At 37.3% G+C, this 144,179-nt stretch overlaps 4 protein-coding genes across 9 annotated transcripts; 2 read left to right on the top strand and 2 right to left on the bottom strand.

Annotated features, from left to right (window-relative positions):
• Positions 1 to 54,035: 54,035 nt before the first annotated feature.
• Positions 54,036 to 62,054, bottom strand: GABARAPL1 (GABA type A receptor associated protein like 1). Of its 2 annotated transcripts, XM_069490368.1 has the most exons (4): positions 61,708 to 62,052; positions 57,752 to 57,830; positions 56,585 to 56,703; positions 54,036 to 55,358 (listed from the first exon to the last, which is right to left on the bottom strand). In XM_069490368.1, the coding sequence occupies exons 1-4, from the start codon at positions 61,795 to 61,797 to the stop codon at positions 55,293 to 55,295; spliced, it is 354 nt and encodes a 117-aa protein (XP_069346469.1). In that variant the 5' UTR covers positions 61,798 to 62,052; the 3' UTR covers positions 54,036 to 55,292. The 2 variants fall into 2 exon arrangements, with proteins under 2 accessions (XP_069346469.1, XP_069346470.1); XM_069490369.1 differs by lacking the exon at positions 54,036 to 55,358 and having other exon boundaries at positions 55,371 to 56,703; positions 61,708 to 62,054.
• A 20,481-nt stretch (positions 62,055 to 82,535) lies between these two features.
• TMEM52B (transmembrane protein 52B) lies at positions 82,536 to 90,094 on the bottom strand. The gene is made up of 5 exons (XM_069490489.1): positions 89,696 to 90,094; positions 87,359 to 87,402; positions 84,731 to 84,769; positions 84,037 to 84,206; positions 82,536 to 82,780 (listed from the first exon to the last, which is right to left on the bottom strand). The coding sequence occupies exons 1-5, from the start codon at positions 90,092 to 90,094 to the stop codon at positions 82,536 to 82,538; spliced, it is 897 nt and encodes a 298-aa protein (XP_069346590.1).
• Positions 90,095 to 95,898: 5,804 nt separating this feature from the next.
• On the top strand, positions 95,899 to 105,049 carry OLR1 (oxidized low density lipoprotein receptor 1). The gene is made up of 6 exons (XM_069490902.1): positions 95,899 to 95,986; positions 98,938 to 99,039; positions 100,276 to 100,521; positions 104,007 to 104,146; positions 104,468 to 104,583; positions 104,905 to 105,049. The coding sequence occupies exons 1-6, from the start codon at positions 95,899 to 95,901 to the stop codon at positions 105,047 to 105,049; spliced, it is 837 nt and encodes a 278-aa protein (XP_069347003.1).
• A 19,159-nt stretch (positions 105,050 to 124,208) lies between these two features.
• Positions 124,209 to 139,904, top strand: CLEC7A (C-type lectin domain containing 7A). Of its 5 annotated transcripts, XM_069490534.1 has the most exons (6): positions 124,209 to 124,352; positions 125,673 to 125,771; positions 126,907 to 127,044; positions 128,548 to 128,699; positions 129,110 to 129,228; positions 139,504 to 139,904. In XM_069490534.1, the coding sequence occupies exons 1-6, from the start codon at positions 124,250 to 124,252 to the stop codon at positions 139,634 to 139,636; spliced, it is 744 nt and encodes a 247-aa protein (XP_069346635.1). In that variant the 5' UTR covers positions 124,209 to 124,249; the 3' UTR covers positions 139,637 to 139,904. The 5 variants fall into 5 exon arrangements, with proteins under 5 accessions (XP_069346635.1, XP_069346636.1, XP_069346637.1 ...); XM_069490535.1 differs by lacking the exon at positions 126,907 to 127,044; XM_069490536.1 differs by lacking the exon at positions 129,110 to 129,228 and having other exon boundaries at positions 139,504 to 139,625.
• Positions 139,905 to 144,179: the final 4,275 nt, after the last annotated feature.

The following is a 144,179-nucleotide window of genomic DNA, read 5'->3' as shown; positions in this document are numbered from 1 at the left end:
GAAAAAATTAGCCAGGCATGGTGGTGCATGCCTGTAGTCCCAACTACTCCGGAGGCTGAGACAGGAGGATCCCTTGAGCTCAGGAGTTTGAGGTTGCTGTGAGCTAGGCTGATGCCACGGCACTCACTCTAGTCTGGGCAACAAAGTGAGACTCTGTCTCAAAAAAAAAAAAGTATGCCTAAAACATAGCAAATTTTTTAAAATAATTATCTGTGTAAAGAATGAATAGGTAAATATATAAATGAAGCCAGTCAATAGGTGGATTTATAAAAATTAGTGACACTTAAAAATGATCTGAAGTCAGAATCAACACAACCCTCTCAGCAGTGTGATGATTATGGGATCAGCGGGGCAATCTAACGAGAACCAAGCACACAGAGGTCTAGAAAATTAGTAGCACAAATCTATATAAAATGATGATTCAAAGATAGGCTATTTAGCATTCCAAACTAATTTCTAATCAATCCTGATCAGGTGATCATTCTTTCCCCTTCCTTAACCTGCTAAATGTGAGGTGTCAAAGTCAGTAGTTTCAGGTGTTTCAGTCTGCTGTTGGTAGATCTGTAAACTAGAGTAGGTTACGTAATTCCTTTGAGATTCATTTCTATCAACTGAAAAAAGGTAAACTAAATAGTTTATTGGAAATATGTTTGTGAAAATGGTTTAAATGTGTTTGACACCTAATGAATGCTCAAAAACATACACATAAATATGTTGGTGCCCTAGGATAGAGGCCATTAATCATTAGTCACAGTAAATTTGGGGATTGAACTTTAAATTTAATGGAAATCTCTGGATTCTGATATGACCCCTGACCACCGTCCGGTCAGGCCTCAGCCACCAGCTCAGTACACTCTGTGTGTGTGAAAGGTGGAGCTGACACATGATGCTGTACAGTACAGCAGATTTCCAAGCGCAGAGTTGCTGCTTGAAATACCAGTTAACGCCTACACTAGTCCTGATGTGACCTCACCATCTCGGGGATGAAGTGGGTGGGTAAGGGACAGAGGAATAGCGTGTCTGATGGAAAGAGTAAGATGCTGCTGCAGAGGATATTGGGAGTCGAAGCAGAAGAAGACACAGCTTAGGGAGGAGGGGAGGGACCAGAACTGAGGTTTGCAAGCATTATTTTTATTATTCCGGCAAGTGTGACCACAGGAAACAACACTAAACTCAGAGCCATGATGATATTTACCTATGAAGAGAAGGGACAGAAGGGGAAAAAGTCAAACATAAAGAAAAATAAAATGAAGATCATAAAGCAGCATTGATTGGACTACACATACTGGAGTCATATTTTCCATGAGACTATTTTTACCTGGGGTTTTCTTCTGATAGAGTGCTTAGCGTACTTTGTAGATGGAAATAATGGACAGAAAGACAGAAAAGAAAAAACCCTTACTCTGCCGTGGAGGAAGATGTTAAATAACACCACGTAAAAAATCATCATGGTGCCTGTTGACACACAACAGTTTTTTAAGTTTCCTTATTTGATCAGCTCCTGGAAAAGGCTAGAATCTGTGCTAGAATCTCTTGGCATCTTCTGACACTCAACCATGGAGCACAGTGTGGTCATTACCCTGCTGCCCTACACAACGTTGTCTAGAATATAGGTAGCTAAAAAATCTATTTGTCATTAATGATAAAGAAATAAAAACTAGGTTCTGATAAAGTACTCTTTTTTTTAAGAATATTGACTGCTAAAAAAATGTTTGCCATATAATTATTAAATAAATAAACCATCTCTGCTCCAATATGGCCTGTGTTGAATTTTTTTTTTTTTCAGAAAGAATAATAGATTTTCTTCTGCACTTAATCCAGTGATTAATTTTAACAGTAGCATCACACATCTGGTCAATACACTGTAATTGTGTAAAAGGTGTGGCTGACACATCCACTGTACCCTCCTCTGTACAGAATATTTCCAACCACAGTGCTGCCAGTACCTGAAAGAGCATTTAGCACCCAGACCACTTTTGTTGTTTTTATAATGATTCTTATAGATTCTGGGAAAACAGAAAACCATTTCTGATGAAAAATAATAAAATTCTACTACATGAGATATTAGAAATAAAATATGTGTATCAGGACGAAGAAACAATAGGTTTAGCTTAACAGGGAGTGAAATCAAAACTGACATTTACAAGATTGGATGTGGGTGACCACTACCATTCTGTCACATTAGTGTCACTATCATTTGGAGAAGCATGACCACAAGTAACATTAGCTTCAGAATCATGAAAGGATTTTTTTGTGGAAAGAGGAAGGAGGGAGGAATGAAGAGACAGATAACATGAAATAACACGAGGCTGGAAAAATCATTGCCGTAATGAGAACGAGAAATAATATGAGGATGGAAAAATTGATGTAAGTCATACGTACGACTATATAGATGTTATAGCCATGTTCTAAATATGCATTTCTTTGAAATTGCATCTCAGTTGGGTGTATTTAGGTAACATATTTCATAACAGGAAGAAATGGGCGAGTGTATGCATATGTAGAAAACCACTGACTACCTTCCATACTGCTTATTTATATAAATCCAAATCTTTTTAAATTTTGAGTTCATCCTTCCTTGAAAAATATAATATGAGGCCCAGCACAGTGGCTCACACCTGTAATCCTAGCACTCTGGGAGGCCAAGACGGGAGGATCAGTTGAGATCACGAGTTCAAGACCAGCCTGAGCAAGAGCGAGACCCTGTCTCTACTAAAAATAGAAAACATTAGCCAGGCAACTAAAAATAGAAACAAACAAAAAAATTAGCCAGGCATGGTGATGAGTGCCTGTAGTCCCAGCTACTAGGGAGGCTGAGGCAGGAGCATCGCTTGATCCCTGGAGTTTGAGGTTGCTGTGAGCTAGGCTGACGCCATGGTACTCTAGTCCCGGCAACAGAACAAAACCCTGTCTCAAAAAAAAAAAAAAAGAAAAAGAAAATGTGATTTGATAAAAAGGCTTCTGGAAGACACATTCAAACATTTATATCAGAGAAACAGAAAGCTGGACCATGATAAAAATAATTCCTGAAATAAGTGAATAAAACATCCATGATTTGCAGAACATATTGAAAAAAGCAACCTATTCTTAGCAATAAGTAGCAAAAACTCTATACTAAAATGGCAGTTTCTGGAAGAATATAATTTAAAACTGAGGACTTATTTTATAAATAAAAGTAAGGGTTTTTAAATCCATGGTTACCGTTAAACACAGGCCATATAGGATGTTCAAGAGAAGCAAGATTGTCAGAAAATAAAGAGGAATCAAGACAGCACTACTTAAGGGATTGTTCTTGAATACACAGTGTGAGAGGAAGGCAAACTCAGAAATTGCTTTCATTTTTGAGGAGGCCATACCAAAGCTCAACACTACCAGATGTCTATGGATCACAGAGAGCATGGAAGTCCATCATATACTTTCAATATTAGCCTTTTGAGCAACTTTTGTAGTAAGATGTGCACCACTGTCAGACTGTAAATGGTTTGGAAAGCTGAAAACCTGACACAGATTATTTTCACAGTTCGAATGGTACAGCTGGAGTTTGCTGATCACACTGGGCTAGCAATACCATCACCTCACCTGGGAAAGTGCTGTCAGCGGTGAGGCTCAGCTGATAGCTACAAGTCAGGGTCAGATATCATCCAATTTTGGGGGGGAACATGGGAATCTGAGTTTTTGGGTAGGCAACAGAGGAAATTCCTAACAAAAATTGAGGTAGAAAAGCACTCTTCGGCTTTCATAAACTATCACCTGTGTAAATTAACTTAAACAGAAGTTTCTAACATGAGACCACTCAGGGTTATTAGAATTAAGTACAGTTAGCTACAGAAGAATCAACAAATATCTGTGTGGACATCTTGCCTTTGCTGCTATGTCTTTATTCTCTTGTTTTGCTCTCTGGAACCCCCTGTGGACTGGAGGGAGAACTTTTATATGATTCTAAACTCAGTTTGCTGCTTTAATTCTTTTGACTTCCTTCACCCTACTGCTCTACTTCCAGATTCTCACTGTCAATTCTGCTCATAAGACCTGGCTCTCAGAGAAGGCTCAAGTCATGAAGATCCTAAAATGTTAAAGTTTTATCCTCTATCAAACCAGGGTAAATGTCACTGCAGAAAAACCTGACTGAAATCCATGAAGATGGTGGAGAAGAGATCTTCACATCTGCAAATCTGGCCCTACAAGTAGGGGTGCCAAATGAAGCCCCAAGTCACCAAAAACAAAATACTGACCAAACCCAATACTTTGGATAAGAATGACAATTAAATCCTAGGCAAGGTTCTCTATCACTGCATTAAATAGATTCCCAAGTCTAACTTTGCAAACAGGGGTATATTTTTGGTCTTTATGTAACATTATCTAAAATGACAAAAATGAGTTGCAATTAAATTATGAATTAGAAATTAAAACATTTGTTTTTAGTCTTCTCTCAAATCACAGATGGCTTGCAGTGATAATTCATTCTATTCTCGTATAAATCTATGGAACTATACATGCATCCTTAAGAAGAGTTTACCTCTGTATTCTTACATTGTAGTTAAATCAGTTATACCAAACTCTATCCAATTAGAATGTAAGTTATTTAATGGCTGGACCACGTCTTATTTATATTTTTATATGTTCTATAACATAGAGTAGCTACTAGCGTAGCTTCTTAATATATAGTAGAGTCGCTCGCATATAGAAGGCTTTATGCTTGTGGAGTTTATAAAACAATGAACATCTTTGCAGCATAAGACATTAAATATGTAGGGATCACCAATCCCCCCTTCTCTCTTGTGTCCTGACCGAAAATCCAGAGTACCTTGACCACTCTGTGACCCAACCAGCTGCTGGGTTTTTCTCAGCAGGCTTGAACCCCAACCCCAAACACTGATAAAGGCACAGAGGTTGTTTCCCAAAACACTGAAAGAAACTGGCCCCAGCCCTGAGCCAAATTCCTTAAACACTCACGTGAACTGCATACCCTCCCCTTCTCTCCGGGATAAACCCCTTTTCTCTCTCTCTTTCTGTTGAAAGGATTGCTGCAACCCTGTTTAAGGAAGTTCCTAAAATAAATGCCATACCTGCGGTCCCCAAGCCCGCAGACCAGGCCACAGAGCTCTGCCACCACCCTCCTCTCCCCCCTTCCCCTCCCCCTTCCCTTCCCCACCCCCCCACCGTCTGTGGAAAAATTGTCTTCCATGAAATCCGTTCCTGGTACCGAAAAGATTGGGGACCGCTGCCTTAGACTGATCCCCCTGGCGTTTACTGCTCCTTTCATCTGGGGCCGGTTTGGGGCCCCCCTTGTGGGCGGGAACTCCCTGGCTGCTGCTGCTTTGGGGCAATTCCAGCAGCAGGTTTGGCAGGACTAAAACGCTATAAAACACACAAATGTTCATGGCACTTTTATTTATAATTGCCAAAACTTGGAAGCATGTAAGGAACTGTTTATACTTATAGAACTAAAAATTTCTGCTCAATTGTTTCTGTAATCTAAAACTTTTCTAAAAAACAAAGTCTATTAAAAAAAAAGCAGAAGGACTAGTTGAAGCAAAATTGTAAGATAAATAAATATAACGTTTATGGAGCATATTACTGTAAAGAATGTATTTAACCACATTTTTATCATGATTCTCACAACCACCTGTGAAATGTTTTTACCCAATTTTAGAAAATAATTTGAAAAGTGAATTAAGAAAATCATTTCTACAGACTACATATGATAACATAATCAATTAGTGATTAATTGCACTTAGCTAATTAGAACTGAGTCCCTAATTCACAAATTCAGCTTCCAAATTCTGCTCTCTTTCTTTTCCACCATAAGGTGGGAGAAATAATAATGAACCAAGTTTAAAAAAAAAAAAAATTATGCAAAACCTAAATGGCAATTGATTTGTCTAGGTACTGAGCTCTCCCTTATAATAAAAAGTGACTATATTAATTTGGGGATCAAACAATAACAATTGTTTATTTTTTCCCTTTCCCATTCCCTCCCTCCCTTAACTCAGTGAATGTATGAAAGTTCTAAATATGTCACCCAAGGTTTAGAACCAGTAGTGTGGGTACAGAAAAATGAGTCTTTGGCCCCTGTACAGTACATGTTTGAGACAGAAGATCAGAAGCAACTCCACCTTCGCAATATCAACTATTTTTTAAAAAACTCTGTGAAGACAACATTTATCTTTCCTATCAACTTTATTCATTTTGCTTAATTTTGTGTTCAATATCATTAAAGCACTCTTGACTTTTATCTTCTTATTCATCATTACTGCCATGCTCTAACCACACAAACCTAGACCTACCGGTGAGTCACTTGACTGATTTTAATGCCACTAACTGGCAATTTTCCATTATATATGCCTGATTAACTGTTGCTCTTAGCTAAATTTGATTCCATCTCCTCTCTTTCTGCGCCCATATTGCATATATCTGATGACCAAGGTCAAACTGCCTGGTGCTAATTCACACCAGGCTCTCAAATTTCACCTTGATTATCAGTGGCAATTGATAATTATTTTACTTATTCTTGGTTAAATTCTCCCATTTTCAAGACCAGGTTGGTTTTTTTGTTTTGTTTTGGTTGGGTTTGGTCTTTGTAAATTTTCATCACTGCTCTTAAACCATCTTTCCTGTGGCAGGTGAGCAGGCATAAGGAGCGAGAAAATCCGAAGAATGGTTAGCTCTGGAAGTGCTGCAGTAAGGAAGAGGTTCAATGTTGGAGACACTCTGAGATGCAGTAATGTCTAGTTTCATCTAGCGTTTATTTTATCATTACTCATTGACCTCTACAGGTGTGTTTTCTGCAATTTTCTATATGCTTGTCGTATTTCAGAGGAAAATAATTCTAATTAGTTACCTTATTTAACTTATAATTTTTATCATAAAAGCTTATCTTAAAAAGAATGGAGAATATACAAATGCCATGTTTCACATTTATCTCACTTGATATTAGAGCTGTGACTAAAATAGCATATCACTATGACTTTGAAGTCTAAATACCTGATTTCTCATGTATCAATTAATTCCCACAACACCCAACTCTTAACTACATTCTTAGGAGAGAATGAACTTAAACTTCTCCCTGGTGACTGACAAGAACATCTCCTTCTTGAAATAGTAGCCCTGGAGCCAGGTTTCATGTGAATTTGCAGGTTGCATTCACATCTCTCTAGCTAAAAAGATCACCAGGCCAATATTTCATTTTAAAAACATCCTAAATTAGTAATATTTCTAGTCACCTCACAGGAGGAGAAAATACAAACATTGTCTAGAACAACTCATTGCATCCCAGGAAGAATGCATTACCATAAACAAATTATCGAGGAAGATGAGAAGCTCAGAGCCAGAAACTCTTAAAAATCTGTAGATTTTGTGTATTTGTAAAAGAACCCAATATAATTTTTTGAAAGACAAAATAAAATGTTGGATAAGTTTAACATCTACATGAAAAACACTTCTGAAGCCATTGTTTAAAATGCAGCCCATAGAGACAAAAAAATTAAAAAGTATGAAAAAGAAATTAAACATGTTAAACATGAAGCAGGCCGGGTGCAGTGGCTCACACCTGTAACCCTAGCACTTTGGGAGGCCGAGGCAGGGAGCATCGCTTGAGCTCAGGAGTTCGAGACTAACCTGAGCAAGAGCAAGACCCTATCTCTACTAAAAGTAGAAAAATTAGCCAGGCCTGTTGGTATGCACCCGTAGTCTCAGCTACTCAGGAGGCTGAGGCAGTAGGATTGCTTGAGCCCAGAAGTTTGAGGTTGCTGTGAGTTAGGCTGATGCCACGGCACTCTAGCCCAGGCAATAGAGCAAGACTCTGTCCCCCCCACCCCCCAAAAAATCCCTGAAGCAGTTTCAAATGCTTCAAGGTAGCATTCCAGAAATGGTGAGAGAAAGGGGCGGACAAGAGAAAGGAAGAAACTCTTAGGAATTAATGGCTGTGACTTTTCCAATCTACTGATAATGAGACACCAATCTACACATTTAGGAAGTTAATTAACATCAATCAAGATTTTAAAAAAAGAAAATAAATCCACACATAACCATATCATAGTAAAAACCGAAGAGCACCAGGAACAATAACAAATTCAGCAAAAAGGAAAAGATAATTGCTGGAAAAAGGCAACATTATCCTGTCTGCTGATTTTGAACAGCAAAAAATGGAAGTCAGAAGCACGTTAATTAACACTATGCTTACAGAAAATGAATCAAGATAGAACTCATTATTTAGCGTTTTTCCTCAAATATAGACAAAAACAATTTTTTTAGACAAACAAGACCTGAGAGAAGTTGGCATCTTTATTTAATAAAATAAATTGTGCTGTTTATGTATTGTTTGAATCTTCTTTATCCAAATCTGATTTCTTTTGATCTGCTTGATGTATCAGAGTGTTAAAATTTCCCCAAATTATTATGTTTTATTTATTGTTTCTTCTATACTTACGTTCATTTCATCCTTGCTATATTTTGAATTATGTTAAAAGGTTATGTTAAAATTGTGATACATTATTATTGAATTGAAACTTTTACTATTATTAAGAGACCCATCTTATCTACTATATTTTCCCTTGAAGTGTATTTTGCCAGACATTAGGAACTATGATACTTCAATTTGATTAGTGTTTGCATTATGTACATTTTTATCTTTAATTTTCTACCATTCCACATCCTTACTTACTAGATGTAACTTATGTAAATAACATAAAACATTTTTAAAAATTTAAGAACCCATTGTGATAATTTTTACATTTTTACTGGAGCACTTAGCACGTTTATGTTTATTGATATTTTTTTAAGTCACATAATTTTGTGCTTTCTATTTGTCCTGCCTGTTCTTGGGTAACTCCCCACCACATCTTTTATCACTTCTTTTGGATTTATTTCTTTTTCTCAGTCTATTTTTTCTTGAAGTTATATTTTTGAAGTTATATTTTTTCATCATTTTATCATTTACTCTAGAATTTAATGCACATATACTCAAATTATTAATGTCGGAAGTTGATCATCATTGCCCTCTTCCAAAACAACTTAAGACTCAATGACACTCCATAGTGTCCCAGCCAAATTATACACTTTAACTGTGAAGTTTATTTCTGGCCATCAAAGGTGAGGTCACAGGCCCTGTGGTCCCTGTGATATATATTTTTTCAGAGAGGCTTTCAATGATATAAATAAATTGTGCTCATCAGAAATGGTAACACAAAAATAGAAAACCACATATGAAAAATACAAATTTCCCATGTTAGTAACCTAAATATTATTACATTACAATCTTAACTATCAGGTTAGATACATAACATTAAATTACAAATACACACATAATGATGAAATTTTTCTACCAAAATACAAGATCATATCATGCAATAAATTTTACCCTTTTTCCACTTGATATAACATGGAAAACTATCCAGATAAATACTTGAAGAGCTATCTCATCTACCTTAATGACTATGTAAATTTTATTGTAGAAATAAATCATAATTTATTTCATTATTTAATTTATTGACAACTAAATAGCTCCTCTTACTTTTAAAAATAAAACATCCATTGGTCATTTGAAAAATTAGGAAAAACAATGAATAATTATATTAACAATGGTTATATTGCGGGAATAGGGTTATCTAGCATGATCACTGAATTTTTTACAATGAGCATGAATATTTATAATCACAAAAAAGGTATTGCTGAAAATCAGTATCTGTTAAAATCTTATTCAAATACAGTATCATTTATCTACATTAAATTATTTATTCTTTATTGTTTATTATTCATTGTTTTTGAAAAATATAATTAAGGCAGAGAAGAAACCATTATGCGTAATATTTTTAACTCTATCTTTGGAAATAAAGAAGTGGTTCATTATACATAGAAGAAATAACAAATTTAATCTGTAGAAACTGGAGTAAATTGCCTTTACTTTTCTTAAGTGAAAAGAGTAGCTTACATATTAGGCCTAGTGTAAACATCCTGTCTGACGTTGCAATATTAAGACATCTGTTGCCCTGGTCCCCTCTCACTCTGACCCTCTGCTTTTCATGGGTCCATACAATGTAATATAAACCATGGAACCAGAGGAGTCAGAACTGTTCAGTTCCTGTCAAGATCTTCATCCTTTGCCAATGGCATTTCATGAAACAAATACAGGTAAAATCCGATACTGCTGCTATTGCCAAATAATCTCTTTAGTCAATAAGAAAATAATACTAAAAATAACGAAGTCCATAGCCGGGTACTTTTAGAGGAGGACTTGAAAATCTTTTGTCTTTGTGAAAGAATTTAAGATTTTCTTATTGAAGGGGATTTAAATTTCAGATAATTATAGTTTGGTAAGTAAATATTTATAACTGCATTGGATCTAATATTATTTGGGAAAATGTTATTGACTTTTGGTGTCTATGAGTTCTGCTTCACTTTCACCAAAGAAGGACATGCAATATGTTGCTGAAAGAATTTCTTTATTTAGTGAGAATTAGATAAATTTTTTTCTTACGCTCCTTTCATTAAGTTCATCTATAAGAAGGGGCAGAGATAGGCATTTAAATTAATTTTTATATTTCTACTCTTGCTTTTATTATCAGTGTTACTACTGATGCTAATGCCCATAACAATCTTAAAATTATATTCTTATTCTACACTATTACTATAATTACTACTATGACAATAAAAACATTTATTGAGTGTTTATGTTTTAAGCACTATGCTATTGATTTTATATATATTAACTTAATCTCTACATCTATGAATGATTATTGTTGTTATCTGTATTTTATAGATCAATAAGCTAAGGATTAAAAAAAGGAATAAGAACTTACCACATTTCACAAAGCAACTATATGATTGCACCAATTGTAAAACTTTCTTATAAGCATAAAATGTGACAATTTTGTTTATGATTTATACCATGCTTTTTCATTGTATGTTTATGTATCATATGGTTATATACAAATGGGTATATACAAATCATGTATACATATAGATTATGGTTATTGCATACACTTTCTTATATATTTTTCTAGAGTTTTCTGAGGATGAAGTAACATACTCTGATCTCAAAGTTTACCATACTTCAGATGCCCAGAAGAAAGGAGTAACTAGCACCTTGAACATAAACGGTAAAGAGCATTTAAAATTCTAGATTCACTTTTTTGCTTAAATATCCTAATAAACTAATTATGAAAACAAGTATTCTTGGGTTAATCTCTAAATCAGGATTTCTGTCTCATACCACCACTTTTTAATGGGTCATAGTAACCTAAAGTGTTCCATAAAGAGCAAATGAAAATGGACAATAAACCAGTGATGGACATGATGGCTTAGAGTAATGCTCCATAGTCATGGAAGAAAGAATGTCTCACATGCTTTCCTGGTTTAATGTTGTAGTGTTGCAAAATGTGTGTCCCTTTGATGCTTCAGTATTTCTAAAAATGAAATAGAGCATGTGAGGTATCTCATGATGAATGGACTTTTATCAAAATTATCATAGTGTACCTGTCTGGCCCACAGTTAGTGTTGGAGTTTTGTTCTTAACCGAGTTCTGCTACAAAGATGGGAGATATCATTTTTTAAAAAATTGGGGGAGGGAAATGAACTAAATCCTAATAGGATTTCTGAAGTGCTCTTTTGTAGTCTTTGAAGGAGTTCTTTAATAGAGCAACTTGTTAGTCCATAAATAGCATGTTTCTGCCCTTAAATCTGCAAAATAATTTTTAGAATTCCTCCCACAGGTGGAGGTACATTTTCTCACAACATGGTGCTCCCATGAGCTCAGATTTCAGACCAATTCAAGTGGGTGAAATATTCCTGACGAAAATTGTTTCTAATCTCAATTCCTAAATCTGATTTCCATTAATCATATTAGCCAACTTTCTCTCTTTCTGAACAGTGTCTTCATGGTGCATGGCTGCTGTGATGTTTGCCTTCCTTTATTTGATTATTCTGGTTATAGCTGCAATTATGATAGCCAAGGGTAAGTACTTTTAGAGCAATTTCATTAGTTTTAAGTTATTAGAATATAATTTTAAAATAGCATTTAAAATTGGTTCTAAAATTTTCTTCAAAGTATTTTCCCATTTGTTATACATAAAAGAACTAACATAATATACTACTGTACTGAAAGATTACTATTTAATGAAAAAATTCTAGTTAAACTTAGGGATGGAAGTTTGTGCATTTATCGAGAGATCTGTCAATGGAGAGGAGAAAAGGAAGAAACTATAAACATATTTAACCTGACTAAGAGTATTTATAAGAGCCTTAGGCAAGTATCCTCTTTCATAGTCAAATATCAGAATCATTTTTAATAAAATCAGGAAGACAAGGATGACTGCTATAACTATTGTTATTTAACATTTCTTTGGATGTCTTGGGCAGAGAAAAGCCATAATGCAGAGAAACCTATTTAGATATGTTATAAATATTGGAAATTAAAGACTGCAACTCTATGAAGATAATGTGCTTTCTTACTCATATAATGCAAGAAAAAAATCTACTGGAAAGAAACAATCACAGGAAAAAGAACAATTAAATCAGAAAGCTGGATACAAAGTTAACATAGTTTCAGGCAGGGCGCTGTGGCTCACGCCTGTAATCCTAGCACTCTGGGAGGCTGAGGCGGGTGGATCGCTCAAGGTCAGGAGTTCGAGACCAGCCTGAGCAAGAGCCAGACCCCATCTCTACTAAAAATAGAAAGAAATTAGCTGGACAGCTAAAAATATATAGAAAAAATTAGCTGGGCATGGTGGCACAAGCCTGTAGTCCCAGCTACTCGGGAGGCTGAGGAAGAAGGATCACTTGAGCCCAGGAGTTTGAGGTTGCTGTGAGCAAGGCTGATGCCATGGCACTCTAGCCCAGGCAACAGAGTGAGACTCTGTCTCAAAAAAAAAAAAAAAAAAAAAAACAAAGTTAACATAGTTTCTTATATACCAGAAAGATCTAATATCCTACTTCCAGGTCTACTTTTTAAGCTTCTTGACATTTCTTCTCAGATATCTTTAAAAATATTAATGTCTAGCACACTACATTTTCACACAGACTCTTTGCCAGCCCTGAGCTTTACTGGCATCAAGAAAAAAATCAGATACTTTAATACTATTGCCTTTCTCGGCATCTGACGTCTAGTGAAAGGAACCTAGGTGTTATCTGTGTTCTCTAACAGCCACTGAATGTCTCAACTCGCTGAGTCAGTGCACTTCTCCAAATCTGCATTGCTACCCATCTAATCCAAGGTGATAATCTCTCTTCATCTACTACATAGGCCTCCAAGTGATCTAACTACATCCATCCTTGATCCTTTCCAATCAATGTCCATAATTACTTCTTCAAAATATAAATATTATAAACTTACCATACCTTTACTGATTAGCTTCTTACTATTCTGAATTCAATGTAAATTTTAAAAACTTTAACATAGTTTATAAGGCCCTTCTTTACTTGGTCCATAGCTCCCTACCCCAGCTGGTACCACACTCTCCCTCCTTCTAGAGGCTCCAGCCACAGATGTCTTTTAGTTCACTGAATGTAACATGGTTAGTGTTACCATATAACATTGTGCAAACAAGAATAGCTTTAAGAATGACAACAGATGTTGTTAGTAATTACTCTGGGAAACAGGCATCTATCAGGACTTCTCTGGGAAAATTTGTGTGAATTGTAACTTTGTCATTCTCCTTTTACCCGAAGCACCCTTTCTTCTGCTTTTTTCTAGATAACTAAATCCTAGAGCATTCAATAATCACAGAATAATCAATATTATTTTATAATTAGTCCAAATGTATCCATGATACTATTTTTATGTACTACTCATTTGTAGCATTTTTCAGTCTCACCTGTATCATTATTTGTGTGGCTCTTTATTCAATATCTGTCTCTCTACCAGATTATCTTCATGAGAACAGAGGCCTTGTCGTTATTTGCTCAATATTTTATATTTTGCTTTCAAATAGTATGTTGACATATTACAAGTACTTAGTGAAAATTTTTTGGTTAAATAGACACACCTAATAATGTATATAGCATACCTAAAAGAGATTATAATACTTTATTAAAATGCATAAAAAAGGACGTTAGTTAAGACTTTATAAATTGAGTATACATTAAATGTGCCTCGGTGGGCAAACTAATACTGAGAAGATGATAATACTGTTCTAAATTCATTTAAGACTTACATAATTCCAATGCAAGTGTATTTTCATGATAAATACATTCATTATAAATTATATATGAAAGTAAAAATTCATGAAGTTAATGAAATACATATTGAAATATATTAACAGGAGAGATAGGGAGCTAGTCTAAGTATCAAAATATTCTATAAGGCTATAATTAATTTAATATGATATTGTTACAAAATAAATATATCAAAATAAGAGAAAAGAGGCTAATAATAAAGTCACATGCATATGTGTACACATAATGTATTCATATATATGTGTATGTATAAATGTATATAATATGATACAGTAGGCTCTTCAAAAATGACAGATATTTAACAATAGTTTTGGGAAAATAATTGTTTTAAAAGAAAATAAAAACTAAAAAATAATTTCTAGATAGATTACAATGCTAAAAATAACAGATTAGGAAAAAATAGATGAAACAGTTTGAATATACCTAATACATAAACATTCAAATCAATACAAAGACATAAATTGTTTTTTAAAAAAAAGATGAGTCAAGACTATATAAGTAGGAAAAATACCCAACTTCAAAGGTAATCATGGAAATGAGAATGGATTTTAAAATATATCATTTTGCCCATTGGATGGGCAAAAATAATAGGGAAAACTCTATAAACAAACAAGAATGTTCCTGGGTAGAAAAATAAGTCAAGCATGGCTTGCTCATCCAATAGTGACTTAGATTTAGCTTGATTATTTGGTTTCTCATTTTAAACAGGATAGAGAAATTGTTAGTTCCTCATATTCAATGCCACCCTGTCCATGACTAGCCATATCCATCCAGTGAGAATGTGCTTAAAATATAGACTAATCCAATTTGGGAACAAATAGGGAAAACTGCCAGTTTGAGGGAATGGAAAGTTGGTGATAATACTTTATCCTTTTTCCCTTGAATAATCATAAAAAATTACTCAACTTCAATACTTTAAGTGGTCTAGTGAGGGAATAACTCAGCAATACATTTATTTCTATGAGTCTAGCAATGCGTGGAGGCCCCAAGCTGTAATAATATAACCCAGAAAACATAAAGTCATGGTGATAAGAGTCTGTACATGACCAAATTGAAACTTTGTGTGCAATAATTATAGGATTTTGTAACTGGACAGGGATCAGATAGATTAGAAAATTTAATTCATGTGAAGTCTCCCAAATCTCTTAGAAATAACCACAGACCATTCACACCAAAATAAGTTAGGAATGTTCACTCTTTTTAATTTTATTTTATTTGATTAAGTTGTGCCATCTGGAGTGCCACATACTTCAAAGTAAGATAAAACATATCAACTTAAAATCATGTAGTTTAAAGTTTTCATATTTGAAGGTAGTTAGAAATATAACTGATAAAGGAAAATGGTACAATTTTGTAAATGGTGTTAATACAATTTTGTACAATTTTAAAGTTAATGAATTTGAATTTTAGCATCTCTGAAGACGGTTGAAGGGGTATCATTATTCAAGTTGTGCTTTGGGGGTGTTAAGAGGAAATTTGAGGAAAATATTAGAAAGTGAGGACCAGAGATAGAGAGATTTTAGGATATTGTAACAGCTCAGCATCAAAGTAATGACAATCTGAATTGAGAAAGCTATGTTACTGCAGAGAAAGAAACATATATATGAAGCATTGTAGTGATAGAATAAATAGTACTTTGTGACTGACTGGATGTGTGCTATGTCAAAGGTATTTGCTGCAAAGATAGCATAAGTCATTACGTTCTGATCATCCAGGTTTACTAACTGCTTAGGATGACATCAGTCAGATGTACAAACATGTACCTATAAAAGCACCGTTGTTAACTTATAAATACACACCAAAAGTAGAAGTTCACTCTTTACTATCAATTACTTGTAAATGATAATTTACAATTTGTTCCGCATTGAATTTAAAAATATGAACGAGTAAACTGTGTTTAAGAAATTTTTAGTTTCTATTTTATTTGCAGTTCAAAATGTTTGAAAGTGATAATAATATTAAAATATATTTTCTTTTCCAAATATTGTGAATTTTAGTTCAATGTCTAGAAGGGTTTCTGAATAAGACAACCAGTGAGACTTCATACTGCAACGTAATGTCATAAAACAGAGGTATGTATTAGATTACAATGGGAATTTTCTTAAGATCTAGATGTACAGATATACTTTGTAAATATAAGATCAAAGTTAAACAACTATGTTGTACTTATCGGAAAAATTCATACATCAGGACTTCTCTTGAAGGATAATTGAAAGCAATAATGCAAAAATTATAATATACTGAATGATCAGGAGTGATGAAGTTATCTTCATGAATGTACTTTTTGTTTGTCAAGGTGGTCCTTCTCTGAAGAAAATTAATATGTCATATCTACTGAAAATACAATTTTGGCAGCAAGGAAATTATTCTGAAGCACAGAGCTCCAGTCCTGTCAAGACAAATAACAAGGAAGAACTGGAAGTGTATGGTGTGATATTCATTCTTATATCTTCTTACACATTAAATAATTACAGGGACTTCTTAATATCTTATGTTTACTTAAGCATGCTAAACTCAACATTTTGTAAATAGAGATATCTCAGTCAAATCCAAAAAGTCAAAAGATAGCCTTAAAATGACCTGATTTTTACATTTTAAATACATTGCATATGGAAGTAAATGCAAATATAAGAAATTTCAGATGTTGGTCAATAAAGGGGGAAAATAACATAGGACATACAAACTAAAGGGAATCTAGTCACAACTGGCACCTTAAAAATAGCTAACGTTTATTGATTGCTTCTAATATTCCTGGTACTACTTCAGTGATTATATATATTAACTCTTATACTTTCCCTATTATCCTATGAGACAAGTATTTTCATTATAATTGTAATATTAATAGGGAAGCTGAGAACTATAGAGAATGAGACACTTTTTCAAGACGACATAGCTATAATACTAAGGATTAAAGCCAAGATGTAAGCCGAGATAGTCTTACTCTAGAGACCATGAGAACAACCATTATGTTTTATTAACCCCAGAACAAAAATCAAGTTGTCAAGAATATTGCTTCTTTGGAATTAGAGCTGCTCATAAAGGCAAATATACACTTTTCTACCATAGATGTATCTTCTAGAGAGGAACAATGAGAAAAAGAAATTTCAGGAATCATAGTAGCTCTTTATAAGCAGTGACTATTTTTAGAATGATATACTAATCATTCTTTGGAATGTGAAAAAAAAGACTTTAATAGGAGTCATATCTTCCCTCAGTAAATCCCAGTAAGCCTAAAGAATATAGATCTCTTTTATTTTCTAATTCTCTTCTACTGTGTGGCTGTTACCTATATATTATTTTGTCTTTTTTATTGTATTTGCCTCTAATAAAGACTTCAATCCATATTAGTGATGGTAAATTTATGGCATATGTGCTGGTAATATTTAAATGGGGCTTTTGGAGGACACTCTTCATAATTGCAACATTCTTCCCCACTGAGCCTGAACTTCACTTTGAATAATTTTCAATGGAACACGCCAGAAAGTTTCTTTCAGTTGCAGACTTCAGCTTGTCTGCATACCGTGCTTGAAGGTGAACTTGTGCATGCACAACAGCAGTGAGCTCTTTAAGCAACAGCAAGTAAAAAATATACATAAAAAGTATACATTTGAATTTGCTAATGTAATCTTTAATGGTCTAGCACCTCAAAATTGTTTTTCTCCATAACCTATAGTGAAAAAAATAACGCTGTGAATTTTCCAAAGCTGATTTAAAAAAACACATCAAACTAGAAATTGCCAAAGATTTATAAACCTCAGTAGGATGAATACAATGAAAACAATGTTAGATATATCATGCATAACAGTTGAAAACAAAGCACAAATAAAAACCTTAAAGGCAGGAAGAAAAAACAGAATTTACCTTCAAAGGGACAACATTTACACTGGCAGCTAACCTAAAAAAGAAAAAGAAAATATGAAAATCATGTAATTACCGAATGACAACAATTTCCATACTAAAATTCTACTCCCAGAGATAATTATCTAATCATATGACTATCTAATCATACTCCATAGGTGAAATAAAGATAATTTAAGATAAGTAGAGGAAAAAAATTATAAACTTCATATCTGCAATAAGGAAATACACTCGAATATTTTTAGGTGCAAGAAAATGATCTCAAATGTGACCTTGCAGATTCAGGATAAAAGGCAATGAAAGAGGTAAGTATAGGTGTAAATCTAAAAGAATAGGAATTATATGAGAACATAAATAATGTTTATAATTTTAAATTGCATAAAATTAAAATACATTACATACTCTTACATTAAAGTAATAGCTGCAATTAAATCAAAAGAGGAGTAAATGGAGCTAAAAGGCCCTAAGTTTCTTACAATGTCTGAAAGAGGTAAAGCAACTATTTATATTGGACATTAAGAAGTCAAAAATGAATGATGTGATTTTCAGGATAACAACTAAAATAATAGCAAAATGTTACATATAACTAATGAAGACAATGCAGGACTATATCCCAAATAATGGAACAATAATAATTTAATGAGATAAATTTCAATTAATAAATGATATTTAATGAAGTCAATGAAGTAGAAGAATACATATCAGGATCATTCTCAGAATTTATGCTGAGGGCTGTAGGAGTTCTGACAAGAACTTTAGTCTTAACTACTGTGTCTTTACTAGATATTCGGGGGACCATGAGTTACTCAGGGTGGATATTGAAGAATGAGAATAAATAATTTTAATCTCAAAAGTAGAAGCATCCCCAAATGCATCAGAATCACAGTTTTCTTGTGTTCCCTTTTCCCACCAACTAAGTCTCACTTGCAGCACGTGTAGACTGGTTCCATTTATCTCTTCCCATTTGCCCTTTTCTTACAAACTAAGTTTCTTTGGCTTTTTCATAGGTCTTACAGATTCCCTTATCTCAGGGTTTGGTGTGTGTGTGTATATATGGTTTGGTAAACCATACGTATATTAAATATATTTTTCAACCTCTTTTTCTAAAGAAAAAAATAGCCATGTGGTTTTGTGTGAAGAAGCAATGCTGAACCTCATCTTCACATCACTCTTTGCTCTCTGTTTCTTTCAGTCTCAAGTGAAAGCATGAAATAAACTTTCAAGGTCCCTTTAGCTCTATTTACTGTCCTCAAGACATATATGTTTCTGGAAGGACTAGTTTGTCCCTTTGTGGACTTGGTGGTAGTGGAATTTTCCAATTGTTTCAATAGCTGAGATTTCAAACATATGCATTATCTTAATTTTTATTTTTCAATAGATCCTTTGCTCTAGGACTTTGTAGTCCCCAGATATAATTCTCATGATTATCTTATCACTGACTTTCCTATTTTGGATGAATTTCCCAACAAAGAAAATGCCTTCGATCTCAAAGTGGCTGGATAGAATATATTACACTTCCAAAGAGTAGGATATGCCCTGTGTTGGGAGCAACTGTTCAGTAATGAAATAAGAAAAACACCACATATGATGCAAGATAAAAGAAACTCAAGGATAGCACACAGTGCCTCAGACTCTGGTCAGACCTAAGAGAGGTCAGCTTGGGCTGAACACAACTGAACTCACTATAGACTGTACTACAGGAAAAATCCTGATTTCCTCTGGATTCATATGTTTATAGACCGGTTGATGTGACAGGGGTGATTTGACCTAAGCTAGGTTCAGCAGGTCATCCAACAGCTAGCAAGTTTGCCTCCCTACAATATTAAGTGAACTTAAAATTTAATAGGTATTTTGGTAACAGTTTTATAAAAACTGGAAAGAGTTGGAGCGATGTCAGAAGAATGGCAGACTAGGAAGCTCCAAGCCCTTTCCCCCTGACCCCAAGGAGACAATAAAAGATAACCAGACTGGCTAAAATAATTTTATAAGAGCTCTGGAAAATAGTCAAAAGTCTACAGCAATGAAGGGAATGCCCAATTAAGAAAAAGTCACTTTCAAAACAGTAAGAAATTTTGTGGTGGTTTTACTTGCCCTTGCCCCCTCTCATCCCTAGTTTGATAGGACTGTAGTCTGGAGGAGGTGACAGCCCAGTTGCCAATTCCCTACCTCAAACTGGAGAGAGCACCACAGACTTTATTTCTAGTGTTCTCACCTCTTTGGGGTCTGCCTGAAGGACTCTCCTCTGTTTTGCCTAACTCCAAGCACAGACAAGAAAAAGTGGCAAAACTCAGATAGCAAGCTGGGAAAAGCAGTGGAAAGTGGTAAGCACTGTTGGTAAAAGGTGCGGAGGGTCTACATAACCACAGGTACCTGAGGCAAGAGATTAGAGGTGGATACATACAACAGACCATCTAAAACCCTGATTAAAAGCTGGAATATGACGCTTTAGGAAATTAAAACATTCAAAAGCAGCCATGTATACTGTGGAATTTAAGAAAACCACACAAAGGCCCACCAAGAAAGGCTCATGCTTAAAAAGGCTTGAAAAGACCTTAAGGCTTCACCTAGGGCTAATCTCAAGGCTTAAAGTACATCGTTAATAGATAGAAAATTGCCCTGGTACAGAGCCAGTCTTCAAGGACTGATTGTTTTGTTTTGTTTTGTTTTGTTTGAAATGTCCAATTTTCAACAAAATACTGGCATACAAAGATATAGGAAAGCATGACCCATTGGAAGGAACAAAATGAATCTTTAGAAACTGTCCATAAGGAAACACAAACATCAAACTAACTAGACCAAGACTTTAAAACAACTGTAATAAATATGCTCAAAGAGTGAAAGGAAAACATAGACAAAGATCTAAAAGAAATCAGGAAAATGATACATAAACAAATGAGAATATCAACATCTAGGAAATATTAAAAACTATATATAAAATATAAAACAAATTCTAGCACTAAAAAAATAAAATAACTGAACTGAAAAATGGACTACAAAGGCTCCACAGCAGTTTTAACAGGCACAAAAAAGAATCAGCTAACTTGAAGACAGGTCATTTGAAATTATTGACTCTGAAGCCCAAAATAAGAAAAGAATGAAGAAATACAAACAGAGACTAAGGGAGTGAAGAGATACCATCAAGCAGACCAATACACCCATATGGGTGTTATAAAATAAGAAGAGAGAGAGTAAAGGACAGAGAGATTATTTAAAGAAATCATGTACAAAAATTTACCAAGTTTGTTAAAACACATAAATCTACAAATCCAAAGAGCTCAATGAACTCCAAATAGTATAAATACAAAGAGATACACTATAAGATATATTATAGTCAAACTGGCAAAAGCCAAAGCCAACGTGAGAAACTTGAAAACAGCAAAACAAAAAGAAAACAAAACAGAACAAATTTTTTTTAACATACAAGTGATCCTTGATAAGATTGCTAGTGGATTGTCGAGTTGAAATTTTGGAGGCTGCAAGGCAATGGGGTGATATATTTAAAATGATAATGTTTTTTAAGAAAACTGTCAACTTATAATTCTATACCTGGCAAAACTGTCCTTCAAAAATGAGGTAGAAATTAAGACACTCCAAGATAAATAAAATCTGAAGAAGTTCATTAGCACTAAACATACCCTATAAGAAAAGCTAAAGGGAGTCCTATAGACTAAAATGAAAAGATGCAAGATATAACTTAGAGTCACATAAAGATGTAAAGATCTCTGGTAAAGATAATACATAGGCAAAACATAATAACCAACATTATTGAGATTTTGGTTTATAACTTTTTATTTTTATAAGTTTTAAAATACAAATAAAAATAATGTATTTTAATGGGTACACAATAAATAAATATGTAATTTGTGACATCGATAACAGAAATTAGGAGAATGGAGCTTTATGGGAGTAGAGTTTGTGTTTGCCTTTGAAGTTAAGTCAGTATCAATTCAAAACAAATTGTTAAAACTCTTGGATACTATAAATAATCTTTATGTTAATGACAAAAACAAAACCCTGTAGAATACACACAAAAGGAAAAAGAAGAGAATGAAAATGTATCCCTAAAAAAAATCAAATAAACACAAAGAATTGCAGTAATGAAAACAATGAGGTACAAAATAACTGGAAAACATACTGAAAACAAACAGCAAATGGAAACTATAAATCCTTCCCTATCAGTAATTATATTAAATGGAAATGGATTAAAGTCTCCAAAGACACAGATTGGCTGAATGGATAGCAAAAACAGGCTCCAACTATAAGCTGTACATGAGAGACTCACCTTAGATCTAAAAATACAAATAAATTGAAAATGAAAGGAAGGAAAAGATATTCCAGGCAAGTAATAACCAAAAGAGAAGTAGCCATACTAATATCAGAAAAAATATATACTTTAACTCAGAGACTATTACAAAAGACAAAGAAGACACTTTTATTAATAAAAGTAGCAATTCACCAACAATAAATGACAATTATAAACATATAGGCACCAAGTAAGAGCCCCTAAATATATGAAATAAACATTGACATAACTGAAGGGAAAAATAGCTCTACAATAATACTGGGAGAATTCAATACCTGCTTTCAGTCGTGAATAAAACAACCAGACGTAAGGTCAATAAGAAAGTAGAGAATTTGAACAACTCTATAGATCAATTGAACCTAAAATAAAAACAGAACATTCCACCCAAAAACAGCATAATACACATTTTACTCAAGTGCACATAGAAAATTCTTCAGGACAGACTATCTGTTAGGCCACAAAATTAGTCTTAGTATTAATAAATTAAAAAGCATCATTTTTCAATCACAATGGAGTGTAACTAAAATCAGTAACAGAAGGAAAAATTCAAAAATATGTGGAATTTAAACAACACTCTTGAATAACCAATGGATTAAATAAGAAATTACAAGGGAAATTAGAAAATATTTTAAGTCTAATTAAAATTAAAACACAGCATATTAAAATGGATGGGATGAAGTGAAAGCAATGCTAAGAGGCAAAATTACAGCTGTAAACACATCAGAAAGAACATCTCAAACCAACACCCAAACTTTATACCTATGGAAGTAGAAAAAGGGGAACAACTAAGCCCACAGCTAGCAGAGGAAGGATATAATAAATGTTAGACTATGTATATATATAAAATATATATACACTTACATATTTACAGAGAGAGAGAGAGAAGAAAATGAAGAAAACAAAGCCAAAGGTTGGTTCTTAGAAAAGGTAAACAAAATTGATAAATCTTTAGCCACATGCTTAATAAAAAAGAAAAATTCATATTACTAAAATCAGAAATAAAAGTGGGGGACATTACTGCTGATTCTACAGAAATAAAAAGGACAGCAGAGAATACTACAAAAAACTGTATACCAACAAATTGGAAAACTTAGACAAATGAACAATTTCCCAGAAATGCACAACCTGCAAAGACTTACACATGAGGAAATACAAAATCTGAATAAAATCTTACAACTAGGAAGACAATTGAACCATTAATCCAAAACTGCCCAACAAAGAAAATCCTGGGACAGATGGCTTCACTGGTGAATGCTACTAAGCATTTAAGAATTAACACCTCTCAAACTTTACAAAAGATTGAAGAGGAATCATGCTTAACTCATTCTTTGAGGCTAGAATTTCCCAAATACCAACACCAGACAAAGACACTATAAGAAAAGAAAACTCCAGGCCAATATTCCTTAGAAATATTGATGCAAAAATCCTCAACCAAATACTAGAAAATGAAATTCAGCAGATTAAAAAAGATTAGACATAATGACCAAATGAAATTTATTCATGTAATGCAAGGATACTTTAACATATAAAATAATTTAATATAACATACCAAATTAGCAGAATGAAAGGAAAAAAAGATAATCTCAATTGATGCATAAAAATTCATTTGAAAAAATTCTACACCCTTTTATGATTTAAAAAATCCTGAGCAAACTAGGAATAGTAGAAACCTACCTTAACATAATAAAGATTATATATGAAAAACCCACAGCTAACATACTCAATAGTGAAAGAAAACATTTTTCTTCTAGAGCCAGAAACAAGGCAAGAATACTTACCTTCTATTTAATTAGAATGCCACTTCTATTTAACATGGCATTGGAAGTTCTGGCCAGAACAATTAGACAAGAAAAAGAAATAAAAGGCATCCAAATTGGAAAGGAAGAAGTAAAATTATTCTTATTATCAGAGGACAAGATCTTATATAGAGAAAAGCCCTGTCTTATATATAGAAAAACCCTAAACAGTCTACCCAAAAATTGTTAGAAATAATAAACAAATTCATGAGATACAAAATCAACACATCAATAATCATATGTATTTTATATACCAACAATAAAAATTCAAAAATGAAATTTAAGAAACTAATCACATGTATGATAGCATGAAAAAGAATAAAATATTTAGGAATAAACGTAACCAAGGAAGTGAAAGACTATTACATGGTAAACTACAAAATATTCCTGAAAGAAATTAAAGAAGATACAAATAAGTGGAAAGGAATGCTATGCTCATGGATTAGATTTAATATTGTAAAGATATCAATACTACCAAAAGCAAACTATAGCTTGATTACAATCCCTATAAAATCCCAATGATTTTTTTTTTCAGAAATAGGAATACCCATCCTACAATTCATATGAAATCTCAAAAGATCATGAATGGACAAAACATCTGAAAAAGAAGAATAAAGTTGGAGTGATTACACTTTGTTTTCAATACTACAATGCTGTAGTCATTAAAACAATGTTTTACTGACAAATACAGACATAGAACAATGGAATAGAATAGAAAGACCAGAAATCAACCCTTACATATATGATGAAATGATTTTCAACAAGTGTGCCAAGGCCATTCAATAGGGAAAGGACAGTCTTTTTAAAAAATGGTGCTGGTTACAAAAGAATAAAGTTGACCCTTATAAACAAAAGGTAACCGAATGAATCAAAGATATACAAATGAGAGCTAAAACTATAAAATTATGAAAAGAAAATAGGAGACAAGCTTCTTAACATTGAATTTGTCAATTCTTGGCTATGACAACAAAAACACAAGCAACGAAAGAAAAAACAAATAAATTGGGCTTCATCAAAATTAAAAACTTCTGCACACCAAATGACACAATCAAAAGAGTTAAAAGACAGCTTGCAGCATGAGAGGAAATATTTTCAAATCATATATCTTATAAAGGATTTATATCCAGAATATATTAAAACTTCTATAATTCAATACCAAAAAACCTCCCAAACAATCAAATTAAAAGATGGGCAAAGGACTTGAATAGACATTTCTCCAAAGAAGATATACAAATAGCCAATAAACATATAAAAAGATGCTCAACATCACTAATCATTAGAAAAATGCAAATCAAAATCTCAAATGTAAGTCAAAACTTCACATCCATTTGAGTGGCTATTAAAAATAGTTAAATAACAAGCGCTAATGAGAATTACCATATGATTCAGCAATTACACTTCCATGTATATATCCAAAAGAATTAAAAGCAGGAGTTCAAACCAATATTTTTAACTAGTGTTTATAGCACCTTATTCATAATAGCCAAAAGGTAGAAACAACTCAAACTCTGTCTACAGATGAATGGATAAACAGAATGTGGCATTACATACAATGGAACAATGTGACTTTGTATTAGGCTTTATGTTTTACCTTCACCATCTCGTCCTTATTGTTGTAAAATATACATCCCCCAAAATTTGCCATTTTAACCATTTTACATGCACAGTTCAGTGGCATAAAGTATACTTCAACCAATATACTATCCCTCTCCAGAACTTTTTCATCATTGCAAACTGAAACTCTGTACCCATTAAAAAATAACTCTCGAGCAGGGAGGAGGGGATGGGTATATACACACCTAATGGATGTGGTGTGCACCGTCTGGGGGATGGACATGCTTGAAGCTCTGACTCGGGTGGGGCAAGGGCAATATACGTAACCTAAATATTTGTACCCCCATTATATGCTGAAATTTAAAAAAATAATAATAAATAATAAATAACTCCCAATTTCCTCCTTCCTTCCAGCCCTGGTAGCCACTATTCTAATTTCTGTCTCCATAGGTTTGACTATTCTGGGTAACTCCCATAAATGAAATCATACAATATCCAAACTGGAACAGATTTTAGCATAAGCAGGCAAAGGTTATTACAATTATATTCTACATGTTCAAAGGAAAATATTTTTAAAAGATCTAAATTAAACTTCTAGAGACGGAAACTACAAATGTGAAAGATAAAATTACACTGGATGGTATTAGTGAAATAGAAGATATTGCAGAAAAAATAACTGTATCTGAAGACATAGCAATAAGAACTATACAAAATGAAACACAGAAAAGAGCATTTAAAATGTAAATGAACAAAACGTCAGTGACCTGTGGAACAACTTCAAAGGGCCCATTATAAGTATAAGAGTCTTTGGATATATAAGAGGGGCCAAAAAAATTCAAAGAACTAATAGTTGAAAATTGAAATGAAAATAGCTAAAAATAAAATTTTCCAAATTCAATAACAAGCATAAATATATAGCTCTAGAAAACTCAATGAAGCCAAAACAAAAGAAACAAGAGGAAACCTACTTAAAGGTACATTATAATCAAATTCTTCAAAATGAGTGATAAAGAAAAAAATCATAAAAGCACTAAACAAAAAACCCACATTTTATAAAGAGGATTTTCAAAACTTTGTGCATTAATAGTTAAATTATTGGCCAGGTGTGGTGGCTCACGCCTGTAATCCTAGCACTTGGGAGGCCAAGGCAGGTAGATCATTTGAGCTCAGGAGTTCGAGACCAGCCTGAGCAAGAGCGATACCCTGTCTCTACTAAAAAGAAAAAGAATAGAAAGAAATTAGCTGGACAACTAAAAATATATAGAAAAAATTAGCTGGGCATGGTGGCGCATGCATGTAGTCCCAGCTACTCTGGAGGCTGAGACAGGAGGATCACTTGAGCCCAGGAGTTTGAGGTTGCTGTGAGCTAGGCTGACGCCACGACACTCTAGCCCAGGCAATAGAGTGAGACTCTGTCTCAAAAAAAAAAAAAAAGTTAAATTATTCATCATGAGTTTTATTCCTTTATATTCTCCCACCAAATCAGGACACCACAACAGCAAAGCCACATCCAGTCAAACATACTAGGCCCAATTCACAAGTTACACCACTGCACTTCCAACTCTGGCTCATTTCCTCTTGTGCACAGACAATGGAAATATTTTTTCTTCATACCACCCTCGCCATCCTTCTTCAGTGCCGTGTCTTGGTTCACTTAAACTGTCTTGCTCTGAAAGTTATTTCTCCTTCTCAAAGACGAAGAATCTTAATGTTCATGTACTGTCTCAGGGTGTTCTTCTCCGGAATCTACCCTCTTTTCTTCCGTGTAATGACTATTCATTTAGTATCCTTGCTTGTTGAAGACAACTAATAATACCATAGAATCATGAATTCAAATATTGTTAAATAACATGAGGCTAGAAAAAGTAACTTCTTGTAACTTGAGAATCTGGTGTATTTTCAATAATTGAAATAAGAGCAAGATTATCCACTTCAGTAAGCCACAAAGCAGTAATATAATTTGATGCAATTTTTTGGAAAATCTTTGCTTCCTCTAAGGAAGAGGTATGTTGTCTCTGCACAATTAAGGAGAAATATGTAATTAACCAGAGGCTTCCTTTTTATAGTTGCTAAGAAAATATTATAAGAAGTTGGATGTGACTCAATCATGGCAACATACTGCTGTCCTGTGCTCTTTATTTCTTGCTGAGGCATACCTTATACTCTAATTCATACTTTCCCCTGCCATGATGGCTTTGAAAATAATCACATCTGTCCATTATATTATATACTTTTCTTCTAAAATGATACATAGCACCCAAATGTACACATACATATAAACTTTCAATATGATTCAGCAAATAAATGTAGTGTAATTTTTCAGTGCAATAAAGACAAATATTAGGCTTGTAAAGAAAACCAAACAAAAGAACATTTTTTATTAATGACATTAAGAAGCAGTAAAAAAATTAGGAAAGATAGAAAAGGTAACCACCATTCTTTGAATGGTTCTGTAGCTGAACTACTATGCAGAGGCTACTTTAGGCTGCATTTAAGCCTCTTAAAATAATAAAATAAATAAATAAAATCTGATGATTAAAGCATTTCATTTATTTTGACCAAAATTTATATTGTTGTCTTTTAAATTATATCAGTAAGCCCAACTCACAGAAATCACTCACCTTCCCCAAATCCATGTCTTATTTTTAAGAATAAAAGAAATGTTAATAGATTAACATCTCTAGTTCATGCTAGAAAGGCACTACATGTTAACTTATAGAATCATAGAGATTTCAATCACAAAACTATCACATTAAATAAGGTGTCAATAATGACAGGAAACAAATGAAACATGGCACTTGTGACTTCCAGTCACAGGAAGCTTCTTCGATGATCCTTCTCCTATAATCAGAAAACATGGTCTTAAATGCCTGAGACTTTCTCCTGGTCTAGATCATCTCTAGCTTCACAGATCCAAGATCCTTTATACTACTCTAAGATGGTCTTCATTTTTAAAATATTATCTGATTTTGGCCGTGCGTGGTGGCTCACACCTGTAATCCTAGCACTCCGGGAGGCCGAGGTGAGAGGATCGCTTGAGGTCAGGAGTTCAAGACCAGCTTGAGCAAGAGCGAGATCCCGTCTCTACTAAAAATAGAAAGAAATGATTTGGACAGCTAAAAAATATATAGAGAGAAAAAATTAGCTGGGCGTGGTGGCACATGCCTATAGTCCCAGCTACTCGGCAGGCTGAGGCAGAAGGATCGCTTGAGCCCAGGAGTTTGAGGTTGCTGTGATCTAGGCTGATGCCACGGCACTCTAGCCCTGGCAACAGAGCAAGACTCTGTCTCAAATATATATATATATATATATATATATATATATATAATCTGATTTTGAAACTACATTATACTGACTCACCTCAACATAAAATACAAGTTAATGATCCAAGGGGTGTTGCAAATGCAAACTTAAAACGTAGACTGTTTTAAAAGTTAACTGATAAATTAACAACCAAGCTTTATCTAGGCTAAGTAGGAAAGTTTGGGACAATGTGACACAAAAGCAGATGTCCCCAACTTTCTCTTTATCTAGGTACAGACCCCAAACTGAGCGGTAGAATCTTTAATAGGAATAGTATAGAATAGAATAGTATAGAAGGGCCCTGGAGGCTTTCGGTGTGTTAAAATGTTTGGGGCCAAAGCAACCCAGGGCAGCTTTTTCCTTTGCCCACCCTTTCTTTGTTTCCAGTGCTACTCATGAGAGCCCCCGCCCCCAAAACAAGGCAGAAAGTTAGCATCACCTTAGAACTTGGTAAAGACTCAAGGGAAAGGTTGAAGAGATGTAAATGTCTCCTTCTAGGTTGACAGCCTGATGTACCAGGATAAAAATAAAGAGGAATTCAAAATAGAAATCTAATTCCTGGGGAATCTGAGCATGATGGACAATGTATGTATAACAAGTGATCTAACAGTGGCCTTAGAGAAAACAAAAGGACTACCATACTCCTCCCCTTAGAGTTGGAAACCATAAAGCCAGAGTGATGGCAACTCCTGTGTACTCAGATGAAACTGCAATGGAAGTCACTGGGTCAAGGACCTCCTTAGAAGCTGCCATGAGGTAACAACAGCAGAGTTCAGAGTAAAGGTCCTTTCCTGCGTGACAGGCCCTGCCACAGTGCCCAGAATACCGTCTCACTGCATATGTGTGACAAGTGTGAGAAGAGATTCATTATCTGTTCTTTGTGGAAAATCAAGTTGAAATAACTTTATACTTTCTCTTGTCAAGTTTTTTCAAGGTTGCTTCTCAATAAATTTTTTAAAAAGCAAAATTGATGATTTCCCTAAGAGTTTGTACACTGGTTCCAAGCCCTATTTTAATTTTCTTGGAAGCATTTGGATATTATGAGTAAGAGCACAGGTTTGGTATCAGATAAGGCAAGAAATTAGTTTGATTTGTGCCATCTATTATCTTTATAATCCTGGTCTAGTTGAACTCCCTAATCTGCTTTTCCATATCTGTAAAGCAAAGAGAATAAAAGAATCTTCATCAAAGGATCTTTCTAGGGATTGAATGAGAAAACATTGTTAACTATTGTTATTGTGCCTTCTTTGGTTTCAATTCAATATCTTTTTTCCTTTGGTGTAGTTTTACTATTTTTTTCTCTAATGAAATATCTTTTTTTTTTTTTTTTTTGAGACAGAGTCTCACTCTGTTGCCCGGGCTAGAGTGAGTGCCGTGGCGTCAGCCTAGCTCACAGCAACCTCAAACTCCTGGGCTCAAGCAATCCTACTGCCTCAGCCTCCCGAGTAGCTGGGACTACAGGCATGTGCCACCATGCCCGGCTAATTTTTTTGTATATATATATTTTAGTTGTCCATCTAATTTCTTTCTATTTTTAGTAGAGACGGGGGTCTCACTCTTGCTCAGGCTGGTCTCGAACTCCTGACCTCGAGCGATCCACCCGCCTCGGCCTCCCAGAGTGCTAGGACTACAGGCGTGAGCCACCGTGCCCGGCCTCTAATGAAATATCTTATATAGTAAAGGCCTCATCATGTGGCAAAATCAAGCACTGTCTCAATTGTCTAATATAAACGACATTAGCAGCTCTCCCCTCCCCTCTTAAAGCCTCATTTAGAATCTTCCCTACTGATATGCTGATGCCAATGACCCCATAATAGAAAATATATTTACTTTATTTATGGCTAGAATAGAGTACACACTGTCAGTCATATATACCTTACTATATATGAGTTTATACCTGGCATAACTATAGATGCAAATGGAAATCAAAATTGGTATTTTCAAGTGTGAAAGTGTCAAAATCTCTATTGTAACAGAATGGTGTGATGTTATATCTAAGTTCACAGTTTAAAGAAAAGAAATGTGCAATCATCAATGGGAAAGTATATTTAAATATAACTCATCACACAATAAAATACATATAAAAATAAAATCTTCAAAAGTTCATTACTGTCAATAAAGCAAACAAAGTATACTTATTGTCATCAGAATTGTTTTCAACACAATATTATCCTCTGTGCCATTAAGAACAATAGTCATGTAGCATTTCTTAAGAGTATCCATCTAATGTCCCCAGGATTTTCTGCCTAGCTTCTGATGCTCATTCTTCAGATTCTATGATGGTGATTACTGGATCTGTGAAAGTTTTATAGGAAAAAAATTAGGGAAATTGTAGAGGAAAATGAAAATTATAGGTGAGAGAATCACATTCTATTCTCCAATGGTGCCTACATGGTCTGCAGACTGCAACATGCAGGACCAACAATGCACATCTCTGCATTCAAGTAGTGACATCATCACCAGCGATAGTGAGGTCAGGCATATGCACATTGCAACTGTCTCCCGGCCAACAGTGCTTATAAGACTCCGTATTTTCTAAGAGGCATGCTTATTTCAGAAATGTCAAAATGTGAAAAACATCGAAATACATTAGAGAACAGAAAATATGAAGGTGAAGCAACATATATTATAAAAATGTTTACGTACAAATCTTAAAAGAACACAAACTACTATATCAAGTCTAAGAGGGAAAGCTATTAAATTTTCTTTAAAAATTATATAAAAATTAAGTTTTTGATGGCAAAAGTGAAAAATAGAATAAACTTAAGTTTTTCTGAATTACTTAAATTATGAAACAAGACAAATGAAGTTTGCATATATGCTTGGACAAGAAGTTTGAAAAAAGAAATTATAAATGTTAGCCAACTATAAATGGAATTCTAATAAATTGTTCTCAGAATATGAGAAATATTATATAAAAATCTCAGTATAATAAAGGCTAAACAAATTTCAAATGCAATGATATTAGCTCAGTAGAAATATGTAGAGAACTCAGTATCGTGGAAAATATCATTGGTATAAATAGAAATTCCCTGTTCATTAAGTCTAAGAAACATCTGATGATTCTCAATTTAATGGGGTTATTAAAGGAAGATGTCAATGCAGTTTATTACCTGAATTCAGTCAGAAAGATGTGAAATATATCTAAATACAGCCAAAACAAAAATAAAACCAATAAAAAAACTCACATCAACAATTTAAAAAAAACAAAAATTATTTATACATTATAAGAATGACCTGATAAATGACATGTTCTTCCATATTCCACTTGTTCAATAGTTTTGCGGTGTGCAAGTACAGAATAAAAGAGCACAGACATTTTAATTTGATTTACTTATTGAATAATACTGCATGCTAACATATATTACTGTACACCACAGTGTAAATTCGTAGATGACATGGAAGGCTTTTCTCAACCAGGTCTTAAATTGTGTTTCCTACACTACTGTGTGACACAGCCACGGTGGCAAAGCAAGAGGGTAATTCTGAACTCTCTAATAATAGCACATGGTACATACCTCAGCTACATCATTTATTACATTGTATTGTAACTGATGTTTATTAGTATTTCCAGAGAACTAAGCTCCTAAACAGACACAGCACATATTCAAAATTTACCACCGGGTAATTTTACATTTACTAGTGTGTAATAAACATACAATTCATATATATTGGATGGAAAAATTCCCTACAATTTGTACATTCAGACTATAGTGATAAGCTTTCACATACATCTTTCCAGTCAGAGATTTCTACACACACAGAACCGAAAAAGGAGGGAGCCGTATACACTTCGGGTAAAGAATTCAACTTCATATAAATCTGAGGGAAATTACAAAATTTGCCCTCTCAATGAAAATGCCATAATAAGGTGAAGTGTATTATGTTAAAAAGTATCATAAATTCTCAAATAGACAAACAAGGGAGAGATGGTTATTTTTAAAGTAAACATATGCTCCTTAAGGGACAGAGAACATGGAAAGAAAAAAACTAGGAGACAAGACATAATTCATTCAGCATGGCAACACTCCCAAAACTACTTCTGTTGTAGTGGAAAATAGAATGTTTAACCATATACCAAAATCTATATTTTGGCTCCATGAGAACAGGTAGCTAGTACACAGACAAGTATATGTACAGAAACTACTGATTAAATAATCAATATTCAATAATGCATGTATGCTTATTTATATAGCTAAATTCAGTTACAAAATTACAGGGATAAATGAGGTAAAAAGAAATCAGATTTTTATGTAATTATGTATATTTTCTTTCCTCATGCTTACCTATCTGGAGGGGGTTATAAACCTTTCTTATACTATTAACTCTTCCAATTGCTAGCGAGGTAAAATTGCACACATTCACTGATCATCCTCAGCGTCCTTACATGTAAGATGTAGACAGTATTGTGATCTATCTTGCTGCATTATGTCAATGATTATATGACCTAACGCATGCAAATGCTTAACACAAAGCCGGCATATGGTAAACGACAATAAATATTAACCATCAGTATAGGTTATATCTAAACTAAATCAATACTACATTACCACTCCATTGAAAGAGTGTGGGTTCTTTCAATGAAATTTTAACAGTAATTGAGTTTCTTGGTAATGAGACCTTTTCTCCTCATATTTATTTCCAGCTGGTTTCTAGAGCTGGGTACCTTAGAAACTGATAGCGAGTGAATGACTGTTTTGGCCACAAGTTGTGGTTTGTGTGTCCTTGGGCCTGGCAGGTGACTACTGATTTGATGGCTGATGTCCAGCTCCCTGTCCTGAAGCTGCTCCTTGATCCCTGTCCAGAATTTGCTTCTCTTCCTTTCTTTCTTTTCTTTCATGCTCAAGATCCAACAGCAAAATCATAGACCAAAGAGTTTTATGATGCAGAAATTTTCTCTACATCCCCTTGCTAGGGGCTTCAGAACCATTTTAGTGACCCTTAAAAAAATTGCCTGAGCTTTCAACCAACAAGAAGTGACCTGGCTGTTACTATTCTTGGGCTATTTCAGATAGAGAAACCTGAAGCCCACCAATAGCTCACCACAGAACAAGTTTCCAACCACACAGGGAGAGACAGCTGCAGCAGTCAAGCTATTTGAAGCTGCTGCATGAAGTATTAACACCTTATTTTAGTCCCACATGCATGCAGTAATTTATTAATTAGTCATATGTAATTAAAAATAAACATGAAATCATTGTATTGTGAAATCAAAGTATATTTATTCTTCTCTATTCTGGTTTATAAAACCTCTTTCAATAAGAATCTCTAATAAGATTAATATTTCACATTATAATGCCTTTATTTGCACATACCTCTGCAAAATTGTCATTAAACACTTTCAAATGTTGATAAGGAAAATAACAATATGCAGATTTTTCACATTATACCACAGGTTTCATTTGGCTTTTATTTATTTATTTTTTTTAACTGACAAATTTTGAGAGTTCATTGTGATATTTTGATATATGTATATTGCAGAATGATGAAATCAAGATAATTAACATATCACCTCACATATTTATAATTTTTTGTGCAATAGGTCTGAAAAGCATATTACACTTGTCACTAGAATTTTGTACTCTTTGAGCATCATCTCCCCATTCTCCACCCTCCCTCCCCTGTCTCTGGTAACCACCACTCTATTCTACTTCCATGAGTTTGAGTTTTTTAGATTCCACATATAAATGAGATGATGTGGCATTTGTCTTTCTGTGCCTGGCTTTAACATAATGTTCTCCAGGTTCACCCATGTTGCTGCAAATAACAGAATTTCCTTCTCTGTTATGGCTGAGTAGTATTTCACAGTATATATACACCATATTTTCTTTATTTGTCTATTGGCGGACACTTAGGTTGCTTCCATATTTTGGCTATTGTAAATAATGTTGCAAAAGAAAACATACAAATGGCCAACAGGTATATGAAAAAATGCTCCACAACTCTATTCACCAGCGAGATGCAAATTAAAGCCACAATGAAGTATCACCTCATACCTGTGAGAATGGCTATTATCAAAAAGACAAAAGAGATAACAAGTGCTAGTGAGGCAGTGGAAAAAAGGGAACACTTACACTGTTTTTGCGATTGTAAATTAAACAGCCACTATATAGGGAAAACAATATGAAGAATCCTCAAAAAACTAAAAATACAATTACCCTACAATCCAGGAATTTCACATCTGCATCTACATCCAAAGGAATTGAAGTCAGTATGTTGATGAGATGTCTGCACTCCCATATCTTTCATTTGTATTTGATTAAACTATTCATTATCAACCAGACAATGTTGTGGATAACGGTTCTGAATTTTGGGGGACAGCAGGGATAGAAAATGTTTTCTTGTTTATGTCCAAATCGGAGATTGATGCAAGTGAAGATGGCTTTGTGTAATGTGTTTTGATTAATACCTATAAATGATTTTGTTAATATCACTGTGAAAAATAAAATTATAAATTTATCCCACACTAGTAAAATGAAACCAGCATGACATTGACAATTCAAATGCAACTTCAAATATCATGATTAACATTTTGGGGGACAAATCAAAATAGAGAGTTAAACAGAAAATTAAAATCAGCATATATCTCCCATTTTCTCATATTGCTCTCATTTGATTAGAAGCTGCAAAATGGCCTCCCTTCTTTTGGTGACAAACTGAGCAAGAACAGTAAGAAACAAGTCTAGTCAATTCTCAGGGAAGTGTCTCCAGTTCTACAAGAGGAGTCAAATGACCTATAACAAACTAGCCACCCAGATGCCACTAGCAGCTCCAAAAGAAGAAGAACTTTCAGATATAAGTAGGCTTTTGAGGAAATATTAATACATACTTACATATTTAGGGATTAAGGGAACATCATGTCTGCAATGTACTTGAAACTATAAATAGTACAGAAATATCAATTTTATATATATACATGTGTGTATATGTGAGTGTGTGTATATACATATATGCATATACACATACGTAATGTCCAAGATCAGCCTTAAGGTCTCCCTGATCTGGACTAAATTTTAGACAAGTTTCTTCTTGACTATAAGTCCCTGGCCTCCCTTTTCTTAGAGCATTTATTTTAGAAAACTTGCAATTATAAACTCTTTCCCTGCCCTTTTGAGATGTAAATCCTCTCCAGGCTCTTAACAGTTTTACAATTCAGTAATGTCTTTCTCAAAGACCTAGGAGCCTTCTCTTTGAAACGCAATCAAGAAAGATAGGGCCTCTGCCTCCCAGGCTTTTTGGGAGGGTAAGAGCCTAACTTTGATAAGCATCAATTAGCAAATATAGATGCCAAATCACATTGACCAACATCCCCCATATTTCTTCCAGTACCTTTCCACTAGCTCACCTCATTTCTTAAAAACTCTCTCATCTTTTGTTTCAGGAAAATTAGGTTCAATCTCTCTCCTCTATTGCAGTAATCTTGAATAAAATCTTCCTTGCCTGTTTAATTCTGTGCAGTGTTGAGGGTTAGGGTCGAGACATGAGAACCCCAGGAGTGGGACAGGACTTTGCCAAAGAGCAAACTGTGGACATGTCAGTTCACTGAGCAAAAGCTGCTCGACCTTGAGGGGAACATTCCACTGATCAGGGATGTCTGCAAATGGACCCCACCTTGAAGCCTGAGGAATACAGCCTGGATGTTTGCAAAGGACCCAGCTTGATCAAAGGATGTCAGCCCAGCAGATAAGAGCAGTTTGCTATTCTAAGCCTGAGGCAATGTTCCTATCTCTCTCTCCTGAATTTATGTCTCAGTAAATGAGGAACTAGATAGAGTAGAAAGAAGTACGTGGTCTCTTTGTTCCCATTTGGATTATACGCGTTACTGCTGACTCACAGTTTTATCTTTAACTTATGTATACTTAGCTAGTTTATTGTTACTTTGGGAGACCTTGAAACTTAAATTCAAGATATGCATATGTAAATCGGTGACTGATAATAATTGTTTGCCGAAAGAATAAATATTGATCCGGGACTCCACTCATGGTCTCCTAGCTCATGGGAATGCTGGAGGACCCCTGATTTCCCCATCATTTTAATCTATACTTTGTCTCTGTCTCTTTTATTGCCAATTTTTGCAACTTTCCTGCCTGGGACCCAATTTGTTGGGAGAGTTGTGAACTCCTGGCAGTGCAGTACAACTTTTCTTTGACTGTATGTATGTATGTATTTGTGTATTTATACAAACGTATACAGAGAGAGAGAGAGAGAGAGAGAGAGAGCGCCCATGCAAGACAGAGAAGAATAAAGCAACTGTAACACATTAACATTTGAGGAATCTGAGTCAAGACTAGCTACTAATTCTTTGTATCTTTCTTGCAACATTTTTATGTAAGCCTGAAATTATTTTTATTTTATAAAAGTAAAAGTATTCTCCCCTATTAAGCTTACTTACTACTTAAAAAGCTAGTAAAGAAAATCAAGTATTTCCCCTGCAATATCTGTTGTACAGACAGTTTAATAGCTCTTATAAAGACAGTAACAAAGATTAACCTAATGACTGATGAGATGAAGTCATTATTTTTAGAAATAGTTCAGCCAATAAATGAACAGGAAATGGTTTAGTCAAAATATCACCATTTTGCATCATGAATTAATGGACCTAGTTAATGATCATCAATTGTGGCTAACATTATATAAAAGAGACAGCAGATATTAAATACCTCTGAATGCAAGAACACAACCCTTATTATAAAGTAGTAGAACCTTTGTTTCCCAAAATAAATCCAATCTGAATCTTATCAAGTATCTACCCTGTTATCAATATACAGATTATACATAAAACAGAATTACATGTTGAGTAACAATACAGAGCTGCAATCAGCAAAATCAAGACTGTGGAAAACTGGAAAAGACAAATGATTCAATTTATTGAAGCAAGAAAAACAAAGGTAAAAGACAGAGCAACCAGTGATCATTGTGAAACCCTATGTAATGTGCTTAAAAATAGAAAACAAGCAGGGAAATGAACTGACCAATGAAGTCATATGATGTCTGATATTTCAAACGAGTCTTGATTGGGAAGTAAATTGGTATTTGCTGAAGTTGGGTGATAGGCACATGGCAGTTCTTCAAACTACTGTGACTACATTACTTAATGTTTAAAATTTTTCCATAATAGAAATTTAAATAATATAAAAACTCATGTCTCTCCACTAGTCACTGTGCACAGAGAATGTGACTGAAGATCTATTCTACTGATATCATCATGGTCAGAATAATACTATGATATGAAACTGAACAATAAAAGCTGAAGAAAAAAAGATGTTTAGAAATCAGAAATGATCATCTCAGAATACCTTGACAATCCACATGTGGTAACTTTCCTCTAAAGCAGATTATAATAGTGAAACCAAGCAAGGAAGTTTAGCATTGGGCAGAATGTTTTAAGAAAGAAAAATTGTAGCAAAGGGATCCAATTGAGAGAGGAATAAACAATACAAAAAGTAATATTTGTTGTGCATTTTGAAGTACCAAGCACTTTTCATGTACGAAAGTATTAATATTTAATCCCCACAACCACCCTATGACATAGGTGACCTAGTTATCCCCATTTGTCAGATGGAGCATCTAAACCACAGAAAGCATACATATTTTGCCCAAAGTTTTATAGTTAGTAAATGAAGGAGTTGGGATTTGAACATGGGTAACCTAGCTTTGGAAAGCACGTGTACAACCTCAACCATGCTGGGCAGTGGTCATCATGGAAGGAGGTTTGGTCCAGCTGGCAGACCTTTGAGTACTTAAATACTCCTCTCTGACTCTGTGTAGTTCCTCTGCCAGAGCTTTGGATACAGGTATCTCATTCATGTACATACTCGACTCAACATCACAGAGCCTACAACACATATTTTCTAGGATGGATGGACAATGTGTAAAAAACACACACAGCATGCTGTTTACATGCCTATGTGGTTTCATAACTTCAGGGAGAGCAAAATAATTCACCTGAAATTGGCAAAATTAAAATCAAAGCGTTATGATATAAGATGGTAATGCTAGAAGGGAAGAGAGATGGTAGATCAACCATCAACATCAGAGCCCATGATCACACAACCAAATCAGAAATGATGGCACCAAATTGGCATCAGCCCCAGAGAACAGGTCATACCTTTAGATCCTTTTGCATGGACAGAAAAGCAATTCTCCTGCCATCTTCATGGTACCTGGGCTTCTTAAAATCCACACTCCTAGAGATTAATAATATAAGTTTATCTGCTATACAATATTTTTTTATTTCAAAATATTAAGGGGGTACAAATTTCTTGTTACATATATAACTTGTGGAATGTTTAAGTCGGAGCTTGTAGTGTGCCCATCACCAGAATAGTGTTCATTGTACCCACTAAGTAAGTTTTTATCCCACAGTCCCCCTTCACCCTCCCTCCTTCTTGGTTTCTCTTGTCCTTTATATTACTTTGTGACCTGTGTACCCATCTATTATTAATAGCTCCCACTTATTAATGAGAACATATGGTGTTTGGTTTTCCATTCCTGAGATACTTCACTTAGGATAATGGTCTCCAGTTCCATGCAAGATGCTACAAAAGACATTACTTCATTCCTTTTTATGGCTGAGTAGTACTCCATGGTTTATCTATATATTTTCTTTGTGCACTCATGAATTAACAGGCACTTAGTGTGCAATTGTGAATTATACTGCAATAAACATTCATGTACCGGTATCTTTTTGATAAAATGATTCATTTTCCTTTGGGTGGATACCCAGTATGGGATTGCTGGGTTGAATGGTTAAGTCTACATTTATTTCTTTGAGGAATCTCCATACTGTTATCCATAGAGATTGTACTAATTTTCAGTTTCACCAACAGTGTATAAACATTCCTTATGCTCTGCATCCATGCTAGCATCTACTGTTTTTTGACTTTTTAATAATGGCCATTCTGACAGGGGTAAGGTGGTATCTCATTGTAGTTTTTAATTTGGATTTCCCCGGTGATTAGAGATGTTGAGTATTTTTTCAAATGATTGTTGGCTATTTGTGTATCTTCTTTTGAAAAACTTCTGTTCATGTCTTTTTCCCACTTTTAATGGGGTTTTATTTTGTTTTTTCCTGTGGATTTGTTTGAGTTCTTTGTAGATTCTGGATATTGGCCCTTTATCAGATGCATAGTTTGCAAATGTTTTCTCCCATTCTGTAGGTTGTCTGTTTATTGATTATTTCCTTTGTTGTGCAGAAGCTTTTTGATTTAATAAATCCCATTTATTTATTTTTGTTATTGCTGTATTTGCCTTTGAGGTCTTAGTTCTATAAATTCTTTGGTAGGCCAATGTCTAGAAGAGTTTTTCCTATGTTGTCTTCTAGAAATTTTATGGTTCCATGACTTACATTTAAGTTTTTTTATTCATTTTGAATTAATTTTTATTTATGGAAAGAGATAGGGATCCTGTTTCATTCTTCTTCATGTTGTCTGTCTTTGATTCCCTTTCTCCCCTTAATCATTGGCCCAGTAAAAGTCTAGTCTCGTGATATTGAATAAATATCTCTTCATATATTTTTTTTTGTTGTTAAATTAAGCTAAAATAGTTCAGTGACTAAATACAACAAAAACAAGGAAAAATCTTTGGTGAAAGGTATCCCCCGTAGTCAGGCCTTCCAGAATTCTTGAACTTCTTGAACATCTTAATAACAATTAGGTGAATACCCAAGACTTGCTTTCAAAGTTTTGAAGACCTAAGTAGGAGAATAAACTGGAAAAAATCTAGAGCCTACAGATTATAAACATGATCTTCAACCTACCCATTTAGATCAGATTTTTGTTAGATCAGATTTACACAAATCTAAATGAGTCAATATAATCATATGTTATGGATGGAAAATCTCACTAATTTAGATGCAAAGGGGTTGGCTTTTTCTCATCTCACCAGTTAAATTTCAATGTATCATTTTGTTGAACAAATGTACACTAAATTCCAATTAAATTTCAATGTATCATTTTGTTGAACAAATGTACACTAAATTATTTTGGACAGGATGTTTCTGGTTCTGTGAGATGTGTTCCACACACATAAATCATCTGTGAATATTTATTTTTTTCTTACATGACTCTGGTTATTTCTTAATATTCATATCTATCATTTTTTTCTCATTGAGATTAAATCTGCATTATATGCTTAGGATAAATTCTAAGAGGGCTAACTCATTAATAGAAATGCTATAGTTTCCATGAGGCCAGAGACCACGTCCATTTTTCATTCACTGAATAATTTTACTGCTTAAGTATTTATCCTGTGCCTACTATGTGTCAGACACTGGGTTTGTAGACACACACAAAATTCTTGTTAAGTAACAGTACCTCTTTAGAAGAAACCCTCCTTTTAAAAATGTTTCCCTACCTATAAATTGAGAAACAAGTTGTATTAATATAATTGATACCTGCTTCTTGGATTGCAGTGGCAATCCATTAACAAAACTTCAAGTGAGTTGTTTGTGCCAATTTATCTTTCATAGATGCAAGTACTCAAAGAGGTGTAAAAAACAAACTGAGATTCAAACATTTAGCAACCTTTATTCAGTCTCCCCCCCTCCTCTTCTACTCAAAACAAATGAGGGGACAAATCTATATCATATTATTTTTTAAGGCCTGCATTTCCTTCAGTAATTGTATTTCAAAATCTTCATCATTGTTAGCTTTTTGAACAGAAGTATGTCCACAGGTCTGAAACAGGAATGTTAATATTTCATCTGGACACTGAAAACACTAGAGAGTACAGATAACCAAAATGTGTAATGCATCTTCCTCCCTTGGGAGAAGGTTTTTAAAAGGTTGAAAATAAATGGACGAAATGACTTCTCAATTTTTTTCTATTGTTAAGATTCTGTGGTCTTTGTTTACAGAAAGGTGACACACTTTTACTATTGAGATTGGTTGATTATGAAAAATGCTAGTTGCAGCCACTGATAATTAAGGCTCAGTGAGTTATTATTTTAAATGGATCTGGCCTGCCATCTAGTGGCCATAAGTAGATGCTCATTTTGGAACTCCAGCCCCGCTGAACTGTGAAGTGGGAGGGAAGAATTGGGGCTGGGGGCGGTCTTCTAAGTTAGCTTAGCAATGTCTTTCATTCAGATCAAAATAAAAGACAGGTGATAAAAGTAACATAGTTTATTTTCTTAAGGATGTACACAGAAACCTCATGCTATACAGTCTCCAGTTGTCTGTAGCAGAAATCTAATCCATCAACTAACTAGGATTGCCTCAGATTCTGCAACACTGCCAAATTGAAGGAACCATGGATCTGCCAAGAATTATTCTACGTCTATAACTTAGAAGTAAAATAACGCAAGTTGAGAAGAGGAGTTCTGTATTAATCAAGATTCTCCAGAGAAACAGAACCAGTTTTATATAGTCATGCATCATTTAACTACAGGGATATGTCCTGAAAAATGTGTCATTAGGCAATTCCATTGTTGTGCAAACATCACAGAGTGTACCTAAACAAACCTAGATGGTACAGTCACTACACACTTAGGCTAAAATATCACTCCTAGACTATGAACCTGTACAGCATGTTACTGTCCTGAACACCACAGGCAACTGGGACACAATGGTAAGCATTTGTGTATCTAAACACATCTAAACACAAAAGGTACCATAATAGTATGGTATTATAAGCCTGTGCGTGGTGGCTGACACCTGTAATCCTAATACTTTAGGAGACCACGGCAGGATGATCTCTTGAGGTCAGGAGTTCAAGACCAGCCTGAGCAAGAGCAAGACCCTGTCCACAAAAAATGGAAAAATTAGTCGGGCATGGTGACAAGTGTCTATAGCTCTTTCAGTGAACTATAATGACACCACTGCACTCTAGCCCAGGCAACGGAGTGAGACTTTGTCTCAAAAATAATAAAAATTAAATAAATTTAAAAATATGGTATTATAATCTTGTGGGACAAAGTCTCAAAAATAAATAAAAATAAAGAATAAATTTTAAAATATGGTATTGTAATCTTATGGGACAACTGTCATATATGCAGTCTCTTATTGACCAAAATGCCTATATGTGGCACATGACTATATATATAAATAGTGTGCGTGTGTGTGTGTGTGTGGAGAGAGAGAGAGTGAGTGTGCACATGCAGGAGGACCAGAAAGCCAGTGGTGTTAATTCCATCCAAGTCCAAAGACCTGAGACCAGGAGCTCTGACGTCGTCTGAGGGGAAGAGAAGTTGGATGTCTCAGCTCAAGAAGAGAGAGAAGGAATTGGCCCTTTCTCTTTTTGTTCTGTGGGGACCCTCGGTGGATTGGATGATGCTGCCTACATTGGTGAGGGTGGATCTTCTTTCCTCAGTCTGATTCAAGTGCTAATCTCTTCTGGAAACACCCTCACAGCCCTACTCAGAAAAACTGTTTTGCCAGCTATCTGGGCATCCCCTTAGCTCGGTCAAATTAACACATAAAATTAACCATCACAAGCTACTATTCTAGAACTACTCCCATTGTATTGTTAAACGAAGAGCACACAGTTGAGTTTTTTATAACCCAGGCTACACAAATCACTTGAGTTTGTAGAAAGTAAAAACGCCCAGACCCTCCTGGTGTCCCCCTCCAGGGGGCCCTGGCATCAGAGGTTTGGAGAGCTCGGGAGGGATGGTGATGTGCAGCCGGGATTGGAAAACACCACGTAGCCTAACCTTGCTCCATAGGATGGATGCTGCTTTTAGCTGAATGTGGCTATGAAGACCCAGGTTATTTTGTCCAAGAATGAACAAACAAGGCGGGCGTGGTGGCACACACCTGCAGTCCCCGCTACTCCGTAGTCTGACGCAGGAGGACCACTTGAACCCAGGAGTTTGAATCCAGCCTGGGCAATACCCCGCTTCACAAACAAACAAACAAAAACTCCCTACATTACAGCAGTCACATGCAGATTGTAAAAACCATTATTATCCGACTTTAAAAAAATGATTTAAAAAAATCCAAAGGATCATTTCTAAAGTTCTCCTTAGATAGGTCCCAATAAATCTTTTCTACAAAAAATATCGCAAATGACGGTCCCCTGGTCTTCACTCTTTTTCAGGCCTAAATATATTATATTGTAGATTTATTTTTATACTGCTTGTGAATTTCTGTCATTTCTTGGCAAGCGCCACTTTACCTGGTGGCCCTCAAGATTCTATCTGTAAACATAAGATCTTGTTTAAAATGCTGGTTTCTGTACAGTAAGTCCTCACTTAGCGTCCTCAATAGGTTCTTGGAAACTGTGACTTTAAAAGTAAAGTGACATATAACAAAAACAATTTGACCATTGGCTAATTATTAAAAATTTGTAAGTTAGATGATAATCATACGAATGCACCACAATAAACGATGCAGTAGGAAAGCACCCTCTTTATGTTTGTGATTGTTTGCTGTTGAACTACGTGGTGGGAAGAGATACTCCCGACAACTTTCACTTTCCAAGCATTTATTCCTTGATTTAACTCACCACCGCCATGACTGCCGCCACTCACCGATTCACCAGAAATTGGGTAGTTACCTTTTTATTCATCTTTCTTAAATGTATGTACAACTCACATTTACTTCAATTTTAATGTTAAAAATGTTTCAGGTCTTTATTTAGACATTTAGTGATGTTTTTGTGACCAGCAATATAGTATAGAAACTTCACTTGTTTGTATTACTGAATATTTGACAATAATTTGTATTCATTCATTCACTCCTTTTCTGACTTGCCAATTCCAGTTCAGGGTCGCGGGTGTCTGGAGTCTGTTCCGGCAGCTCAGGGGCAAGGTGGGAACCAGCCCTGGCCAGGACGCCGTCCCTGTAGCTGTGTTGATCATAGCCTTGTGGAAACGTTTGCAGATGTGACTCACCAGATAAAGCCAAGTGTAGTATTCTCCAATGTTCTAGGAGGAACTCCAGATCAACACAGGCTTCCGCCTGCACTTAGCAAATACTAGGTATTTTTTTCTTTTCCCTCCTATTGGAATTTCCTAATATGTTTCTCTTGCCAAATAATTGCATTTCTAATTTTATGTTTCAAGTAGAAGAGAGGTGAGTAAAACCTGAAGATAGAACCATGAAGTATAATAAGCAGGTAGACACTTAGATCTTACAAAGAAATAAAATACACAGAGCAAATGTAATGTGTGGGTAATATTCTTTTTATATAAACTATAAACTTGAAATTATCCATTATGACTTATAAGTTTTTCTATATTAAGATAATATCTTAGTTATCATCATGTAATTAGTTAATAAAAACATGTAGACATGCTCAAAACATATTGTTGAACATTAAGATCCTTTTCTGGAATGCTGGAGCTAACATATTAACATCTACCAAAAAACAGGGTTATTTTGTAGGAAAAAAACAAAACAAAAAGATTGAAAACTTGCATTTGGATTATAAGATTCTTCAAGGCTCGAAATTCTTTGTCAATCACCTACTATTCAACTAAATTCATATTAGTAGTTGTACTGGGTTGAATAGTGTCCCCCCCAAAAAATTCATGTCCACTTGGTACCTCAGAATGTGATCTTTACTGGAAATAGGTTTTTGGCAGATTTTGTTAACATGAGGTCTTACTAGATTAAGACAGGCCTTAAATCCAATACCTGGTGTCCTTATAAGGCCATGTGACAACTCACAAAGAATGTAGGACACGTGACAACAGGGGCAGAGACTGGAGTGACGTAACTGAAGCCAAGGCTTGTCAGCGACCACTAGAAGCTAGAAAGCAAGGAAGGATTCCTCCTCAGAACCCTCAGAGGAAGCACGGCCCTGCCAACGACTGGATTTTGGACTATGGCCTCTGGAACTGTAAGAAAATAAATTTTTGTTGTTTTAAGCTACCAGTTTGTGGAAACTTGCCATAGCAGGCCTAGGAAACTAACACAATTACAAACTGGGAGAATATAAATACATCAAAGCTAAAAATAAAAGGAAATACTTCCGTGTTGATAATAGAACACAGGTTTTGAAAATTCCTCCTAAGGAGAAGCCTTCAGCGAATGACGTTGAAACAGATTCTCCTAAGAAATGATCCTACTGCCTGAAACTCAGACAAATACTGCAGCTTTCCTTCACTTGACTTAAATTTTGTGAATTCATGATATATGCCAACTATTACATTAGGCAATGAGGGGAAAACAGTAAACAAATCCAACATAGAACCTCCCTTCATACCCTGAATTCCACCAAGGGAAAAAGACATTATAGAAAAACCCATGTGTATGTGTGTTAAACTGTTATATATTCCATGAAGGAAGAAACTTACATCTGACACTGAGGGAACTAATTTAGGTTGGAAGCTTCAGAGGACTCTCCAGGGAAATGAAGCTAAAATTGAAATCTGAAGAATGACTAATAAGTAACCACACAAATAGACATATATTCTAGATAAATCTTTGGAAGTCCTTGAGGTTATAAAAACTTGGTGAGTGTGAGGAACTAAGAGAGCCACCAAAGCTACGGCATAGAGTACAAAGGACACAGGGTCACTAGATGAAACTATATGCAAAGGAAGCAAGCAGGGATCATTAGGAAGTGACTTACCAATCTGTGCCCTGAAGTCTGAATTTGAAGGCTTGATTTTGCTTCCAAAGATGCCTCACCTTTACCCTAGCTAGAGAATTTTGAGATTTGTATTTAATATGTAGGATACGAAAAATGCCCAGTCTCCTTTAGTCTTTATTACTGCACATTTGTTTTAGAGTCAACAAAAATGTAGCAGGCTTTGGGACACAAAGACAAATTAAACATAATCCAGGTCTTAACTAACTGGCATATCTGTCCCAAGCTGCAATCAGAAAAGGAAAACCTAGTGTTTATCTTGATGGCTACGTGCCCGGCTAAGAAATCTCTTGCTACAGTAGAAGAGGATAATGAATGCTGAAGATCAAGCCATCTTTGCCACACCTCTCGAGACCTACCTCAAAATAATACAGAATTTTAAGATTTCTTCAAATTCTTAAGATTATTTCTACCATCTTCATATTTAGTTACTTGTGCAGTTCTCTGTTGTCATTTTAAAACAAAAGGTATACAAATGTGGTCAAAAAGTATAAATGTACCACTAAACTTTCCAGAAAAGGTTGAAATTAAAACTGGGAAAATTATGCAAATTACTTAACCTCTACCTAAAATTCCTTATTAAGCAGAAAGAAGCAAGATAGAGTTTCAAAATATTGATTTCACTTAATGTTCACCCATCTTAGATCTATTATGACTTATTTAGCCAATGTGGAAAAAAGGGGGAGGGGGCAATAATTAGCCTTATACTTCATAAAAATAACTCTCAGTCTCTTATTTGTGTAGCACCAAATTGACCTTGGGAATTTCAGAATGTTAATGTCATATTATAACTATGTAGTCACTACATTGAATTCATTTACTTAGAATAGCACCTTAATGATACAAACATTTGAAACTCATTTTGTAGTATGTGTCCCATAACTTTACTGAAAATCATTTCACTGAGATAAAGGATTGCCTGGTTGCTTGGTTAAGCAATTAATGTTTAATGTTTAAATAAATAAGAAGAATCTAGATTAAGTTGAGAGCTGGGGTGGATAAGCTGTAAAAGTTAATAAGTAAATTTCATTTCTTAGTACATGCATTCATATTCTTATTGATTCTTCATTTATCATTAGCTCTAAGGCACTTGGTGGCTAAGGACACAGAGACAAATAAGATATGGTCCCAATCCTTGTTGGACCTAAAATACAATTTGGCAAGTAATATATATTAAAAACAAAATAAATAATGCAAAAAGTGGCGACATAAAATGTATGGATGGTTTAACAGAAGTATGGTAATACAGGACACAGTGGCTACACAAAGAATTACGTTGCCAAGTTTTCCAAGGTAGCGTTGGAGGAGGTATTAGGAACTGGTTCATAAAGAGTATCCATTATTTTCTTCTTCCATAATAATAAAATTCTGAGGCAGACAGATAGCCACCCAAAATAAAGACTAGATTTTCTGAATCCACCTGCAGCTAGACGTGGCCACGTTACTAAGCTCTAGCCAGCAGGAATAAGTTGAACTGTCCTTAGCAGCTTCAGGGAACCTTCCTTAGGAGATACTTGGTCTGTTCTCTTCTGTATCTCTTCTTCCATCTGACTACAGTAAGCAGAGAAGCCTTTGACCTTAAGGATGAGGGCCACACCCAGTTGGTGGGGAGCAGAGGGCAGGAGCAGCCTGGGTTTCAGGAGGCAGAGTCCTCACACTAAACCTGGGCTTTTACATTAGAGTGGAATAAACTACTACTTTATTTAAGCCACTTTTGTTTTAGTTTTTCCATCATTCCTGGTCATACCTAATCCTCACGCAGGAGTTGCTCCTGGAGAGCTCACTGGGCAGGTGAGCTGAGTGAAGGGTGTTCCCGACAGAGAGCAACGTAAGGAGAGAGCGTGTTGTGTACAGTAACCTAGTGTATTTGTAAACAGAAGGCAGAAGCAACTCAAGAGAACAAGGGACCATCACAAAGAGAAACAAACATTCTATGGCTTCAATATTTTCTATCAAAACTGCACATGGAATCAATAAAAGACTCTAATTTGCTTTGACCATGGTGAGGGCCCAAGCATGAGATCTGCAATTAGACCTGAGACTTTAGCTACATAGCTCAACATTAGTGGCTATTTAATCTTGCAAAATTAACTCTTCTCCCTCCAGTTGCAATCAAATTGAATTAACATATTGACCCTAGTTTAGTTTCAAAGATTATCTAACTAGCACAGTGATTTATATATAATTAGCCAATAAATGTTTGTTCTCCTTTCCCTACCTTTCTCCTTTAATTTCCCTTCTTGCCTACTCATGAGTATTTAAGAAGTGTGGGTCCCTGAGTGTTTTGCCATTTAGGGCTTATAAAAATTGACTAAAATAAGGCAAAGGGAAAAAAGACACATAACTTGCGATTCCAGAATGAGCTGCTCCCCCGCACTAGACTGAACTCAGGAGGGAGGAAATGCTTCTGCCTCGCAGGTGCGGGTTGCGGAGGACACCCCACCCTGAAGCGGCCTCTGTGGAAGACAAAGACTTACATGGCTCATTCTGCCACGGTGGGACGAAAAGTAGCAATGGGAGTTGGCTATATTTGTTAATGTATGTACAGAATGATATTTGTCTGGACATTTTATAATTATTTAGCCAAAATACCAAAATAAGTTTAAAATGATTTATGATGTTAATTACAGACTGATAGGGCTGAAAAATATTCTATCTACTCTGTCCCATGTCTAGTTTTTACCTGCTGCTATGTAAAAGGAAACACACAGTGTCATCTCTGAAGACACATACCAGCCACCGCCATGAAGAAAATCAGTCCTAAAGCCTAGTCTGACAGAAAGAGCCCTCCCGGCCGTGCCCATGAGTCTGAGAGCCGTCTTTTCAGAAGTCAGTTCAACATGCTCTGCTTCATCTTCCTTGAGCCAAGCCACAGACCGCATTTTCTATTACCAATGAATAAAAAGTTGTAAACAACCTGGGAGAAGATTCCCACCAGCCGGCCCAAGTTATTGCCATTTTAGTTTCAAATGGAATTTAGTCTTAATATGTAAGAATGCTATTTAATGGTATGCAAAGAAAGGATTTACTTAATATTCATAATAAACTATGATGTAATTATATTGTGTCTACTTGACAGGAAGGAAATCCAGAATTTCATTTGTACAGATAATAAACTGGTCCACGTCACAGATCTGGTCAAGTGGCAGAGCTAGGATTGAAGAAGCCCTGTTTTCTGCCTCCAGATCTTTCTAGCAAAGCTCTAGTAAAGGGCTTTCCAAAGCTCCTTGAATGGCCTATTTGTAAAATGTGCTTTTATGAATAATTTAGTTCTCAGCTGAATTACCTAGTGCTTCAGTCCTATCAGAAAATACTATTTAAGCAGTTCTCGAGCACCAACCATATACCAGACACTGTTCTGAGCAATTTGCGTAAATCAATAAACAAAAAGTTTCTGCCTTCATGGATCTTACAACCTAGAGACAGAAGATACAATCAACGAGAAAATTATGTTAGGTAACCACTACTAAGCAAAAAAAGACAAAGAGCAAGATGAGAAGGACTGCAAGAGCCGGGAGTGGGTAGGGGTTGTTGGAATATTAGATGCTCAGAGCAGGCCTCCTTGAGATGACATCTGAGCTAAGACTTGGAGGTCGGGAATTAGCCGACATCAGCACATCAGATACGGCTTATTGTTACTTTTATTCTTTGAATACCACATGCATATTGCTTAAATTGATCAATAAGCAATCACCATTCTTTTACTAAATGATGTAAGTCAACTTTGAGCCTCTAATAAGAAGTGTAAAAATAGAAAATGTATTTCAATTCCCCACCCAAGAATTGAGCACCACTTTATGCAAGTTAGTAGCTAAGTACCTCTAAAGAGAAGTCAAAAGGATCTTAAAGACACTGCTGTGTTGAAACAGAACTGTCAAAGTAGATGGCCTCACATTGCTGAAGACACACCAGGAGAATGACTTAAGTCTTTTGTTAGTCAGTACTGAAAACACTCACACCTGCATAATGGCATGTTGAAATGTGTCATTTGACTACTTCTAAGGGTGATCACTCCCTGTTATTTCAAACTCTGAAAATAATCTGGCTGTGTGCACTGTATTTACAAAGTACCAAAGTGCCTATAACTGTAAGAAAAAAAATAAGAGGAAATGAAAATGAGGCATGGCCCTACAACAAGGTAAGTAAATTGACATTATCAGTCCCATAGCTTTGGAAACAGAGATGCTAATATTTATGGTTTGTTTTTTGTTGTTGGTGGTGGTTTTGTTTTGGTTTTTTTTTTTTTTTTCTTTTTTGAGCCATTTATCAAAATAGCTGAGAAAAACAAGCTCTATAGCTCTGTGTCATCCACAGGATAACACGCCAGAGGCTGGAGCTGACCAAAGTACAGAACTCGCACTGCAATAATACCCAGGCAAACAGAGGGAGGGTGGGCAGCTGGGCAGCAGGCAGGGCCCAGGAAGGAAACACTCCATTAACTCAGAGCTGCACGGAGGAGACAACCTGGACTCAGAAACACTCAAGGACAAAACGGGCACAGTCTGAAAATATTTGTTAGTTTCATGCAGCTAAAAATAAATAAAGTTAAATCGATGCTTGGAGCTTGTTAAAATCTGTCAAAGTAAAAATATCCAACAGAAACCACAGCTAGAAATAATCAAAGACAAATTTTATATAGAGTAAAAACTAGATAAAATGAATGTCTCAACTAGTTTATTTTCCAAAATGACCGAATCTTTTCATTTTTACAGCTGACTTGGCCCTGTATCTATAGGCATGTGTATCTGCATGCTCCCTTCACATACAACTTCAAAATTATGCCATACTTATTATAGCTGAGGGTAATGACACAAATACAGTGGGGAATTGTACACTTAGTGTACGTTCCCAAGGCAACTGTAACTGGTAATCTCGTGTCTGAAGGGCCACTGTAGTGGCCAGGTGACTGTACACCACCACCCTGGGGAGTACTATTCAGATGCAACAGTGACACCTGGTTGTGCGCTAGGCAGTGAACTCATCTGCCTGGTTACCACTGTACATTAGTTAACCATCAGTTATTCTTTTGCTATCTTAACTTCTGACTGCATAATACAGTCTATAATTTTTTTAAGAGGTACACCATGCTTTGAAGAAGAAAACAATTCAGCATCGGAGAGGAAACAGAATAAAGCAGAATAGCCATTCACAAGTGGAGTTCTTTTTCTTGTCTCCACCTATAAGGGGTTAAGCCCCATCCTAGGGTACAATAAATCTGAATGGCACAGGCATTGCGTGTCTCTTGATGGAAAGAAGCAGCTTCAATTTTGATACTAAGTATAAAGAGAGTGATCACATATATTTTGTTCACTGCAGAACTTGCAACTGTGAAATAAGAAACCACTAATATATCAATCACGACAATAGGCATAAATCAAGACCATCCTCAGCAAACCTAGATGTATGCTTAACTTCACATACTTGAGATCTTTCTATCAAAGTATACAGAAGAGCTAAAAACTCATCTCTGATACGAATGTCATACTGACCTCCAAGAAAAGGAAAAAGATTATTTGACCCATGATTTAAACTTCATCTCCAGAAAGCAGCATCAGAGTAAGTCAATCGTACATGAGAGATGGGGCCCAGGTTAATGGAAGGACACTTCTTACACTATTTTTAGTTCTAGACAAGCCTCACAATGGCCTGAGGGCACTAAGAACCATCAAAAGTTAACTAACAGGAACCAGGGAGATGTCGCTGAGAGACACTGACATTCAGGAAAAAGCACCAAATCCAAACCAGAGCACTGAAATACGAGTATACATCCTGGCTTTGTCTCTGAACCTGGCTAAATTACTAATATTTAAACTTTATGGATCTGTAAAATCAGAGAGCTGGTCTAAAATGCTATGTAATGTTCTATCCAAGGATAAAATTAGTTCCCCGGAAAATCCACAGATAAGTCGGCCTAAAATAAGCAAAGGCTTTCTGGGAGAGACAGAGCCTCTAAATCCAAACTAACTCTGGTTTGGCAATGACCTGCAGCCTCTTGCCCTACAGGTGCGTACACAGGGCTAGGACCTATTAGGTGACTGTTTTATGTTTTTTGTTGTTGTTGAGACAGAGTCTCAGTCTTCTGCCCTGGCTAGAGTGCCATGGCATCAGCCTAGCTCACAGCAACCTCAGACTTCTGGGTTTAAGCAATCCTTCTGCCTCAGCCTCCCGAGTAGCTGGGACTATAGGCATGCACCACCATGCCCAGCTAATCGGCTAATTTTTTCTACATATTTTTAGTTGTCCAGCTAATTTCTTTCTATTTTTAGTAGAGACAGGGTCTGGCTCTTGCTCAGGCTGGTCTCAAACTCCTGAGCTCAAACGATCCACCTGCCTCGGCCTCCCAGGGTGCTAGGATTACAGGCGTGAGTCACCGGCCCAGCCTAGGTGACTGTTTTAAACATTCATCCACTCTCATTCCTAAGTAGTGGATAAGAGTACTCCTTTCAAAACACATTTCATACCTAACAACTCAAATATTAGCTTCCTTTTGCCTTTATTAGGGAATACCCCGATATTTTTTTCAGTAGTGACAGGTGTCAATTTTCAATGCTTTGCTCAAAATTTCTTAGATTTTCCATAATTTTCTGCATGTGGTGCTTGCTGGGCTTGGGCCTCTTCCTTTTCTGTCAACCCTGACTTAACTTTTAGAACCTAACTTTCAGTAGCTGGTAGAATCCTGCCATGGATCTATTATGACTTCCTACATCTTTTTTGGTGGCTCTCCTACATTTCATAAAACTACAGAGGTAGACACCACTTGGAGATACAGATGCAAAACATAAAAGAGAGTTAGAGATGGGTTTTAAGGTTCATTATGAAAGGAGTTGCTACTAATCTGTTTTTCATTCTCTCATATAACTTGCACACCCACAGCCCACCCACATATTGGTTCCTGACAACTAAATGAAAGACTTTCATACTGTCAGAAGACACCACGCTTGTTCTGACACCAGGAGCCCGGCTTAGGTGCTATTTTCTGCTTTGGGAGAGGGTGGCTTCATACTGATCAAGCTGTAGTGGAGAGAATGAGGAGTGCCTGGGACTTTCAGCAAAACCTGATGCCCAGAGCAATGACTCTCAAACTTCAGTGTGCAGCAGGAATCATATGAGGAGCTTGTTAAAAATCAGACACCTACACTGAGATTCTGAGTCAGCTAAATCTAAGACATGGCTTAGACATCTGAATTTGTAATTAGCACACCCACGCCCCACTCCTATGGTAAGTAGTCTTCCACCTTCGGCCTTAAGAAATACAAAAAGCGATGACAATGCACTTATCCATGGAGGAGAAAATCACGCACATATCACCAAGCACCAGGCACACTGCTCCACCAAACATTCACCTTGGACAGCAACTCTGGGTCAGTAAAGAGCTGAGTAAACACGCGCAGGTCTGGCCATATGTGCACATTCATTGCTAATAGCCTCCTCCACACGAAGTTCTTCATTCAAAGAATCCACATATCATCTATTCTAATGCATACTAAATAAAGGCAACATTTCTGAACTCAAGATGGATTTTTAAGATAAGCAATTATTTTATTTCCTTGGCCTGATGGCATTAACTTCGTTATACAAGAACCTGCAGCTGATAAAACTGATACACAGGTTTCCCCCGACAGGAAGGACCCTTTTCATTATCAGAGATGAATTGACATGTCACATCTGAGTGTAATTCCTGCTCCCCACCCCCACCCCACATAGGCCCTAAGTGAAAATAAATCAATAAAATCCCCATGAATTACTGAAAGTCATCCCTCCAAACTTTTCTAACTAGCAGCTGCGGCGGATGCAAACCGAAGGAGGGAAGCAGCCGGCCAACACGTAGCATTCCTGTGCGTGTGAGACTGCAGGGCAGCAGCACGGGAGCAAGAATTCTGGATGAGTGGGAGGTGCCATCTACCTTACCTCATACCTGCCCCTTCCCTACAAAAGACATCTCTGTCCCTATACGTGGAAAATGCTAAGGAGGTGCTGGAGGAGTGGTTTTAGTCTGCAATTGGAAATGCCTGAGGCTCATTAAATTCCAAAGTAGGTGTGGGCTAAGCGGCACCAGAGAGAGAGCAAGTTAGATTAGACTGAGATGCTCGACACTCCATCAATTCCAGTTTAATGCTATCAAAACTATCTTCGTAATCATAACCACCTTAATAAAAGGTAAGAGAGCGCCATCTAAACTTCTGGGTCGATGTCTACTGCCACCCCTGGGGTGGCACTGTGACATCTGTGAGATTATGACTGGGATGGGAAGGAGGAGGTGTGAGATCAGGGGCCACAATGCTTCAATTACACTGTGTCTTTTGGTCCCCAGGCGTGGTCCATTAACTACCACAAGTCCTAAAACATTCTTGTCCCCTTTCCCTACTTGTCTTTTGCAAATGTCAAAAATCAAATCTCTGCCCAAAGAGCAGGGAGTTGCTACTGGACTGTAATCATCACTGGCCCCAGCGCACCCACCTCCTGACCCTTCTATGAAATTGCACAAAAATTCATTCTCAAGAATGCTGTGAAATTATGTCATCTCCATTCCTCTATGGAAGCCAATCCTACAGCTCTGTCCTGACATGCTTTCTCCCTGGGCCGAGGAAGCAGCAAAAAATATCAATTGAGCATGTAAAAATGTGATGATGGTGTGTGCGGTGTAATGTTTCTCGATGTCTTCACCTTCTGTCTCCTCCATGGTGGGAGCCTCCCTCTCCTTCCCCAAGTCCCACACACGCCCCTCCCCTACCCCCAGGTCCAGGTGCTCCCATCTGCTGGGCTTCCACCACTCACTTCCCATAGACACTCTCATCACTGTAGGCCACATACAGAAAATAGTCTTCCTCGTGGTTGTCCTAGGGGAAGAGATAAGACAACAGTTTAGAAAATGTTCACATTCATCTTCTCTAGGATTCTGGGCTGCACACAACCTTGTAGGGTAGGTCTGGAAGGTATCATCCACCCCCATTAAAAAGAGGAAGAAAGAATATACAGAAGTGGTTGGAATTAAACTCTGAACTCTTGATTCACAAACAAAAAAGCTTCATGGAGAACATAATACTCACAGGTGTCAGGGATACAAAGACGACTAAAGGACAGTTTGTGCCCTTAAAAAGTTCACGCTAGCAAGGATAGATCCCACAAGACATGTATACGGGAATATATACTAATAGGGAATATATGCTACGGAATAAAAGATTAGAGTTCACTAGAAGTTTATGTAATTCACTATTGGGACACAGCAGAAGGTAGCATCTTATGTGAAATAGTTTACAAAATAATACAGTTATGATATTAGGCTATATTTATAGTATGATAAAGTCCTTTAGTATAGTTTTCTCATATTAGATTCTGACACTTTACCAATTACACTAAATCACATAAATTATTTTCCCTGGTTTTATCTGTTAAGACCAATGAATCCATTAAAAAACTCTGCCCTAATAGTAAAGTTCTTTTTAGCTGATTTACTGCGGCCAGATAACGGGGAGTCTCCTTCACAGTGTTTGTTCTAAGAAGCAAAGCTGCCCATGTTTAGATCTAAGGGGTTGCCTAAAGCCAAAACTTTAGAGTTTACAGAGGGTGCTGTGAAGAGAAACCTTCAGTTTGAGGAGGTTAGCGTCAGAGTTAAAAAGGGGCTGGCTTTACTATTATTTGCTTTCTCATTTTGTTGTTAAATGGGAATAAAACAATGAACTGGGATCTGAATGCATAGTTCACTACAAATTATATGTCACCAACAAGACTAACAGGAACTGCAAATGGGTAAATGCTCTGGCATTTTTGCTTTTAGGAACCATTTCCTGCTCTTTCAATAAAAACCATCCAGCATTAAAACACTATAGTCAGGAAAGACTGAGAAGAGATTTCAAAAGGATTAGATCTAGCAGAGTGCTCAATCCGTAAAGAACAAGCGGTATCTAATCTCCCGGAGCCTTGCACTGCCATGTGTAAGAGGATCCTGACAAATAACACCTTCTGCCCCACTTCCCAGGTGTGTGATCAACATACACGGAACAAAAGCGAGAGGATGCCAGGCTGCACTGGACGGCATCCAGCATTGTGTGGCCAGGACCATTACCTCATACAGCTGGCCCATGGTAGCACTAGTGGGGGGGATAGTGTTGTTGACAAAGAAGAATAAGGCGTCCTCGGGTCTCAGGTGGATCCTCTTCCGGATTAAGAAGTAGAACTGGCCAACTGGATGAAGGAAGAAGGAAAAGAAAGTCAAGAAGAAAGAAAACAAGGGATTAGAAGGGTAAGTCCCAGGAAAAAATCCTATTGCATCTGTTCCCGTGAGAGTAAACACCAGCTTTATATACCATCTGAGTAGAGCCAAATACTGTCCTAGAGCTTCCAAAATAAAAAGTGAAACTCAATGAGGCCCATGTAGTCCCTGACATGCCATAGTAGAGTTTATATCTCAGACCTAATGTTACTATATTCACTCATAGCCTGAGGACTACTTTAAGAGAATACTAGGTGTATCCAGACCAAATCATTCCCATCGTTGTCTAAACCTGACTTCGAAACACCCTTTCATCCCCACTCCCACCCTTAGAAAAACTAATAATGGAAAAGATCTACTGGACTCTGGTAATCTTAGCGTGGTCACTCAACTCCATGTTGGGGCAATGAGTGGAGATCAATGCTTTGCCTTTTCCTGAAAATACTGAAAATTTTCTGGAAGGCTGATACTCAAATCTATTAACTCTGGACGAAATGTATCTATAAAATCTTTCCAGTGTCTCCTAGATGCAGTGGGTATTCCATTAAGGATCAAGGTGAAGACTGAATATATTCTTTATAATTCCAAACAGAATCTACAAAACCTATTACAAAAACAAAACAAAACAAAAAACCCCAAAACAACTGGAGCTTGAGGAGACAAAGTATTTAGTTAAGAAATTCTAAAATGTGATCCTCCCAAGAAACTAGGCTGGTTTTCCTTTCGGAACAAATTTTTAACACAATAACAAAAGCTGAAATTTAAAAGTGGCTTAAATAATGAGCATCTGATCTTTCCTTTCAATGTTTTGTGCTCTGTTTGTCTTAAGTCAAACAAGACATGGTGACGGGAAATGCTTAAGGGAAGCGGTGATGTCATGTTTGAATGAGCTAACTCTCTGGAGAATCCCACTCACTTGTTCGCCTCTGTACTTCCTCTCAATCTCACAGCTCATGCAAATAATAAGGACGGAGAATGCTTTGTCACAGGAGGAAGGGTCGGGGAGGGAAAGAGCATTACCGGTGAGGTCAGAGGGCACTAGGTACTTCCTCTTGTCCAGATCAGGCACCCTGGCTTTCGGGGCCTTCTCCACGATCACCTGGAAGGAGAGGGGGTGAGTGGGGAGATAAAAACTACAGAATCCAACCTGGTGTTTTTCCTTCCACATCCTACAGCCACCCTATTGGAAGTGGGTTTGTCTAGGCCCAATACAACTTTTCCATTTCTTATGTCCCTCTACCCCTGACAAAACATATGGGGAAATGGAATTCCGTGAGGGGTGTTATAGTTTCATTACTGCAGTAAGAAAAGACTACAGAGTGCACATGATGAAGAGCAAAAAGAACCTTGATTTTAAGTAATTACAAGTTACCTACATGATATACTATAGGACATACATTTTCTGGTATGTAATTAGACCATCAAGAAGACTGGGTCTTCTCAGATGGTCCTGATCACCTATTAGTTTTATTCTTTCTTATAAATACCATTTATTAAAAGTGCAAATAATGTGTAAATTTTATACTTTGTCAAAATTTCCAATAAAGACTGCAAAAAATGTTTCTACACTATTAAATAAAAAAAAAGTGTTAAAATAGTTCTTGTAATGACATTCTGTAATATGATGTCAGTATAATAACCCATTTGCCAATAATGATTCTGTTAGAATTTTAAGGAATTTTCATTGTCCATATTACACATTTCGACAATACTTCCAAGTTTTATAAAGATCATGTATTTCTGTAATAAAAACAGAAAAAAATGAAGAGTGACATATATAAACTAACAGATTTTTCATACACTTAAACTTACAAAATAGAAAATATCTATTATAAAACCATGAGCTTCAAATTTTTAGTATAGAAAATAGAATCATTCTAGATACAAAGTATAGAAAATATAGAAAAGTTAAAGTGAAGAAGCAGAAACAAATACTGGACAAGTATTTTTAATGGCTGTGTGAACTTTAACTGATTACTTAACCTCTCTGAGTTTCAGTATTCCAAGGAGTAAAAGAAAGGTAACATTTCAACATGTCATTTACAAAGTTATGGTATTAATATGATATGAACTTAAGCAATACATAAAAATTTATGTGAAAATGCTTCATAAATTATAAACTATTTAAACATGAAGATTAACTTGACGAGAGAGGTTTAAAGCTTTTACCTTAAAGGAATAGATTAAAATTAATGAAAAACGTGTTTTGTATTAACAGAAAGAACCCTGCACCAGGAAGACCAGGGGGACGTGATCACAACTTAAACTTAAAAATAAAAACTGGGATAGAGAAATTTGAGTCAAAAATGAAAGAGAAAAAGTAAGAAAAGCTCCAGAGAGAGACCAGTGAAGGCACAAGAGTGGAGATGGACAGAAGACAGCATAGTTGATAAAATCAAAGGGAAACAGAGGGCGCCTAGCATTGTAACTCTGAGACCTGGCAGCTCCTATCAGTAAGAAGAGATGAAACCCATAAAGGAAGGTACAGAAAGAGCGATAAAGCAGACTAAAGTAACTTGAGTGCAGGGACGCATTCGGAGAGGAACAGGAAGGGGAGGGTAATCACTAAAGCCTTGGTTTACCAGAAAACATTTCGGGTTTCTGGGAATCGCAACTCCACTCCTCACTTACAATGGATCCTGGGCTAGAAGCTTTGCCTCTTCGGGTCTCAGTTTGCCTCATCTGTAAAATGTGGCTAACATTCAATAGGGCTGTTAACGAATTTTTTAAAACAGACCATCTGTTCCTAACACTTTCTTGCTATGTTGCAGGTTTTCAATATGCTGTATCTATTAAGATAATTTCACGATCCCATGAACCCGCTCTCTCCCAAGGCATAAGCACACCTATTCTTGCGGACAGTAGCTATACAGAGATACTGGCGGGGCTAAGCTCAGGTGATGTAAGCAGTCCAGTATGTGACTGATAACATCAGTGGTCAAGGGAAGGAAGGGGCTTTGCTTTAGAAATCATTTACTCTCGCACCCTCTTTGGAGTTGACCGAAAACGGGGCACTTTGGCACAGCAAGATTAAGGGTTCTCCCAAAGGGCACAGTGTATTTCCTCGAAAGTTCAGTTTGGAGGAAAATGTGTAAATTTTAATTAGATTTATGAACAGGTCCATAACTTATGTAAAGGTACTGGAACACAGCCTTGTACTCAGCGAGTTCTGAATAAATGGCAGTAATTTTGTTTCCTGGGTTGCCTTTCTGGCACCACACTGCCCTGTCGTGCACCAAAGGCAGCAACAGTTTATCTTCTTCCAATGCTTAACAGTGCGAGGCACACAGTGCATACTTAATTAATTCTGGTTAACAGAATTGCTTTAGAAATTGAGAACGGGTATGCCATGGAGGGTATGGGCTCACAGAGCTCCACAGCTCAAGAGACAGGGTTGGAATCCTAAGAAACAGGGTTGGAATTCTGGCTCTGCCACAGACTAGCAAAGTGAAACCTTTAGGAAGTTACTTCACTTCTCTATGCTTCAGATCATCCATCTGTAGAATGGGGATTATAATCGTTTGAGGATTAAGTGAATGAACATGGAAAGAGTACAATACTGCCAGGGACATGGTAAGCTATCAGTGAAAGTTAGCTGTCATTTTTAAATATTACTTGAGTAGGATTGGTATAACTAGAATTAAGGGAAACTTTAAAAGCAGGCATCCAGAGGCCAGAAATCAGGCAAGTAATTTGTGAAGGATCCTTTATTGGGTCGGGATTAGCCCCCCCCGCTTTCAGCTGAAAACCCTTTCGTGTGTAATTCCTGGGAAATGGAAAAGCCCTCCTCGTGTCTTCTCTTCCTTACAGAAAAAGTGCAAGGGCTTTCTATTGCTGGGCTAAGGCTCAGGTTGCTTCTGGTAGCTATAAAACCATGCAAGTTAGGTAAAGATTGAAGAAGAATCCCAAAGGGTGCCTGCGGGTCAAGAAAAGACATCAGGTAATTGCAATTCTTTTACCTTTAAGTTACTGTAATACTTATCCTAATGCCTAATGCCTGAAGATAAACAGCACAACCTTAAAACCTCCGCTACCCCATCTCCAAAATCCAGCAGCTGCTGTCACCTCTACCACACTTAGAAGTCTTCTGCCTTCCAACTCGGCTGCGCAGCCTACAGTAGAGAAAAACCCAGACGAGTGGGCGGGGGAGGGCTAATGGGAGAAAACGCCCGGATGCTGAAAGATGCCTTAATATTTCTTCTCCGATCCTCCTCACTGCCTGCACTAGTTTTAACTACTTAATCTGGAGTCCAAACCGAAAAGAAAAAGGCTCAGCCCTGCCTTACTGCAGCCAGGTTCTGTCGTATGAGGATCAATACCGGGGAAGGGCTGGCCGCCCCCACTCGCCCAGGGGACCAGAACGCCCAGGCAGGCGGGCCGCTGCGCAGAGAACGTGACCTTGTTTCTGGGCCAGGCCTGTCTTGTGGCGCACCCCTCCCCTTCCCCAGTTCTGAGAGAGGACAATAAAGAATCTACTGGCTTCTGAACCTTTTCCTCCCAAGCCCAATGACAGGACGAACAAAGTCAACTTCATTCAAGGGGAACGATCCAAGGCAGAAATCGGTGGAAGAAAACGCCACCGCTTCGGTCGCTGCCATGACAATCGTCCTGCGTTGTCACACGCAGCAAACCCACGGCCCCATCCCGATCGCTCCCGCACAGACGGCCCGATTCAGTGAACATCTCGACCTACACACGTTCTGAATACTGCTGAGTCACTGAACGCGCAGGCTCGGCTCTAAAAATGCGGTCAGCTCCACAGATGGGGACCGGCCCTGGGGATGCGGGTTTTAACAGGCCCGCAGTCTGAACGTCCATTGGCTCTGGGCGTGAAGGGCGTTCAGGGTTAAAGGATTAGAGGGACGTCCCTTCTCCAGAGCCCCCACGGCGCCCTAGGGCAGCCATCACAACCCCCACCCCCACCCACGACGCCCCTCCCCCGTCCTCCTCCCCCTCCCCGCTCCCCTCGCACTCACAGGGACCCTGTCCGGATATTTCTTCCGGATCTTTTCTCCTTCCTTTTTCCGATATTCAAAGGGATGGTCTTCCTTATACTGGAACTTCATGGTGGACCGCAGGGTTTCCAAAATCCCCGAACGGGGCCTGCCTCCCTCGCTGCTGGCTGCGTCTCTCGCGTCCTGCCTCCCTCCTCCTAGTTCAATATGTTATCGGAATCGCTTCGGAAATGTCAGCTCCCGTCGCAACACTGCCTGGCCGAGCGTTCAGAAGGGATCTCGGGGACCTCTGCCTGGAGATAAGCGACGGCCAGGTAGAGAAATCCCGGCGGCTTTCCCGGAGAGCTGGGAACACAAAAACACCAGGCGCGCTGGTGCGGTGACGTCACGGAGCCCCGCCCCGCCCCGCCCCCAGCCTGCGGGACGCGGCAGGATCCGGGGGTTGGTGCACGGGGACATTGTCCATTTCAGTATGTTTTCTTTCTGTCTAGGCTTTTTCCAACTCGATTTCCTTACAAACAAACATGAAAACTTTCTAATGATTATTTTATTGTGACTGTGACATTAAAGATGGCTTTTAGGCAAAAAAACCCAAAATGTTCTAAACATGTCTTTTTCCCTCTCCTTCGCTGTTTCTTGGTTGGGTCCCAAAACAAATACAAAGGGCGAAAATGCAGCCTTTTCCAGCTGGTGGGTATCTGGCGTCCGGCGCTAAGAGCACTGGGTCTCACGGGATCTCTCTGGCCAATGGACAAATGTCCCTTTGCCCGGTCGGTTGCCCCCGCCTGGCACCTCGAGTGCTCGGCCGGCGGCCTCCCGCCGTGCCCCCCTCCCCCGCGCTGGCCTCGTTTTGTTTGGGTCCGGGCCGCAGTTTGCTCCTGGAACAGCAACGTAAACAGAGCGTGACTCAGGAATTTGGAGGGATGTGTAAGGTGAAGGGCATGAAGTGTAATCAAGGTCCAAAGCAGTGATGTCAGTGGTAACTACTAAGGGGTTCATGCACGTTCAAACATAGAAATGATTCACTTTTTCTTGTTAACCCAAAAGTTGGGCCTGTCTTCTGGAAAAGAAAGTATAAAGCAATTTAGGTGATTAACTCAGAGGTTCTCAAACATTTTTTTTTTTTTCTTCTGTAAAAATTCGGCTGAAGGATGGTTCTACTGGTTAAATATTCTTCACGTGAATAAAAAGTACAGCCTGGATTGCTGGTGAAGACTGTGTGTTGGGGCAGGTGTCAGTGAAGCCTCCCTCTGGCGGTCCCTTTTGCCCACTAAGCATCAAAAGACAAAGGCCTTTCCAGGGGCTACTATGGGCAGCGATTTCGGGGGTCTTTTAGGGGAGGGTGGCAGAAATTGTAAAGATAAAAAGAGCAAAGAAAGGGCTGCTTTGCCCTGCGCAAGGCGGTTGAGTTCTGAAAAATAATAGACAACACCAGGCCCATCGCCTATCTTCTCTCAGGGTCTCAGTTTCTCTAATTTAAAAAACAAACCCACAAAAGAAACTAAGTTTCATTATTGGCACAAGAAAATGAATTGCATAGTCCCACTTCTTGATGTTAACTATTTTTCTCCATGGCATCTTTCAATCTTTTTTATATATGAAAATCCATGGACTGCTTTATCACGTTGTATGTTTATAATTTTCAAGCTTTATTTTCAAACTGAAGATAGTTTAATGAATTTCCATTTGAGTTTTGACTTAAATATAACTAAATCTTTCCAAGGAGTTCTTTACAACCAGTTGAGAAAGCAGATTATGGTGGAGATTAAAATGTTAACAATGTTGTTTTTCTGATCAAATCTGCTGGAAGCAATCACAGCTGGTTAAAATGCTGATTTTAACCTTTATTTTTAAAATACCAAAGCACACTGGCAATTTATATATGGCAAATAATTTGGAGATGAAATTTAAGTTAAGCTTTCTGCCACAAGACTTTCCAAAAGCTAATACTTTATTTTAGAATACACAATCTGTCAATTTTCAAAGTTTGCTCTTTTCCTTTATTCTTAGCATATTTAGAATTATTATATAGAAGCAAATTTTACAAACTAACACAATCAGATAAAAATATTTCAAAATCCCTTATTTAACCAAAGACAAAATACTACATTAAAAACCTCACATCTTCTCAAATATCCATTTCAAGGTTTTCTTGTAATTTTCTCCTTTTTTTATATTTTTAAGAGTTAGAATTTTTTCCAATCTTTTTTGAACATTTTCAAACATGCAGAGAATTTTAAATAGTATGATGAACACAATATGCTCAACACCTAGACTTTTTTCCATTTGAAAGTAAATTACAAATATTATGACACTTCACCCCAAAATACTCACTATATTTCTCCTGAGAATAAGAACATGCTCCTACATAATCACAATACTGCTATTACACCTAAAAAATTACTAATATTTTCTAACATTATCTAATATAAAGTTTGTATTTGTATTTCTTCTATTTCTCCTAAAATACTTTTTATATTTTTCCCCAATCAAGCATTAGAATCTGAAAACAGCTGGAACTGACAATATAGATAGGTCTGATTTATTGAGGGTCTTTTATATTATTATGTTTTAACTGATATATAAAACCAGAATTTCAGTGTTTTGATCTCCAATGAGAAATATAATAGCTAGAAGTTCAGATACTGCCATTTGCTAAATTTGCTTACTAAACTTAGAATTGAAACAAGGGATTTTGTTAATTTGAATTTTTAAATAAGTTACCTCCATAAAACAAGTGCCATAAGCCATCAGTATTACACCAGTTGGCTCCAAGACGAGGAATGTATTTCTTGTCCCTAGGACTGTGCATGGATAGATCTTCCTTCTTAATAATCTCAATGTGTTCACTTTGCTTCATCCCAACTGCCACTACCTTAGTTTAGTCTTCATTGCTTTTTACTTGGATTATGGTTCTGGTTATCTATTGCTTTATAGGAAACCACCTCAAAACAGTAGCTTAAAACAATGACATCATCTGTTTTGCTCACACATCTGAGGTTGTGGGGCTCAGCTAGGCAATTCTTTCTTGGGGTCTCATTTTGTTTTGGTCTGATGGTAACTGGTGATAGGATCTTCTTTGAAGGCTTCTTCACTAGCACTTCTGGTAGTTGGCCTGGGAAGAAACAAACAGTTGGGCCTCCTTAGCCATTTCTTTCTTTCTCCATATGGTCTCACTGTAGGTCTCTTTACAGAGTGGCTGCAAGCCAGACAGACTTCTTCCATGGAAGCTAGAGCAAATTTCCCAAGAGAAATCAGCAGAAAGCATATAGCCTCTTGTAACCTAGTCATTTTAGCTTCAAAGGGACACTTCTGCCTCATTCTGTTCCTCAAGGCAGTCACAAAGTTCTGCCCAGATTCAAAGGAAGGGGACATAGATTCTACCTCTGGATGGGGGAAGTGTTAAAGAATCCCAGGACATGCTTTAAAATCACCACTATTACTAAAACACGTTCTTAATTGGTCTTCAATCTTGTCCTCATCACTTCTAGGAAAAAGAGAGTGAGTGAGCTCACTGATGCCAGAATAAATGTAATAAAACCATATTTCATTGTGTCATTTCTCTTCTTAATATCATTCAGTGGTCAGGGTTCTCTAAAATCTCTGGGAGAAAATTCAAATTCCTTAGACGAGAAATAGATTACTTACAATCTGACTGCTATTTCTCTCTTTAGCCTCATATGTAGCCATTTCCTATTTTGCACTCTATGTTCCAGGCATGCTAAATTACTCCTTTTCCCATATAACTGTTGTTTCTGGCCACTGGATATTCTCAAAGGCTCTTCCTATGAAAACATTTTCTCCTTGTTTTTCTGGCTAATTCCTATAAATCATTCAGGGTTTAGTTCTAGCATCACTTTCTCCAGGAAACCTTTTCATTTCATTTGTCTGTGTTCTGTATTATTTCTAGGTGCTTGCAAAGCATTGTGTGTTTTTCTTTGTCATAGCACTTATAATGATGTATTTTTGTTCATTAAATAACATGATGCCCACTATGTCTCACTGGTTTGGGGAGGATATATATGGTTTTGGAGGGAACTACTCTTCCCACATTGACACCACATGATTCTGCTGGTGGAACCCAGCAATCTTAGAGCCTTATAGCCTTGACCATTTGGAAGGCCAGATGCCTTACACAAGACTAGTCAGAATTTTTCCTTAAAATTTCTCACATATGAACTAAAGGAAGTAAGACTCTTGTTCTTTGGTGATGAAGTTTGGATGAGGTCTTAGTCCCTTCCGGCTACCCCTAGATTGGGTAGCTTATAAACAATAGAAATTTATTCCCCACCGTTCTGAATACTGGGAAGCCCAAGATCAAGGCACCAGCAGATTCAGCATCTAGTGAGGGCTCATTTCCTCACAGACAGCTGTCTTCTCACTCTAACCTCACACAGCAGAGGTAAAAAAAAGAGTCTCTCACAGGACTCTTTTATAAGGGTACTAATCCATTTCTGAAAGTTCTGTGCTCATGACTAAATCACTTCCCAAAGGCCCTACCTCTTAATACTACCACCTTGGGGGTTAGGATTTGAACATACGACTTTTGGGGGAATACAAACATTCAAACCAGAGCAGATAATGTGAGGCTTACAGTGGCTATTGTTTTAGTCTCATGCAGTCACCAGATAGGGGAGATGAAGAAAGTGACAATCACAGAGGCAGACATGTGATAGAGAGAGAAAGAAATACAGCATTTAAGGGAGTTCTAATGGCACCTGGTCCCTAATAATGATATATTTTTGTTCATTAGATAATATGATGCCTATTGTGTCTCATTGTTTTTTTGGAAGGATATATATAGTCTCTCCCAGTACGCTATAGTATTTGATGGCATATGTATTGTGTGTGTGTGGAAAGAGAGAGAGAGAGAGAGAGACTTATTTTCTGTATATTATGTTTTGACATTTTAAAAAATATTTCTGGCTGGGAAGAGACTGTCCCTCGTAGGCCTAGCCAACTCTTAGAGATGGCAAGGGCCCAGCCAAGAGGATGCCTTCGCTATGTAAACTGACCAGTCCAGAGCCAGACCTCCTCTATCTGGCCTCTATACCCCAGCAGGCAACACTCCTCTGCCCTAATCATCCCAGGGCCAGGTATGAGGCAACTAGGGACCACCCCTAGAGTTTAGAGTCCACAGAAATTACTCATATTAGCCAGTCCTAAACTGTTTACCCTACCTGCCTTGTGTTCTCTGTGGCAACTCCAATGAAGGCTCTGGCCTAAACCTCCCCTCGATCCTGTCTTCTGCTTCCCAACCACCCTGGTGTCTTTCCCACGTGGTCCTGCATGGCATGCCATGCCTCCTGTCTCTAGGACCTGTGACTATGGGAAACTTTGTTTTCCTGAGCCTCTCCTCTGTCTCCTCTTGTGGTCTCACCTAGCTGACCGTCTCATAAAAGGACGCAAACAGTGCATTATATTGTTTTTATATCCTCAGTGCCTCGGATAGCTGATGACATAAAGACTTGAATTTGGGCTGGGTACAATGGCTCATACCGGTAATCCTAGCACTCTGGGAGGCTGAGGTGGGAAGATTGCTTGAGGTCAGGAGTTTGAGACCAGCCTGAGCATGAGTGAGACCCCATCTCTACTAAAAATGGAAAAAGTAGCCTGGTGCTGTGGCGTGTGCCTGTAGTCCCAGCTACGCGAGAGGCTGAGGCAGTAGCATCGCTTCGGCCCAGGAGTTTGAGGTTGCTGTGAGCTGCAGGGACATCACTGCACTCTAGCCAGGGCAACAAATTGAGACTCTTTCTCAAAGGAAAAAAAAAAGACTCAAATTTGCAGTGTGGCATCATCGAAGGAACGAAGGGTAGACTTCTGATTCAAAATGATAGAAAGAAAAGTTGTATTTAGCTTTGCTGACTCCTGAAACTCCACTAAAATAACTTTGTAATGGGTTGAATTGGGTTTCCCGAAAAGATGTTAATGTCCTAACTCCTGGTACCAGTGAATGTGCACTTTTTGGGAAATAGGGTCTTTGCAGATGATTAAAATAAGATTCAGTCAGTAGAGTGGACCCTAATCCAATATGACAGGTGTTCTCATAGAAGGGGAAAATTTGGACAGAGACAGACATGGATAAAGGAGAGAGGGTGTGAAAACACAGGAAAAATGGCACCCACAAGCCAAAGAACACCTGAGGCTGCCAGAAGCTTGGAGAGAGGCATGAAACAGATCCTCTCTCAGAAGGACCTAACTCTGCTGACACTTCGATTTCAGACTGTCAGCCTTCAGAACAGTAAGACAATAAATTTCTGTTGTTTAAACCATTCAGTTTGTCCTACTTTGTTATGGCAGCCCTAGGAAATAGAGATAGACTGGAAAAGAAAAAAACAAGTAAAAAACTCACAAAAATTAAAGAAGAGGAGAAAACAGAAATCAATTAAGTCTAAAAAGAAGGCTGACAAATGATAAGTAACTGACAGAGTGATTTAAGAAATGGAATGTAAATATGGCAAATCTGGGAAAGTCAAAAGTGGCCTATTATTCATTAGGGAATTTAGAAAGGTTCGGGCATTTCCACAGCCAGGTTACCTCCCTAGCCCAATACAGCCATGTTGTACAGCAGTTGTCTCTCCCCCATCCCTGCATAGCCTGGAGATTTATTATTTTTGCAGGATAAACAGAGAGTGTACGGACTAGAAAAGCTAAGGGAAAAGGGCTGTTAGAAGACGGAATACTGAAAACAGGGAGAGTAAGTCCCCAACCTTGCATCCCCAACCTTCTTCCTCCTAGTCTGTTCCCAGAACTACACCAGCCCAAATGACAGTCTGCCCAGCAGAAGACCATGGTTAACAAGGTTTTTTCATGCGTGTAAAATTTCAAATGAGCTTTTTTAGCATCTCATTTTTTAGTATGAGCAGACAGCAAGAAGTCAAGGATCACCAGGGATTTGAAGGAAAGATCTAACATGAAACAATCAATGAAAAACAACTTGGAGAAAATAAAAAAGACTACTCAGAGAGATAAAGACATCAAAAAATTGCATCATGAATATCCTCAGTAAAACAAGAGAAAAGATTGCTTTCATGAAATAAAAACAGCTGCAACGAAAGAACATTCAGACCAAAAAGTTAAAAATTAAAAATATGAGAAGGAAAAAAATTCAGTGGATGTATTAGAAGAAAGTTGAGGAAATTTCCTAGAAAGTAAAGCAATAGGACAGAGATAGAAGAAGGGGGAAGGGAATGTAAATTAGAGGTCCAACCATCAAATACTAAGAGTGTCACACAATGAGGGAGTTTGGTCAGACTTTATTTAAAGAGCTAGACCATCAAAATTCTAAGGGAAATTATTTTCTTTCTAGAATTTTATACCAAGCTCAACTACTGTTTAAGGGGAAGGGGAGCTCAAGACATTCTTAGACATAGAAGCTCTCCAAAACTTTACTTTTCATGTACCTATTTTCAGGAGGCACCCCAAAAATGAGGATATAAACCAAGAAAGGAAAAGACATGGGATAAAGGAAACAGGATTTATCATAAGAGTGAGATGAAGGTAATTTACAAGACGACAAAAGCAATTACTACTGATTAATATGCATGCTTTATTAATATGTGAATACCTGTATATAAACGCCTTTAATCCTCATATAATAATGTAATACTTCATTTTATCATCACTTTACAGATGGAGAAATGAAGCATGGAATGATTAAGTGACTACACCAAGATTGGACAGGGATTAAAGGGCAAAGCCAGAATTTTAACCCCTAAGCCTGGCTTGGATGTCAAAACTGCAAGGGGGTTTCTGCCTAGGTCCTGTTGCTTGTCACACAAAGATCCAGTTATTGAGACAATGAGGATGGCCAAAGAAGAAAGGAATTTTTAATATGACAGAGTCAGGAGAACAGGAGAAGCTGCCTCAGATTTCTCCCCAGCTAACGGAAATCAAGGGCTTTTAGAGGAGGGGCCCCTTGCCTTGGGGCAGGTCATGGTATAACTGGAGACTGCAGGCATTGAGGGCAGGTTGTGAGGGATGCTGAATCTTGGCATCAAGAAGTCTGCCCTGGGGGCCTTCAGAATCTCACCTCCTTTGTCCTGTAGAAAATCCACCATTTCTGGGAAAAAACTCAAAAGGTCAAGTACTTAGTTAAGGGAGAGGATTATAAAAACACATTTAGGAGTCATTGAAATTCTTTCATTGAGCTTGTTACAGTTTCTGGCTCTTAACCATTAATTAATGCTCTCTTTTTTGCTTCTCATTATACTGACCTGATCAAAATTATGACATAACCATATGTGGAAGATGGGTGGGCATGAGAAATATTCAGATGTGTGATGGTAGCTGGGGTAGAGATGGTGGTGGTAAAAAAAGAGCCTCATATTCATCTTCTATAATAGCAAGTCAATAGATAATGTTCGAAGCTGAAAATAAAAATCAAGAATAGCAGCATATGCATACTATTTGGAGAAATGTAGGTTTAAAATATCAGCTAAAAAGCAGGGAGTAGAAAATATGTGTGTGGTGCGAAGGTGTTATTTTTCTTCATGATACTTGCAGAGCTATTTGACTTTTTAATCTGTATGGATAAATAGATTTGATTTAAAAGTAAAAAATAAATAAAAAATAAGAGCAAAGAATTTTTCAGTTTGGTGTTTGAAGTCTGAGAAAGTTGAGTGTAAAACAGGCTGTCATTCAGGTCTCTGCAGATTACATTACTTCCCTACAACCCAGACTCCAAAGCTAAAAAAAAAAAAGAGAGAACATATAGTTTGGTAAAGTCAGTGGGTACTGAGCTAAGTGCCCAGGAGACATTCAAATGGTTGCGATTACTAACCTGTTACTTGACCCTTGATGAACTTTTGTCGCCATTAACTTGGACTTGCATTTATCTACTTTGGTATTTACTGAGTTTGAATTTATGACTCTTTGGGAGAGGAAGAGGATAGGACTCTACCACTTAACAATTGTTGGGTTTACTTAGAGTGGGAACCCAAAAAATATGTATAGGACGTAATACTTAGATAGTGGTCATAAAGCCTGTGAAACAAAAGCCGCAGGAGTCTGGAGAGTCTGGAAGTTATAAATCTAACAGACAGCTGCACCGACATTCCTATCCCGCCTAATAAGGAGGAAGCTACTACTCCCCTCCCCTATCTCTGCAGGTGTTGCTCACTCCTCCCAAGAAAACTCTCTATAAAACCCAAGGCTTTCCCCTCCCTCGTAGTGGACACTCTTTTGGCCTCCACCCATTTACACCCAGATACTCAAAATAAACAACATTTTGCTACACCTGAGACTTCACATGTCTCCCTCTTGACTCCGGACCTAACACAAGAATTAGTATTAATTACTATTGTAGGAGAGAGCAGGTCCTAAGTGTAATGCAAGAGGGGAGTATAAGAGAGATCCTGTATGTGGGTATTTGATGTACAAACCGGAACCCAAGAAAAGTTTAGATACCTGGAGCTGTACTATCATGTATCAGACAGGAACAGCGAGAACCAAAGGGCAATATAAACAATTGAAGGCTGAATACTGGGCAGCCTACAAATAGAGAACTGAGGAAAGTCTGCCTCATTTCATAATTTTGTCGGCTTTTATCATAGAAATTAAAGAGGCTTTGCCTTTGGGGGTTGTTCAATAGCCATAATGGTCACTGTGTCTTCTGTATTTCACTTCTCTTATTCATCGTCTACTGACAACAAATCATCTGTTCTGGAAATTAAGGGCCTTTAAAGCCTCGGCATGATGTGAACTGATCCAAAGAACCCAAACTGGAGGACCAGAGAAAAGAGATGTGAGTTTATTCGGGGAACTTACATGCCAGGGCACGTAAGCAGGCTGGGCGGTTCTCTGCAGCACCCAGAGACAGCAAGGGGTTAGACAGCCACAAACAAGGAAACATCAACTCGGGGATGGGGTGTGCATCGCCAGGCATGGTAGGGCCGTCTTCCATAAAGGTCAGCATGGTCTCAGTCATGCTCCAGGGGAGGGGTGGGGACAGTGTCTGGCGGATTCCTTTGTTTTAACTCAACTCTTTAGGCCTCCTTGAGCTGGATTGGGGCCAGGATCTTTAATTACCCTGCAGGATCTTAAAAGGCACATTATCCCTTTTTCCACCTCAGAAACTTACAATGGCTTTCATCAAATGCGGGATAAAGTCCAAACTGCTTACGCTCACATTTAATGCCTTCCATAAAAAGATGCCAACCTGTCTTCCCAGATTCATTCCTATCGTATCACTCTTGGAATTTTTACCATTCTCCATGATTCACATTCTCAGTTTTTTATCTGTGCTCATAAACAGAAAATGCCTTTATACTGTTTATTTGATGTTTAAAGTTCTATCATCCTTCAGATTTCAACTCAAACACTACTATTTTCATGGTACCCTTTGCAGACTCTTAAAGTTGTGAGAAATTCTGGGAAATAGGGCACTTCTGGGTTAACTGGGGTGGAGATGCCAGTGGAAGGATACTGGCCAACGTTACTCAGAGACAGCATGTCGAATATTTTCCACAGGTGAACTCTCCATTATCTTGGATAATCCATAAATCACTGAAATTGCTTTCCCAGTCAGATTGCTCAAAGGCAGACTTCCCATACTGGTCTCTTGGTTACCTTCTGGCCAAGCCTTTTTTACCCAAGGAAAAAAACTCAAAACTCGCTATCCCCAGACTTTGTCATTTTAATCCCCTGACACTTACATTTGTTAAATAATTCCTGTTTTTCCTTTATTTCCATATGTTCATATGCAAGTAAACTCTTAACGTATTAACTAATCAGATCCTTTAATAAGGATCTTTTAGAGCCATACCTACAAGGCCAATTCGATAAGAGTTTATGCTGCAGTTCCTGACCTAGACCTGGACTGAAAGCGGCCACTGCTGTTACCCAAACTGCAAGGGGCTTTCTGCCTAGGTCCAGTTGCTCACCACACAAAGATCTAGTTATTGAAACAACGAGGACTGCCAAGGAAGAAAGGAATGTTAACGCGAAAGATGTCTGTCGAGAGAACAGGAGAAATAGTCTCAAATCCGTCTCCCTGCCCAACAGAGATCGTGGGCTTTTTAAGGAGAGGCCACGTGCCTTGGCGCAGGTCCTGGGGGATGATGACTCTTAGCATCAGAATTGTTGCACAAGGAACTTGGGAATCTCAGCTCCTATGTCTTGTAAAAATTCTGCCATCTCTGGGAAACAACCCAAAAAGTTTAAGTAGTTAGTTAAGACAGGAGAGTATAAAAAAACAGACAGGGGCTGTTGAAATTTGTTCATGGAGCCTGTTACACTGCAAAGCACCCTGTACTGTGCTACTTGTCTCTAAACCACAGGCAGAACTTGTCATCACAGCCCGGTGAACATTCTGGCAGCCCCCACTTCCCCCGTGAAAGGAGAGTTTGCATTGTCCTTGTGTAATAGAATATATGTCCATCTTTCAGGTCTCCCACTCAGATTAGGAGTTTTGTGCTACCAGGGTCATTTCCTCCTGCTGTGTAGATATTCACACTTTCCTTCAGATACTGACATCACACTAGACACAGCCCTAAATGTTTCCAGGAGCTTCAGTTCTGGCAAGTAAAAAATGACAGAGAATGTGGTTTTTTTGTCCAGTGTAGTCACCCCAGGAAACTCGGAGGAAGCTGCAAGGTGGTGCTGCACTGCCAGGCTGCAGGCAGCTTGTGTGTGTCTAGGTCACTTGTGCTGATACAGAGGGGTCAGTGAATCTCCACCGCTTAGAATTAGAGGAAAGACCTAGAGAACAATCGTGTAAAAATCATATTTCCTAACCACTCTGTTACTTATTTTTTCAATTTGAGCACAGCTTAGAATTTTCTGTTGAAATGAAAATTTTCTGTTGACTGTCATTTCACCACCACCTCCAAAATGTTCCTTTTCATGCTCTCATCATTTTAACTAGGATTTTTACAATATGCCCCTAGCTAGAATTAAGACCTGCCTTCTCCACACTTCAGCTAAGACCTCAAACTTCCATCAGGGTATAGTTCTAAAACATTCACCACATTGTGAAACTCACCTGTGAATAAAACATTAAGTAGCTTCTCATTGTCTTCAAGTTCAACATCCAAATTGCTTAGTGCAAGGCTTGACAATGTGCCACTTTTCTTCTTCCCCTTCATGTTCCGCCCTCCCTTTTACAGTATACAACTCATACCAAACTCCTGTATGCTGTATACAAGAGAAGAAGCTAGTAGAAAATGAACAATTAAAGAAAGAGCAAGAGAGATAAAAAGGAGAGTGAAGATGGGGAGAGTTGATCTCATTTATGCCTATATATAAAAATACACATTTAACTCTATGGCTTCCAAATTTATATCCTCCTTTCCAGACCCCAGAGTCTAGAGAGGCATATCCAACAGTCTCTGCACCGTCTCCAGTAGATTATCTTAAAAACATTACACATTTTAAAGGTCTAATGTGGAATTTCTTTTTCTTTTCTTTTTTACAAATTGAAGTTTAACTCATTCAATTTCAAAGAAACCTTTGACTTATTTCATTGCTACATATGAGCTTTCCTTGTTGCACAGTGCAGTGGAACTTGTCTTGGATTAACTTCATATGTATTTCACTATCAAATGCCTTTTCCCCACTTTTACAAATTATTGTCTTGAATTTTCCCCTGGTAACAGAAAAAAGACCAAAACTCTGTAAAATAATTTAAAGAGGTTTATTCTTTTTTTTTTTTTTGAGACAGAGTCTCGCTTTGTTGCCCAGGCAAAAGTGCCGTGGCATCAGCCTAGCTCACAGCAACCTCAAACTCCTGGACTCAAGCAATCCTTCTGCCTCAGCTTCCCGAGTAGCTGGGACTACAGGCATGCGCCATCATGCCCGGCTAATTTTTTCTATATATATTTTTAGTTGGCCAGATAATTTCTTTCTATTTTTAGTAGAGATGGGGTCTTGCTCTTGCTCAGACTGGTCTCAAACTCCTGACCTCGAGAGATCCACCTGCCTCGGCCTCCCAGAGTGCTAGGATTACAGGCGTGAGCTAACGCACCTGACCTAAAGAGGTTTATTCTGAGCTGAATGTGTGTAAGCAGCCTGGAGCACACGGCCTCAAGAGGTCTTGAGAAAATGTGCCCAGGGTAGATAGGTTACAGTTTGGTTTTATACATTCATGGAGACAGGAATTGCACACAAGACCCTAAGTCAATACGTGGAGGGCATACATTGGTTTGGCCCAAAAAGGCAGGACATTTCTAAGTGGAGGAAGATTCTTTGATTTGTAATTGATTAAAGAAAAGAAACTTGGTCCAAAGTCTTGGAATGTTTTAACTTAAGGATGTCTGTTAATCAAGGACAAGCCACGGTCATTTACTGAAACTCAAGTGATCTGTTGAGTGAATTGATGACCTGCAGGTGTGGTTTAAGCTTTGTCTTGCATTATCTTAGGCCTCCTAATGAGTTACAAAGGATATCTCCAAGAAGGGAAGGGGACATGACAAGGTGTGTCTGATCTCCTTTCTCATGGCCAGCATCTCAGCTTTAGGGTATTTCTGGGGTCCCCTTGGCCAAGAGAGGATCCATTCAGTCAGCTGGGTGGCTTAAGATTTTATTTTAGTTCACACCCCTAAGTCTAGTCTTCCTCCAGTCTTCCCCAACCTAATAAATCTTTCAAATCCCTATGTTTATCTCCATCTCTACTTCTGTTCTCACCAAGCCTAGCTCTACTCATGATCATCTCATATCTACTATTCCCTAATACCTCCCATCTTATTTTCCTACTTTCATACTTGTCCTAATCTAGTCCATTCTCCTGTAACATTAAGAGTTGTCTTAAAATTCATATTACATCAAGTGACTCCTGTTTAACATCTTTCCATGGCTTTTCAATGCATGTAAAATATAGTCTAGACTCATTTCCCCCAATATCCCTTCTCCCTCTTGGACTTCATGTTTTGGAGCTCTCTCCTTTGCTCCCTATAATCTGCTACTCTAGTCTTTTTTTAATTTCTCAAATGCACCAAGCTTTTTCTCACCTTTGAAAATGTTTTTCCCTCACTCTACTTTCCCAAGTGTTCTACACTCCCTCTTTATCTGCTGTTTCCTCTTGTAACAGAAGTAAGGGCCTGAAAAAGGCAAAATGTATTACAAGTTATCTCTTTAACCACCCTCCACTCTTCTTGGGAATTAAAAAATTCATTCCTGCCCAAGGCTAGTAATCAGAGAGGTAGGGAAGTATTCTTTGCTCTTTGTACCAGGGAAGATGGCTCAATAGAATTGTCTGGGTGGAGGTCACAAGATAGTCTTCACCAGAGATGCTATAGTTAAACAGCAATAGCCTGAAGCTGAAACCTCCCTTTAAAAGCTCTGCATTTCCTTTTAAAAGGAAGATGATGATTCTTTAAAATGAGAGTCTGCCATCCTCCTCATTTGTTGGCAAATTCATCAACCTCTCTTTCTTTTTCCTCAAACCACTTGTCCTCATTCTTTTTTCAGCCAGGGGGACAGGTACCAAACTTTCAGTAACAAAGTTCGGCTTCCTTGGGTGGGCCCTTAGTTGCCTTGGTGGAACAGTAACCTACAACTTCTGCTGTGGCTGGAAGAGGTGGGGAGCAGCCCTGGGTCAAGCCATGGGTCTTTGCTAATAGGAGCAATGTCTTTTTGGAGTGAGAGAGGAGGGGACCACACCAGCAGCTGCTGGAGCCTGATTAACTCTCGGAAACTCCCATCTCTCCCTCCCAGAATTAGACACAGATCCACACAGCCTGAACCTTGTTGAGGAAAAGTAAACAGATTTGGGAAGTGTGTCAATGCCTTGGCCATTTTGGTAAGTTCCCCAGTGTGCACATGGAGACCCTTGATTCCACACATTGGGGAAGATGTTTGAACCTTCCAGCCCTGTGGCAGGCTATTTGTTTGTAGGCACCATTGGGGGTGGAAGTCACAGTTGAGTAGAACTAGGGAACCTGGAGAATTCATTTCCTTTTGGATTAGGAGATGTTGGTTCTCATTTGAGAATTTGGTTCCCATTCACTTGGTAAGGTCTTGGCATTAAGATGATTTATGCGGGGAAATTCCCTGTATTGTCTACTTGTCATGTTGTGTTAGTTGCTATTGTTTGTCAACATGGGAGGCTCCATTTCTATTCCATCTGAAAGCCCCATGGGGAGAATCTTTGTTGAATGGCCAACTTACAGCTATTAAGTCTATGTTTAAAAGAGAATGGTGTTGTTGTAATAGTGTGTGGCTAATGTATGTACTGGAGTGGGAGAAGTGACCATTGAATGGAACCTTAAATTATTATACTATCTTACAACTGGAATTATTTTGTCAAAGATAAGGTAAATAGGATAAGATCCCATATGTACAGTCTTTCAGGCAATTGCATAATGAAGAGTCTGAAAGGCTGTGTGGTAAAATTGGGGAGGGATTAAACATGTTGGATCTCATGAACCCACTTCCCTGCTGCCAGCTCCCCACCCACTGGGGAAGGTGCTGCAGCTCAGCCACACCGAGCTTGTGCTGCTGGGGCCCCCAGGGCAGAGGTCATGGAGTGCACTAACAGGAGCCACTTTCCCCCCACTGGAGCCACCCAGCCAGCCTGGGTTGCAGCCTGCACGGGGCCAGGCCTGGGGCAATTGCTGGCACCCGCTGCTGCTGCCACCATCTTGGCACCATGAGAGGGGCCAGGGAGGGAGTGACTGGAACTAATTCTTCAGTCCTACACCCACTAGGTTATGACTTGAGAGTAGGAATGGTCTATCCTTCTAAGACCTGGTGGAGAACTCAATTGGGCCAGAGGACACCCATAGCCAGGGCAGGGCAATTTCCATTACGGAAATATCAGATAGGGAGCTTGACTGTACAAGGACACCTGGCAGGGTATTATTGGACTTACACAAATTGGGATCCTAATGCAAGTGCAGATGGTATGAGGATAAATCATTACTGAAAGTGTATTTTGGCAGGCCTCTGGAGGGGAGTTCTTAGACAGAAGAGTTTAAACAAGGTCCAAGAATTACAACAAAAAGCTATTTTTTTTTTTTTTTTTTTTTTTTTGAGACAGAGTCTTGCTCTGTTGCCCGGGCTAGAGCGCCGTGGCGTCAGCCTAGCTCACAGCAACCTCAAACTCCTGGGCTTAAGCAATCCTTCTGCCTCAGCCTCCCAAGTAGCTGAGACTACAGGCATGTGCCACCATGCCTGGCTATTTTTTCTATATATATATTTTTAGCTGTCCATATAATTTCTTTCTATTTTTAGTAGAGATGGGGTCTCGCTCTTGCTCAGGCTGGTCTCGAACTCCTGACCTCAAGTGATCCTCCCACCTCGGCCTCCCAGAGTGCTAGGATTACAGGCGTGAGCCACCCACTGCGCCCGGCCAACAAAAAGTTATTGAAGATGTTTCTGAATTTTTGGAACACATCTATTAGCCATCTCAGAAATATACAGATGTGGGTCCAGAGGCCCCTGAAAATGTGTGCATAGTTAGTATGACTTTTATAGGACAGGGTGCTTCAGATATAAGGAGGAAGCTATAGGGTGTGGAAAGGGCAATTGGCATGAATCCCTCACAGCTTGTTGATATTGCCTTTAAAGTATATAATGCTAGGGAAGAACGGAAACTGGTATGTGTGTTATGTTTGCTGCACCAACCAAGGGTCCTTTGAGGCAGTCAAAGGGAAAGAGCAGAAAAGGTCATCCCAGATTGAAGTACAATTGGTATACATATTGTAAAGAGGAATGACATTGGAAAGAACACTACCCAAAATTGCAAAGGACTTCAGGTAACAAGAAACTCCCAGGACAGCAAATAGTTTTTCAAGTCCAGGACTCAGATGACAAAGGAGGGGGCCCAGGGCCCCATGCCTCACTGGTGGCTCCAGTCCAAATATCCCCACATGAGCCCCAGGTACGATTGAGAGTGGGGACTCAATTAGTGGGATTTTTCATTGACACAGGAGTGCTACCACCACCAAGCCACACAGGCAGAAGCACCCTGAGGGGTCCAGGCCCTACCCCTTGGCCACTGCCCTGGCCCCCAGCAGCAGCCGTGCATGGTGCTCCACAAGCCAGGCCAGGGGCAGAGGCCACGTGGCAGGGAAGGAGCCATACTTGTCACTGTGGGCCCAGGAGGCAGGCTCTGGGGAGTTGCTACCAGAGCTAATGCTATTCCTGCTGCCACAGACGCCGATGACCCTGACGCTTTTGGTGGCTACACTGGACCTAGGGGAGCAGTGGGAGCACCAGGAGTGGCAAAAACTCACCTGCGAGGATGCCACCAAGCTCCTGATGGACACCTTTGAATGCCATGGCCTGGTGAAGCATACAGGAGGCTGTCACTGCAGAGCAGTTTATTTTGAACTTTGGGCCTCAGTACATTTGCACATCATTTTAGCATTTGCAAGAAGCTACCAAAAAGTGAGCAAGGCAGTATAGGTTGACAGGATCACAGGACATACAGAAAGAATTTAAATTCCCCATACCAGTGAGTATAGATTCATGCAGGACCTACATGCCATTAATGATACTGTACAGGTGACTATGAATGGTACCCAGTCACATTTAATGGCAGGATCCTGAGACTAGGATGACCTCACAGCACTGCTGGACTATGTTGCCTCAGGGTTTTTAAGGGACTTGTGGAACCTGAAATTGGACCCAGACAGGCCACTGGCAAAGCTGCTAAGGAGGCCACTAAAGGTGATCTGTTCCTCAGGGCCTTGATACCCCACCTAGATTTAGACCAAAATAAACCTCTATAAAACCAAAGACTGGGGCTCTGACATTAGATATGGCACAGCTAAGCAGAGACAAAATTCTCATGGACTCGTTCTCCTACCTTAAGCCTTGGTTCAGCCTCTTATAAGGCATCTAAATGAATGTACACGTTATGGGCATAATGCCTTAATGGATTTGGTGGGACCTCATTTTAAGAGGACCCCATTTGCAACAAATTATCCAACAAATAACACAGAGCTACTCTCTCTGTTCTCAAAACAATCCAAAGACAGAAAAGCAAACCGCAGCACAGGGAGCTCAACATATGGGGCCCCAGCCTTTCAATGATTGGCTAATTGATTTCACTCAGATGCCTAAACTTGTGTTAGTAGATACCTTTTCAGGCTGGGCAGAGGCTTATCCTACTTGAATGGAGAGAGTGTCTGAAGTTACCAGAATCCTTCTGAAGGAACACATTCTGAGACATGGGCTCCCTTCCTCTTTACAGAGTAACAATGGACCCTCCTTTATATCGGAAGTAACTTGGCAAGTAAGCAAAGCCCTACATCTAGAGACCTCAATCTATGGGAAAAATGGAAAAAATGAATCATACTTTAAAGGAAAATATAGCACAATTGAAGGAAGAAGCTCCATCTAAAGCGGGATAAGGTGTTACTGCTTGCCCTCCTCCAGATAAGGGTAGCCCCTAGAAGCAGGCTTAAGTTAAGCCCCTATGGAATAGTTTAGGAGAGACCTTCCTAGCTCCCCGAGGTAAGTGTGGGGATATAACCACGAGTAAGGAGAGCAGAGCAAAGCAATATGTCAAACTAAGTGGGTCAGACACTAACCACTATGCATGAGTTTGCCTCTTTCAGGTCCTCACCCCAGTTGGAGGCACCCTTCCTTTCCTTTGAACAAGAAGACCAGGTGACCTGAACAACAATTGGCAGAGAAGTGGAAGGGAGCCTAAGATGTGCCTCTAACTACTCACAGCTCATTGAAATAGTCAGGAGTAAAACCTCAGGTCCATCATACCAGAGCAATGCGGTGTCCCGTGGAAGAAGAGGACCCAAGCCCCCAGTGAATGGGCCAGCCTTTAAGCGATCTTAAGTCTCTATTCAAGAAGAAGGAAAAATGAAAATGTTGGTATTTTCACTAACCTTTCTTTGGTTATTTGTTCTGTCTCTAGGATGGAGAAACAACTCCTAAGTGAGGATTTCCTGAGCTGTCGCCTCTTCTGCTGATCTGTCTCACTGCTGGGTTTGTCATCCTAAACCTTGTCCTGTACAAGTATCCCTGTACATAATTTCTGAATTTGCAGAGGCCGGTCTCTCAGGTCACCTACAGGGAGCAGCTAATAGCTCCGTACTCAGAGGTCCCATGTTTCTTTCTGGCCCAGCCCTGTATCAGACATTATGTACAAGGTGACAGTAAGGACCCACAGTCCTACTGGTGTCTTAGATACCAAGTCAGTGGTGTCTTGAAGGATGAAAGAGCCTGGAATACCTTATGGAATGTGTGGTGACTAAATGATTTATTTGACAGTGGTGCAACAAGGCCACCGCAGCGGCTATTAACAATTCATACATTTCAACAGTTTCCCAAGGTGATGTGATAAATGACTCAGGATAAATTCAGATCACCATCAGCTTATGCTCAGAACTTTTTTCCCTCTGGTCTGAGTGAGCATTCCAAGAATGCATTTAATGGGGTGCCACACTGATCATCCAAATCCCTTGGTCTGTATTGCCTCCCTGAAGACTGCAGCTAATTGCCTAATAAACAATGAGTTTTCTCAAATATCCCTTTCGTCTACACAGAACATATTAAGAGGAATAACTTATACTTTTTGTTGTTTACCTTAATTAACAAATATTTATTGATAGGATAAAGCCACTTCAGGTGTGACTTAACAATAGCACAGCTGGCTGGCAAACGGACAAACCAGAACATAACTCTCAGCAGAATCACAGCAGGTAGGTGAAGATTAAATGACCATAGTAAGAATAATAACAAACACATGTGCATAATACTTTGCAAATCATGTCACATATACTTATTAATAGCTTCTCTGATCTTCACAACAGTCCTGTGAAGTATTATTGTCCCCTATTTTACAGATGAGAAAACTGTGCTTTAAAGATTTCAGTGACTTATCCAAGGTGAGTAGTTTTTCCCCACGTGCACTTCACTTCTTTGACTTTCCAACAGCAGAACTTTGGGAGGCAATATGTTAGGTGAGCAGCTTAGCACTACACAGCAGAATGGTGCCATGGGAACTGTCCCATCTGGGCTTAGTTCTGCACTTGTTTGTGCTCCAAAAACTGGAAAGTTGTGTAGATATGCCAAAAGGAAAGTATATTTTCTACCAGGGCTCCACTAGGTGGCAGTGAGGGTCACCACTAGAGAGTACCATGTGTCACTAGAGACCTGTTGTGGCTTTAAGTGGTGGAAACAGGAAGTGTAAAGAAGCAAAGCAATGCTATTCTTTTAGTGTTAAAAAAAGGGTGCATGAGCACGTGGCTGCTGCTGTGTGCATCTGTACCCGTTTGCAGGGCTGAGGACCTGAAGAATTAATTGAACTGTTAAAGTACTGTATGTAGTTTTTCATACTGCTGGTAGATAGGAGGAGAATGAAAGAAAGACTTTGATATTTGACACTTCAATACTATACTGTGTTCTCTTAGCCCATGCCAGCAATTCCACCCCTGGGTTTTAGATATCCAGGTGGGTATTAGATGATGTCCAAGATGATCATTGTTACTCAGTGTAAAACTGACTGTTCTCTCAGGAGGAAAGACGCATGCATCAGTGCACTAAGTTGATGGCTATGCTGACACTGCTGTCTTTCTCTTCAAGTTTACCACAATCTAAGCAACTTGCAGTATCTTATGGCTAAAGAAATTTTATAAGTAGTCAACAGTTGAAGGAATTCAAGATACAATGATGCTAGGGTTTGATAGTATTCAACACAGCTAGATGTTAGTTGCAAATTTTGGCCATTGGATAAAGAATGAGAATTCCCTATTAGAGCATTCTGTATCAGCAAATACAAGTGGCTGAAAATAAGGAGTTATTACAGAACCATCTTTTCCGCAGGATGATGTTAAGGTACCATCCTAAAACTTCTGAGAGTTAGCAAAGAAAATGTTCCCTTTGTCTGTGACTCCCCACAGACTTTGGGGATACCTAAACCCCCATTTATAAAATCTCAGTTCCCATCAGTCCGAAGAGCGTTCTACTCCAGAAGACTCCTTCTTCACTGGAGGCAGCTGTTTTTCTTCAGGGACAGGGGCCAGATCAGGTGCTTTCTGCCCACACCTTGCTACGGTGAAGCGACTCATGTGAAGAGCTTCCTCATACCCTGGGAGGGTGTCCAAAGAGGAGGGCAGTTGGCCCGGGGAGCTGTGAGAGTGAGCTACAGCCAAGATTCTCCGGGCTGCAGAGCCAAACACTGACTGCAGGGCTGCAGAGAAAGAGAGGGCAGAGGTAAGGAACCAAAGGGAATGTGAGACCGGGCATGGTGGCTCATGCCTATAATGCTCTCTGGGAGCACTCTGGGAGACTAAGGCAGAAGGATTGCTTGAGGTCAGGAGTTTAAGACCAGCCTGAACAAGAGAAAGACCCCATGACTATCAAAAATAGAAAAAATTAGCTGGGCACTGTAGTGTGTGCCTGTAGTCCCAGCTACTCAGGAGGCTGAGCCCAGGAGTTTGAGATTGTAGTGAGCTATGATGATGCCACTGCACTCTTGCCCCAGCGACAGACTGAGGCCTTGTCTCAGAAAAAAATTACATAATAATAGTAAAGAGAATGTGACATCCCCAGACATTTAATGCCCCTTCATTTTTAACAAGTGTCCAAATGCATTGTCACTCCCTGCCACAAATTTTATGAAAAACCTGTGAAGCTTGTTTGGAGACCAACGTGCTGCTCTCCTAGAAGAACCTGTCTTCTCTGGTATCCTCAGATAATATAAATTGTGTTCCCATATCCTACAACTCCATCCTTTCCTCTTTCAAACTTAGATCCTTTCCCAACAATCCATCGATACTGTAGACTCCTTAGTAATATTTATTTGGTCTTATCTTTTTTCTAAGATGACAGTGAGAATGGGAAGTAGAAAAGGTGAACAACACTTCAAATTATTCTCTTTTTAAAATAAATATCACAGTGTTTTGTCACCTGGTATTCTGTCTGGTATTTACTCCCCAATTTTAGGAAAGAATATATTTATAAAGAATAGAACAGAAAGAGATAAAGGTGACTTATAATCATCAAAGTAATGTTGGGGACAAAATCTAGTGTAGATTTGAAGAATAAAGAACTGAAAGTACATACCACTAATGTCTTTAAAAATAGAAAATTTAGGTTTTCACAAACTCCAAGACATTTTGAAAGAGGGTTATGCTCAGAATTTAAAATAACTTTTAGCAAAATAACTATTTATAAACTGTTTAATTCTTTCTACAAAACACTTCCAATGTTGTCTCCAATATTTCCCTTCTTTTTTCACTCTGTGATCAGCCAGACACATATTTGAGGACACGGCATCAGTGACAGTCCAGGTCACTGCATCTTGAGGCTTCTGGAAATGAAAACAACCCTGAGTCCTGGAATCGTCAATAACAGCCCATCAGGGGTGCAATATACCTGCGTATCCTCTTAATCGGTCATTTAAATCTGGGTCCCTCTCCCATGTCATAAGGCCGATGTACTCACAAGTGATAGTGCTCTGCAGAGTGCTGTCATGATCGAAAGCGATGACGGTCACTTCGTAGGGTGGCGGGCCCCCTTCTTCCCCATTTTGCTGGCGACTCAGGCAGCAGCAGCGGAGGCACAGCGAAGTGAGGCCCCACAGCAGGAGCAGCGCGGCGATCACCACCAGTAACCTGCAGGAGCCCACGGCAACAGGCAGCTCTGGGATCTGCCTTGTTTCCCAGCTCTGGCATAATCAGTCTTTAACATCTGCATTTTGATTCTTGTTTGAATATTTTATAGAATAATTATAAGATTTTATTTGTAAGGCTTTCACTTTACATATGGACCTCCTTATTTTGTCAGCAAGACTACATGAATTCATGAAAACAACTAATAAGACATTGAAGGTGGTTTGGAGGGACTGCTTTTTACTTCCTAAAGTCATCTCCTCTGTACAGATATTTCTAGAACAGACCCAGAGAGAAGGACACAATAATCTTTTGATGTTGGCCGAGAAGGTGGTATTGAAAAAGGAAATCCTGACATATTGTCACATAGGTTGGTGATGAGATAAAGAAATATTACTCCATGAGATGCTAAGTAAGTGTGCAGGTTGTCATTTTTTCCCCCTGCTGATTATATATGTGAAAGCTTGAAAAAAATTAATGTTCTTGAGAAATAAAGTATCTTTCTGGATATTAGAGCTGAAACTTACCATATATACCAGAGATGGACCCAGTCTGTGGTCAGGCAACTATGAAAAAAAGAATAAAGTTTTTTATATTAAAAAATATAGTTAATGCATGTTACAACTCTGGGCTCAGAAATATGGGTTATAATATGATAGGATGGCTTGTTATAATGAAAGCATCATGGGTTTTATTATTTAAACTTCAATGTGGCTAGTTGAATCTTTGAGACATGGCATGTCTTAAATAGTGTTTTATACTGTAGATCGCATTGTGGAAATCCTTTTGTAAATCATTATAAAACAGATTAAGGTAGTATCATGAACAGTGTTCATAGAAAATGTGTACATAACTACTATAAGGACAGTTATGATGAAAATTACCAAGAGAGAACTTGGAATGTAAGTTTACAAAGAGTGGGTTTGAAAATGGATGTGAAAGTTAAGACCCGTATATATTTAAGGTCAATAAAATGTAAATGTAAAGAAAAATTCAGTTTTAAGTATGAAAGCAACACAATCAAGTTTGTAACTTGTGTTTCACAAGCTGTTGCAACACTCTCACTGAGAATGTAGGAAAAACAAACTCAGTTTCTTCCTGCTATATTCTCCCAGCACTTCTGACACCAGAGGTGGTATGCAAGGAGGTATGCCCCCTACACCAAGTAAGCAATCCCCCCACGGGGAGCACCAGCTAGGTGTTCTCTAATTCAATTCAATTCTGACACTACCTACCTGGAGATAGTATCAGATCCCACAAGTTGAGGGGTCAATCCCCAAGACTCCCCCCACAGGCCCCAGGTTGTTTCACTTGTGCTTCTGACTCACTGGCTGTAAGTCAGAGTTCCCATGACCCCCTCCTCAGTTTGCATTGATATGCTAGAGCGGCTCATAGAAGTCAGGGAAACATTTGCATTTATCAGTTTATTATAAAGCATATTACCAAGGACATAGATGAAGAGATGAGTAGAGCAATGCATGTGCAAAGGGGGATGGAGTTTCCATGCCTTTTTCAGGTACACAGCCCTCCAGGAACTCCAAGTGTTCAGCTATCCAGAAGCTCTCTGAACCCAGTCCTTTTGGGTTAATAGAGAAGCTTCCTTACATATGCATGATTTATTAAACCATTGCCCATTGGTGATCAACTTAATCTTCAGCTCCTCTCCCTCCCCTGGATGTTAGATGGGGCTGAAAAGTCCCACCCTCTAATCCTCCTTGGTCTTTCAGGTGACCAGACTCATTCTTGAAGCTACCCAGGGGCTGCCAGTCACCAGTCAACTCATTAGCATACAAAAAGACACTACTTTGGAGATTTCAAGGATTTCAGGAATGATATGCCAGGAAATAAGAGGAAGACCAGTCCTTACATGAATACTTCACAATATCACACTCACCAAAAGGAGGACCCTAAATTTTCACATCCAGGATCAAAAATTACGTGTATGTCCACTGAGACTAAACGGGAGTGGGGAAAAAGTAGAAGCCAACTTCACCACCATGAAATCTAACTAAGTATTCTGAATTAACTGTGGCAGTTGTAAATTTTCTCTGGAAGAATGAAAAAATTAAGGCTTATATATGAAGAGTGTGAAATAAGATCAGAGGTTGGAGGGAAGGGGAAGCAAAGTATTTGCATATCTTTGAAGATTAGTCAATTTTGTCATTTAATAATATTTTCTGATACATCCATGTTTTGAAATCTATTGAATCTATTTTCACATATAGTAGAAAATACAGTTTTTTTTTTCACTCAACAATGCCTCCTCTTGGTTTTCTCAGCTTCCTCATGTGTTCAAAGCTCCTCTAGTTCTAATTAGATTCTGACTCTTCCTAGGACTCTTCCTAGGGTGGTAGCTATCTAAAATCTCAGACAGCATATGTCACATAGCCAACAACCAACATGCACGTGACAAGTAATTGACACCATCCCCATTTCCCTGGGTTTAACAGACTTGCTATTGGAAAACCCTTCCATGATTAAATATGTGTTTTTCTTCAGCCTGAACAAATCTTTTATTCAAACTACCCCTACTTTTTAAAATTTTATTTTATAGTTCCTCTAAGTGAAATGAATGTTTTACATTTTTATCTTATGTCCTCTGTGCCTACATAAGACCTAATTGTGACAGGTTTGGATTAATGGATAACTACATCAAAGTGATACCTAAATGAAGTCTTCAGTACATATTAACATACACTAAAAACTAGAAGATGCTTTTCAGACTTGAAGTAGTAATGCTGCCATGCTTCTCAGTGACTCATCAAGACAGACTGGACTCAATGGAAACCACCCAAATAAATATACATACCAGTGAGCAGATATTGAGTCCAGTCTGTCCTGATGAGTCACTGAGAAGCATAGCTAAGAAAATCTTTTGCAAATCCCTATGACTACATAAATTGAGATTAATTGAGTTGCTTTGATGGGAAGGTTGGCAAAAATGCTGTCAGCAGTGTTATTTTGAGAATTTAGGATGACACAAACACATGTCTTTATTTTGTGACAACCCATCTATGAGATTAGTAAGCGGATGCCCATTTAAGTAAAAACGAATAAAGGGAAGTCATAGATATCTAATGACATCTTGACCCCTTTTGGGGTATCGATGTTTCTGTCTGTTCCTCCTTGCTGGCAGCTTGAACTCTGATACTTACTGCTCAGGATTGCCACAGTTTTCTTCACATCTTGACCCAGGAAGCTGTAGGAAGGGAAATAGTTTCAGACAGGGAAATCATCTCGTCTGCTGTGCACAACTGCCTACTAATCATCTTTCATGGTTGTGCTGTGTTAGATCAACCGGTAAAGATGAGGACACGGTCATAGGGTCAGTTCACATTCAGGACTGTTATCTTCACCTCCCCATGCCTGGGGGATATTGCTCTTGAGGTGAGGGAACCTGGAAGAGCAAACTTCTAACCTGGTTTTGGGGTGTGAGTGAGCATGAGAGGCAGCCATTTATATCAAAATGTTGGCCTAGAAAATTCCTGATCTGTCCCTCAGGATATCATTATTGTCCTCCTAATTCCTGCCCTGCTGAATTCCAGCCTGCTGCCCTTTTTCATCCTGAGTATGACAATAACTTACCATACAAGAGAAGAAGGGGAAAGGTGGTGGTGGTGGGAGGACCTTATTTATTAAATGGCTACTAGATGCCAGCCAGACTAAGAATTTTTAGTATTTCATGACATTTAACCACAGTAACCTTCTTTGTGGTTATATTTAACCTTACTTTGAAAGGTTTAGGGACTAAGGCACAGAGTTTTGAGTAATGTGACCACCTATACACACCCATTGATAGAGCCAGAATTCAAATCAATCTCTATCATATAAAGCATCTGTTGACTGAATTAATAGAAGTGGGGACTAGTTTGCTCTAACAACTCCTTGATATTACTATCAAATCCCTTCTACTCCTTGTAAAGAAACCTTCCACTCCTTCTTCTACCTTATATTTCAGGCTGACTTCCTCCTTCAAAGACCTCGGTAGCTAAACTTAATTACAGAAGCTGTATTGGTCATCCAATACCATGGATGAAAAAAAAAAAAAATGACCCGATATGTCATGAAATCAACAAAGGCACTTAAAAAAGTCACAGAGATTTGTACCTGTTGGGCGTTTATGGTGGGGCAACAGGAGGTCAGAGAATACACATACTCAAGACCTATTAAGTGAAAGGAATTTATAGAAGTATTAACATCCCAGCCATCCTTTGCAGATAACATTTGAGAAACTCCTGGTTATCAGTTTTTGTTTTTATTTAAAATAGATGGCCACTAAAGCTGACAAAGTGTGTATTTCCTCCAAACGACTCTGATACTTTGTTTCACTTTCTTCACTAAAATTAAGAGAAGCCTGAAGTGCGCAGTGGATAAAATGCCACTTTTCATGCTTGTTACAAAGAGAAAAGAAAAGAGAAATGAAGGGAAGAAAAGGAAAAGGAAGAGAAAAGGAAGCAATAAGAAAATATAAGAAAAGGAAAAAAATGTATTTTCAGATATCAGTTTAACTGGTATATAGGAAGAAAACAGCCCATTCTGCACAGGAGCTATACAGGAATACACCCTTCAGCTTCTTCATTTGCTCTCCCCCTTGCTAGATTTCATAGCTACACAAACTTCTTGACAATTGTCCAGAATCCCTTAGTTCAGTGACCCCTTTCCCAGCTAATAGATTATTCAGGGGCTTCCAATTCATTATAGAGAGAAATAAAGGGCCCAAAGTATTTTTATTTTCATTTCAAAATATTAAGGGGTACAAATGTTTTTGTTACATGGATACCTTGTATGATGCTTTTAGGGTTGGGTCTTTTAGTGTGCCAGTCACCAGAATAGAGTTCATTGTACCCGATAGGTAAGTTTCTAAAGTATTTTTAAAGAGTCCTCCCTCTCTTAACATTTTTGGACTGGAAGTACCTAAACTACTAAAATCATATTAGGGCTGGTGTGGGAAGTTCTGTTTAGTGGAATTGTAATGTAGTTAGTTTTTATAAATTATGTGGGGATTTTGAGGGATGGATGATAGAATGCTAAAAGAGAAATTTACATAAGTGACTCTTCTAAAGTGCCATAGTTATCCTGCTTACCTAAACTACTAAAATCATATTAGGGCTGGTGTGGGAAGTTCTGTTTAGTGGAATTGTAATGTAGTTAGTTTTTATAAATTATTTGGGGATTTTGAGGGATGGATGATAGAATGCTAAAAGAGAAATTTACATAAGTGACTCTTCTAAAGTGCCATAGTTATCCTGCTTGTGTCCATGGTTAACCTAATCTCTGTGCCCCTTTTCCTTGGCATTGCCAACAGGCACACATGCATCTGGGTAACCCCATAATACTAAGAAAACATTGTAGTTACTCGTCTCTCCACTACCTCCTGGGTTCTCCACATGTCTGCCCCTGCCCCCCACCCAATCCATTCCCTCCCAGATTCTTCTGAGAGTTATCTGAAGGGAAAAAATGCCATCTTTCTGCTTTTTCACAATGAAACTCACCAGGATGAAATGCACAAGGACAGAAGCCATCAGGAGGAGAGATGGGGCTCCCATCGGGCTGAACTCCTGCTCCTCCAGGGTCACGCGCTGGGCGTCTGTTGTCTCCTTTCCATGCTCTGTGCCATGTTTGACTTCCTGGCCTAGAATTCTTAAGGAGAGAAACTTTTCTCTGCAATTAATCAGCTTTCCTTCTCTCTCTCTCTCTCTCTGTCTTTCTGCTCCTCCTCCCTCTGGCTGTGGTTCTCTATGGCCTTTCTCTCCCCGTGGCTCCTGGTTCCGTTCTCTATTGCTGTATTTGTGGTCTCCACACTTGCTTCCTCTTGCTTTCTGTCCTTTCTTTCCACTATCAATTCTTCCTACATCTTTAACTTTCTCCCACTGCTCCCAAAAGGAGGACATTCAAGGAGGGCCCATTTGTCCTCTGGATGAGATATTTTTTCTAGTCAGTGATGAGAAACTTGGCTTGGAGGAAGGTCCGAGGCAGATTTCTGGTGACCAAATATGTTCTCTTCTTCATCAGAAAACTAGTAATAGTCTTGCTCCTTCACCAGAGTGCTCCAGGGCAACTGCTAGAGACTGAAAGTCACCCTGCCAATCTCTTTTCACCCCTGCCCACGTGATTAACACCCCCTTCTTGCTCTTTGAAGCCTTCCCCTTCACTATGTTGATCATCAACTCTCCTGGTTCTGGGTCATTTATCCCCAACCACTGGGGTAGGACTGAGAGGTTGCCAAGAGAGCAGGAAAGCCATCCCATCTTTGGAGAAAGCAGGTTAGAAGATTAGGCTTTCCAGATGGTATCAATGACATCCTCCTCCACCCTGACTTCAGTACCCACTGAAACAGATAAGTTACACAGTCAGACATAGTTTTTTAAACTGGATTCCAAGATTTGTATGTTTGTTTCTTTCTTTGTTTTTTTCCTCTCTTCTCTTCTTTGTTCCTCTCTCTTTGGTAAAGTAGTGGTATGATTGAGAAATAAACCCTGCCACTCAAGAAAATAAAACCTAAGTTCTGAGTAAAAACAAGTACACATGGAAAGGACATAGAATACTTGTAAAGGAACATAGCTATAGGAACAAAACAATACCATATAAATGATTTATACTTAAGTAGATAATCCATTAATGCAAAATATTTTGTAAGAAAATTAGCTGTTAGTTCACAGTGATATATCTGTCTTCTAAGAATTCAATAAAACCACCTTTTAGACCCTTTCTAATTCTGAAAGTCTAATTACACCGAGTGATTGTGGAGGGGACACTATTGGGTGGGTTTGGTCACACTCTCGGGGCCTGCGCACAGCATGACAAGGTAATATGAGAATGGAGGATCTAATCTTTTTTCCCAGTTATGGCAAACAAATAGTGAAAGAATAGCCTGCTTTGATACTGGTGATTTAAAATCCATCAGTTTCAAAACTAAATGAGCGTTGACATTCTTTCTTTCTTTATTTTTTTAAACTAAGGCAGTTGGCATGAGGATGAAGAATGTTTCCCAAATTTCAATAGAAAACTTGGCAAGGTGGAAGGTATTTTATAGGACAAAAAAAGCAGGACTTTAGTTCTTGCCCTCCATTAAAATTCTTATGTAGTTTCTCCAATCCTTAATGTTCCCATGTATAAAGCATGAGTGGAATGCCCACATGACCTGCTTTACATGTTGTTTCATAGAGAACATAAAATCAGAGACAAGAAATCATTTTGAATTGAATATTTCTATTAAGAGTGCCATGTACATGCGAAGCATCATGAACTTTTCCTTCTCTTGTTCTTGATAGAGAGAGTGGCGCATCATGGCTAAGGGCCCAGCTAGGATGCCTGGGAGTAAACATCTGATTTGTCACTTATGAACTGTGCGACCTTGAGCAAGTTATTAGGGCTCCCTGTTGGCTCAGTTTCATTATACATAAAACGGGGGTAATAATAACAATAGTTATTTCAAAGGCTTATAAAGATTAAATAATTTAATATGTATAAAATATATATAACAGTCCTGATAACAGGTATTTTATATCTTAGCTGAGATTATTTTAATTTTCACTGAATTTGACCAATGAACTTTACTTCCCATATGCTGGATAATTACCATCCTTTCTGTCTCTTGTGTGCATTTTTATACCAATCCCTTCCCAGACCACGTTTTAGCTTTCCTGTTATTCCAATTCTTGGATCCTTTGCCTTGCTAGCCTGGCCATATCTTCTCCCAGCCATGGCAGCCTTCACCTGTCTGAACAGGTTTGCCAGTTAGCATGACTCCCCCGCTGTCCCCCTCTCCTGCCATTGCACTTTCCTGCCATGTGATTGCCATCATCTTTTTGCCCTCCAGCTTCCCAACAGGTTTGAACAAAATAGGGTTCAGTTAATGATCTTCTTGTGGCTTTTCTTTCTTAGAATTACTATGGCCATTTCTTTTTTTTCACCAGATTATTCCCTGAGGAAATCATTGTAATGAACATGATTATGACTTGTGGCAGTTTTAACTCTTGAGTTCAGTCCCTATCAGAGCCTTCAAGTAGGGAATGATGAGAAAAGAAAGAGAATTCAGGGGAGAAGAATGAAGAAAGTACATATCAGACAGGTACAGAAGGGCAGGTAGCTGGGGCAGAGGGGAGCAATCTCATTACAATTCTATACAATTTTGTGTAGTTCCATTAAGCTTGTGAATCATTAGCTCATACCCAGGTTGTTAAGGACTTGGAGTGGAACAAGTGGAGGGTGCATGTACACAGACCTTTACACCTAGGCTTCAGGGAATTGTTATACAACTGCTGTGACAAGTGTAGCCAAAGAAATTACTTATTTCTGATTCCTTTGATTATTCTCCTTTTGACCTTGCCTAAGACAGGTGGCCCACTGTGGATTTCTTTCGTCTCTGTGCCTCAATAAAATAGAGGCCAGGATTAATTTACTTTGAGGCATCAACCTCAAGCTATAAAGATCTGAGCAGTGGGTAGAGCCACAGCTGTGCCTCCACAAATAGATAATATGGCAGAAGAAGTTTCATCTTACAACCCCTGGGAGCTCCACTAGGAAGTGTCTCTGTCTTATGAGCCAAGATCACAGCATAGATGTTGACTGGCAGCTTCAGAAGCACTGAAAGTTGGTAAGAGGATTAGATTTAAAGAAGTTAAATAAGACAGGAGGATTCAGTTTATCACGGGATGTACTGGGTTTATATGTTGTGTAGCACATAACCACAAATTATGTCAGCAGTAATGTAAAGCAACATACATTTATGATCTCATATTATCTGTGGATGGACACAGCTTAGCTAGGTCCTCTGCTTAGGGTCTCACAGGGCTGCAGTCAAGGTGGCTGCTGGGTGGCATTCTCATCTGATGTCTCACCTGGGGAAGGATTCCCTTGCAAGCTCCCTCAGGCAGAATTCATTTTTTTGTGGCTGTAGGATCCATGTAAGCTTGCTTCTTTACATGTAGACAGAAGGATAGACAGAGATGGAGATAGGAGAGGGAGAGAAAGAGACTTCAGCATAATAGTCACTTTACATTATGTAAGCACATATACGTGATCTTATATATTCCATCACCTTTGCCAGACTCCAAGTCACAGATCCCACTCACACTCAAGGGGAAGGGATTACACAAGATCATGAACACCAGGAGGCAGGGACAGTGGGAGCCTCCTAAAGTCTTTTAAGTCTGTCCAGCGATCTGCCACACAAGGCTTGTAGAAACTATCCCCCTTGATGTTTAAACACCAGGGAACTCCAAATGTCTATCAATGGGTAAACAAATTGTGATTTATACATACAATGGAATATCATGCAGACTTAAAAAGGAAGAAAATTCTGACACATGCTACAACATGGATGAACTTTGAAGACATTATATTAAATAAAATAAGTCAGACACAAAAAGACAAATGTGTGATTCTACTTCTACGAGGTACCTAGAGTAGTCAAACTGATAGAGACAGAAAGTAGAAGAAGGTGGTTTCCAGGGGAGGAGAAAGGAATGGTGATTTGTATGAGGACTCTCAGGAGAAACATAATCAGTAGGATATATACATATATAGAAAGAGATTTATTATAAAGAATTGGCTCATGTGGTTATAGAGTCTGGCAAGTCAAAATCTGCAGTGTGAGCTGCCAAACTCAAGATCCACCAGAGCCGAAGGAACAATTTCAGTCCAAAGCCCAGCAGGGGGAGCCCAAGAGAGCTGATGAGGTAGTTCCAGGCCAAAGGCTGTCTGCTGGAGAGTTTTTTATTACCTAAGGTTAGTCATTTTATTCTTCAGGCCTTCAACGTATGGATGAGGCCCACCCACACCATGAAATGAAATCTGCTTTACTCTACTGATTAATGTTAATAGTATTCAAATACATCCTCTCTGGGCATCCCATGGCCCAGTCAAGATGGCACATAAAATTCACCATCACAGGAGTTATTGTTTAATGAGTACAGAGTTTCAGCTGGGGACAATGAAAAGGTCTGAAGAAGGATGGTGGGGTTGGTTGCACAACAATCTAAAATGGAACTAAACAATTCAACTAAAAATGGTTAAAATGGTAAACATTTTATGCTGTGTAATATTAATGGCACCTGAAATAACAGAGTCACTGTGGAAATGATAATGTGTCTTTTTCAGTGTGATATCATTTTGACATTTATTAATTTATTGGTAAAAGAAATCTCTTGAGCTTCTGTTTATGTGAAAGTCACCATTGTGAGTATAGAAATGTATCCATTCAGGATCTTGCTTTTGACACTCCAGTTAAGGAAACCAGGCTTGGGTGATAAAGATAGGAAACATTGATTTGCTACAAACATTTGACTAGCATGTATTTTCTACATTCTGAGGTTTTTTTTGCGAACTGTGTAATAGAGCAAAACTTTAAATGACAGATAAACTTTTTCAGTCTGGTCTTACATATCCTGCACAGAAGAAGAGAATACAGAAAACTCAGGGAGGAGGAGGGAAATGGAATCCTAATTAGGCTGTAATATTGGTGATTTTTCCTAATCATTTCCTAGGTATTTTATTTATTTATTTACTTTTCTATTTTTCTTTTTCTTTTGTCTGTCCTTTCCTTCTTGTTTTTTTGCCTGGAGTAGTTTAAAGTAGTTTAAAGAAAATCCCAGATATCATCATATCATTTTGCTCATAAAGATATCCCTAATCTAATGCACAAGACTTTTTTTTTTTTTTTTCCACAAAGCACATATAACTTCAACAAGATATTTCTGGTTAGGAGGTTGTAAAGGGAAAATAGGTGAATATCCTATCAGTGAATACATATAGACACACTTATGGAGATCTCATGGAAGAGTCTTCGTGACATAAGTCAATCACTGGTTTGACTAAAATGTACTCTGTGCTGGGTAATTCAACTGTGCTGAATATTACTACTATAGTAATAACTACTATTTATTGAGTTCTTATTATGCTCCAAGTACAAAGCTTGTCATTTTCACGCAATATCTCATTTGAATCCCTTTAGCTACGTGATCAAGTAGACCTTATCACCAGTTATAGACAAATACACAAATTCAGAGTGTTAAGTAATTTCTCATAGACCAATGGAAAGATTTGAAGCTAGCTGTATATAGTCTCAAAGTGCTTTCTGCTGCTATGTTATACTGCCACTGTGTGAACCAGTACCTCAATCAAATTCTCCAATTACCCAGGACACCATTTCTGGAAATGGGAGTCATATGTGATTCCTCTCAAAATTCTTAAGTCTATTGCTGATTAAAACAGTGAAAATTAAAGAGGAAAATGTATGCCTTATAAAAGACAACATATAGTGACAGTCTACTAAAGTGAAATTAGCAAACAAATAAATATAAACATTGGAATCAAATGATCTGGTCCAAATGTACACTCTTTCACAAATTTAGTGCAACATATTCATTTTGAATTTTAGTTTCTTTATCTGAAGAATGTGTACAATGCCTCTTCTCTAATGGTCGTGGAAAATACAGTTTTCCTTTTCATAAATTACTTAGTGAAATATCCTGAAACACCATAAGAATCACCACTTTCTCCACCTGCAATAGACATAACACAAGAATTTGCGTCAGCCAACTTCCCAATATGAAGCAAAGCCTCTCCTTCCTCCTACCAATGATTGAGTCACTCTTCTATTAGATAAGAGTAGCTATTTAAATACTCCAGCAGAAGTTCACACATTTTTATTCTGTTGAAGTTCTTGACTGCTTCACTCTTTCTCATTCTTGGTATGAATTTGGAAATGACTTTTGATGACTTCAAGACCAAGACTATGAAGGACCAGCCTGATGAGAAGTCAAATGGACAGAAAGCTAAAGGTACTGGGGGTGGGTACATGTGTACAGTAACAGAATCCCAGTGTTAACCCCAAAATATAAATTCACTGAAGAATGGGATTAGAAAGCTAAAGAACACAAGTATGGGAAAATGTAATAGAATCAATATTGTTTACTTAAAACCAAGTAGGATATAATGGTGATGATGATGATAATGATGACAAAGACAATTCATTTACACTAGCCTTTACCATAGGTTATTCTCTCTGCTAGTCACTTTAAATGCATGATTTCTCTGAATCTGCACAATAACACTTTGAGTTTGGCACTGTTATTATCTCCCTTTTATAGAGCGCTGACTGAGGATCAGGAGAACTACCAAAATCTCCCACGTTTATGGAGTTAACCAGTGGCAGAGCTAAGATTGTGTCCATTTGTTCAGAATCCAATCCATCACATCAGAAGGTTCAGGGAATGAGTTTACCCAGTGTGTACAATGATGATTTTTATAAGTGTCTCTGAGGTACTGCAAAAACCTAAAATGTCTTATGAATTGTCCAAAGTATGTTCAAAGATGTTTAGTATGGTTTAATGTAAGTTACTTTTTTTAATTTCAGAATTTTACAGGGTACATACATTTTGGTTACATAATTTGCTTTGGTACAGTTTGAGTGGAAGTTATAAGTGTGCTCGTCAGTCAGATAAGTTACATCTTATTGTGTATCACTGCCTTGAAAAATTACAATTTCTTTCCAACACATACAGTGAACTAAACTGCATAGGTATAAATTAATTCATAATCCCAACTTCACAAACCATCTAGATAAATTACCTTTATTTTATATCTATTCTGAGAAAAATGAACAAAACATAAGGAGGGCAAGACAGATGAGTACTTTCAGAAATTTAGATAAAGAAACTCTATATCATGTTTCCATAAACAAGACAGAAATTTCCCGCAATAGGGAAAATAAGTGTGAGCATGAAATGATTTAACATTTGAGCTAATGAACTAAATTGGTATAAAAACAGTGCTGGCATTTATAAGTAGAGCTAGAAGTTAACAATAGTCGTTTGTTCAATCGTTCACTATTTGTGTAGTAAATATTCATTCAGTGCCTGACTTTTGCTGTAATTATGAAATTGATTCTTCTTTCAGAATCCTGATTAGATCAGTTACCTACTACAAAGAATCTGATTGCTTTCTGATTAGAAAATCACCAGTAGGCATGGCAGTTGAATTAATGGTTTTTGCCTACCAAGTAGACAGGACTAAGTGGGGCCCATGGAAAATAGGAAAATTTACCTTTCTTTCACAGGTGTGGGTCCTGTGATTTTTTTCTTCTAACAATTCAGAAGTTTTTCATCATTCAAGGGTAAGGGGCATACTTGGTGTCCTATAATATGGAACGAACACTGACCAGAGGAAAAAGTTGGTTGAAAGATTTACACAGGGATATTTGCCCATAAGGCTAGAATTAGGCAATTATTTGCAAGAGACCCAGGTGTCTTCTACTTCTCCTCTGTCAGCTTGCCACATACACACACTCTATAAGCCAATAACTACTGAATCAGAGAATGAACCATATTCCTCTATGTCCAATTTCTACTTTTCTTTATCTCTATACAGTTTAACACAGTGCTTTTTGACACATGAAAACTCTGAATATATTTGACCATTGATTGACTTGGATCATGACACATTCACATGGGAAATTTTGTTATGTAATGTTTCAAGTCATGTAGCTACTGACAATTAGATTAAAGACCTATGTTTGGATTTTAGCATTTGGTGATCTGTTTCCTTAATGTGCACATAGAGGGTAACAATATCAGTGCTTTATTTGTTTATCTCGCAAGGTCAGGAAAACAAATACATTGTATGGGATGTTTTCCTGCTGAACCATAATATCTGTATTTTGTTTTTTTAGTGGTGGAACACATAATTAGATATTCATATGTCTGTGAGCTACATGCTTTATTTGCTTTTATAAAAGTGGTGCATTTTTCTTTTATAAAAACAGGCCCACCTTGTCGTGAGTATAGAACATAATGTTCATTTAACATATAAGCCAGATGAATATTGAGATTTCATTCCTATTTCTTTACTCAATAACCCAGTTCCAAGATGCAATTTTAGTTGAATAAAAATTGGATGGCATAAAAGTATGCATAAAATTCTTTGAGGAAATCTCAGCTGATTAACTGACTAAAGCTTATTTGCTTGATGTCTGACATTTGTTTACATTACTCATAAAGCACACTGTGTATGTGTGCACATGTGCACATGTGTGTACACACAATCTATATTAAAAACATTAGGCTCTCTGAACTATGGATGAAGTTCATCCAATCAAGCTGCTCTAAGAATTTCTGGAAGAGTCACTGTAGGAAGAGTAGACAAAGTATATGCTTTAGAATCAGATAGTCAGAGTGAGATATCTGGTATTGAATCCTGGCTCTAAAATTTCTAGTTATGTGACCATGGGTAAATTACTTTTTGTTGTTGTTGTTTGTTTTTTTTGAGACAGAGTCTCACTCTGTTGCCCGGGCTAGAGTGCCGTGGCGTCACCTTAGCTCACAGCAACCTCAAACTCCTGGGCTCAAGCAATTCTCCTGCCTCAGCCTCCCAGGTAGCTGGGACTACAGGCTAATTTTTTTCTATTTTTAGTTGTTTGGCTAATTTCTGTCTCTGTTTAGTAGAGACAGGGTCTCGCTCTTGTTCAGGCTGGTCTTAACTCCTGAGCTCAAGCAATCCACCCTCCTCGGCCTCCCAGAGTGCTAGGATTACAGGAATGAGCCACTGCGCTTGGCCGGGTAAATTACTTAAATTCTTTTTCATTTGTAACTGTGTGTAATGGATTATTTGCAGAGCCACTGGGAGGACCAGAGGCAAGGAATACAGAGCACCAAGTCCAGACATGATCCAAAGAAGGACTTGATTGCATGTCCATCCTTTTTTGCCTTTCTGATTCTATCTTCTGTCACTCTAGGTCTTCAGTGTCTTTCTTCTCCATGGTGGTGCCTGGCTGCTGTGACTCTAGGGATCTTTTGCCTGGGATCACTGGTGACCATTGTACTGCTGGGGATACAATGTAAGTGCTGAAATAGGGAAATGATGAGGGGTAGATATGACGTTTATAAACTGGCTTATAAGTTTGTTTCATAACAAACAGCCTTTTAGATTCATTTTAGGCAAAATGATTTTAGAGTGGGAAGATGAATGGGTACATAGTGTTCATCCCTCAAATGGATAGAGGCATGAATGAAGATTATAAATGGTAGGGTTTTTTTGTTTTGCTTTGTTTTGTTTTCATTGCTTCATAGATAGAGCCTATTTAAATTCTAGAATGATGGAGAAGAAAATAATTTAAAATTACTAAGCCACAAGATCATCTGAGAGATCCAAAAGTAAAAAAAAAATTATTTAGCTCTCATTGAGTTTTGATCTTTGGCCTTTAAAGTGCTATTTGCTTCTCAATTATTCAGGTTCACAAACTATTTTATTTTCAATCTGTGAATATTGTCTTAGGGCCTTTCCTAATGACTGGGAGAAGTACCCTTGACTCAGTGGCAGTGATTGGAAAGGTCTTCCAAGAGTTCGGAAGGGTCAAATCTGGCCTTCAAAACAAGTCGCCTGCTTTGTATTACTCCATCAAAATTCTAGAACTGAGATATTTGACCCTTAACATGCATTTCCTGCTTGATTTCACAACCTTCAGTCATCTCCACCCTTCTTAAAATGTACTGTGGCCAAAGAAGCAAAAAGAAGAAAGTGCATTCAGACTTTATGACACAGTCACTTATAATAATTCTGTGGGTGGCTGTCTGAAAAAAGGGGTGAGTCTCGCAGTTCTTAAATAAAATTAGGAAGTCTGGAAGGGTAGACAGAATGGGAGGAGATATAACAGAGGAATTAAAACACAACTAGCATAAATTACTAATGACAATTCCTACTCATAGTCGCTGAGTCTAGTGGGTGTCTATTTTAGGTTGTCTGTATTTTATTTATTCCATGGGTATACTACTTATCTGGTGATTAATTACTTTTAACTTGTGTGTAACTCTTACGAAAAAATAAAATCCTGGTAATTCTTTTTTAAATCAGAAGTTTCTGCAAAGTTCCTGACAGTAAGAGAAAAATACAGCAGGAATATTGAATAACTTCCAAATCCATAATTTCTGAGTAACTCTTCACTGTTTTCTAACAGCTTATCTGTTGTCAAAATAGATTATTTGAGTCTGTATTTTGATTTCCACATTTCTTCAAAATCCAGTATGGGGATTTTTATTGGGATTGGAAATGGAGTCTTAATTCAGCCATAATTTAGTATGCCAGGTGTCTGACCTCCTAAAGCAACAGCAAGCAAACCTGACTCACCAGGAAAATATACTGGAGGGACGGAGCTTAGCCCAGCGACAGGCAGAAGAAGCTTCCAAGGAATCACAGAGAGAACTCAAGGAAATGATCGAAACCCTCACCCAGAAGCTGGATGAGAAATCCAAGGAGCAAATGGAACTTCGCCAGCAGAACCTGAATCTCCAAGAAGCTCTGAAGAGAGCAGCAAACTTTTCAGGTATTGGGGATAGGGAATGTGAAGAGAGTTGCTAGCAGTTTTCCATTCAATCTTCACTGTGTTTTGGAAATATCTCTAGGCACAAAATTGGAATATTGATATATGTATTGTTATTCATTCATAATGTTCTACACCAGAAGTTCTCAATTTTTATTATCCCCACCCTACCTGATACCAAATCTTTGAGATATCTGATTTAATTAAGCACAGCTTTTGGTGGATTTAAGTTTTTCTGCCTTACAAGAGCCTATTCTTTCTTTTTAAAATTCTAGTTATGAGATTTTTCCCGGAAGAACCCTCCCATACTTGCCCCTTGCCGTAGATAACTTATCTCTTTCCATTTCAGTGCATCTTAATCATTGGGTTTCTTTTTCTAAGGGGTCTTCTTGTCCTTGCAACTCTCTCCCCCTGCCTCCACATCAGCTTCATTCTTTGGCACTATTTCTTATAGTTTACTACCTCCATTTAAATAGAATTAATGGAGGTAGGCTGGTTTCAAGTGTTAAGTAGATACTTTAGATTAGACAAAAATATAAGGGGTCCAGGGAGTCTGTTTATATAAGAAGAGTTGAGTTGATCTCAGCCATCTCAAGGGACTCAGAATCTAAGAGTCAGGCAGAAATAGTAGCCTCTATGAGAAAATGATGTGTACTCTGATATCATTACAGAAGCTGTCTGTATTCTTTAGTCTTTCTACAGTGTATAATTAAATCATTTATATGCTTTAGCCATAGAGAGTGTTATGTGGTGTGAGATGGAATCACTTTCAGAGGTACATTGCTTCGTTGGAAGTGCTTAGTATTAGTATTAATAACTACCACTAACAAACAGAGATTTTTTCCATCTTCTTGCGTGTACTTCTCACTTAATCTCAACCATATAATTTCTTTGAATAAAGACTATATAATAATAGTTCAAAGAATCCATCTCTTTATTTTATAGATGAAAAAACTGAGACAAAGATAAGGTTAAATGATAATAATATTGATAAGTAGTTTTGTGTAAAGTTTTGAAGTTTATAAATCTCTTCACAACTTATGAGGTCATTTAAATTTCCAAAATAAGCAAAATTTTTAGACAAACTGATTTTCAGCAAGCATAAAATATGTATTTAATCTCTTTAAGGAGGGAACCTGGAAGGAAATAAATGAATACAATACCTTGAAGAAGGCTTACAGGGAGGAGGCTTATATATCAAGGATAGGAATGTTTATATAAACAGACATAGCTACATACCAACTAATGGTTTATTTCACAGGCAGGCCTGTAAAACTGTTATGTCTTTATCAGTTGTAAGGGATTAAATCTACGTCAGGACTGTTCAGAACCATCTCCCAGAAATACCATGCATAGACAACTAATAAAAAAATAATAAGTGCTATGTCTGATGCTGGCAGATATACCAGGTAACATGTTCCATTTCTTGACAGTGTCAGATAAAGGCCAGTTAGTAGAGATACCAAATAAATTTCTGCTTTTCATCAAGCAGCTTTGAGAAGATTCTCAAAAAAATACTATTAAAATACCATATGGAAAAAACTATGCCAGTTTTCTCAAAGTTGAGGCAAGTTCTATCTTTTTTACTAACAAGTCTGGGGTCCTCAATGTATATATGGGAAGGGAGTGGCTCTGAGAAGTTACTCTATGTTTGCTTGAGGTCATCGAGCTAGCGAGATGCAGAGTCTTTGCAGGAATAAACTTTACGTTTAGCACCGGAATTAGTGGTGGCTCCCAGCCTTTACTGTATGCAAGCAGGTTGTTAAAAATAGCAGATTCCAGATTTTCCCCAAAATTCTGTATCAAAATGTCTTGAGGGACACCGAGAAATATTTCCTCAAATGGTACTGAGATGTTTGAGAAGTAATGTGTTACAGTGATTAAACATACAGACTCTACAGTTAGACTGCCTACGTTCAAATCCCGCTTTTCCTCTATCTGTCAAATACAGAAAATTCTGTAACCTATCTCATAGAGTTGTAATAAGGGTTAAATGAATTCATACATATAAAGTACTTGTGACAATTTCTAGTACCTAGTGATGTTTGTGTTTATTAAATTATATATATATATATATCTGCAGTTGGCTTAAATACCACATTTTGAGATGTGTCTTTCTTGCTTTGTCGTTGCTTGGAAAACTTGCCTAGGCTGCTCCTTTAGGCCACAAAAAGCTATTTTTTTTTTCACTTACATAATATAATGGGATTAGGCAAATTAAGAAGCAGCTTGAATTCATTGCTTTAAACTTGGTCTTTTTTATGCCCTTTCTCATTCGCTTTCTTCTTTCATTTTTCAGTGCCCTCCTACGTTCTCCTCTTTGATAAAGCCTGCTCTTATATAATTATCTGATGGTTTTGCACCACAGTGAAAATTGAAATTAAAATGCTGCCTTTCTCAAAGATTTTAATTTTTTCACCATTTGGTCACAGTGTAGACCTAAGTGCTTTGTTTCCCTTTAAAGAGATTCCAAGTGTAGTGTTAGTAACACACAGAAGAGGTGATGACAATGATGATGACAATAATGATGATTTGGAAGTTGTTGAAAGCATCCATAAACATACAGACATTGGCATGTTTTGCCTGTTGCCTAATCCCTGAGTTGGGTTTGTTGAACTCTCTGGGAATTTCACTGCTGAAAAACTTCCTGTTTTCTGAAATCTTATTGAAATTGAGATCCTCACTGCATCGATATACGATTCTCCCTAGAACACCTCCATCCAAAAGAAATATAGTGTGTGCCACATATGTATCATTAAATTTTCTAGTAATCACATTTAAAAAATGAAAAAGATGCAGAAGAAATAAATTTCAGTAATATATTTTATTTAACCCAAGATATTTGAAATTTTACTTCAACACTAATCAGTATAAAAATTTTAATGGGATATTCTACATTCCTTTTTCATACTAAATTTTAAAAATCAGATGTGTATTTTACACTGACAGAACATCTTAATGAAGACTAGCCACATTTCAAGTATTTTAAGTACTCAAGAATTACAAATGGCTACTGTATTGGACAGCACATGTTGAAAAGCAGGAGGCATGATATTTAAGTCCAACTCCATTATTCAAAGATGTGAAGTTTTAAAATATATAAGCATAACTTTTTAATGGCAGAATGGCTATTAAATAGCCGTTCCCCCATATCTCACTTTTGTTACTCCAAACATAACTTTAAAAAATAGATCAGTTTCTAAAATTACATCCCAGCTTGCCTTGCTTTTTAACGGGGGAAGTGAAAATGCTAAATGAGAAGTAAATTTAGTTTGCTAAAATCAGAATCCTTTTTTCTTTTTCTTTTTTTTTTTTTTCCAAAAACTGGAGAAGTAAAGACTTTGAGACTACTTAGGTATTTGCAGAGTCTGGGTATAATTCTAATTAAGAAGAAATGGTATGCTTGTGAGAGGACTAAGGTGACAATTGATTTAAGAAATATTTTTACTCATACATAACTGACTGATTGGATATAATTCCCTTCCTAGTTCCTTGTCCTCAAGATTGGATCTGGCATGGAGAAAACTGTTACCTGTTTTCCTCTGGCCCATTTGATTGGGAAAAGAGCGGAGAGAACTGCTTGTCTTCGGATGCCCAGTTGCTGAAAATTAATAGCACAGGTGACCTGGTGAGTGTTTATGGATGTTTGTTGATGAGTATTGGTTGATAGGTAAATATATCTGGTTTAGACCATCAGTGGAGGAGTACTTGTTTGAGGGCCAACATACCTGGTTTTTAGCCTAACTTGGCCACCAATGATGCCCATGACCTTGGATTGACAGGCTACGTACTATCTCTACGCTTCTGGAAACATTTCTGTAAAACCATCAAGGGGATGTCAAAGATCCCTTTTGGTTCTTTAGTTTTATGAATCTAATGCTAACTGACTTTCGGTTCTAAAACCACCATATTGATTCCACCATCAACTCAGAAACATTACTCCCCACAGGACTTCATCCGGCGAGCAATTTCCCATTCCAGTTTCCCATTCTGGATAGGACTGTCTCTAAGGAAACCCAACTACACATGGCTCTGGGAGGACGGTTCTCCTCTGGCGCCCCACTTGTAAGTTTCTGGTGTTTTGTTTTGTTTTGTTTTGTTTATTTTTTGCTGCCCCACTTGTAAGTTTCCTATTCCTTGCTGAAGCGGCTGGTGAAGTTATTGCTGTGTTCCAACGAAGTCCTCTTCTTGCCAGAGGGAAGCTTAGGGAATTTCCGACTGTTTCCTTCCTCACCTCTCTCACAAAGGGATTTGCTCATTTACCCATTCAAATCTTCTCTTGAGTTTTCCTTCCCACATCTATTATTCCTTTGAAGCTTTAAGACAAGGCTAAGTTCCTGACACAAGGTGGCAGTAAATCTGTTTTTTTTTTCTTTCTGTCTGCAGGTTTAGGCTCCAAGGTGCTGTTTCCCAGAGGTACCCTGCAGGCACCTGTGCATATATACAACGGGGAGCTGTTTTTGCTGAAAACTGCATTTTAGCTGCATTCAGTATATGTCAGAAGGTGGCAAATCTATTGACAGCACAGTGAATCTGAAGACTCTGGAAGAAAAGAAGAAGGTCTTTGCATTTTGAAATTTGAGCTATTCTCTGTCACTTGGGTGTCAAGCATGAGAGCCCTGAGAACTGCCAGTTAGTAGCTGGCTTCGGAACTCCTCAGCAGAGACCAAGGCCCCAGCTGCCTTGCACCTTTATATCAAAAGTTTTGATTCCATCTGTCTATATTTTTCATCCAGTTTGCCCCAACCCTTCCTGCCAGCCTTCAATCCCTCTTCCCTTTTCTATTTTAAAATTTGACTGCTCTCCAAGCTTGGGAACCCTCTGCACTCAGTCTTCTCTACTTCTGTGCCACCATCCCCTCACCCTCCTAAAACTGCACAGAAGACAGAACATGGAGAACTTGCCCAACTTCAGACAGAAGGCAAAAAAGAGGAAATATACCTAGGAAACTGCACATGAAGAAACAAAGAAGGGCAAAGACCACACTGAAACTAAGAAACTGTTGTTAACTTTAAAAGCCATTGCTCTTTGGTTTTTAAATTGCGATCCATTTCCAGACTCCACCATTTATTAATATGTATATACACACACACATATACATTTGGGGACAATTGGGGAGACCTGGGAAGTATTAATAATTAGTAATTGGGTGGTCTTTCCTGTGAAGTAATGCACAACCCATTATCACTTCCTGAATCAGTTATTATTTCTTCATCTTTTCTCTACTAAAGAACAGCTTAGTCTCTTTAACCCTTCAAAACAGCATTTGTTATAATCATAGGATATATGGCCAAGGAGCAAAAATAGTAGAATTTTTTGTTCTCAAAGCACATACCCTTTGTAGATGACCTTTTCTCAACTCTGTTATGCTGTGCTATAATTCAGAAACATACACAATCAAAAAAATAAAAACACTCAATTCTAGAACAAACCGAGCCAGGTATGCAAATATTGCTAAATAAGAACAGATGGAATTGAAATACCCCTTCTATTTTCAGTGCTTCTACTTCCTTTCCATCTCCCCTCACAGGCTATTCTACTTCAAAGGAAACCTTTTCATTTTGCTGCACATAATCTAACACCAGTCATATGTAGATGTGTGTGTGTGTGTATGTTTGTGTGTATCCGGGAAGTATCCAGCCATTGCTAATATAATGAGAACATATTATTAAATACATGGCTGGATACTTTCCAGACAGCCCTTGTATGCGCGCACACACACACACACACACACATGCATGCACTCACGCACACATACACATACCCCTATCATTCTGCGGAAGAGGTGTTTTATTAAAAACTTTATTGAGATGAAATTGACATGTGTTAAATTGACCATATTTAAAGTATACAATTTGATAAGTTTTCACACCTTGTGAACATGTCCACCACAATCATGATAGTGAACATGTCCCTCCCCAATGCCTTCTCCTCAGAAAACCACAAATCTGCTTTCAGTTTGCATTTTGTAAAATTGTATATGAACAGAATCATATAGGATGCTTTTTGGGGGGTTTAGCTTCTTTCACTTTCCATGATTATTTTGAGATTCATATATCTCCATCCTGTTGATTGTATCAATTGCTCATTCTTTGTAATGTTGAGTATTACCTTGTATGTATATACCACAATTTGTTTATCCATTTACTTGTTGATGACACTGGGTTGTTTCACTTTGGAGACATTATAAATAAAGCTGCTATGAACATTTATGTACAAGTCTTTGTATGAACACAGGATGTCTTTTCTTCTGGGTAAATACCTAGAAATCTAATGTCTGGATCATACAGCAGATGTGTGTTTAGCTATTTAAGAAACTGCCAAACTGTTTTCCAAAGTTGTATCATTTTACATTTCTATCATGGTGTGTGAATATTGCAATTCCACCTCATTGGTGTCAGAATTTGGTATGGTCCATCTTGCAGTTTTAACCATTCTAATTTATATGCAGTGATATATCATCATAGTTTTAATTTGCATTTCCTAATGGCAAATGATCTTGAGCAGATTTTTATGTGCTTATTTGTCACCTGTATGCTTTCTTTTATAAAGTAACTGCATATATCTTTTGAGAATTTTTATTTGGGTTATTTGTTTTCTTGTTGAGTTTTGAGAGCACTATATATTTGGGATAAAAGCCCTTTATCAGTCATATGTCTTGAGAATTTGTTTTCAGTCTGTGGCATATCTTTTCATTCTTTGGACAGTATACTCAGAAAAGCAGAAGTTTTTAATTTTAATGAAGTCTGTTTTTACATTTCTGCTGTCATTTCTAAGAACTCGCTTATTTCAAGGTCATGAAAATTTTCTCCTATGTGTTTTTCTAGGCATTTTATAGTTTCAGATTCTACATTGAAATCTGTGACCTATTGTGGATTAATATGTGAGTCATGTGTTGAAGTTGTTCTTTTGCATGTGAATATTTAACAATAATGTTTTTTTTTAACAAAAGATTATTCTTTATTTTCTGCACTGTTTTTGTAAATTTCTCAGCAATCCATTGTTCATATGTGTATGGATTTATTTCTATGCTCTCTATTCTGTTCCACTGATCTATTTCTGTATTTTTACATCACTTCAGTATTTTGAATAGTTTTATAATAAATGTTGAAGTTTTATAATACATTGTATAATTTTTGTAATAGTTTTATAATAAAATTTGTAGTCATGGAGTGATAGTCCTTCAACTTTATCCTTTTTCAGAGTTGTTTTGGCTGATCTGTGTCACTGTATTTCTCATACTAAGTTTTGAATTGGCTTATTAATTTCTACAAAAATCCTTTTGGAAGTTTGATTGTGATTGCATTGAATCTATGGATCAATTTGAGGGGAATTGAAATCTTTAACAATATTGATTTGTCTGACTCCTGAACAAAGTATTTCTCTCCATATATTTAGGCAGTCCTTAATTTCTCTAAGTAATGTTCTATAGTTTTCTCTGTAGAGCTATTTTACGTATTAAATATTTTATTATATTATCATTATATATTTCATATTTTTGATGCCAGTACAGATGGCATTGTTACATTTGTAATTTTAATTTTCGAATGTTCGTTGCCAGTATGTAGAAATACAATAGAATTTTTTATATTATCTTATATCCTGAAACCTTAATAAACTCATTTCTTTCTTCTAGCAACTTTTTTTTCGTAGATTCTGTTGGATTGTCTACATAGATAATCATGCCATCTGCCAATAAAAATACTTTTACCCTTCCTTTCCAAACTAAATGCTTTTTATTTCTTTTTTTCCTGATTTTATAGACTAGAACATCCAATTCAATGTCAAATAAAAGTAGTAAGAACAACATTCTTATTTTGAACTTGATCTTGGGAAGAAATCATTCAGTGCTGCACCATTAAGTATCGTGTAAACTGTAGCTTCTTTACAGATGCCATTTATCAGTTTGAGGATGTTACCTTTTATTCCTAGAATTCTGAGAGGATTTTTATCAGGAATGAGTGTTAATTTTGTTAATATTTTCTCCTATGTTTATTGAGATGATCATACGATTTTTATTTTATATTTTTTTAGTTTTAACATGATAAATTACACTGATTTATTATTGAAGGTTAAAATAGCCTTGTATCATTAAGAAGCATTATCATTTTAATACATTAATGGAATAGATCTGTTAAAATTTGGCTCGGAATTTTTGTAACTATGTTTATGAGGGATATTTTTAAATGGAATTTTCTTTTCTTATAATGGCTTTGTCTGGCTTGAGTTTCAGAGAAGTATTCCTCTATGTCAATTTTCTGGAAAATTTTGGGTAGAATTAGTACTATTTCTTCATTAAATATTTGATACAATATACCACTGAAGTCACCTGGGTCTGGCGTTTTCTTTGTTGTAGGGTTTTAAACTACAGATTCAGTTTCTTTAATAGATGTAGAGCTTTTCAAATGATTTCTTCTTCAGTGAGCTTTGGTGGTTAGTGTCTTTCAAGGAATTTATCTATTTTCTCTAAGTTGTTTAATTTATTGGCATACATTTAAAGTATTTTTATCATTTTAATACTTCTAGAATCTATAGTGATGCCACTTCTCTCCTTTCTGACATCATTAAACTTTTTAAACTAATCAGTTTAACTATACATTTATCAATTTAATTTTTCTTCTCAAAAACTATTTGTTTCATTGAATTTGTCTATTACATTTTTGTATTATATTTGAATAATTTCTGCTTTGATTGCTATTATTTCTTTTTTCTACTTAGGTTTTAATTTCCTCTCTTTTTCTTGTTTCTCAATATGGAAACTGAGTCCATGGATTGAGACCTTTCTTCTTTTGAATATAGCTATGCAGTGCTATAAATTGTTCATCTGAAATTAGTATAGCCACTCTTTCTTTTCTTCGATTAATGCTAGCATTGCATATCTTTTTCCATCCTTTTACTTTTAATCTATTTTTTGTCTTTACACTTAGAGTGTGTTTAAGTGACACATAATTGGGTCTTCCTATTTTATATCATTTTACAATTTCTGTCTTTTGTTTGAGGGTTAAACTATTTAATGTGATTTTTGTATAGTTATATTTAAGTCTTTCATCTTGATATTTGTTTTCAGTGTGTCGCAACTCTCCTTTGTTCTTTTCTTCATCTTTTTCTGTACTCTTTTGGATTAATTGTATGTTGTTTACTATCTCATTTATCCCCGTTAGCCTATTAGCTATTCCTCTTTGTTTGATTACTTTAGTAGTTACTTCAGGATTTAAATATATCAAAACTTATTGCAGTCTACCTTAGTAGTATCATATAACTTTATGTATAGGATAAGAATCTTACAATGATATACTTCCATTTCTCTTCTTCCAGTCTTCATACTATTATTGTCATACATTTTACATTTATATATGTTATAAATACCAAAATACATTGCTACTATTTTTGTTTAAGTAGTAAATAATCTTTTAAAGGCATTTAAATAATAAGAAAAAAATCTTATGCACTTATCCATGTAGTCACCATTTCCAATGCTATTCATTTCTTTTTCTAGATCCACTTTATCATCATGTGGCATTTTAATTTTACCTGAAAATTGTTTTTAATGTTTTCTGTACTGAAAGTCTGTCTATGATGAATTCTTTCTGTTTTCATATGTCTGAAAGCATTACTATTTCATTGTTATTTTTGAAAGGTATTTTCACCGGGTATAGAATGCTAAGTTGACAGATTTTTCATCCCCCTCATACTTTAAAGATTTTCTTCTATACTCTTCTCACTTTATTTATGTTGATGATAAATATTCTGCAATTCTTACCTTTGTTTTTCTGTACATAACTGTCTCTTCTTTTCTAGATGTTGTAATTATTTTATTTTTGTCACAGGTTTCATGCATTTTTTATTATCATGTGCCTTGGTGTAGTTTTTTTTTAATGTTTCTTGTATTTAGGGTTTATTAAGCTTTTGGACCTATAAATTTATATTTTTTATCAAGTTTGGGAAAACTTAAGCTGCTATTTTTTCAAATATTTTTTCTGCTCCAACATTCACCCCCTCCCCCACACATTTGAGGGATTCAATATACATATAGCATGTTGCTAGAAGTTATCTCATAGCAACTTAATGTTCTTTTCTTTTCTTTCTTTCTTTTTCTTTCTTTCTTCTTTTCTTTTCTTTCTTTCTTTCTCTCTCCTCTCTTCTCTTTCTTCCTTGCTTCTTTTCTTCTTTTATTTTTACTTTTCTTTCTTTCCTTCTTTCTTTTTTTCCTTTTAAAATTATATTCTCTCAGAGTTTCATTTTTGATAGTTTCTTTTCTTATATCTTCAAGTTTACTAATTTTTCCTTCTAGGTGTGTAATCTGCCATTAATACCATACAGTGTATTTTTATCTTTTCCTTTGTAGTTTACTCTAGAAGTGTGCTTTGCTTTTTAAAGACTATCTTCCATGTCTCTAGTAAATTTTAAAATACATAAATGTATTATGAACACATTAATTATCTTAATGTCCATGTCCTCTGATTTTAACTTCTGAGTTGATTTTGATTATTATTCATTATGGATCATGTTTTTCTCACTGTTTCCATGCCTGCTAATCTTTTTTTTTGAGACAAGGTCTCACTTTGTTGCCAGGGCATGAGGGCAGTGGCATCATCATAGCTCACTGCAATCTCAAACTCTTGGGCTCAAGCAATCCTCCCTACTAAGCCTCCCAAGTAGCTGAGACTACAGGCATGTGCCACCATGCCTGGCTAATTTTTCTATGTTTTGTAGAGATCTTTCTATGTTTTGTAGGGGTCTTGCTTGTTGCTCAGGCTGGTCTCGAACCCTTGACCTCAAGTAAGCCTCCCAAAATGCTAGGATTACAGGCATGAGCCACCGTGTCTTGTTCCATGCCTGCTAGTCTTTGATTGAAAGCCAGACTAAACGTATCTTGGTCAATACTAGATCCGTTTGTGTTCCTATATGTATTCCTGAATTTTATTGTGAGACATATTTAAGTTATACAGAAGCAGTGAGATGATTCTGGTTATTGCTTTTTTGATTGCCAGATAGTACCAAAGAATTATTCTCCACTATGAAGGCAATATTTTCTGAGTATTCTATTCCATGACTCATGAATTATAAGCTTTTCCAGCCTTGCTGTTGGAAAAGGGCACTGTTCCCTGCTGTGTGTGAGCACTGGGTACTGTTTCCTCTGGTCAGTTGGGATGTTTCTTTCCTTGCCCCTGTGGTAGTTTCCTCACACTTTTGCTTTGATTTGTGCTCTGCTGAATTCTCAAGGAGGACCCTCTGGAGACCTCTGAGGTTCTCTCTCAATAGTCTAGCCCTCCCTTGCACTCTCCTGTGAACCCTGACTACCTTTGTCTTCCCACACTCTCAGCTATGTTTCCTCAGTTCAGCGAGTTTACCAGCACCCTGCTCAGTTCCCCTCCCCTGTGTCTGGCCTGCAAACTTCCTAAATGTGGTAATCTGGGGCAACCCTAGAGTTTACTTTGCTTGTTTTCTATTTCTCAGGAATCATCCTTTGTTACTTGATATCAAGTGTTTTGAAAATTGTTGATTTATATACAAGCCCGTTTTTGTTTGTTTGTTTTAGGCTGGAAAATAAATTTAGTCCTTGTTACTCCATCTTGGCTATAAGCAAACATCCAAGATAAATATTTTGTAATTGGGTACTTAAGCTTCTCTTTCTGCTGGAGCTACTGATATCACTGAACAAAGATACACTGAGCTGAAATTATCCCTGGAAAAAATTGTAGTCCCAGACTGAAAGATGAATTTCTTGACTTTGTGTCTGGTAGTTTCTATTTCAAAGCTGATGACAGAGCTCTCTTCTTTAGCCAAGCTGACAGTGCCTATGAGTCATTGTCCTTTCACTCTTCCTATTTCTGTCTTCAATCTTTACCGACACTAGTACATTGTTTTCTTAAACCTGAGATTCAGAGGCAATTGCCCTGATCTTATCTATCCTGGGGCTGTCTCCTTCTATTAGTTCATATACTGCTTCTTGATCCTAACTATGTAAATGTTCCCATTCTTGATAGTATTTAAATCAGGGCTACAACTACGGTTCTTTGCCTGTAGCCTGTTTATGGATGCCCTGTGAGCTAAAACTGGTTTTTACATTTTAAAATGGTTATTTAAAAAAATATATAAAATATATATATATACAGCAAAGACTGTAAGTGGCCTGAAAAATCTAAAAATATTTATTCTTTCACCTTTTCTGAAAAAGTTTGCTGACGCCGGATATAAATAAGTTATTACTTATGATGTATTTCTTTAACAAACATAATGGTTAGCACAAGGGCTCTGAAGTTAGACTAAGTTTCAAATCCCAGTCAATTACCAAATATCTCTATTACCTAAGGAAAGTTACTGACCTCCTTGATGCCTCAATTTCCTCAACTGAGGAAATACTAGTAGTTACCTCATAGATATTTGAGGAGTTAATGGGACAATGTTTACATAGTTCTTCACAAAGTGCCTAGAATTTGGTAAGCGTTTGAGAAATGCCAGCTATTTGTACTATTAGTTCATCTTTTTGTCTTTTTAAGATCCTACAAATATTTCCATTTTAGATATTAGATTCTTAAGCTTTCACAGCATATTGACCAGATAACCTAAAGGACTTAGGAACGTAAGTTTAACTGTATTTGTAAACATTGCTTAGGATTCTTTTTTGTGTTGTTTTTGAAACAGTGTCCTGTGGAACATATCCTGACTTGGCATTTGTTTCCCTCACCATAAAAAGCAGTGTTCAGCATTTCTTCAGTTTTTTTGTTGGAGACATTTTTCTGAGGTTTATTAGGGCCCTGCAAGACATTTGTGTCAGTGTAGGAGTAGATGGTGTATAAGCAAGTATAATTTCCAATGTTGGATTGCCTTAAAATGTTTCATACAGCAAACCTTAGGATATTCAGGTTTGGCAGAATATGTATACTTTTCTGAATGTATTGTTCAAGTTTTTAAAATGTAGCAAGCAAAATGAGAGAACTTAAAATATATGATCTTTATATCTTAATATCTCCAAATGTACCTCCTTTGCATTTGCATTTAGTTCTCAAATCCTCTCAACTCCCACCCCTCCATGATCATCCTCATCCCGTGGTGGGCAAGACCTGTAAAGGATGCCACGGACCAGAAAACTGACGGACCACTAGGTTGGTAGGAGCAAATTTTTTAAAAAGTGGGAGAGGAGTGAGGTGTTAAGCATTGGCACAGTTGACAAACACAGAATTCTAAGCAGGAGTTTTATCCCTCTGACTTGTATGTAGACCAGAGGGAAATCTGAGGGCTTTGACAATTATTAAACTGGCCCTTGATTCCAGTATATGTAAACTTAATGGTCCATGTTATACTCCAATAAACAGTCACATGCCTCAGATCGTCTCTAGTTCTTTTACTCTATCAATGGCACAGCTGACAGATAATTTATAATTCAACTCTCAGAGAATAAACAATTCAATAGTAATATAAATAATTTAAGTTCAGTAAAGCATCCTATAATGCTGACAGCACGAATCTACCTTAATATATTCATAAATGTCAAATCATGTGCTTTTGCTAAGGTATTTTCTAACATGTGCTTATGCAGCATTATACTGTTATTTATTTACAACAAACCCCAAATATTAAAAAATTAAAATAGGTAATTTTCTAAATATTACATCTATGTTATTATTTTGTTATAAAATGATGTAGGATGCCTACTGTACATTATATTTTGCCTACTATGTGTGTTATGTTTTGAAAATGATTTAAGATGCCTATTATGTAATTTTTAAAAGGCTGACTATAAACTTCTCTAACTTAGAAACCAAAATATTAGTTTTAGATATTTTGATTTCTATAAGTGATTCTAATTTACTTTGACAAAAACATATGGATTAGAATTTTTTTTTCTCATTTCTTGGGTTCATTTGTTCATTCAATTAATAATTGTCTAGTGAATACTTTCTTATTTTAGTGCTAACAAGGTAGACATTAATGCATATGCATAGAGCCTTTTCTCATTGTTCTTAGAATCTGGTATGGAGGAAGAAAATAAACAGTTAAATTAACAATAGATAGATACATACAATTCTATTCATTTCATTTGAAGCACTGGTCTAAGCACTGGCAATTAGTAAACAAGACAAATTCTCTTCCCTCTGGGAATTTATGGCAGCATAAATATAAAATTAAAAATAAAATAAACATACATGATAATTATTGAAGGAATCCAACACATGCTCATAACAGAAGCTAACTCCTAACAACCATCATTCCTTAGGCATGAAGAAATGTAGATGCCTTTCAGCAGAATGAAAGTGACATTTTTATTATGAGTTAGGAACAGCCTGAAGAAATTCTTCAACTTCACTCCCAAATGAATACATAAACTAACTTCCTCTAATTTACCTTGAAGTTCCTAAAACACAGCAGCAGATGGCACCATCACCTCATTCACTCCCACCTGATTTTGCTAAAGCATTTTGATTAATTCATACTGGCTTAGCTCAGGTCACACACAGCAGGGAATCTATTTTTATTCATCAGTTTTCCTGCACTTCTCTTATTTACCATACAAGGATCTCAACAGAGATTTAAGACCCATTATCACTGTACTGGCGAGAAAGCAAGCACAGAAAATTAAACAACACATCTAAAGGCAATTTATGTAACCAAAGCATTTGTACCCCTGGAATATTCTGAATTTTTTTTTTTTTTCTAAAGTCAGTCAATCAGTGACAAAGTTAGGAGCAATGAGGCCACATGCTGCATTTATTAAGTAGAACATGGACTCTGAAATTAGAGCTCTGCTAGTGACTTGAAGCTTTCTTTCTCCTTATGCAAATTCAATTTGCCTATATTGGGCTGTTTCCTCTCTTTAAAAAAAGAAAAGAATGGAATATACCAGGTGAATAGCTTCCAGATTTTTTTTAAGTTTAATTGTTTTTTGTCCTAAATGAAATTGTATATGAAATTTCTGCATATAAAATAAGCAACATTAGAGATGCCCTGGTTGAATCCTTACTGGGACAGTCTAGAGACCTTCCTGTCTGCCTGTCCTCCATCGCAAACTAGTCTGTCTGGCCCATTCTGTCATATTTAAAGAGGATGCTAAGTTTAAGAGTATAGTGAAAAAGAAAATATAGTTAACATACTTGACCAAAACGTAGATGGTCACTACAGTATCAGAGAATGCAATGAGAAAGGAAGAGCCACAGTGGGTAGAATAAAGAGGGACAACACACAGGCAGCCTAAAGCAAACAAACAAACTCACAGAGCCGAATTTAGCTTTCTATGCCAATATTTTTTGACTTTCACATTTGGAGATAATTGCTTTTATCCTTGTGCTGTCACTAGAAGAAGATTTACCCTGAAACTAATGGCGCCTGAGCTTCAGGGCTGACTCACGGCCTCTCTCACACCAGCCTTTTCCAACACACTGGCTGGGAACTTAATAACTTTGTATTTGTCATTTTGCATTAGTTTTCTTAAGAAAGCCCTTCAATTATATAAACTATACTTCATTCCACTCCCCTAAATAATGTAAACTTTCAGGTCCCTGAAGCCTGGGTCTGTTCCTGTCATAACATTTCACAAAACCTCTTATGGCTCCTCCACTTATGGCCCCTGTATTGAATTATTTTAGTGTGTGCTTTACATAAAGATGACCCCTCCAATATCCACTCCTTATTCGCATTTGTTTTCAACATGAGAGCTTTGCCTCCTAATTTTTTTTTTTTTTTTCCTCTTCTGACGTGTCTCTATTTTTACTCTCAACAGGGCAGGTCTATTTCAAAGGTAGATTTTTATCTACACGTCGCTGCTCAAGGGTCTACTGAAACTGTCTTCTCCAGTCAAAAGGAAAACATTTGCTTTTCCAGTGGTCAGTTTGCAACAATCAACTGCCTTATCCCTGCCTTTTCCAGTTTATCTCACTGAACCCCAGGACTCCTTCTTCTCCTGGTCAAGTTAGCACGTTTGTAAGTTTTCTGTGCCCACCTCTTTTTTTTTTTTTTTTTTTAAAGTATTCTCTCTTCTCTTCCCTCCTTTTTTTCTGACCATTTTAAATACTAGATATTACACCTTCTTCTTTGTAAGAGTACAACTAGGAGAAAAATTCAATTAAATGAATTTTAGAAATCATCCCCAAAGTTTCAGTACTTTTCTAACTTAGTATTTACTTGAATTTCCTTTTTCTTCTTATTTTCTTCTTCTGCTTGGTCAATTCTGCTGAGAGCTTCCAATGCATTTCTCAATTTGTCAATTGAATTCTTAAGTTCCAGGATTTCTGCTTGATTTTTTTTTATTATGTCAATCTCTTTGTTAAATTTCTCTGATAAACTTCTGAATTTCTCCTGTGTTGTCTTGAAGTTCACTGAGTTTCTTTAGAGCAGCTATTTTGAATTCTCTGTCTGGAAGGTCATCTATCTCCATCATTTTAGGATTGATCACTGCTACCTTGTTTAGTTCATTTGGTGAGGCCATGTTTTCCTGCATGTTCTGGATGCTATGGATACTTGTCAATGTCTGGGCATTGGAGAGTTAGGTATTTATTTTAATCTTCACAGTCTGTGCTTGTTTGGACCAGTTCTTCTTGAAAAGGATTTCCAGATACTCAAATGGACTTGAGTGTTGTGGTCTAAGTCTTCCGTCACTGCTCCCATATCAGCACTGGGGGTGCCCCCAGCCCAGTAATGCTGTGACTCTTGCAGACTCCTAGTCGTACCGTCTTGGTGGACTTAGGTAAGATATGGGAGAGTTCCCTGGATTACCAGGCAAAGTCCTTTACTCTCTTCCCTCTCTGTGCTGGGCTGCTGGAGTTGGGGGAGGAATGATACGGACACTTCCTCGTGGCCACCAGCACTTGGTCACACCTGAAGCCAGCCTAGTCTCACCCAAAGCTCATGGTGACTGCTGCCTGACTAGTCTGATGTTTACTGAAAGCCCAACGGCCCTTTAGTTGGCACATGGTGAATCCTGCCAGGACTGGGTCCTTTCCTTCCAGGCAGCATGTTTCCTTCTGGCCAAGGATGAGACCAGAAGTGCAGTCTAGGAGCTAAGGCCTGGACTTAGGGGCTTCAGGAGTCTGCTTGGTACTTTATTTTATTGTGGCTGAGCTGGTACCCAAGTTGCAAAACAAGGTCCTCTAAACTCTTCCTTTTCCTTTCCCCAAGTGGAAGACGACTCTCCCTGAGCTGTGGGGCCTGGCGTTGGGGGAGGGGTGACACAGGCTTGGCCACTGCTGCTGGTTTCTCACCGGGTCACACGCACCCCAAGTCCACTGGCTCTGGGCCAGCCCAGCTGCAGAAGTTGCCCAAGGACATTAGTCTTTGTGGCTCACTACCTTATGAGTTTATTCCAGGCCCCAGGCTGCTTTTTTCATCCCGTGGTGGGGCTGGCAGGAACCTGGATTTCAGGGCGGAGGATTTCCCTCTGATGGGGCAGGTTTAAAAGCTCCCTCCATGAGCACTGGCAGCATTTTACCCTGTGCTGTGTTCTGCTGTGCCAGGGCGGCCCAGAGTTTCAAAGAAAAGCCCCACAATCAATTCACTCTCCCTGCCCTGAGCACACAGATTTCCCTTCACTGGGCCTGCTGGCGCTGGCACTGCCTGGAGCGGGGGAAGGGGGGAAGCGGGTGATGAGGGAGGGGTGGCATTAGGCCATGCAAGACTGTCTTTGCCCTCTTCAGTGCCTCTTTCCTTGATATAATGTTAAAACCAGGTAGTATGATTGCTCACCTGATTTTCGGTTCTTTTGAAGATGCTTGCTTGCGTGGATAGTTGTTGAGTTTGGTGTTCGTAGGGAGGGATGATGGCTGGAGGTTTCTATTTGGCCATCTTGCTCCCCGTTTCCTTTTCATCATCATTGCTAGGTTTCCTACTTTACCACAAACCCCCGTGCCTGCCTTCTGCACTGTTTCTCCCATTTTGTTACCACTTAACACATCTTCTGGATATACTCACTTATTTTTTCCTCCTTTCACTACTCCAATTAAAATCCATTCTTCTGCATCTTTCTGAATCTGGATTACTTTTTGGCTCTGTCAGTTTAAGTTCTCTTTACAATCTGACTTCCTGAGAAAAAGGAAATGTCAAGTTATTTTTTCCTCCACTTAAAACTGATTGTCAATATGCTCTGCAGCTTTGAGTTAAACTACCACGGAAGTTTTAGGACAATGTCTCACACTATCGTGTTTGATTTGTCTTGTTTTGCTTTTAATATCTCTCAAAATGTCACTAAAGTTTAATTCATATGGGATAGTTTAGATTCCATCCTCAATTTCAGACTTCAGCGGCTACTTAGGGGAAGACCAGTGGCCTATGCAGGAGACGACTGTGCACCGGGCAGTGAGTCCTGCTCCTTGAAGGAAGTCACTGGTGGCCCAGCAGATGTCAGGCCATTTCGTGGCAGTTAAATGCTACAAGCAAATTCACAAAGAAGAGAGGAGGAGCATGGTTTTGAGGACTGGGAGCTATGGATCCCTGGCCCGGAAGGTGGGAGAGCAACATAAAATTAAACACTGGAAAGTGCTGTGAGCAAAGCTAAGTAAATTTTGTGCTCTGCCCAATTCAAAGAATACTAAAGTAATTTAAGTCATTTTTACATGTCTTTGTCCCAGAAAGATAATGTGAAACCAATTAGAATGGAGATCCAGCCTCATGTTTCTTTGTATCCAGGCTTCTGAGAATGTAGTAAATGTTCAGTAGACGCTTAATTGATTAATGGATGCATGGAAGAAGAAAGGAGGGAATGGAGGGAGGAAGGAGGCCCAAGTTCCTAATAGCATTCAAATTGGAGGTGAAATTTTATGATATTTTTTTTGAAAATGGGGAAGTATTTTGGAGCGTTGCTATCTTCTTAACATTTTTTCTACGATGGTTTTTAGTGAATATTTAGCTTGTTTATAATAATCTTGTTTTCTATTTAATCCATATGTTCATTTATCTCTATATATGCATATGTTTACTTATTTTTATTTTTTTGCTCCTTCTGACTTTTTTAGATTATTTTAATTTATTTTTTATTTCAATATATTAATTATTTCAATATATTAATTAAGGTGGTACAAGTGTTTTTGTTACATGGATATCTTATATAATCCTTAAGTCGGGGCTTTTAGTATGCCATCACCAGGATAGTGTTCATTGTACCCAAGAGGTAAGTTTTTATCCCACACTCCCCACCCTCCCCATCTTTTAGATTTCTCATGTCCTTTATATTGTTTTGTGCCCATGTGTACCCATCTATTAACTCTCTCTTATTAGTGAGAACATGTGGCGTTTGGTTTTCCATTCCTGAGATACTTCACTTAGGATAATGGTCTCTGGTTCCATCCAAGTTACTGCAAATGACATTATTTCATCCTTTTTTATGGCTGATATATATATATATATATATATATACACACACACATACATATATATATGCACACCATACCATATTATATATACACACACATACTATATTTTCTTTATTCACTCATGAATTGAAGGACACTTAGGTTGATTCCACATCTTTGCAATTGTAAATTGTGCTGTGATAAGCATTGGAGTGCAGGTTTCTTTTTGATAATTACTTTTCTTTATTCATTTGTTTATAACAATTTTCCAGAAAGTCACATTGGACACATTGGACATATACTTCAGACTCTCCTGTGTTTCCTTTTCCTGGTCTAGCTAATAAACCTACCAAAATAGATATTTGTTTGGGAAGAATATTATCTTTTGAGATTTAATTTTGGGAGCAAACATTACTGTTGACAATAGCTTAATATATGTAACAGTGAGTGGCCAGATTGACTCAGTTCTTCTGAACGCAGTTCTTGTAGCTATTTCATTGATGTAATATTCAATCTGCCTCTTGGTTCAATTAATTGTATTTTTAGTTTATAAAATGTGTTTTGTACTTCTAAGAACTTTTTTCACAGATTAATCATTTCTCTTAGAAGACTTCCTTGCTTAATGAATACAAGTTTTCATCAAATTTCACTGAGAATATGAATTAGAAAATTGTTATTTGTTTTTTTGTTTGTTCGTTTGTGTTTTTTTTTCTTTTTTTTGGTTTGGTTGGTTTGTTTTACAGCTCCTTCTTACATTCATGTTTAATGATGGGTAATTTTCTCTGAATACACAATCTCTCCTCCACACCCCCAATTGCCTGGAAATACTGAAGGCTTTGTTTTTCTTGTTTGTTAATGATTTGTGTAATGTTTGTTTTATTCAGACAAAAAGACTCCAAAAAGGAGAACACTAAAGTTTTTTATTGAAAAACTTCTTTGACAATTTAGAGAGCCAATTGTTTTTGTAGGATTGAGATTAAATAGGGGACAGTAGTCACAGAAAAAAAGCCATTACACAGGGAAAGATTCTCCCAATGGGGGCCTGAACTGATAGTAAAAAGACAGCTACTTATGGCTGCCTGGAAGATTTCCCCCTCACTACTGTTCTCCAGTTCTATTTAATAGGCTGACCCTTCTTTCTTGAGCCAACTTATTCACTCTGTGAAAAAGAGCGTGGTTTCCCCCTGTAGAGGAGGAAAGACTTCTTTTCCTCACCCATCCATCACTAGGTTCATTGCTGAGGCACTTATGGAAAAGCACACATTAGCAAGAGAAAAGCATTCAATTTTTTTAATAGAAGTTTTACTTGACATGGGAGCCCTTGTAAGGAAATGAATACCTGAAGAAACAGAGAAATTTCTGTATTTTTATGTTTAGGTTTGATGAAGAGTGTACAGTCATGGGAAAGTATGTTCAGTGTCAGGGCTTAGAACCCAATACCCCAAAATACACCTTGGCATACTGGATATTTTAAGCTAAAGAAAATTGAGAAAACTGCAGAAGCATGAAGGTATCTCTGACCTTCTCCAGGCCCCTCTTCCCTGGAGCAGGCCATGGAAACTGAAGTTCCCCTGGCACTTCTCCCTTGACACAGGCCTTAAGACCTAGGACGGTCACTATCTGATCTTCTCCCTCCCTTCTGATGACACATGGCAGGTGTCCTTCCCTATACCTGGAAGGAAGGAACATCACACAGAGACATAGAAAAGAAATCTGAACAAATAGGACTTGCCAAATTCACCCCAGTTTATTACCATTAGATTATAACCTTTTGTGCTCCAATTATACTTCTGCTTGACTATCCATAAAAATACAGTTTTCCCTGGGTCTTTGGGTTTCATTTCAGAAGGCTCTCTCATCGTGTAAAGCGTGTATACTTTTCTTTTGTTAATCTGTCTTTTATTATAGGGGTTTCAGTCATGACCCTTGTGATGGGTGAAGAAAAGATATTTTTTCTCCCCTACATTGGACAAGAGGATATGATCTAATGGTAATAAACTGGGGGCAACTTAGCAGGGCCTGTTCAGATTTTTCTTGGTGTCTCTGTGTCTTCAGATATAGGATGTTTCTTTCCTCTCAAATGAGAGTCTTGTGACCTGCTTCAGGAGAGAAAGGCAGGGAAATGGTGAGAGCAAACTTCCTGCTTCTGCTGTTTTCTCAAATCCAAAGTTGCCATATTGTGGGTAGTATGTCCTGAACCTCATTTCCCTGTTTTCCAAGCACTGCATTATAGAAATGGAAGACTGATGAATAATTGAGATTAGATCCACACTATTACTTTGCAACATGTCTGCAAAAACTTGTTAACATTTTTGTGGCAGACATTTACTCTTCACTGAGATCTCTTCCATTTTGACATGTGTTAGACAGTGAGAACTGCAGAAACCTCAGCATGTAACAATTCCTCCCAAACCTCTGCACTAAGAGACTTGACAAACTCTAGCTTGACTTCTAGTAGCTTAAGGCCATGTCCATGGGATGACCCCAGGCCCTACTTAAAATGGCAGCCTTTGAAAGGTCCATATTGCTAGGAGAATTTCCTTTTTGTTCTAGTCAAAGCCTGACCATAGTGGTTACTTTAGAAACCTTGCAGTGATAAATCCTTTCTCTGCTCCTTGAGAACTGAATCTACCACCTAGAACTGTTTTCTCAAGGATCTGAGAGCTATTTCTTTGAAATGCAAACATTTAGAGAGATAACTCTTGCTCTCTCTCCCAGTTGCTGAGGAAGGATAAGGGCCAAGCTAGCTGGGTACTTTGCTTCAACTTGCTCTATTGCCTCCTGTCACGAAGATAGGAGGAGTTTATCTCTTCTCTGGGGAAGTGCCAATTCACAAATCCAGATGGCCTACTCACACTGACTAAGCCTCCTTACAACCACTCAGTGCTTCCTCCTTAGCACACCCCAGCCTTTAAAATGTCTTCAGCCTTTTGTTTGGGGAAGTTGAGTGCTGTTCATGCTGAGCCCTCTTCCCTACTGCAATAGGATTACTGAGTGAACTCTGTCCCTCATCACTTTACTGTCTGGGTTTGCTGATCTTTGCCAACAGTCAGATGTCTCCTGCATTCTGTTAGCTTCAAAGTCAGGTAAATAGGTTGGATATCTCTATGGTTTCCAGCAATGATGAGTGTTTTCCACATCTCATTCATTTTAACATTGCTATGGAAACTAGAAGAGAGAAAAAAAAAATCAAACATTTAGCATAATATTTCAGTCCCAGAATGCTCCGTAAGCAGTTACTTGCCACATAAGTGCATGGAATGATGAAGGAAGCAGCGTAGTGGATCTTGAGTTGTGCAGCAAGAGTTGACTTTGGTTTGATGCCTTGTGCCAATATTTTAATTAGCTTCTTAAACCTGAGCAAGGGACTATATTTTCTTTGTCTATTTTCTTCATTTGAAAATAGGAATGATAATGCCTACCATATAGACTTGGAAAACTGAAACTGAATGAGAAAACATGTGTAATACGTAGTATCTAGCTCATTGTAATTGTTCAATAAATAATTACTATTTTGTATTTTTAATCCATGAAAAATCCCTAAGAGATTTGTTTGCACTCTCCGTTGTTACAACTAAGCACCCACCTCCTTATGGCATCCTTCATGTAGTTCTCTGTAGGTTTTCTCTGTTAGGCAATAAACTTCTTCACAGGTTTCATTTTTCTTTGTATCCCCAGCTTGTACCAATTGAAAAGGTGGGTATTTGTCTGGGGAATGGTCACGCTTGAAGGTGCTGACTCGGGGAGGGGGTGGATGCGAGGAGGGGATGGGTATATACCTACATGAAGAGTGCAATGCGCACTGTCTGGGGAATGGACACGCCTGGAGCTTTGACTTGGGGGGACAGGCGGTACATGGGCAACGTATGTAACCTGAACTTTTGTATCCCCCATCATAAGCTGAAATAAAAAAAAAAAAAAGAAAGAAAAAAAAAAGAAAGGAAAAAAAAAGAAAAGGTGGACATTCAATAAATGCCTACTGAATGAACAAGTATTAATATATGAATAAATGCACAAATGTGTAGTTACAACAAAGTGATGGTGAACTCAAAGTACCAATATTGTTTCATAGTTTTACATAGGCAGAGTCACTTAACGATGTCACATTCAGTTGTGAGACTAATGAAGGCAGCATAAGACGTTAATCTATAAATTTTTGTTATATTCAGTCTGAAACAAAGACCTGTCCACTATTCTGCCTTTACTGCTTCCTAAGAACCAGCAGCCTCAGAAACAGGATCTAAAGGTACAGATGGGAAATTACCACAGCACAGTTTTCATTTCCTGCTTTTGAGTATCTGGTTGGACTACTCATGCTCAACTTGTTAGACCTCAGTGAATGCCTATCCCACATGATTCGACTCATAGATTTTCCTTTGTCCACAGCAGTCATCTTAAAAGCAGAAAGGAAAGAGCTCTCAAATGCTTTGTCTACTCAGGGACTCTAGAGAACAATGGAATATCGCTCTGATGTAGAAAATTTGGATGAAGATGGATATACTCAATTACATTTCAACTCTCAAGGCACCACCAGAATACCTGTGGTCTCAGAGAAAGGTATTTTTAAAAACTATTTCTGCCTTTAGCACTCTCATTTTCATCAGCTAAAACACGTAAATGGATAAAATTTGAGTGACTTGTGATTTGTAGAGCTATCATTGATATATTTTTAAAGGTGTTCAGAAGTCACTGAAGATCATTTGAATGTACCTTCAGCCCTTTTTCATGGAAACTATTCAGTGACCAATTATTAGTATTTAAACTAAATATGTATGATGGCAGAAAATACAATTTATCTGTTCTGTAGAAATAGACACTTCATCAGTGAGGAGCTGGTAATAAATGTGATGATGATATATAATGATAAGGGAATTTCTATAGGAGTGACTCGTTTGTTTGATATAAAGGAGGAGATTATAGAACGGAGAGGCCAAGGAAACTTAAAAGAAGTGTATATGAGCAACATGCATTTTTGTGGTAGGAGATTGATCTGGATTTTTTTTTAACCAAAGGGAGTTTTTGGTGTACCAGTGAAGAAAATATATATGTGACAATTCTATGAAATGTCCTTCCTGTTTATTCTCAGTGAAAAGCAGAGATATGTTCTCTCTGTGTGGTATTAATACAAAATCAGTTCCCTGTTATCATTAAGAGAGAGGTTATTCATGTGTTTGCATCAGAATTTGCTTTCTTCTGCTTTGTGGTTATTCACATTGCACAATTATTTTCCTCTCACCACTTACGCAATTTCTTTCTTGGGCAACCTACTGGGGAAGAGTGGAAAAATTGGATGAGGCAAGAGGTCTGGAGGCACGTGTGTTTATGCATATGTGGGGAAAAACAGCATTCCATAACAACAAACCTGTAATGTGCTAGTAGTCTCTAAACTAGGTGCTTTTACATGTATTATCTCATTTAATTCCCACAATAATCCTTTGAGATATTATTGCCCCATTTTCACAAGAGAAATGAAGAAAACAGAGGAAGTAATTTGTTCTGGGCCATGCAACGAATAAATAAAAAGGGAAAGTTACTCTTAGTAATCAGTGCTATTTCCCCTGCATTAAGCTGTCTCCTCTAAGAATGAGTAAGATTTCAGAGATCCTGGTAGTGTCAAAACCTATAGACATCAATGTGGAGCTGAAATTAGGAGTGTACAGATATCAAAGCAATGTGTCAAAATTACAGTTCCAGCAACTGAAGAAGAGGTATCCTATAGGTGAAGAAAACTCAGGCTAATCCTAGATGACTAGCTTATCTAGGTCCCACTGGTTAATAATTCACTTTAGAATTTTCCAGGTTTTTATGAACCGTAGAATTAAAGTGCTCCACAATCCATCATCCTCTTTATGCAATTTCTGCTCCCTGGCTCCTCAGGAACATGTGCTGCATCTCTTCCTTGGCGTCTCATTGCTGTGGCTTTGGGAATCCTGTGCTTGATAATACTGGTAATAGCTGTGGTCCTGGGTACTATGGGTGAGTATTGTTGGGGGAGATTAACAACAACAACAGACATTTAGTAAGCACTTATTATGTGCCAGGTACTCTTTTAAGGACTTGACATGCATAATATAATTTAATTTGTACATAAACTGTATTGAGTTGGTGCTATTAATTCCCATTTTACATATAAGGGAAGTGAGCAACTGGGAGGTTATTTTGATTTTCCAGGGTCATACAATATTTGGCAATGGGACGGTGATTAGAAATTTAGGTGATCTGTCTAAAAAACTCATACTCCTAACTATGTTGCTGTACTATTTCTCTTAAATAGTTGGTTTCAAAACTGTGGAATTCAAAGGATATATTAATGGAAAGAAACCCATGGAGCTGAAGAATGAAGTACAATGTGGTGCTATGTTTCTGATGAAAAATATTTACTGAAGAGACTATAAGCTATTTTTATGAGTCTCACGATTGAAGGAAATTGTTTTAGTCCTGCTTTCTTTAATTCTTCTTATTCTTTTTTTCCTACACATTTCCATGAAGTTATAGTCCTGCTTTTTAATATAAACTCCTTTGAATATACCAGAAATTGCCCGAGGCACTTATTAAGTACTAAACAGATATTTTGTGATGGATAAATATCTTCCCCTAGATTTCATAGCTCATGCATTCTGTTGTCAATAAAATAATATTTGTGCCTTCAGAGCATCCTCATGAGATTCCTTAGTTAGTCAAATGTTTATTGAGTACATTCTATGTTGTAGGTACTGGGCAGGTTCTCAATGAGCTCTCATTTTTAAGTAACAGAAGAAAGATGGAAGATTTGTTATTAATACCATTTCAAATCTATCATGGCTCCAACTGACTCTGCCATTTGCCTCTTACTGCCTTTGTCATTCTATTTCTTCTTCTCTACCTGCTTTCTTTTTCTTTTTTTTACTATATTTGCTTTATGGAAGTTATTTATTTCTTTCCATCTATTCTATCTATCTATCTATCTATCCATCTATCATCTTTACCTCTCCATCAGCAATAGATCATCTATCATTAATCAAGAATGCATCCCCTTAGATTCCAATAACATATGGGTTTGGGGATTTTATTTTTCAAACATAGCAGAATGATTTCTTTTTTCTGTCACTATTATTGTTGTTGGTATATGAAGCTATGAGGAGATCCAATTCAAAGATCAACTCATTGGAGAATGACAGCTTTCTACCAAGAAATAAAGAGAACCGCAGTCATCCCACACAATCATCTTTAGAAGAGAGTGTGGCTCCTACCAAGGCTCTCAAAACCACAGGCAAGGGCATAAAGGCTTAATGGAATCTTGATTCAAGAGGGTTAATTCTTGGTGCTAAGGCCTCGGATAGTGGAGTGAAGAGAGTATGCTTAGATCCAGTGATTGTCCATTTAAGGCATGCACACTTACCAGTATTAACTTAGTGCAATCTGTCCCGTGGTATATACAATAAGGTAACATCATAAACACTTCATGCATTTGGAGAAACAGTTCTAAGTTGGACCTTTTTTTTTTTTTTAAATCAGTAACTGATTTATCATTGGCTATGGGCTTAGACCTACAGGAAATTATATGATTTGATGCAAAGGAAAGAAAAGTATTGTCTCCCCTTAAGAAATTGACATTTTAAAAGTGATACAGTTAAAATAAGTAATAGAACATTAGAAAGGAAGAATGGCAGGAAAGGGAAAGAAAGGAAAATGTTGCCAAGAATAAAGAAACTAAATTAAAAACATGCAGAATAGATAGATCTAATATATATATATATATATATATATATATATATTTCTGAAAACTCTAAATTTGTCTCCAATGATACAATTTCATTGATTTAATTATAAATGTACGTGCACTTGATCTTTACTTCTAATTGCATCATAATTGACTATGACTTAATATTTTTTGCTACAATTTTCCATCACTGGACCCACACCTCTTCACTATTTTTATCAAGTAGCTAATAATGTATAACAGAGGTGTTCTTTCATGTGGAATAATTGCTCTTATACTTTTCTTATTTGGAAATTCTCATTCTGAAATGGGTCTCACATCATAAAATGAGTCACATGAAATTATACTGTATCTTAATGATTGATTTTCAGTGGGCTTGTTCTGGAGAGTTATAAGAAAGGTAGTTCTGGGTTGAATTTGAAGGAATGGAAGAAAAGTCAAGAAGCAAAGGATAGGGCTGAGTGTGGTGGCTCATACCTATAATTCTAGCACTTTGGGAGGTTGGGGCAAGAGGATCACTTGAGGCCAGAAGTTCGAGACCACCCTGGGCAATAGTGAAACCCTGTTTCTACCAAAAAAAAAAAAAAGTAGAAAAGAAAAAGAAAAATTAGCCAGGCATAGCAGCGCACACCTGGAGTCCTGGCTACTTGGGAGGCTGAGGTACGATGATCACTTAAGCCCAAGAGTTTGAGGTTGCCGTGAGCTATGTGATGATGCCACTGCCCTCTAACCCAGGAAAAAGAAAGAACCCTGTTTCAAAAAAAAAGAAGAAGAAGAAGAAAAAGAAGACAAGGATAGTTGGCAAAAGGACAGTTGGCTCTCTAAAACAACGTTTATAGTTAATCACTTTTAAATTTTAATAAAATAGGGAGATTTGAATGTATTCTCTTCTGTAAAATGATATCCCTATAGTTTGAATTAAGATGAAATATAAAATAGCAACTCACTGATTATTTATTAAGTGTTCTTAAGATGAATGGTGCTTGCACCAAAAGAGTGAATTGGCATGCCATGTATCTCATGGTACTTATCTTTTCTTTCCAGAAGTTCCAGGAATTCCTTCCAGCTCCTGTCCCCCTAATTGGATTCTACATGAGAAGAGCTGTTATCTATTTAGAACATCACTAGATACCTGGAATAGCAGTAAAAGACAATGCTCTCAACTAAGCTCTCATCTCCTAAATATAGACAGCTCAAAAGAATTGGTAAGTGTAGACTTCAGTTATATAACTATCTGCGATATGTATTGAGCAGAAAAATAGAGGGAGATGCCAGGTAATGATAATTTTCCCTAAGAGGAAGTCATTTTAAATGTTCTCATAATAATAATAGCAACATGCATTAAGCAAGTAAAGTACATAGTATAAGCATTTATTTTTAATTAATTAATGTAAGAAATAAACAGGTTTCACTTTTAAAAAATCCTTTAAAACACACTCCATGTTTGCATGACTACAATAATCAGGCCACTATTCATTTTTGTGAGTTTGTATCTCAATTTTTAAATAGAAACTTCTCCCCGTTGTCATCATAAAAGAGCAGCAATGATATGACACATATATAAATCAATTCCTCTCTTTCTGTCTCTGATGTGTTTATATTTGTTTCACTACAGGAATTTATAATAAGACAAGTGTCTTCCCAGCCTGATTATTCGTTTTGGATAGGGCTTTCTCGCCCTCAGACTGAGGGACCATGGCTCTGGGAGGACGGATCAACATTCTCTTCTAACTTGTAAGTATCTGGAGAGACAAAGCTTCATCCTCTTTCTCGCAGAGGTGAAAGCATGTCAAGCAGTTAAGAACATGAACTGCTGACCATATATGAGAAAGAGAGAGAGAAAGATGCACAGTGGTGGAGGGAGAGAAAGAGTGGACCAGAAGAAAAGAAGAAGAGGGTGGAGAAGGACTTTAGCCTCAGAAGGAATCGAGGGGCCATCTGGTGCTATCAACACAGGTGTTCCCTTGGGTTTCTTACCAGGAGGGCATCTGGCATCTGTTTGAGGGTGTCCAGTCAAGGAGCAGTCACTGTGACTCAGTGTAACGCTGTGGTTGGGACCCTGGGCTGTGAAGCCAGGTGTCAGCTTGAGTTAATGATTAGCCTGCACTGATTGGGTGACATTAAAAACAAGTCACTTTTCTTCTCTGAGTCTTAGCTTCCTTATGCATAGATAAGAAGAGAAAGAATAGTGAAATAAAGGGTATAAAAGTAAAATGATTTAGCACAGTGTCTTGCACTTAATGTGCGATACATACCATTACAAGTCAAAAAGCAACAACACTTTGCATTTTATAAAGCTATTTTAAACACATTTCACATTTGCATGATTGTAAATTCTTCCTCATTGTGTGTTACAGTCTTCACTGTAGTTGTCATCCATTTTCTTTTTAATATGTGCAGAATATGAAATTATACTTCCTTTTAAGTTCCTATTATTAGTGTGTATAAATAGTGTATAAATGGACGTGCACATGCGTCTATTTCTCTTTTCATCAATCTCAGTAGCTGTATTTTTCCCTTTAATTAGTCTTTTCAAAAAAACATTTGACTTAGTTGATTCCCTCTTCACGTTTTTTTCTCTTCACGTTTTATTATTTTTTTCATTAATTATGATTCTCATCTTTATTCCTTCCTTCCATCTAACTTCTTTGTGTTGAATTTGCTATTCTCTCGCAAACTTCTTGTATTGGATGCTTCACTCATGAATTTCAGCCTTTCTTTTTCTCAAGTACGTGCATTTAAGGCTGTTATTTCAATGTATTTTCATTGTCATTCAATTCAAAATACTTTCTTCTGATTCCCATTGTAAGTTGTTCTTTGAGCCATGAGTTTTTAAAAAATGTATTTCTTAATTTACAAACATGTGTTTCCAGTTATTTCTACTGAGATCACAGAACATACTCTGTGTGATTGTAGTTCTCTGATTTTTACGTGCTTCTTCTTTCTATACTAAGAGAATTGCGTTAATATCTTCCACTGTGATTCTACTTATGGTTCTGTAAACATTTAATTTGATGTGTGGAAGCCATGTTATCAGGCACATAAAGATTTAGAATTATTGTATCTTCCCATGCAATGTTACTTTTTCTTGCTTTCTTTTCCTTTTGTTCTGATTTAATATTTTTTATTACTTAGTTTTTTTTCTTCTTTTAACTTAGAATTTACTGTTTTACTGATCTTTTAGTAGTTACTTTAGAAATTATAGCATGTATTCTTCATTCATCAAAGTCTAATAATTGCTGGCATTTTTATATTCTTCCTGACCAATATAAAAGTCATAAAACATACCTTTACTCTGTTTACTCCCTCCCCAATTTATTATTATATTTATGTATTTTAATGCTGACACATATTTTTCCACATTTTAAGATCTGTAAAAGTAGTATATGTCTTACAATTAATGGCCTTTTATAATCACTGTAGGCCAAGAAAGATTAGCAGTCAAAAAGGGGCACCACAAACTTGAGACTATTTAAATTAATTACTCTACATTTAGTTTGTTTTGGAATACACTATTATTATGGATAAAGGTAGAAGAACTGTATGAGTTCCAGCTTGTGGTTCAATTTCTCAGGGCATATATTTTTTTTCCCTCTCATTGTCCACTTGGTGGAAAGATGGGGAAATGCACATTTTCTTGTTCTTTTCTGTTTGGCAGTTTAATTTTTCAGTTTCTCCTGCACCAAAATAGCCCTTTGTTTTTCAACTTCTGCAGGGTCTTATATTAAATTTCCCATCTTGGGTGAATTTTATTTCACAGTATTAGATTAAATAAATGATACACTTACAATTCGTGGCATCTTGTATCCAATTAAAAGCCCTTGAAAACACTAGATGTGTGTAGATTTGTTCACATATTTATGGTTTTTATTGTTTCTTATTTATTTCTTGCTCTCCTACCCTACACGTCTAGAAATTTTCATTAAGCCTAAAGAATGCTCTTTAGTATTTCCTATAGAATAAGTCTATGGGGTTGAAGTCTCTGAGTTTGCCTAAAATTGCCATTTCAACTTTTCTAAAAAATAGTTTCACTAAGTATAGGATTAGAGGTTTGGAGCTTTTCTCTTGTCCATTCAAAGATATTATTCCACTATTTATTTTTTATTGTTTTTTTTTTTTTGAGAGGTCATGTATTTGAAGGTAATACATGTTTTAAATTTAATTTCTTTCTTCGGCTTTGGAAAATTCTCAGCCATACTTCCTTTAAATTTTGCTTCCTCCCCACCTTTCTTCCCTTCTCTGGGATTCCAGTTACATTCATTGTAGACCCATTTACAACATTCCATATTGGTTTTTTTCTTTTTTAGTGTATGTGCAGTTGACCCTTGAACAGCATGAGGGTTGGGCAATGCCTCCCTGCACAGTTGAAAATCCGTGTTTAGCTTTAGACTCCCTAATAGTTTAACTACTGCCAACAGCCTACTATTGACTGGAAGCCTCACTAATAACATAAATAATTGATTAACACATATTTTGCATGCTATATGTATTATATACTGTATTCCTAAAATAAAGTGGCTAGAGAAAATTTTATTAATATTAATAAAATCATAAGGAGGAAAAAACATATTTACTATTCATTAACTGGAAGTGGATCATCATAAAGGTCTTCATCCCCATCATCTTCACAATGAGTAGGCTGACGAGAAGGAGGGAGGGAGAAGCTGGGGTTGCTGTCTCATGGGTGGAGAGGCAGAGGAGGTGAAGGAAGTAGAAGGGGAGGCAGGAGGAGTGGGCACACTTGGTGTAACTTTATGGAAATACATCATAATTTCTGTCTGATTTTTGTTTTTTCATTTCTCTAAAAATATTTCCATACAGTACCAATCTTTCTTACACCATTTGCTTTAGTTTCAGTGCCTGTGTCATAGAAGGGTTCATGTTGTAAAAGAAGTGAAAAGCAGTCTTGAGTAATTGGAACATTTCTGACAGACTATCTAGTGCCAATTTTTTTTCTGGAACTGCTTATTCACATCTTCTTCCTCATTGTCTGGTACTGGTTCAGGAGCACTCATCTCCATCAAGTTATCTTTTGTTAATTCCTTTGGTGTGGTGTCTATGGGCTCTTGAATTTCTCCAAGATCCATGTCTTGAAACTCTTCACACCCAACCTTTTTTGCCATATCCACAATCTCTCGTGACTGCCTTGATTAGCTCTGTCATTAATCCTGTGAAGTCATACACACCACCGGACACAGTTTTCTCCAGCAGGAATTTATTATTTTGGGCTTGATGGCGTTCACAACTTATTCTGTAATGACAATGGCATCTTCAATGGTATAATCCTTCCAGACTTTCATGATATTCCCTCTATGAGGGTTCTGTTCCGTAGTGTTGGGAATCTTTCCCATAGAGTACCCCGGGTGATGAGACTCAGAGGTCCTTATGACCTTCTGATCTAGAAACTGAATTAGAGACATTGTGTTTGAGGCAAGCAGACCACTTCAACATCTTCATTGTTGAACTCATGGGGTTCTGGGTGGCCAGAGGCATTGTCCAATATCAAAAGAACTTTAGAAAGCAGTCCTTTGCTGGCAAGGCACTTCCTGACTTCCGGGACAAAGCATCACCGGAACCAATCCAGAGAAAATATTCTTATTACCCAGGTCTTCTTGTTGTACTACCAAAAGACTGGTGGCTGATGTTTATCTTTTCCCTTCAGCACTGGGGTGGTTAACAGCTTTATAGATAAGGACAGTCCTGATCATAAACCTGACTGCATTTGCACAAAACAGTAAACTTCTCCCTTCCTGCCTTAAATCCTGGTGCTCGCTTCTCTTCCTTACTAATAAATGTATCTTGTGACTTTTGTCCCCAGAATAGGGCACTTCAGTCTGCATGAAAAACCTGTGCAGACAGATAGCTCTTCTCAAGTTTCGCTTGATGATGTCTGGGAATTCATCTGCTGCCTCTTGGTTGGCAGAAGCTGCTTCGCCTGTTCTCTAGATATTTTTTAAGCCAAACCTCTTTCTAAAATTATCAAACTATCATTTGCTGGCATTAAATTCTACAGCTTTAGATCTTGTACCTTCCTTTTGCTTTAAAATGTCATAGAATGACTTCACTGTTTCTCAAATTATATTAGAGTCTATAGGTATGTCTTTCTTTACATTTCAGAATATTTGCCTGGTACAAACGTTTTGGTTACATAAATTGCTTTTGTACTGTTTGAGTCAAAGTAATAAGTGTGCTCATCCCAAGATAGTGTGCATTCTACATGTTAGGTGTGAATTTATCCATCTTCTTCTCCCCTCCCCACTTGATTTTCGATGAGTGTTATTTCCATATTTGCACATAACTGTTGATCTATTAGTTCCAATTTAATGATGGTGAATACATGTGGTGTTTGTTTTACCATTCTTGTGATACTTCATTTAGAAGAATGGTCTTCAGTTCCATTCAGGTTAATCCAAGGGGTATTAGTTCATACATATACCACATTTTATTAGTCCACTCCTGTATCGGGCACTTGGGTTGTTCCCACATCTTTGCAATTGTGAATTGTGCTCCTATAAACATTCAAGTGCAGGTGTCTTTTTTTACAGAATGTCTTTTCTTCCTTTGGGTAAATACCGAGGAGTGGGATTGCTGGATCAAATGATATTCTAATTCTAGTTCTTTGAGGTATCTCCATATTACTTTCCGTAGAGGTTGTACTAGTTTGCAGTCCCACCAGCAGTGTATGAGTGTTTGTATCTCTCTGCATTTATTCCAGCATTTGCTGTTTTGGGACTTTTTGATAAAAGCCATTCTCATTGGAATTAAGTGATAGCTCATTGTGGTTTTCATTTGCATTTCCTTGATTACTAGAGATGTTGAGAATTTTTTCATGTGTTTGTGGCCATTATTATATCTTCTTTTGAAAAGTTTCTGTTCATGTCTTTTGCTCACTTTTTAATGGGGATATTTGACGTTTTCTTGCTGATTTGCTTAAGTTCTTTATAGATTATACTTATCAGCCCTTTATCACATGCATAACATGCAAATATTTTCTCCTATTCTGTAGATTGTCTATTTGCTCTGAAGACAGTTTCCTTGGCTGTGCAGAAGCTTTTTAATTTGATCAGGTCCCATTTATTTATTTTTGTTGTTGCTATCATTGCTTTTTGGGTCTTCTTCATAAATTATTTGCCTAGGCCAATGTCTTTAAGAGTTTTACCAACCTTGTCTTCTAGAATTCTTATGGTTTTATGCCTTAGGTTGAAATCTGTTGTTCATTGTGAGTTGGTTTTGTGAGAGGTAAGAGGTGCGGATCCTGTTTCAGTCTTCTACATGTGGCTATCCAGTTTTCCTAGCACTATTTATTGAATAGAGATTCTTTTCTCTAGTGTATGTTTTTCTCTGCTTTGTCAAAGATCAGATGGCTATATGAGGATGGTTTTAAATCTGGGTTCTCTGTTCTGACCCATTGGTCTATGTCTCTATTCTTGTGCCAGTACTATACCGTTTTGGTTACTATAGCCTTGTAGTATAGCTTGAAGTCTGGTAAATTGATGCCTCACAATTTGTTGTTTTTGCTTAAGGTTGCTTTGGCTATATAAGGTCTTTTCTGATTCCATGTGAAGTGTAGAATTATTTTTCCTAGATCTGTGAAATATGATGTTGGTGTTTTAATAGGGATGGCATTGAATCTGTAGATCACTTTGGGTATTATAGAAATTTTAATAATGTTGATTCTGCGGACCCATGAGCATGGTATGGTTTTCCATCTGTTTATGTCCTCTGCTATTTCCTTCCTCAGTGTTTCATAGTTCTCCCTGTAGAGGTCTTTAACCTCCTTAGTTAAATAGATCCCTAGGTATTTTATTTTCTTTGTTGCTATTGTGAAGGTTATTGAGTCTTTGATTTGGTTCTCAGCTTGACTGTTGTTGGCATGCATGAATGCTACTGATTTCTGTACATTGATTTTGTAATCTGAAACTTTGCTGAATTTATTTATCAATTCCAGTAGTCTCTTGGAAGAATCTATAGGGTTTTCTAGACATAAGATCATATCATCAGTGAAGAGTGATAATTTGATCCCTTCTGCCCCCATTTAGATACCCTTTATTTCCTTCTCTTAGCTGATTGCTCTGGCTAGAACTTCCAGTACTATGTTGAATAGAAGTGGGCAACTCTGTCTGGTTACAGTTCTAAGTGGGAATACTTTCAATTTTTCCCATTCAGTATGATGTTGGCTGTGGGTTTGTTGTAAGGAAACAATGGACTTCAACAGAACTCTAGAACAAATGGGCCTAATAGACATTTACAGAACATTCTACCCCAAAACCACTGAATATGCCTTCTTCTCATCAGTTCTTGGGACATGCTATATGATTGATCACATCCTAGGCCACAAAACATGTCTCAAAAAATTTAAAAAAATAGAAATTATACTATGCATTTTCTCAGACAACAGTGGAATAAAATTAGAAATCAACACCAACAGAAATACTCGTCTCTGCACAAAGTCATGGAAACTAAACAACCTATAGCTGAACAATAATTGGGTCAAGGAGGAAATTAAGATGGAAATCAAAAGATTCTTTGAACTAAATGATAAAGGAGACACAAGTTATCAAAATCTGTGGGACACAGCTAAAGCAGCCCTGAGAGGAAAATTCATAGCCATAAATGCCTATATCCAAAAGACAGAAAGATCACAAATCAACAATCTAATGAATCACCTCAAGGAACTGCAAAAGGATGAGTAGGCCAATCCCAAACCCAGTACAAAAAAAGAAATAACCAAGATCAGAGTGGAAGTAAATGAAATCAGTAACAAAAGAACTATACAAAAGATTAATAAAACAAAACGTTGGTTCTTTAAAAGGATAAACAAAACTGCCAAGCCTGTTGCTAGACTAACCAAAACCAGGAAATAAAGGACGCTAATAATCTCAATCAGGAATGAAAAAGGAGAAATTACAACTGATACCACAGAAATACAAAATATCTTCTCTGAGTACTATAAAAATTTCTATGCACATAAACTTAAAAATGTAGAGGAAATGGACAAATTCTTAGAAACACATAGCCTTCCTAGGCTCAATCAGTAAGAAATAGAATTCCTGCACAGATCACTATCTTGTACCTCAATTGAAACAGCAATAAAAAAATCTTCCAACAAAAACATACTGGACCAGATGGTATCACACCCAAATTTTACCAGACCTACAATGAAGAACTGCTACCTATCTTGCCAAAATTATTTCATACCATTGAGAAAGAAGGAATCGTTCCCAGCATGTTTTATGAAGCCAACATCACATTGATGCCAAAGCCAGGAAAGGACTCAGCAAAAAAAGAAATCTACAGACAAAAATAAATACAGATGCAAAAATTCTCAATAAAATCCTAACAAACCAAATTCAGGTGCTTATCAAAAAAATAATCCATCACGACTAAGTATGCTTCATCCCAGAGATGCAGGGATGGTTCAACATATGCAAATCTATAAATGTGATTCACGACATAAATAGAAGTAAAAACAAAAACCATATGATCCTCTCAATAGAAGCAGAAAAAGCATTTGACAAAATTTAGCACACTTTTATGATAAGAATGCTTAACAAAATAGGCATAGACAGGACTTACCTCAAAATTATAGATATGCCTTTCTCATAGCAACACTGAACCCACATACATAAAAGCTGCATTCTCAATGTAAGATAAAAACATATTTCACGAAATGTGCAAGATTTTTGCCCCTGATGGCATAGCTGCAACAAGGGCTTCATGAATTTCCTTTTCTTTTTTTTGTAATAATCCTTATGCTGAATTCATTTATTTTGAAATGGTGGGGAACCACAGCTGCAGACCTCAATCTATGGTACATATAAGCAATTCAACTTTACCTTGTAATGTCGTGACTTTTCTCTGTTTCTTAGGAGCACTTCCAGTATCACTAGTGATACTTGGTATGAGTCCAATGATGTTATTCAAAGTTTATAGTATTATACTAAACATGATGGAAAAATATGAGAATCATAAGAGATTGCTTCTTCTCATGAGAAGATTATTAATGTCACAGAGCATTTTAAGTACATGCAACACTTGAGCTCACTGCACTAGCAACATGAGGGTTGCTTTGGAATTATTATAATAGTACAGTATGTATTATGGTAAATTTGACGCAGTTATGATTTAATGCTGCATTTTTACATTTCTCTCAACTGAGAATAATGCCATATACAGTCTGTGTGTGGATAAGTTTTGATAAATTTAACTTTTTATAATGGATTTTTGTATATATTATGTTATTAAATGATAAAATATATTAGTATCTACATTTTATGCATTCGTGACATACCTAACATTTTCCTAAATTTTTTGATTTTTCTAGGCTTCGCAGTTCATCTGTGAGTTTTTAAAATTGTTGAAAATCTTCAAAAAATGTTCAATATATTTATTGAAAAAACCCACTTATAAGTGGACTTTCGTAGTTCAAACCCATGTTGTTCAAGAGTAAACTGTATTTACTTCTCACATATCTTCAGGTTCATCTATTTTTCCTTTTATATGGCTAATCTGCTATTAAAAGCCTCCATTAAGTTTTATGTTTTGTTTGGTGAAATTTTCAGTTGTATAATTTTAGCTTGGTTATTTCTAAAATCTCCTCTGTCACCATTTATAATTCCCATTTTTCTCCAAACATTCTCAATATTGTCCTTTAACTTCCAGAATACACTAACCATAGTTGTTTTAACATCAGTGTCAGATAATTCCAATGTCTAACACTTACAAGTATCTGTTTCTAGTTTTCTCTTATTTTTCATTCATGTTGATTTGTTTTCAAGTCTTGATTATTTTTGATAGTGTATTTGACATTGTATCTTAAAATATTTGTAGAACTAATTTGGAGTTCACAGAATGACATTACATTTGCTTCTGGCAGGCACAATTTCGTGTTAACACAAACTGCCAAGTAGGATCACATTTTTTAAGTGTCATTTAACTGTTTTATTTCTACTAGCTCAAGTACAGTGAATTTATTAACAAACAACCTACAAAATATATGTCCTCCTTTTGCCATAGCTCCTGTTTGTCTTAAGTTTTCTTTTGCTGTTTTAAACATACAACTAAAGAATTCTTTCTATAATCATAAGCATGGGCCCAAGTTAATATTTTGATATCACTACTCCTTAGATTCCTGGATGGCAGTAACTTAACCTAGCTATGTCCATACCCAAAAAACATTTGGATGTTAAGAAAAATTTTTAGAGAAGAATGCTGGTAAGAGTTTTCCCTGAGGCCTGGATCAAAGTAGTTGTTCTTAGCCTTAGTCATTTCTAAAGCAGAATTCTCTCACTCCTCCAACCTCGGGATCAAGAAGAAGAGACAGATACACAAGATGAAGAGTATCAGATCACGGCTTTTGCACTGAGGCTCAGTGATGTTCTTTGAGCTTGACTAATTAACAGTGCTCCTTCAGGAGACCCAAGAGCAAATACAACAGTCCCATGCTTCCATGTACCCATAGTAATTATCATAATTGTCAAGCAATATATTGTAATATAATTCTGCCTTTCAAATACATTAAAATATGTGGGGTTATTTGCTCTGCCTTTAAATGACCTTGGTATCTATGACTCTCCATTTAGTTCTAGATCCCTTTAGGCATTAACTCTTCTGCTTGGTCTACTCACTAAATATACCGAACAGGAAGTTTACTAAACTGTTGCTTGAGTTGATAAACACACAACTAGGTAACAGGTTAAAGATAAGTAAAGAACTTTCTATAGAATATCAAATAGTTTTTCTACCTTGCCAGGAGCTTTATTTAATTTTGTGCAACTAATAGTATTTCTTGAAAAAAATTGAATCAGTTTTCTGCCTCAATAATGGAGACTATTCTTTTACCACTTGAGAATTAATACAATCTAAATTCAAAATTCATTTTGCATATAAATTTTAATATAAACACTTTAGAATTCTTTTCATCAATACCCTTACCAATTTATTTGAGCACTGTGTAGACCATATTCCTTAAGTTTGTTCTAATTACCTCATTATATTCTATTTTAACAGATTTCAAATCAGAAGCACAGCTACTCAGGAAAATTCATCTCCCAGCTGTGTATGGATTCACGTGTCAATCATTTATGACCAACTTTGTAGTGTGCCTTCATACAGTATTTGTGAGAAGAAGCTTTCAACATAAGGGGGAGGGTAAAGGTAGGGGAGAGAAGTATGTAAGACAGTAAAGAGGACAGAAAACAGAACAGCAAAGAGTGATATTTGAGGTCAAAATAAATGCTGAAAATGTTTAGGGAGCTCAGCAAACTTTAATCTTAGGATGGAGAGGCTGTGATTTCTGTACTTGTCAACTCTATAGGTAGGCAGGCCAGTAGTATCCTGTTCTAGTTAATAGAACCCTAGCCATGGAATCAGCACAGCCAAGTTGAATTTTCACTCTGCTTTTGACTCAATATTTACTTAGGATAAGCCACAATCCTTGCAGTTTCAAGGCAGTCTTAATATCTGGCTCCACCAGAGCTGTTTTTTGTCCTCAAAAAGTGTCACTGGAGTATACACTGTGTGTTTTCATGACTTGTTTATCAACTTCTAGCAGTATGTCAGACATAGGTAGAGGGCGAAATATACTTTCAACTAGCTAAATGAAGAAATGACAAAAAAGTCTTCCCTGTGTTTTATTATTTTCATCATTATGATCATGATTAGGATCATCACCATCAAAAAGCGGTGACTCCAACTTTTTATTTATCAATAAATGTCCCAGAGAGTATGTTTGCCATATCTCTGACGAATAATATCCTGTGTAATATGAAATTGTAGAGAAACTGCTCTTGTAGGAAAGTTTTCTCCTTTTTAAATAGTATCAATCAATCAATCAGTAACATCTGATAGTGAATATAGAAAAGAAACCAATCTCATTGGCAGAAGTATTAACATTTAGAAATGCAAAACATGCTTTATTATTTTTATGATGTGCTGGTTTTCAATTTTTACCAATTCCTCAGTAATTACTATAAAAAGGTATGATTAGAATGTAACTTGTTTCCTCATGTGATAATTTGTCTCATTTTCTTTCAAACTTTCCTACTGGTGCTATTTTTATTTCTAATAGAGATTTCTATATTGTTGGGGAGTCATTTACAGCCCTCTCCAGTTGATTAATATGTAAACAAAAATTTTGCCAAGTTCACTGAATTGTTCACTTTAAAATGGATAATTTTATGTTATATGGATTTCACCTCAATAAAAATAACGTTTGGCCTCTAAATGATGTGCTTGTGTGTAACAATCACTATCACAATTCATCCTCTCCCCACAAGTGATGATGAATTTGGTACTGGGGAAAGGCTGTGTGTAGTAAATAGTTCTGTACTGAAGCATAAATTTGGGATCTTAACAATTTTAAGAATCTGAGAGAAGAAGGTAGAGATTTCTGTGAAGTTTACTTTTGTCTTTTAATATACAAATTTGTGTTGTCCCTATCTGATAAAAAAAAAATGTAGAGAAGGAAGAGAGAATTCAGGCTGAGAGTGAAAACATGATGAACTGGTTTAAGTAAGTAGTTAACTAAGACACAGGATGGAGTTTTTAGGAGATGTCAAGTATTTTAATTTTGTTTTTGGTTTAATTGATTCCTCCTGAGTCCCTAGGATGCGGTGGATGAGTTTAAGAAATCATGATAATCAAGGAAAATCATTCCAGATGCTGAAAATCAAGCTGTATTAGTCTAGAACAGACAGGCCAAGCAACAATAACTCATGACTTAGAGTAAAGGCCTGCGTATGACCAGCGTGACGGTGTCAAGTAAGCCGGCTCTGGGCGGCCCCAGGCCTACTATACCCGACTGCTGACACACGTTTGTACTGCAGCTTACACGGAAACATACATGTGAGTGAACAAGAGACAGCCACACTTTCCAAGAGAGACAAAAGGGGAAAGAGCTGCTAGCTAAACCTAAGTGTGAGGGGTTAGTAGAAGATGAATGATGGTCATGTTAGAGCAGTGGTCCCCAACCGTTTTTTGGCACCAGGGACCGGTTTCATGGAAGACATTTTTTCCACCTACAGGTGCTGGGGTTGGCAGAGCTCCAGCGGTGATGCGAGGATGGGGAGCAGCTGTAAATGGAGATGAAGCTCGGCTCCCTCGCCCCTCCCTCACCCGCTGCTCAGCTCCCCTCCTGCTGTGTGCCCGTCCCCCGCTTTCCTAAGTTCCATGGAAGAGAAATTTTCCACGCACTGGAGGCAGGGAGAGGGAACAGAGGGACCGGGCAAGGGGGGGCCATGGAGTTCTGCAGCCTGGGGGTTGGGGACCGCAGTGTTAGAGGAAACACCTACTGAAAAGCCATGATGTTCACTTGCCTGGGTTATAGCAATAATTTTGAAATTATCTCCTAGCCTTCAACCTTGTCCCTCTGCAGTTCATTTTCAAACAAAATGAGTGTGTTCATTAAATTCGAATCAAATGATGTCAGTTCTCTACTTAAAATTTTTGATTTCTCACATATCTCAGAGTAAAAGCAAAACAACACAAAAAATTAAATACCTTTAAAATTATATATAAGACCCTGTATTTCTCTGAGTGAATCTCCCACTTTCCCCCTCTCCACTCATTTCACTCCGGACTCTGGCTTCTCTATTGTGTCTCAACCACATCAGCTGTGCTTCCACCTCAGGTCGTGGGGATTTCTGTCCTCTTCGCCTGAATGACTTTTCCTTGGACCATCCGCAGGGCCTGTTCTCTCACCTCTTTCAAGTCTCTGTACAAATATCACTTTCTTAATGAAGCTTACTGTGATTTCCCTGTTTAAAATGACCAACCGTCCTTTCCCTACATCCTTAATCTCCCTTCCCCTCCACATATTTGCCATAACACTTATTATAGTCCAATATACTCTATTATTTACTTATTATCTTTCTTATATATCATCTGCCTTTCTCCACAGAATTCAGGCTCTAAAAGAACAGAGCACTTTGCTTTACACTGATGTATCCAAGAATCTGAGACTAGCACCTGCCATATAGTAGATGTTCAAAGAATACTTTTGTTATTATCGAAAAAAAATAAGCATTTATGGAAAAGTAGTGTAAATGTTAATGTGGGTTGTTTGTCAAAAATTATCAAGGATCTACTTGAATAACTGAAGCTTGGGAAATAGTTCTAATTGCTATTTTATTAGAGTACTAATTAAAGGCACCTCCTAAGTGCATTTTTTTGACCCCAGCTGTTGCAATTTTTAATAGTCTATGTTTCTCTTTCATTTTCATATGTGCTTTACATACCTTTGTCTTCAAAATTTTTACTGCCTCTTCTCTCCTATACTGCTGGTTAATATTCACCCCAATGCAAATGGACAAATAATTTTTGATTTTCTATGTTTTACAAGGCACTATGCAAAAGGAAGATATTTTGAGTTTTTTTTCAAATTTAGAATAATATGATAAATAACTCACAGCTTGAAACATATATGAATCCACAGTATATACTTCCTGATAGATCTCTTATAGTGTCTGGTTACCCCAACTCAAGCATTTTCCACACTCCTTTATATTTAGCATGCTTGATTTTGCCCAGCTATCATCCAACATCTAGAAAAATTTTGGTAGAATAATGTAATTTTATTGTACTAATTCAGGAAGAATTTTTAGACATTATTTAAAACAATATTCTCATTTCCTTCTCAGTTTAGGAAATTTAAGAACAAATTGTTAATTAGTTTCCCAAAGCCACATGATGGTTAGAAATAGTTTTAAAAGTTGTGACTCTTAGTAAAATGTCTAATTCCTCATGATCATGGTGTACCAAATGTGCTATAAAATGTTAAATCAAGTTCAGATACTATAAAAAGAAAGATCATTAAATTGACAAGAGAGCACTTTTAGAGCTTATTCTGTCACTAATCAATAATGTGGCTTGGACCAATCACTTTACCTACCTGGGCTTCAATTTCCCTTTTTGTAAAATGAGAGTAGAATCAATCAGATGCTCTCAGGAGGACTCTTTTGTGCTGACATTTCATGTATATGATGCTTTACCCTCTATCCTTGGAGAAAGGAAAAGGCCGGGTCCTATGGTCTCTTTTTTCACGAAGGCATAGAGAGGTTAACACATTGCCTGCCACACTAGAAAAAATATTTTTTCCTTGGGGCCACAGTGTTTTATTATGATAATAGGATAAAAACTTCAAAAACAAAATGATTCTTTCTAATTTAATAAAAAATTGTTATTGACTTCGGTTCATTTAATCCACATTTTTAGAATTAAATGTCAATATTAATTGTAACAACAACAACAAAAAAAAACACCACCAAGTAAGATTTTCATGAATCAACTGTAGGGTTTTGCCCAGGGGGGCCACCCATCATGTAACATGTATGCTGCAGCAGGGCAGCATGAGTTGCCTGTGCACCAACCAGCTCCCAAGGTATAGAGACATGTGAGTTACATATGCTTCACAAGGCCCCAGGCTCAAAACTAGTGTGACTTAACTACAACTCACATGACAGTTAATGTGTTAAACGCACTCTAAGTGATTCCACGTATGGTGGGTAAGCAATGGGGTTATGTGTCCCCCGATTGGTTATGAATATCAATCTGCAGAGTCTGAAGGAACCACGGGGCTACTGTAAGGTCTTGCCTTCTTTACACTGTAGTTACATGCATGAGAAGTGTAAACAGATAACGAAAGAGATTTGAGCAGGGCAACCTTTTGGATAACTGCTCAGACAGAG

The sequence above is a fragment of the Eulemur rufifrons genome, chromosome 16 (genome assembly GCF_041146395.1).
Source record: "Eulemur rufifrons isolate Redbay chromosome 16, OSU_ERuf_1, whole genome shotgun sequence".
In the NCBI taxonomy this organism is placed as follows: domain Eukaryota; kingdom Metazoa; phylum Chordata; class Mammalia; order Primates; family Lemuridae; genus Eulemur; species Eulemur rufifrons.
This window is presented reverse-complemented; position numbering and strand designations above follow the sequence as displayed.

Bases quoted from the DNA above. Each gene is read 5' to 3' on its own strand.
- GABARAPL1 (XM_069490369.1), bottom strand. From the start codon at position 61,797: ATGAAGTTCCAGTATAAGGAAGACCATCCCTTTGAATATCGGAAAAAG. The intron at 57,831-61,707 runs GTGAGTGCGAGG...CTCTCCTTCCAG, and splicing joins AATATCCGGACAGGGTCCCT to GTGATCGTGGAGAAGGCCCC. The intron at 56,704-57,751 runs GTAATGCTCTTT...TCCTTCATCCAG, and splicing joins AGTGCCCTCTGACCTCACCG to TTGGCCAGTTCTACTTCTTA.
- TMEM52B (XM_069490489.1), bottom strand. From the start codon at position 90,094: ATGTCCTCCTTTTGGGAGCAGTGGGAGAAAGTTAAAGATGTAGGAAGA. The intron at 87,403-89,695 runs GTGAGTTTCATT...CCCTTCCTACAG, and splicing joins TCCTTGTGCATTTCATCCTG to CTTCCTGGGTCAAGATGTGA. The intron at 82,781-84,036 runs GTGAGTACATCG...CTTTCTCTGCAG, and splicing joins TCTGCAGAGCACTATCACTT to CCCTGCAGTCAGTGTTTGGC.
- OLR1 (XM_069490902.1), top strand. From the start codon at position 95,899: ATGAATTTGGAAATGACTTTTGATGACTTCAAGACCAAGACTATGAAG. The intron at 99,040-100,275 runs GTAAGTGCTGAA...GCCATAATTTAG, and splicing joins TGTACTGCTGGGGATACAAT to TATGCCAGGTGTCTGACCTC. The intron at 104,147-104,467 runs GTGAGTGTTTAT...TACTCCCCACAG, and splicing joins TTAATAGCACAGGTGACCTG to GACTTCATCCGGCGAGCAAT.
- CLEC7A (XM_069490534.1), top strand. From the start codon at position 124,250: ATGGAATATCGCTCTGATGTAGAAAATTTGGATGAAGATGGATATACT. The intron at 124,353-125,672 runs GTATTTTTAAAA...CTGGCTCCTCAG, and splicing joins ACCTGTGGTCTCAGAGAAAG to GAACATGTGCTGCATCTCTT. The intron at 128,700-129,109 runs GTAAGTGTAGAC...GTTTCACTACAG, and splicing joins TAGACAGCTCAAAAGAATTG to GAATTTATAATAAGACAAGT.